The sequence below is a fragment of the Alosa pseudoharengus genome, unplaced genomic scaffold (genome assembly GCF_046254945.1).
Source record: "Alosa pseudoharengus isolate Yale_2024_CS ecotype anadromous, Long Island Sound unplaced genomic scaffold, YU_APseudo_1.1 YU_APseudo_1.1_scf_11, whole genome shotgun sequence".
Classification (NCBI taxonomy): domain Eukaryota; kingdom Metazoa; phylum Chordata; class Actinopteri; order Clupeiformes; family Clupeidae; genus Alosa; species Alosa pseudoharengus.
The window spans coordinates 8,339,616-8,483,794 of NW_027468576.1; the positions used below are offsets into that span (position 1 = coordinate 8,339,616).

General features: G+C 42.4%; 8 protein-coding genes, 1 long non-coding RNA gene and 1 other non-coding gene across 15 annotated transcripts in view; 5 read left to right on the forward strand and 5 right to left on the reverse strand.

The window, feature by feature from the left end:
• The window catches only part of mcf2l2 (MCF.2 cell line derived transforming sequence-like 2), an 83,144-nt gene extending 76,647 nt beyond the window's left edge, over window positions 1-6,497 (reverse strand). For both annotated transcript variants that reach the window (XM_076277909.1, XM_076277902.1), the window contains exon 1: window positions 6,419-6,497. In XM_076277909.1, the coding sequence (XP_076134024.1) occupies window positions 6,419-6,497 (79 nt within the window). The remainder of the gene's footprint in view (window positions 1-6,418) is intronic.
• A 1,784-nt stretch (window positions 6,498-8,281) lies between these two features.
• On the forward strand, window positions 8,282-14,334 carry rfc4 (replication factor C (activator 1) 4). Its single transcript, XM_076277914.1, has 11 exons — window positions 8,282-8,382; window positions 9,015-9,136; window positions 9,908-9,986; window positions 10,821-10,900; window positions 11,312-11,431; window positions 11,652-11,795; window positions 11,986-12,106; window positions 12,286-12,411; window positions 12,577-12,657; window positions 13,720-13,833; window positions 14,155-14,334. The coding sequence occupies exons 2-11, from the start codon at window positions 9,024-9,026 to the stop codon at window positions 14,248-14,250; spliced, it is 1,074 nt and encodes a 357-aa protein (XP_076134029.1). The 5' UTR covers window positions 8,282-8,382; window positions 9,015-9,023; the 3' UTR covers window positions 14,251-14,334.
• A 1,368-nt stretch (window positions 14,335-15,702) lies between these two features.
• Window positions 15,703-21,112, reverse strand: LOC143116651 (eukaryotic initiation factor 4A-II-like). 2 transcript variants are annotated; one of them, XM_076277912.1, is made up of 11 exons: window positions 20,912-21,112; window positions 19,549-19,606; window positions 18,729-18,861; window positions 18,409-18,548; window positions 17,756-17,924; window positions 17,458-17,567; window positions 17,154-17,297; window positions 16,382-16,519; window positions 16,206-16,295; window positions 15,951-16,030; window positions 15,703-15,859 (listed from the first exon to the last, which is right to left on the reverse strand). In XM_076277912.1, exons 1-11 carry the CDS (start codon window positions 20,938-20,940, stop codon window positions 15,715-15,717), a joined length of 1,236 nt encoding a protein of 411 aa, XP_076134027.1. In that variant the 5' UTR covers window positions 20,941-21,112; the 3' UTR covers window positions 15,703-15,714. The 2 variants fall into 2 exon arrangements, with proteins under 2 accessions (XP_076134027.1, XP_076134028.1); XM_076277913.1 differs by lacking the exons at window positions 19,549-19,606; window positions 20,912-21,112 and having other exon boundaries at window positions 18,409-18,528; window positions 18,729-18,818.
• Window positions 17,638-17,711, reverse strand: LOC143117557 (small nucleolar RNA SNORD2). Its single transcript, XR_012986008.1, has one exon. It is a non-coding gene; the product is annotated as a small nucleolar RNA SNORD2 (small nucleolar RNA).
• Window positions 21,113-21,531: 419 nt separating the features above from the next.
• Window positions 21,532-24,024, reverse strand: kng1 (kininogen 1). The gene is made up of 7 exons (XM_076279237.1): window positions 23,815-24,024; window positions 23,584-23,700; window positions 23,334-23,409; window positions 22,734-22,903; window positions 22,416-22,523; window positions 22,160-22,252; window positions 21,532-21,950 (listed from the first exon to the last, which is right to left on the reverse strand). The coding sequence occupies exons 1-7, from the start codon at window positions 24,022-24,024 to the stop codon at window positions 21,621-21,623; spliced, it is 1,104 nt and encodes a 367-aa protein (XP_076135352.1). The 3' UTR covers window positions 21,532-21,620.
• A 1,211-nt stretch (window positions 24,025-25,235) lies between these two features.
• Window positions 25,236-28,043, forward strand: lamp3 (lysosomal associated membrane protein 3). Its single transcript, XM_076276180.1, has 6 exons — window positions 25,236-25,390; window positions 25,818-26,020; window positions 26,347-26,466; window positions 26,596-26,668; window positions 27,077-27,247; window positions 27,476-28,043. The coding sequence occupies exons 1-6, from the start codon at window positions 25,315-25,317 to the stop codon at window positions 27,613-27,615; spliced, it is 783 nt and encodes a 260-aa protein (XP_076132295.1). The 5' UTR covers window positions 25,236-25,314; the 3' UTR covers window positions 27,616-28,043.
• Window positions 28,044-34,510: 6,467 nt separating this feature from the next.
• On the forward strand, window positions 34,511-48,664 carry mccc1 (methylcrotonyl-CoA carboxylase subunit). Its single transcript, XM_076277915.1, has 19 exons — window positions 34,511-34,763; window positions 35,391-35,434; window positions 35,514-35,647; window positions 37,326-37,421; window positions 37,532-37,653; window positions 37,749-37,896; window positions 37,988-38,109; window positions 38,370-38,481; window positions 38,683-38,764; window positions 39,132-39,259; window positions 40,660-40,843; window positions 41,316-41,425; window positions 42,109-42,325; window positions 43,873-43,959; window positions 44,679-44,728; window positions 45,195-45,332; window positions 45,468-45,575; window positions 46,930-47,001; window positions 47,616-48,664. Exons 1-19 carry the CDS (start codon window positions 34,708-34,710, stop codon window positions 47,748-47,750), a joined length of 2,145 nt encoding a protein of 714 aa, XP_076134030.1. The 5' UTR covers window positions 34,511-34,707; the 3' UTR covers window positions 47,751-48,664.
• A 2,708-nt stretch (window positions 48,665-51,372) lies between these two features.
• atp11b (ATPase phospholipid transporting 11B) lies at window positions 51,373-89,551 on the reverse strand. Of its 4 annotated transcripts, XM_076277917.1 has the most exons (30): window positions 89,232-89,551; window positions 82,959-83,075; window positions 82,729-82,818; window positions 82,021-82,101; window positions 79,767-79,874; window positions 79,217-79,345; window positions 78,218-78,321; window positions 77,949-77,996; window positions 77,398-77,462; window positions 77,203-77,284; window positions 76,936-77,086; window positions 76,324-76,521; window positions 75,819-75,977; window positions 75,310-75,482; window positions 75,128-75,196; window positions 74,972-75,045; window positions 74,612-74,715; window positions 73,216-73,397; window positions 69,823-70,026; window positions 67,420-67,573; window positions 66,803-66,905; window positions 66,210-66,355; window positions 66,002-66,061; window positions 65,051-65,178; window positions 64,779-64,917; window positions 63,332-63,397; window positions 63,060-63,163; window positions 62,520-62,685; window positions 56,836-56,993; window positions 51,373-53,235 (listed from the first exon to the last, which is right to left on the reverse strand). In XM_076277917.1, exons 1-30 carry the CDS (start codon window positions 89,256-89,258, stop codon window positions 53,154-53,156), a joined length of 3,471 nt encoding a protein of 1,156 aa, XP_076134032.1. In that variant the 5' UTR covers window positions 89,259-89,551; the 3' UTR covers window positions 51,373-53,153. The 4 variants fall into 4 exon arrangements, with proteins under 4 accessions (XP_076134032.1, XP_076134031.1, XP_076134033.1 ...); XM_076277916.1 differs by lacking the exon at window positions 51,373-53,235 and having other exon boundaries at window positions 55,745-56,993; XM_076277918.1 differs by lacking the exons at window positions 51,373-53,235; window positions 56,836-56,993 and adding an exon at window positions 57,080-59,346.
• A 23,962-nt stretch (window positions 89,552-113,513) lies between these two features.
• On the forward strand, window positions 113,514-115,295 carry LOC143116656 (uncharacterized). The gene is made up of 3 exons (XR_012985886.1): window positions 113,514-113,556; window positions 114,971-115,063; window positions 115,190-115,295. It is a non-coding gene; the product is annotated as an uncharacterized LOC143116656 (long non-coding RNA).
• Window positions 115,296-144,142: 28,847 nt separating this feature from the next.
• LOC143117491 (nuclear apoptosis-inducing factor 1-like) overlaps window positions 144,143-144,179 on the forward strand; it is a 1,221-nt gene continuing 1,184 nt past the window's right edge. The window contains exon 1 of the mRNA XM_076279238.1: window positions 144,143-144,179. This exon is cut by the window's right edge and continues 327 nt beyond it. Within this exon, the coding sequence (XP_076135353.1) occupies window positions 144,143-144,179 (37 nt within the window).

Here is a 144,179-nt window from a genome sequence, read left to right on the forward strand (position 1 = left end):
GGGTGAGGGGAAAGGCTAAAACTCGTCACCTCGCACCTCCACCTGCCACTGAACATTCATAAGCCCTGAGAAGTACCAGGGGCCCTGTCCATCTCCAGACACACTGAAACTTTCAAGGCTTTCCAGCAATGCTACCCCTGAGGCTATGCATGTTATTTGTATCATTGCCTACAACATACTTTGTGTGACCCTATCATTAGGATGGAAACCAGAGGTAACAGCAACACAATGCCTGTCCAGTACACAATAGACTAAAGATGTGTGCATATATGTATACAAGTGTATGGGATGGAATTAACCAATCATACCAAGGCAATATAGCACTGAAACAAATGGCCCTTTATATACATTTTGGAGTTTACAGACAATAAGGCAGGTCAGACTGACAGCATACAACTGCTTGCTTAGATTTTAAATACCAGTGAATTCAAGGGCAACAGAAACCTGCAAATTAATCAACTCTAGGGATGACCAACAACACACCTCATAGTCACTTTCTCCGATATGGGATTAAAGCTCATGTGAGTATTTTTATAGTAATCTTAACATACAGGGATGAGTGTGCGCTGTGTGTGGTAATCTGATTACAGCGCAGTCTATTTAAAGGAGATCTCATGGACACCAGCGGTAGGAAAGGTGTTTACCTCCCCGTGCAGTGCAGACAGGAAGTAGACATATACAATCTGTTACAGTGACTTCAAAAAGCAATGAAAACGACAATAAATACTTATAAGGGCATAATTAATTAGCCTTGTGAGACCATCCTGATCTTGCGAGCTCCATTTTATTTTACTTGCAGATCAGTCTGGCTATTTGCGATGAAGAAAATTTGGAGCCGTTCACCAAACGAACAGCCAATCAGCGTTGGTTTTGAGGCGGGTTTAGATTAAGGGTAGCCTAGCTTGTGGTATTTTCGTCGAATGAACAGAAATGCACAGAAGAAAGAGTACATTGTATTCAAAGGTTTTGAGGTTCTGCTTGTCTGTCTCCGTCTGTCAGTTTAGTCTGCCAACCATCTTAGCCTCTCTTTCACACCCACACACACTCCAGGGTGCCCCAGATAAAAGCACTCTATGGGTCAGATTCAAAGGTGTGTGTGTGTGTGTGTACAGTATGTGTGCATGTGTATGTGTGTATGTGTGTGTGTGTGTGTGTGTGTGTGTGTGTGTGTGTGTGTGTGTGTATGTGTGTGTGAGTGTGTGTGTGTATCTGTGTGTGTGTGTGTGGTGTGTGTGTGTGTGTGTGTGTGTGTGTGTGTGTGTGTGTGTGTGTGTGTGTGTGTGTGTGTGTGTGTGCTTCTGTGCCTTTATGAGGGAGTATGTGTGGGAGGACTGCTGGAAGGTAAGAGCGGGATTCATAAAGAGGGAAGAAGAGGAGGACAGCAGGCAAAGAGAGGAAGAGAGGAAGAGAGGAGGAGAGGAGAGGAAGAGAGGAGGAGAGAATAATGGACTTGGCCTCTCATTCCTCTCAGCCATTAGCGGAGTAGCATTAGCCTGAGTGTTAAGGCCCACACAGACACACACTTCATCACGCAACACACACTGTAATTGCATCTCCCCTTGTACTTTAACCCAACCAGTGTCTCAGATCATGGGACCTATGGAGCACAAAGTCATCTCAGTCAGGTCATATTCAAACTGAATTACAACAAATTACACACCGCAGTGAGGAGATATAAGGAGATATAAACAAATACTGTATCACCATAACATGATCTGAAGTAAATCCACTTTTCGTATTCAGATGAACCTGTTTATATAACTTTTAAGCTTTTGACTAACAAACAATGGCAAGAAAGTAGAGTGAGATACATAAAACAATAGGCTCTTACTTGATTTCCGGACTTTTCTGGACATGTTTGCAGGTAAAAGGTAAATCAGCTCTGTTTGTGTGAGTGCAGCGTATTGAGCTGAGAAAGCACCTAAAAACACCTGCAAATATGAGCACTGAAGGTCAGGAGCCACAGCAGCACGTGACATCACTGTGGGGGCTCTTGGAACGCCGCAGAGCGACCTTTGCCTCTTGGCAGCGTGCAATAGAAACATGAAAACAGGAATGAGAGGCCATATTAAAAGCAACAGCCCCTGTGTTTGGATCCGGACTGTGCACTTCCTCTGCCCCCACACTGCCCCCACCTCAGTCCACTATCCCCCGACTGTGGGGCGAGTGCTGTGGGGACGTGTCTAAGTCACCGTGTTTCCTCTGGTTGCCATGACGCCTCTTCCTGCCCTGCGTGGCTCAGACAGCTCCCAGTCTCGCAGCCTTCTGGGCTTCCTCCTGTGTGGGGCCTGTCCTGCTGGGTCCATCCATATGGACACACACATTTGAATGACCTCCCACTAATGTGCATACATACAGACAGACACACTAGGAGATTTGGGGTCTCTGACAGTATGACACATAAAAAAATGTATCTTGTTGTCTCTGAATCTATTTACTGTGTATTCAGAAATATTGTATTGTATACGGACTTGTCTCTACTACGAGACAAAATTCCTTTTGTTTTCTAACTCACTTGGCCAGATTAGCCTGATTCTGATTCTAAGAAATGTGATAACACCGTTTATAAGATTGTATGTACTGAATTCTCATCACCTGACCAGAGAAACAATTATTTAAATATCATTCTGATGCATACATGACTGCACGTACGTGTCATGTTGCATGTATGCTTTGTCACTTCTGAAAAGCCACAGTCACGTTATTCCACAGTATGAATTCCGACTTAAAACAAACACTCACAGGCGGAAAACCTCAAATATCAACAGCCGAGGAGTACAAATGAAGCTCTTCAATCCAAATCAGGAAATCTCAAGATCAAGCTGCAAAAACAGACACCACGATGACATGGAAATGCTTGTTTTGGTTCAGGGAAGTCAAGTTTCTAAACCACCAGAGCTAAAATGGTCCAGTTTGAGTGGCTTGTCTTGTTTAAAATACACTGTGACTCTACCAGATGGCCAAAAGTTGTACTGTATTGTTCCACTGTGCTTCTGTCTGTTTCTAAGTGACTGTAACTCGTGGCTTGCGTCGGTGGAGAGTCTACGCAAAATAAGGGGGGGAAAGAAACAAGGGCAAACGGTTTCCTGCATTTTGTGAAGGGAGACTCCACTGTGAAACAAAATAGGAAACCACATGAAAACCCCCGCATCCCAACACTGGGCCTCGCATGGCTAAGTAAATACAGCCATACACCCTTAGCCTGGCGATTAGGCTTACCACAACAGAGACAGGGGCACACTAGCACTGAGCAGCATCATAGAGAAGGAAATATACGCTCCGCTCTCACGTGCAGTGCAAAGGTCAGCCCTTTTGACCAGTGCTGTGTATACGATAGCTTTCAATAAATTAATATGTACCAATAAATATACAATATATGCATGAGTAACTTAATTACAAAATTAAGTTACTCATGGACGAAAAATGGACGAAGTTTTGGGACAGTGAACTTTGGGGGATGAGCCGCAACGTGGTGTTCCTGCAGCTGAGGACCATTGTCACGGAAAGTCAATTGAAACGAGCTGAGGAAGGAAGGCATCTGTGAGGCCTGTTTAAGCATGACGTATGAGGGCAGGATTACATCAGGGGCAGGGGAGGGGGGAAGGAAGTCTTATGACCTTCCATTGTTCACCTTTGGTGCTGTTTGCCATGGAAGCCATGACTTTTTTTCCTCAGACCGCCGCATTGTCTTATAGTGTGCCAAGGCCTGGGATGGCCGTATCACTGAGTGACAGAGGCTGGCACCGTGCCAAGTGGGCTGAGGTTGGTGTTAATTGAAATAAAGTGCAGTCACAAAAGCCCAGCTGATGCCAGAAATACAACACAAAACAAACAATGGACCCGAGAAGTCTGGTACTGCTACCAGGCACTGTCACTGACTAACAAAACATACTTTAAAAGTACCGGTACATAGAACACACACTTTTCCTGATTTTCATATTCACATATTTACATTGCATAATTCAGTTCTGGATGTTCTTGTCCAGAGGAGTCTCAATGTGAGAATGTTTTTCCCCAAATTTAATCATATACTCACATCACTGAATTAAAACATGCTAAAAATACCTGCTCTTCACCACTGAAAGGGTGTTCTCTCTAAACACATCTGCAGAACGTATGCACTGAGACACCAGTGCCTTTGAAAACACACACTGTTCTGATTATCCTGACATTAATGTATTTTCCAGTTGCTTTGCCTCTAAGAATCCCGGTCAGCTTTGGGCCCTGTCTGCTGTGTTGGGTTTGACCCTCCTGAACAGCTTCATTTGTGTGTTTACCACAGAGCCAGGACTCATTCTGAGTGGCACACTCATGTTAATCCTCTTAGAGGAGGTTGACCAAATCAATGCATTTCCATTCTATTCTTTTTTTCTGCAAGGCGAGAGGAGCTGAAGATTTCTTAACGTGTGCAGCAAAGAGACACAATTTTATATCTAGTATGCTTTACGCATGCGTGGTACGATATTTATAAATGTGTGAAAATACTCCTCTTCCGTGGATAAACACATAGAATGATCTATTGATTTCAGAATGAATTTAAGCCCCTTATGGTGTTCCTACTACAACAGGACAAAAACATGAAGGTTGCTGGGCTTGACCCAACATTCAGCTCGACTTGTGCTCCAATTCTCCAAACACCATGATGTATGTACAGGCCTACAGTAAATTACACGTCTCACATTCCAGGAAACATGATGTCACCATCTACCAATCAGAATGCATACCCAGCCAGGATTGTCTGATGCGGGGTGAGTCAGTCATGCCTTACAAGGTGGGACTGTAATCACATTGAATCACCGCAGCGAGACTCACACCCACCCCACCTCACCGGCCATTTCTCCTCTAGCAGCACACTGAAAACTACAGATGCACAGCATCATCTTCACATCATGTGATTGAATGGAGTGTCATTCATAGTGTAGAATTAGGAAATAAAAAGATAGCTATGAAACAAGCTTTACCCAGATTTAAAACAAGGCTTTAAATAATGTATCTTTTATTCTACATTTCCAGCGTTGTGAAATGTCAAACACTGGTGAGATATTTTTAGATCTGGATAAAATACAAAATGCTGAATAATGAGTCATTTAAAATGCCTAGTCTAACCCAGTCTATGTCTGAGTAATGGCTTAATGACCAGAATAAATGACCCCCGTCTACTTTCTGAGCCACTCCAAATGTCCGATTGTGACCAGGAGTGACTCACTGGCTTAACATGATGCCATTAATTGGGTCCCCTTGGAGAATTGGAGGACGGGAGAGGGCAAGCCCAGCCCGGACGGCTTCCACCATCATCAATATGGCGTAACGCACAGGCCGTATGCAGGCACTACCTATCGCGCAGTTTCCATAGCAACTGAGCGCTCAGCCCCCACCACAGGCTGCTGCAGTGCCGAGGCTGCTGATCTAGAAGAAATGGGAGCACCAGAGTGGCACAATAACCTACTTCCTCTGCCCTGCCTGAGGAACCCCGGGCAGCCAGAGGAACACTCAGCGCAGCAGGCGAAGGTTTACAAGGGAAAAGTCTGCTCATTACTTCTTTTCCACCTTCAGTTTAATGACACTGAGATGTCATTGTTATTAACATAATAAAAACACTTTCCTGTAATTTTGCCTATTCATCTAGTTAACTGGGACAAAAACAGAATTACTTCACTTTCAGTTTTGAGGTTTTCAAGGAGGCTGCTTTATTGAGATAAATCTTTTAAAATGTGGTAAAATGTGCTACAGGAGCTAAATTGACCACAAACTAATTAAAATATGCCCACACGCATTCAGATTCTTGGTTCTTCTTAAACCCCACTAAAACTCATAACTGGAAGACGGGTGAGTATGTAGGCCTATCAGTGGCCCAATTTTACTTGACATTCAGGGACCACATGACCTCATTCTACGATACACTGGAAACCAGAGACTGTAACGATAAATGTAATTGAGACTGAAACTGTAATTAAACATAGCGTGTAGTATTTAATACACCGTAATGAGGACGTAATATGACAGCTGCTCTGGTAGAGATTTTTAAATGATTTAGAAATGTTTCAAATTATTTTCTGATGTCCTTATCTGATTCACAGACCTGCATGTTATCATCAGAGCTTGTTTGTCCGAAACTGACTCACTGACTTTGGCATACCTTTAACATATTGACTGTTTCCAGTATACCATTATTAACGATTAACTGGAATAAGTATTCTCCAGATTAAAAGTCTGACCGATACTGTAGATCAGTGGAGCAATGGATGCCTTGTAAGCCATACATAGAGTACCTTCTAGTTGTGGCAGGTTCTTCATACAGAATTGACAGCCATATACGATACAAAACTCCCCGCATCCTCTCTCTATTTCATAACATCACAGCACCCCATCCCGCACACCCAGCCCTGATCCTCCGGACAGGACAGGGGCTAACACTCACCCACATGCCGGATGATGGACTCAACGCGCTGCAGAAACTCCTGCACAGACATCTCGTCCTCCCGCATCCAGCAGAGCATCGCAGGATGTGTGTGCAGGGTGGCGGTGGTGGCAGCGGCAGCATCAGCAGCATCCACTCGCCTCTCGTCCTCCCCTCCCCTCCTCCTCTCCTCCTCTTCCTCCTCCACACTCCTCTCCTCCACCGAGCCTCTTCCGCACACGCTGGAAGGCTGGACGTCGGCGGGCTCCCCCATGCGCACAATGCTAACACGCCACTCCCTGTTCACCGGCTACAGTGGCACCTTCCACGGGATGATGAGCAGAGAAGAAAAGAGAAGAGGGGGAACACAAGGGAGTGAACAGACAGACGGAGAGTGCTTCCCTCTTATTGCTTAGTGAGGCCGTGGTAAATTATTGATGATGCTCACGCATACATACAAACATACCCTACCGGCTCTCTCTCTCTCTCTCTCTCTCCCTCCCTCTCTCTCTCTCTCCCTCCCTCTCAGTGGTATTGTGTTGGTGAGGAGCAGGCTGCCAATAACCTGGGATTTGCTGTCACACGGGCTGACTCAGGCTCCAGGAAACAACAAATCAGAGAGCAGGCACCTGCCCGGAGGGAGTGATTGGGATAAGGGGTGTTTCAATGCAAAACCTGGAGCTACGGACTTGGTGGACTGGAGCTGTTTTTCAAGCTTTTTAAACTCAAAATAGGCATAGCCTATAAGATACTACACAATACTACACAATACTACTCAAAATAGGCATAGCCTATAAGATACTACACAATACTACACAATACTACTCAAAATAGGCATAGCCTATAAGATACTACACAATACTACACAATACTATTCACAATACTACACAAAATAGGCCTAGCCTATAAGATACTACACATGTTATTGGGAGAAATGTATGTGATGTCATGAATTCTGTAGTTTAAATGTATAACATGCTAATCAATGATTGAGTCATCATTTTCTAAAAAAAGGGGGGGGGGGGGCCTGTGACTTCGCTGTCCCACTCTAAAATTGTTTTACAAATGATCAACATAAACATTAAAATAATATTGGAAATAATTAATTTAGGAAATAAATTTAGATGCACCATGATAGTATACATTTAATTAAAATCACTCCTTTTTTATGTTTTCCCCCCTAAACGTCTATGCAAACAATGAGGCTACATATTGGACTCCTATTGTCCATCGGTGTCTGCTGAGATCTATTTCACATTTTGGCGTGAACAATCAGGCAGTCCATTATCATCCTACCCACCCATCTATTACCCCTTGGGACCGTGACGATCGCCTTGGAAACGGCGAGGGAGGAGACAGCAGCTGCGCCCTGCGGTCCTTAATATTAACCAGCACGGGCGATATGGCGCCTATAGCGCATCCAAGGCCAAGATTCAATGTGTTTTGCTTTTTATTAATGACTATAAACTCTCAGTAGTCAATTGTATTTCTCTACCATTTAGTGACTATACGCAAATAATACATATAGTAAAGTCATCTACACGTAGGCTATTAAATACAACAGTGACTAGAAAAGCAAAAGTGGACAAAATCTGCATTAGGTTAGCGCCAAGGCTTCTGACACTCTGAGTCTGGATGCCTACCTGATTTGTTATTCTTTTTTCATTGCAAGTAACAGTACATTTTGTTAGACAGTAAGACTTTGTCTTTCTTTACAAAAGGGCATTTATCACTTCGCAACGATTAGCCACATTGCACTGACTACACACATCTCTGGCACAACTAAAGACACAACCATAGCACACAGCACACCATCCCGAATTCTACACCACGTGACAATTTCTCAAAACCGGCATGACGTAGGCGGAAGAAATCGTAACACATGCGACTGGCGGGAATTTTTTGCACTTGGCTGACAGGGCTATTGTCAACAAATGTCAACAATTTGATTTTGTTTTGCACTTCTATTGGATGCACATAATTTGGTAAGGACCTCTGTATGATTGTACCAATATCAGTATCGTAACGTTGATATCAGTTTTGGCTTACTGAATCATGTGGACACTATCTTGGATTAATTTACTAGCCACACGTTCAATTTAACGGTAGCCAAGTTAGCTAACGTTAGCGAACAGACTAAGTTATCATAAAGGTTGTGTCATGTTTTGCTTACATAGCTAGCAAGCCACCTAATAATATCTGTAACGGATCTGTTTATATATAATGTACTTGCATTGCTTATGTGAGTTAGCGAGCTAAGTGTTTGAAGAATTCTACGGCTAACTAGCAGCTAACAAGGTAACATTAACGTTGAAAAATGTGGACTGGATACGACTCCCGATGTTATTTTATGGGTCCATGCACAATTCTTGCAAGTAATCCAGTCAGACGACAAAGCTGACGTTACATTTTGTAAGCGAATGCTGAAGTTTCTCAGATGTCTGTGCCATGTTAACTGCGACATGCATGCTAAATGTGCTTGGGTTTCATACATTGTTAACGTTAGACGTTTGTTTTCTTGTCATTAAACTGTTTTGGCAGATTCCGTCCGCAGAAGAGCGTACTAAATCTCTTGTTGTTTAACCATGCACTGACATAAGGTATGCTTGTCGTTTAGGTAATAGAAATGCAGGCGTTTCTGAAAGGAACATCCAGCCAGAGCATCAAGCCTCTGAAGGACAAAGCAGCTGGATCGAGTGGAGAGAAGAAACCCAAGGCTCTACCATGGGTAGAGAAATAGTAAGACGCTTCATATGCATGTTCCGAACAGTTTTGCTATCAGAGATTAGCCAGCCTAATTCGATTATTCCAAGTCTGTAGCTTTTGGATTCTATATTATGGTGCATGAGAGGGCTGTCTTGTTATAAGAGTTATTAGATACTTCATACGTCATTTGAAAATACTAAAATACTCTTTAAAGGAGCATGAAATCACTTTGCAAACCTTCCATATCTGTCTATTCTATTCCTTCATCAGTACACTGACTCTGTTGATTAAATGGACAGTATCTGAGAGCAACAGCTTTTCTCTGCCTACAGAGAAACTATGCTGACCTGCTTGTTACATCTCATAGCCTTAATACTGTATCAGAGATGCACTCAAAAAGTCACAACTGAACAAAGTGTAGACATGCCCAGATTGCTTAATATTGCACTGTGTAACGCTGTTGATCAGGAAGGATCAAGACACATTTAGTTTGTTTTTAACTAACTGGGTACCTGTAAGCGCTAAATGTTGTTATATTGATACAAAATACAAAGCCATTTTTTCAACCCAATAAAGTAAAAATTACAAAATATTATTTTGAAATACTACAAATACGTATTTCAAATATCGGTACATGTATCATATATACTGCCCATCCCCTGTCCACAGTTAACAGTCATGTTTATGTATATCTGACTCCAAGCATAAACTGTATTTAAGTCCTTTTCTTTTTTTGTTACCTGCATAAATGTGTTATTAACCTGTTGCATGATTGTGCAAATAATGAATATCTTCACCTTACAGCAGACCAAAGAGTGTGGATGAGGTGGCCTATCAAGAGGAGGTGGTTGCTGTTTTGAAGAAATCACTAGAGGGCGCTGATGTAAGTACTGTTGCATCATCCACACAGCGCCGTAGTGAGAAACTCATTTTGTGTGCCTCTCCTTTAGGCTTTGGTCATGAACTCGTGGACATTTCTTTACCTCACAATTTAACACACTGTCACATATAAAACCCCACCATGTAGCACATAAACTGGTGTCTTTCGGTTTAATATTTTCATAGTATAATTACTTACGTGATGTAACGACTGATGACAGTCATGCTGTAAGCAAATAACTCTCTGACTGTGACCGATCACCCATCTGTTTCTCTTCACTGACTGTCGTCTACACTGTGTGTTTGGTGTACTATTAATAGCGAGGGGGTTGTGTGCTGCTCCTGAACCTGAGCTGGCCTCAGGGCAAGGGTGTAACTGAACCCCCTGTTCAGCTGAGATTGAGGGCACAGGTGGCACTGCGTTGTTAGTAAGCCCGCACCGAAGCTGCTGCTATGTTAATGAACCTTTCAGTTGAACACTATGGGGTTTCCTCACATTCTCTGACATGGTCTCCTCTTCATTAGCCTGTTGTAGTTTGAGTTGTAAATAGGATCGCCATTTCTTAAGTGCACATACAGTATATAAGAAAGAAGGAGACCAATGTAGCTCTACCAGGTTGTGAACTGGCACCTGGGTGACTGCACTTAAACACCCATATTTGTGTACTGTTACTAACATGCAGTATGGTTATGAGGAGGAGTTTATAAGTTAAAATCTTGAAATGTCAGCAGGGGATTTTGACTTGAAATGGCAGCAGGGGATCTTGACATTTTTAGCTTTTGCTCAATGCTTTCTCCACTTGTCGTTGTTGACGAACATTACACTTCCTTATTGCAGTTGCCCAACTTATTGTTCTATGGGCCTCCGGGTACAGGAAAGACCTCCACCATCTTGGCAGCAGCTAGAGAGCTCTATGGGTGAGATATCATCTCTCTCTCTCTCTCTCTCTCTCTCTCTCTGTGTTTGTCCCACACTGTGCTTCTGTTCTTCAATATGATTTACTCCTGTGATGTCTACATAAACACAACATACAGTAACTTTGTTGTATTTCACTGCTGCTTTTTCTGTCCTCTACAGCATTGCCATTGTGCTGTGCTTTTTTACCTGGTGCATTTTAGAGTTTCTTTGTGCCATATTTTAGTCTTGTGTTGTTTAATAGCTCCTGTGTTCTGCTGTCTTTCCCCATATGCTTCTTGTGGTTCATCTCTACATTTCCTCACTTGCTGTCAGCACTTCACAGCATTCTTTTGAGTCCAGTGTTAAAGATGGCGTCAGCCAATCCACAGAGATCTTTTCTGAGTAGGTCTCTATGTTGTGATCCCTTGCAGGCCTGAGCTCTTCCGACAGCGCGTTTTGGAGCTCAATGCCTCTGACGAACGAGGAATCCAAGTGGTCCGAGAGAAAGTGAAGAGATTTTCCCAGCTAACTGCAGCAGGCTCCCGATCTGAGTGAGTGCATCAACCTCACATCACAACGGAACCCCCCCCCCCCCCTCAGTTCACTTCTGAATTACCCAAATATATTCCTTGTGACCTTTTGAGGCCTCCATTTGGTCCATACTAAAACCAACAAAATATTATTGGGTTGAAGATCCAGCTGAGTGAGCTACATTGAGAGTTTATCACATCTACAAGTGTTATACTCATGTTGTCTGCCCCCCTCTGTCAGCGGGAAGCCATGCCCTCCCTTTAAGATCATCATTCTTGACGAGGCGGACTCCATGACCAACGCAGCGCAGGCGGCTCTCAGACGCACCATGGAGAAGGAGGCACGCACCACCCGCTTCTGCCTCATCTGCAACTACGTCAGCAGGTCTGTCTGGCCTACTCCTTGCTGAAGCTCTTTGCAGCAGTATGTGTCTACATTTGGAAGTCTGCAACAGAATAGACCATGAAAACCCTTTCCCATAGTCCGGCAGATAGAATGTACCCTTTCCCCAACCCTTTCTTTCACAAGCGTATTTGAAAGACTTGTAACCTGTTTGTATGCATTAACTCCTCAGGATCATCGAACCGCTGACTTCCAGATGTTCCAAGTTCCGTTTCAAGCCTCTTGCAAATGCCATCCAGGAGGAGAGAATCTTAGAAATCTGCAAGAAGGAAAACCTAAACTATTCAAAACAGGTACCAAAAGTTAAACAAGGCATACAGCCCTATAACCAGGTGCAATCAATTTTTTTACGATGATCAACTTTACATGTCTTATTCTTTTCCAAGCAGTATGAAGTCATGATGAACCGCTATTAAAATCACAGCTGCAATTCATAAAAATGTGAGCTTGTCTCCTCTCCTCTTTCCGCCAGGGCATTGATGAGCTGGTGAGAGTGTCAGAGGGAGACCTGCGCAAAGCCATAACTTATTTACAATGTGCAGCCAGGCTTAATGGAGATACAGAGATCACAGAGAGTACCATATTAGAGATTGCTGGGGTGAGTGCAGCCATTGATCATCCAGGCCACCACTGAAGTGGTGAAACAGTTCACTAAGGGCTTTCAAAATGGAGCTTCAGTGGCATGCACACCATCACTGAACTTAATTTCTGCTGAGAACTTTGCACTTTAGAATCTGGTGTAATTGTTAATCTGTCTTCGTAGGTGGTGCCCCCTAATGTCATAGACAACCTGCTTCAGATCTGTCACAAAGGCACCTTTGATAAAATGCAGATAGAAGTCAAGGTAAGACTTTATCACCTTTGACCCCAAACCACACTTGAGCTTTCATGTTCACCTCACTGGTGTTGAAGTTGGGATTTGCAAACCTAGTCTTGTTTAAGTGTTTCAGTCCACATGGCAGTCAGGAGAATACAACAGGTTTGCTTTAGTTAGTCACGTCTGACTACCATTTCAAACATCACAATTATAAACTTTGCTCAAGAAACAGTGTTGCCGACCAAGATCTTCACTTCCCTGAAATAAACCAATTAAAAGGAGCCAGCTCAGCCCACTCAAGTTATGTTCCAGTGAAATAAATCAGTTCCACACTTGCAGTGTAGGGGCTGGTGGCAGGTTGAGGCTGTCTCACGGTCACCTGGCCACATGTGCATGTAGTGAACACTGGAATCACTCAAGCCACTTGCCTCTTTAGTCACGCTCATGGTCACACTCTCATCCTGTAATGGAACACTTAATGGCGCTCTGGCTACAGTTACTGCACTTATTGAATGGAAGGAATGGCTCATGTCGCCTGGCCTGCCAGTTACCAATCAGCAGTATGAAATGCTTTTCGACTGAACTCTGCTGGTTTGATGGGAGTGTGTCTGTGAAGTAACAACTTTTGTAAACAAGTGAATATTACGTTGTTTGAAATATTAAAAAATATAAGTTGAATGATTGTTGTTTCATCAAAATACCTTGCTTTACCACACGGAACTTATGCAATGTCTCCGTTATGTTATTTGTCTTAGTAGTACCTTTCAGAGCAACGGTTAGATATTTGCATGGTTGCAAGATACATCTCTTTGGGTGCAAGACTGGGACCACTTGTACAAAGGAATGGAAGGGTAGCCTTATTTTTCAAAGGAGCGGGTGGAGGATACTATGAAAGGCTTTAGAACCTCCACCGCCTATAGCTCACCAGCAATCTGTGGTGTTGTCCATCTTCAGCTCTAGAGCAAACCTCTCGGAGGTTACCAAGACCTAGTCAGCAATCTAGTGTTCCATTGTCTTTTGTACTTACAGTAAGGTTAGCCACAGTACAGGGCCAGCTTCATGCTCATTGTTTTCTCCTGTCGTTTCCAGAATATGATTGATGATGGCTATGCTGCTACACAGATTCTTAACCAGCTACATGATCGCATCATCGAAGGCCACCTCAGTGACAAGCAGAAATCAGTCATTGCTGAAAAAATGGCGGTGAGTTGTTGTTTTGGGAAATTAAATCAAATGTGTCTTTTTTTTCTAGCATCATATGAAGGGTGTTTCAAGAAGTTTATTAAGTGTGATTATTTACTATCCATTATTGTCTTTATATTGTGATATAGTTTCTGGTACATTCTGCACAGAAACAAGATGATATACTAGTGTAATTGTTATAATGGTTACCTTCATTCCACATACTTTAACAGTATGTGATTGGCAAGTGTTGATTGAAATTAAATGGTACAAATCAAGTGACACTTTAGTCTCTTGAGCAATTATTAGATAACATTAGGTTATGTCCCTTTTGGTTAACAGGAGGTTGACAAGTGTCTGGCTGATGGAGCTGATGAATACCTGCAGTTGATTAGTCTGGCCGCAGTGATCATGCAGCAAGCAACTCAGAACTCCTGAGCATCACTACTACACAACGTCTCCCACTTTCTGTCTTTATTATGTACATTTTGTTATAAACTTCTTTTGTATTTTTGAAGCAAACAGTGCTTATTTTTTTTTGTTTTGGGTGAGGGGGTTTGTTTAGTGGTTAGCGAGTTGGTGGTACAGTAGTAGTAGTAGTAGTAGTAGATAGTAGTTTCACTAGTACATTCAGATGCAAGGCAAAGTTGTGTATGGTCCAAAGAGATTAGTAAGTTAATTTCTCATTTATGGTAAATGTAAGTGAGGGATAATGGCCAGGCACTCTAGCAGACCTGTGGCTTATAACAGAGACTTTCTAATGTGGAGACACAGCACTCAAAAAATACTCCATAGAAATGCATGGGGCTAGTTTGTAACGTCAATATGGCCGTTGTCTACACATATCCCACCCCTTCCTCGGCAAAACGTTGACATTGAGCCAATCATGTGGTGTGATGTGAATACATTGAGCCGATCATATGGTGTGTTGTGAAGACATCGTGCCAATCATGTGTTGTGATCTCGCCGCTGGAGCAAGATTGGTCGTGGAGCCTTGCGCACGCGCATTTCTGCCAAAATGGATGCCCAACGAGTGCCCAAAAAGCGTTGTCAAATCGCTGCTGAGTGGAGGGACTTGCCTAAAAGGACTTTGCTTATAAGGCATTACATGCACACATGCTGTGACCAGTGAAGTCAAGGTTAGGGTTCGTGCATCTTCAGGCAGAGTTGCCTTGTAATGCAAGTGGAAAGCATCATGCCCTTGCAATGTATGTTTAGCCTTTAACTGGAGGCTTGGCACTGAAAGATACAAGTACTGTGATATAGATTGGGTCTCCATCAATCATTTGGCCTCCAAATCAGGAAACAAACACAAGTAACCATATTTCCACTTTATTTCGAAAGGGGTCATGTACAATCCAAGATCAGGTGGGTTTTACTATATACTATATGGCCCATAGTTAAGAGGTTCTGGGTCACTTGTTTAAAAAAATGTTAAATACATTGCACAAAGTTATCAGGAAAGCACTTAAAGGAATTTGGAAGGCCATAGCTTCTGACCCAAGCACTACAATAACTGCAGGTATGTTAGTTGAACATAGTTGGCAGACTTAATACAGCACTTATACCTTTTAGTCCACAAGTAAATTATCAAACGATAGAGAACATTTATTACACACACCTTTATCGGTCTAGGAAAAATATACCTACGAAAGAATATTCTGTAAGACCCCATCTCTACTGGTCCCCCCCCCCCCCCCCCCCCCAGTAGTATAATGGTGACTAGAATCGCACTTACTAAGGTCTCCTAAAGAGAGCTCGCAGCCACGGCCACGTCACTTTGAAAAATGTCACTTATCCAGGTTCAGCATTGAGATTCACCACGTTCTGATAAATAAGCACAATGCACCTGTTTTATTTGAGCTACAGAGAGCACTGCATAAAAGATACCAGCCCAGGAGTTTAAATCAGATCAGCCACATTCATAGGCATCTCCTCAACAGTAGTATTGTAAAATGTCTCAATGTCCCGAAGAATCCTCTTGTCCTCCTCTGTAACAAAGTTAATGGCAACTCCTTTTCTGCCGAAACGGCCACCACGTCCAATTCTGTGCAGCAAGAAAACAAGAGCGCTGCAATGAGAGTCTCCATTGGGAAGACAACATGACAATGCAAATATAGAGGTAAAGAAGCACAAACCTATGGATGTAGTTTTCTCGGTTTGTGGGAAGGTCATAATTGATGACTAGAGAGACTTGCTGTACGTCAATTCCACGAGCCTGCAATTAAAAGGTACATTTAATAACCCTGACATACTAAACCTTTTCAAATCAGATAGGGAAGTGGATTTACACGTAATACAATTTCCCATACTCATTCATACCTATGGGTATCCTAAGCATTGGACAGCATTCAGCTCTAGACCGCTCAATATATCTAAAAAAAAAACATTACCAGCAAATCGGTAGTGATCAGGACCCTGCTGGATCCTGAGCGGAATTCCCGCATGATCACATCACGCTCCTTCTGATCCATGTCTCCGTGCTGCAACGACGACGAGAGATCTAAAGTGAGCATTTCTCTGGAAAAGTGGGGTCCGTTCCCCTGCCCCCTCAAAATGATCTCCTCACCAACGCAGAGACGGTGAAGTCCCTGGCATGCATCTTCTCAGTCAGCCAGTCCACCTTTCTCCTTGTGTTCAAGAAGATCACAGCCTGGGTGATTGTCAGAGTCTCGTACAGATCACAGAGGGTGTCCAATTTCCACTCCTGCATGTAAAAGAAGGGGGGGGGGGGTTAATCATTGCAAATAGCTGCACACCGGCCTCGGTCATCACATAACCCTAAAACAGGGGTCTCAAACACCCGGCCCGCGGGCCAAATCCTCATTTGAGTTTGAGACCCCTGCCCTAAAATGTAGGGCAGCTCTGTCAAAGCTCCACAACATTATTCTGTTCTTGAATGGGGACACTGGAAAGCATTTAGTCTCAGCCTCTAATGTTTAAATTTCCTTCTGCCATCACAGGCTTGGAAATTTACAGAGCTTTGGACTTTGAATGCATTATCTCCAGATAAAAGCCCATGGAAATTCTATACTCTATGTTTAGCTCTTAGCAGGAGCTCTGAGGTGACACAATAGCTGTTCATCCATAGTCTCTACTGATTAAAGCCTCGCAGCCACGCAGTCTAGTTGCTACAACAGCACTTGTGAACTCAAACACTGGTAAGAGAAGATTTTCATATTTTAATGGTCATAAAACGTTAATATCTTCAATCTTCTTTGCTATTATTCTCTGCAAAGTTCTTTATCTCGAAAGGCATAAAGTCCCAACTGATGGTCATGAGGTCAGTACATTGGATTAATAGTTTCTTGTAACACCAGTGGAGAAGAAAGTGTACTCGCCTCGCGCTCCACATTGATGTAGAACTGCTTTATACCCTCGAGGGTAAGTTCCTCCTTCTTCACCAGGATGCGGATTGGATCGCGCATGAACTTCTTGGTCACCTCCAGCACGTCAGATGGCATGGTGGCTGAGAGCAGCACAACCTGTCAACACAGAGCCCATTCTGTCTACGCACAGCTTTTAATGTACAGTGCAGTGCAGTTGGTTACATAGAAATAAGACTATGCACAGTCCTTAACCTCTTGGAAATGTGAGGGCTGTTGAAATTGATTTAAAACAAAACAAAAAAATCATAGTACTCACTTGGATGTTTGTGCTCAACTTTTGAAAGATTTCATAGATCTGATCCTTGAATCCTCGACTCAGCATTTCATCAGCTTCATCCAAGACAAACATCTTGATCCACTTAGGAGCTGCAAATAACAAGAAAATACTGCAATCATCTATGCTTTTGAAATGTCCAAAATGTACCAGTCTATGGTGTAGCAATCAGTAACAAGTCAAAGTTTCTCCATTATGACGTCAGTCCCGAAAGATGGTAGAGCATCATTTTACCACTCAAGATATCTGTTAAGCAGGCCTACTGCCGATGAACACTTACAAAGGTATCGTCGGTTCAGCATGTCAAAGACACGGCCTGGGGTCCCCACCACTATGTGATACGCCTCCGCTTGGAGTTTCTGCATCTCATTGCGCACGTTTGTACCACCAATGCAGGCATGACAAGTGGCCCCCATGTAGTCACCCAGAGCCAAAATGACTTTCTGGATCTAAAGAACAAACACACAAAAGAGTACAGATGCTGCTGTAGTGAATTTACATTCATCTAGAACATTTACATTCATACGGAACATTTTTCAATAGAGCTTTGAATTTTCAATAATCATTAGAAATCACTACTTTCATGTTTGACAACAGAATCAAAACTGTAAATGGGATTCAATAGATAGTGGTTACTGTTGCAAAATAAAACACCAATTTCTTTTCAAAAAAACAATAATAACAACATTGACTGAAATTAATGGAATGTGTCATTCTTCAATCAAAATACACAAACATAAATGACACAAGATAGCCGGATTCTTCATGCCACTCAGAAGAATATCACTGAACATTGAATTTAATCAAGTCCCCCTCCCGTTGCAGTCCCCACATGTCACTTGCCAATTTATGAACGGATGCAAACCTAAGTACCCTTAAGAGCATCTTCCACACTACCTTCATGCTGATGTTAGCACCTCAGGAGCAGCATACCTGCTGGGCCAACTCCCTGGTTGGAGCCAGTACCAGAGCCTGAGTCTCTTTCTGCTCAATCTCCAGCTGCTGTAGGATGGAAATGGCAAAAGTGGCCGTCTTCCCTGTGCCTGACTGGGCCTGAGCAATAACATCATAACCTTCAAAATTAAAACACAAACACAAGAGAGAGACTCAACTTGATGGTTCACTAGAGTCTTGGAATGCATCGGCAAATGTACAAATGAGGAGGATTGGACCACAGCAGTTAAAAAAGGCATTCCTATGATTTATGTACATTAACACTAGACTTATCGGTATTTTCAAATCTTTGGATGTACCCTTGATGCATGGAATGATTGCCCGCTGCTGAATGGCTGATGGCTTCTCAAAACCATAGGCATAGATTCCCCTCAGGAGTGTCTCCTTCAGGATCATGTCATCAAAGTTGTCTGTGATCTCATTCCAGTTGCTCTGAGACCACACAATAAAGAAGAAAAGGGATTACTGATACGTAGACATACATACAACCCTTTTTTTAATCTATAACTGATTGGGGGACCTAAAGGGTTACAGCAACAAATCACTCCTATGTCAAAATATAGTACATACTCTTTTGATCCCATGAGGGAAACTTGGTCTCTGCATTTATCCCAATCCGTAAATTAGTGAAACAGACTCGGCACATAGTGCACACACAGTGAGGTGAAGCACACACTAATCCCGGCGCAGTGAGCTGCCTGCAACAACAGCGGCGCTCGGGGTGCAGTGAGCGGATAGGTGCCTTGCTCAAGGGCACTTCAGCCGTGCCTACTGGGGTTCGAACCGGCAACCCTCCAGTTACAAGTCCGAAGCGCTAACCAGTAGGCCACGGCTCCCTCAACAACCTAAATCCTTTTTGTCCTTTTTCATGTTTCTTTCATTGTTAACTACTTAAAATAAAAAAAAAAATATATATATATATATATATAATGCTCAAATCCCATGAAACATCAGTGGTTACGTTGAGCAAGTATTAATTTCAAGTGTATTAACGGACCAAGTGGGTTTGTAGTGCTCTTTAAACATCTCTTACATTACAATAATATACAACAATATAGATATTTAGGATATTTTTCGAAACTGGTACAAGACAAAGAAAATATAAGCTCCACAACTTACCTCAATGACACCATCAGGCTCCATTCCTTCGGGGCCTCCATGGTCTTTATCTCTGGAACTTAAATGAAAAGGGGAAAAAAACAGTGGATGTCAATGGTAAGATAATAGAGACACAACACAACCATAGAGACACAACACACAAATATTTGATCATTTGGGAACACCTAGCTGACAATTCTAAACACAAGAAGTAATTTCCACATTTACAAACTAGAAAAGCTGACAGTTAAGTATACCTCAAATTATCATTAGTACATCTTGACACATTATTCAGTGGCAGGTAACGCCTGGACAAAAACCGCTGACTGGGCGTTTTTCATTGCAGGGTGAATCACGTTACCCTGACAATTGCTTTATAACGTGAGTTACCATGTTGTATGTGACAAAAATTGCAGTGTCGACCTGGATTGAGTGGGACTAGGTGTCTGGAACAGTATCTTTCAATCAGGCACCCTTTACTGATATTTAAAACAGTCATCTCATTCTCTACTTCTCGAGCATTTACTTTTCTGTGTTGGATTGATCAACAGGAGTCATCAACAACGTCTACATGACAGACTTTTGGTTGGCAAAATTTGGTTGTACTCAAAGGCATCAACCTAAAGAGCCCCTAGCAATGTAGGGCACAAGGCACGCGCGCGCGCACACACACACACACTCCCTTTATCACATCCCCACACACACTCAAGCCCCACTCTCATATGTTTATATTTTGTAGTTTATTTTGATACATCCCATCACTGCGATCATAGCTGGCTTTAATGTTCCCAGATCGCTAGATCACCTAACTCATATTATTATAACTAATAACGGGGGATGTGACACGCCCCCCTTCTGAATTGTCTTGACCATAGGTCTTGCAAACTACTGGCAATTGGTGATAGCCTGCTTAGTTTGAGCTCAATGTAACGCTGGCGTTGAGCTCCGTAATAGAAAAAATGTCACGCTGCTACACTGACAACAAGTGTTTACATTATGGAGTAGGTTGACTTAAGTGAACACGATCTGATTTACCGACTATGCAAGGATGTTATTCCCAATCATGTGGTTTACCTGGCAACTCATCTTATGATATATAACTCATTATCTATCCTTCAATGCTAAGCGTTGTCTTACACGGTACACCAAGTCTACCACCCTAAAAGAGCTCACCCAGGCCCTCCTCACTGCGTAGTTTTGCTGGCTGGTCTTCTGCTGTCAAACCGACACCGCTAGCAAGCTAACTAATGTTACCCTAGTTGAGTATTCGTTCAGGCATATGTAATGTTGTGCATGACCCCGCAAAATAAAAGTTTAACGAAAACATATATGAATATTAATTTCTTGAATCAAATAATAAGACAGGTGTTTATTTTGCGTATACCTGTTATAATCCGCAGAGTCGTTTGACATGATCCGGCCGAATCTTCGGGGCTCGATTGAAGAGGAAGTAGCCTACGTAAACAGCGCAGAACATTTTAACTAACCGGCACTTAAACTTCCGGTAAAGAACCCTGGCTAACTTTCCACTTAATTTACTACAATAAATCATAAATGCTTATATTTTTAAAAACAACATATTAAACTGATTTAAAAAAAAATACTACAAGAGATGCAGCAATGTTGACCGGGTGCTGCACGTAACGTCGGTCTACATATTCCAGCGGAGGGATATTGCAGTAGGCGTATTGTTAAATGTTCAGTGATTGCTACGGGGTTTCCATTACGATTAACTTGGAAAGGGCTCAGCTGAGCAGTGGGGTCAGAATCGCCCTTTTGGTTTATTAGACAAGTCACAGAGAAGTAAAGTCCAGTATTAGAAACAGCTTTGTAACTGGTTGCATATGCAGCCTATAAGAAAGTCCAAGTTTCTGAGCACTGCTTTACCGCATTCATGTATTCATGTCACATCAGTTAGGAGTGAGCCTGCCCCCTAAAGTTCCCCTGTCCCCTTGCAATTTTGTCAGCTAAAGAAAGTTACTCATGAATTATGTTGTGAAATAAATCAATACTTTATTTAGCATTTTTCAAATAAGAGCACACAAGTTATATTTTTGCTTGTTACCACAAACAACCTCTTACAAATGGATAGGCTAGCCTATTAACAAATCTGCATCACTGAATAACCCATCTGACTCTGGTTTTGAGCTATTTGTCGATGGTGGGACTGGGACAGTAGCAATCTGTGGAAGAAACTGCTTCCAGGGTTTTGAGGGACAATGGAAAGGTTTCTGGGTGCTGGAGGATTGAGGAGGAGTTGTGATGGTTGGAGCTGCAGTCATCTCCAGATTGGTTGCCGTGCTGGCTGCTGATGCTGTGTCCTGTTCCTCCTCTGAGGACTCCTTCATTGGAGGCTCAGTAGTCTTGAAAGGCTCTTCAATGGTCCTCAGTGGAGTCCAACCTGGAGGTCTCCTCCTTGAAACCTCCATCGTCATAGCACATAACAATTATAACATCAGTTTAGAAATTAAACGTTCCATTTGCTGATAGGTCAGAATTACAGCTCAAAAACCAAACTTTGTTGGTCCTCATGGATTTAGGGGATGAGTATTGAAATGTTACAGGGATATGCTTTGGCAGTGAATGGGCAATGTCAAACACATGTAAAATAGTGGAATTAGAGTACACTCACCATAAATTGACCAAGTTCACAGTGGACACTTCCATCTGGTACTTCATGACGCCATGGAGCCACATCAACAGTGGAATTACATCTCACAAATGTCTAGACACAAGCCATGAATTCAGTGTTAACAGCACAAAACTTTGATTTCTGAATATTCATGAGCAGAATCAATATGTCTTTATTGAATGAATGAATGATACGATTAATTAAACAAAATCAAGTATAAGTGGATGTTTGTATAGGTGTTGTAGGACTGGCATACCGGTTTTTCATGTGGATGGCATTCTTCTGTCACCTCCTTAAACTCTTCTTTGGTGCAGTTACTACTCTGCATATTAAATCTCAATTGGTACCTGAATCCAGCTACCACCTAGAAGTTATCCAACAGACAGTCATTTTAAGTTTGTGTAGATGTGACACCAAAACAAGTACATTGAAATACAAGATGGGAGCATTAATAGTTTTATGACATTTGTTCTGTTGAAGTAATAAGAAACACAGAAAATAAAGGCTAGACCCAAGTTTCACGTGTTTCATGTGTATTTTTATATGTTTGACCCACTGATGAAGATACACTTACCTGTCTTGAGGCAGAGACAACATCTTTCAGTATTAAGAGATCGACTTCATTATGTGCATTATTTGCTTGTCCAATAGAGAACCTCAATGGCTCTTTCAAGTCCTCACTCTCCAGATCAATTAACTCTGGACAACCAAGGCAAGGGGCTCGCTCAACAGTAACTACAGGCTCTATAAAGACAGGGGTGTGTTGTCATGTCATATGCTTTTTTGGAATAACTTAACTGCAGATTACTGATAACATTTTAGAAAATGTTGAAACAATTTTGATCAGCCCAAGCCCAAGATGACAGCCCTCAAATGTGTTGCTTTGTCCACACATTCAGCAGTGAGCAAACCGGAAAATATTCAAGTTTGAGAATCTGAAATCAGATAATTTTTCCCCTTACAAATAAACAATTCATTGATTTCCAAAATAGCTCTTAATTGAAGCGTTGACAGCTGATTATTATTTTTTGAAGCCCTAATATTGATTATTCTTTTTCAAAAAGAACATGTCTAAAAAAAAGCAATAAAATCTGATTGAATTAACAAATGTGTCTGAGATAATTTATCTTAAGTTCAGAGACATTTTGAAACAAATTGTGAAACTAGCACTTACCAGAAGCACAGTCAACTAAATGGACGTCTGAACTTCCCTCTGTCACAAATACATTCGCTTTACAAGTTCTGGGACTCTATATGGACACAAGCAAACACATCAGCCAACTAAGAAGGCTCCTCACAAGGCCGTCTACCTAAAATTGGCCAAAGAATGTTCAGGTTTCCATCAAATCTTCTGTATGATCATTTCCTTGCACAGTCAAAGCTATCTATGTGAATGAGTTTGTCCAACCAAGACATGAACTCACCTCAGGGCCAATTGGAAAATATTCACAGTCTCTCCATGCCTTGTCTCCCCCTACTGGACAATCTGATAGCCTGCTGGTGAAGCGCAGTGCCAACTCTGTGCCTGTCTCATTCTCAACCTGACACATAAAAATAAAATCTGTGGTACATTGCAAAAATGACCTTGAGTGCAATATATTTAACTTATTGTCACCATCACAACCTAATTGATTGAAAAGAAAAATGCTCCCTACCTTCTTGGCCTCAAGAATTTGATATAGAGAGTACTGATTTCCCGAGGTCAGCATCCCATTGAGTTTTACCAAGGCTGAATCCACTGCTTCCTCAACCAGTTTGTCATCACAGAAAAGCAGTGTGTCCTGCTGTGTCTCCTGTCCGTATCCACAGGCCCAGAGCAGGCAACAGAGACAGGCAGTAAGCACGGACAGCCTGGCTCCCAACATCACAGCAAGAACATGTATCCGAGGTCCAAAGAGAGGGAAAACTGGATGAGAGCAACAGTGTGTTTAGTCCTGATCCCTCTGGACTTCAGTAATGATTGACTGTTGTTATATACCAGAAGATTCCATGTACACCCCTCACCCACTTGTTCAAATAAAATGACACGCAGCACTACATAGATGTAGTACATCTACTGCAGAAAGCAGTTCAGGCATCCACTACCTCCAGTGCAAATGTTTACCAATCCATGCAACTCTTCATCAGATACTTAAAAAATCAATAATGCAACCTCAGATATTCTGAGTTTAAAGTGAAGAAATAACAGCAACAGTAAAAGTTTTTGAAGTATGATTCTAACACAAAACAAATGGATCTAATCATGACCACCCTAAATTATTTATGACCTTTAAATTTAGCACATTTGGAAAAGCAGTGGCATTTTTAAACAACAATTGGTTGTTCAGCTATTGACAAAATATACTTCCAGTATTTTAATATGGTGTTTATATTTAAAAAGCGTATATTGTAGGTTTTGAGACAGCATCATTTCATATGTTGAGATTAGCTCATTCACAATTTAGGTCCAGCTGTTTCATTATGTCCAACACAGCATGCATAACTTGTAGTACAGGCTTCATATAGATAAACATGGCTTAATTTTCACTGTTTTGCAGATACCTTGTTACATTAATCTCATTGACAAACTCTGGCATTGTGTGCTTAAGTGGATACTTTGTACTTCTCTACCTTTGACCCAGAGTGCACCCAAATATCCGCCTACACTATTTGATTTCCTCCATTCTCTTGGGTCCAGCAGAATTACTATGCAGTACCTGTGCAGATTTTGTTAGAAACATTTGGACTAATTTGTTTGTGCACATAGTACAACGTGGGCACACGGTGGTGTAAACCTTGGATTGAGAAAGGCAAATTGTCCAAGGTTGCAAATACATTGTCCTGATGTGGAACCACAGAAGGAGCCTAATGAAGGAAAACATTAAGAGGTTTTCAGCTAATTCTACCCTCTTAATGCCTTTAAAATCTATTTGATATTCATATTCTTTTTTTGACAAAAAACATAACAAAAATAAATGTAATCTAACCTTATCTAACCTAGTGACAAATGAAACGGGCCTTTTGACAGTGGTTTAACTTCCTGCATGTCTGAGCACAATAACTGACCACATCACAAGTATGCTCCTCCCAGGCAGCGAGAGTGTCTTTTAAACTCATGTAGCGTTTAAGAGCGGGACAAATACATCTCACTACCAGACAAAACAACAGGTACCAACATGAGAATAAATAGGTCAAGAGGACTCAACACATTTACAAAATGGCTTCTCCTATCATCAGTTGTTCTACTTAAAGGTGAGTACTAAAATGTGTGTTAATGTCATAGTACAGGTATGAGATCTGTAGTGAATGTATGGGATCTTGTAAGGGTTGTGATTGTGTGGTTCTGAGCAGTCCGAACAGATGAATGATTTATTAGTTATTTTTAATAAAAAGTTAAAAAAGTTCTAAACCCATCTCTCTCATCTGTGTGTGTGTGTGTGTGTGTGTGTGTGTGTGTGTGTGTGTGTGTGTGTGTGTGTGTGTGTGTGTGTGTGTGTGTGTGTGCAGGGGGTGTACATTATTGTGACAGTTGTTTGTGGTAATATTATACTTAAAGACATCAAAAGTGAAAGTTACTGTTTCCTGAAAACGTCTTAGCTTACTGAAAAAGCTGTCTTTGCTTACACTAGCTTAGATATTTTTACCTTCAACCCCCCTTATACATACTCTGCTCACACAGGAAGCACAGTGACATCTGAGTTAGACGAGCCGCTTAGCAAGCCCTCATCTCATGGCTCACCTAATGTAACCATGAACAAGAAGTCTTCTCTGCAGCCCACATCATCACCACCACTTCTTGGCAGCTATAGACTAACAAATCCCGATGGCAATGTGTGCTTGAAAGCTGTTCTGGGAGTGGAGTACATGGTAACAGTGAACAAAGTAAGTACAGTTACTTTCTCAGCACTTAAAAGTCAGACTCAGCAGTTCACAGCTCTTGGTGGGGTGGTACATTGGTTTCCTCCCTCAAGCGGCTAAAAAACTGACTAAATTGCTAACTGCCATTTTCAGTGCAGTGGAGTGTGGGTTTCACTCTTGTAAAATGGGTAACAAGTTTTCCCATTTACATGAAACATGACTAGTGTCAATTATGTCTAACAATTTAATTTATCTGTTTTAGATTGTATGGTGCTATATGAATAAATGAAAGTTGATTTAAATGGGCCATCATCCACTAATTTGTTTATTTTGTGTATGTAACCTTTCAGAAATTCTACTATTTCAACATGAATCCCCTAGCAACCCATGCTACTGGATACTGTGGGAATCAGACTGCTGTTCTCTCATTGGAGTTCGATGAAGGGAATCTTGAGTTCACTTTTCACAAGGTAAACAGCACTTGGAACTCCATGAATGTTAAAATCCTTGTCAAGTTGTATACATCATTGCATTGTCCATGTGTACAATCATCTGAATGACCTTCACCAGCTAACCTCATTTATAAATCCTACCTGCAGGAGTCCAAGGAGTATTACACCCGTAGGTTACGAGCTCTTTTGGGGCCAATTTCTGTGTGTGATAAATGCAGAAGTAAGTATGTATAGTGGTACATCAGTCGTTCTTAAGATGGGGGAAAACATGTCCACAAATGGTAATGGCTGTTAATGAATATATTTGTTCTTGTAAATGTTACAAAGGATCAGTAATGTATGTATGTATTTAACATAACCATCTCCATTTTTATGTAGTCATATATATATATATATATGAAAATATTCTAAATATTAATCCTGTGTAACATCACAACCATGATTTGTCAACCCAGTCATCAGATTTCTGAGGAAATTATCTGACATTTTTGGATAACTTTTTTCTTAAGGCATACGTTTTGTTAATGGTATATGAAAAATAATATTAACCGAGTAACAAAATTAAATATGGATATAATAAAAACATACAGTAAATATGAACTAAATATCAGCTTATTTCCCCCTACAGATCAGTCCTATCCTGGGACAGTGGACCATCAAACATTGTTCAAAACCACAACAGGACTCTGTTTCAAATGTAAATCAGAGCTGGTGGTCAAGATGTCCCCAAACTTTAGGCTTAAAATTCTGTCTGCACAATTTCAGCCTTTTGATTTGGCCATGGGGCAGTTTGGAAAAGGTAATTGAGTTACATATCATGACAGATAAGATGTATTCAAAAGAAAGAATGAAAGAGTAAATCTGATAACAATATTTCTGGTGTAATACTAGCCTACACCTGACACAATATTGTGATATCTACTTGCAATGTAAGCCTACGGATTCTTTTACCTAAACAGGGGCTCAGTATGGGCGTGTTGATGTGAGTGTGTTTCACTGCTCTAATCCTTGTTTATTTTCATTTCAGACTTTGAATGCTGGCAGGACTACATCAAACGCATCATACCCATTATACTCGGGGCCATAGCTGTGGGAATTTTCCTGATTGCCACAATATCTTACTTAGTTGTTCGTGAATATCGCCATCGGGGTTATGAAAGCCTGTGAGCCTCACACAGATCAACTGGATTTATGTCTTCCTTTTGTATCAACCTTTATTTGAAATATTGAATATCAAGGGGAAAAATAAAAAGAATATCAAAATAGCTATCTCAATGTATCAGTTTTCAACATAATGTGCGTAGGCCTACAGTATACGTTTATCTGCTTTGGCATAATATTTATGTACATTTTTTAAAAGTATTTATCTGTATCACAACTGTTACAAACTCATCCTACATTGTTGCAGAACAAAAACACTCCACCGTAATCTTTCATCTACCATCACGTTTAGCCTAAAACAGTGAAGCACTACCATTCTCTGCACACTATTTAGGTTGGCAATTGAAATGTTCCTGAAATAAACATGTCTAAAAGTGAGAGAAATTACACAGAAATGTGGCCGTACCAAAATAAAGTGGTTTTATTGTGATTCAGATGGTAGCCTTTGTGTCATTGTTTTAAGTATATGGTTCTCCAAAATGGGTCAATCAATTAGGGAACTCTTTTTTCAGCTAGGCTTCTAGTTTATTTTTTTCAGACCCCATAACCATTGGAATGGACATGTCATATTTTTGGGTCTAAACCAATGAAAATCGTTGAATTCACCATTTTAATTATATGTTGTTACTGATTGGATCCTGATGACCCAATCAGAATGCAATTATGACCTGTAACTTGATCTGAGAGGCTTCAGACATCAGACAACACAAGCATGTCTCTGAAGCTTGACAGGAACAGGAACACTTTCCCCCTCATTATAAATTATAAATTTAAGTTTAGTTTAGTTTAGTTTAGTTAGTTTAGTTTAGAATATAGGCCTATTTCATAACAGTGGAGTACAGGATTTTTTTTAGTTTGATGTCCATTCCAATGGACACCAGTGTTGGGAGATGTTAGCCAACACTCATTTAATTAGTGTCATTAGTGTGGTCATTTTTGCTAAATCATGCTGATTGTGTGCACTGAATTTCGTAATTGGGTGCTCGGTTTACTAAATAGTGGGCTTATTTATCTCATTTAGCTAAATTGTGCTATTTTTTTGTACAATGAGTGCACATTTTAGTACTGGCACCATACATGTAGGTCTATGGTGTGGACGCACATTAGTTAATCACCATGTTTTGGCCTATAGTAGGCTATTCCAAGTATGATTTAGTGACAAACCCGGGTAGCCTAACTCAGAGTTAACTCAGAGTATGGCAAACCTCCTAATAAAAGAGTTGTATGGTTTTACCTAAACATATGCTAAAACAATGGCATAGGGTTCTTGTAAGAAGGTTTACCACTTACTGAGTTAACCCATTATCACTAAACCACATAGCCTACTTGGAATACCCCTCATAGACATATAAAACATTCAGGTATGCAGACATTTAGTTCCAAATGTTTAAGTCTAGTCATGATTATTTGTTTCAAGACTTTGTTAAAAACATAGTGTTTTTCCCCCTAAAATCTCATGTAATTTTACACCTATTTAGTCGAGGCGACCATTGTAATGGACATTAAAAAAAAATCTAATAAAGACCTGATTTAGCAAAACATAATTTCCCCAAGATCAGTTAGTACAGAGGCTAAGCACGGGAATCGTTCAGTTTTCGCAGAAAGCATGAAACTTGGCACAGTTATGGGCTAGTTGCACGAAAGGCTCCCGGTGAGCTCATTTGTTTCCTGTGGAGCCAGGTGTGTTTGAACCTGCCGCTATTCTGAATGTAATTAGTGTCTACACGGACCCGGCTAGGTGTTGCACCTAGAGAATCAGCACGTTACGATAAAGAAGGACGTGTAGACACTAATTACATTCAGAAGAGCGGCAGGTTCAAATACACCTGGCTCCACAGGAAACAAACAAGCTCACCGGGAGCCTTTTGTGCAACTACCCCTAGTGATCAAAAATTGAAATGGACCCCAACACATAGCGCCCCCTAGTGGCTGCCACCTTGAATTCAAATATGGCTACCATTCTTAATAGAATTGTTGATACAACTTCAAAACAAGATAAAAAAGTATTTTAAGTTCTCACATTTTTAGGGTAAAGGAAGCTATTGACATGATTTCCAAACAAACTTGATGTTGGCCATTTTGAAATCCAATATGGCGGATACCAAATGACCATCTCTATTGTTATTCATGATAGAAATATCATTCAAAAACAAGTTTGAACAGTCATTTTATCACATGACAACCTCAATAATATACGAGGCATCAAGTATAATCTAGTAAGATTCCAATATGGCCACTATGTGTAAGAAAATAAGCCAATTATTCTATATCTTAAGTTAATTGAAGTAACTACCTACATCATCAATAAATTCTTATTCTATCTTCTTCTCTTTCTGAGCAAACCTTAACTCTTACTATACACTGCTCAAAAAAAGTATACACCTTAAAAAATAAAACACATCAGATCTCAATGGGGAAAAACATCATGCTGGATATCTACATTACATTACATTTGGCTGACGCATTTTTAGCCAAAGCGACTTACAACCTGGTAAACAGTTTAACGCTTTTAAAACAATTCTCTCAACAATTCTAGAACAATTTAAAACAATTCAAAAAGGTAGAGTACAATAGGGAAAAGTGCATCAGTGAGTGCTGTTTTTATACAGTCAAGTCAGGTGGTAAGTGCTAGAATTAGCTAGTTGTAAGTAGTGCTACGAGAGGAGATATTCTCTGAAGAGCTGGGTCTTTAGGAGTTTTTTGAAGATGGAGAGAGATGTCTCTGCTCTAGTAGGAACTGGTAGCACGTTCTACCAACGAGGAATAACAGATGAACAAAGTTTGGATTGACCTGAGCGTACCAGTGGCAGAGCTAGACGATGTTTGTCTGAAGAGTGCAATGGTCGGGGGGTAGCATATATGCCTGTATGAGGGCATTCGAGTAGGTGGGAGCAGTAGGATTAGCTGAGAGGACCAGCAGTTTGGTTTATGAATGGTTTAGCAGGAGGTGGTGTGCCTTCATCCATGTAGATATGTCTGAGAGGCAATCCGAGGTCCGTGCCGAGACCAAGGGGTCATCAGGTGGAAAGAACAGATAAAGCTGTGTGTCATCTGCAAAACAGTGGTATGAGAAGCTGTGCGAATGAATAATCTGTCCCAAAGAAGTGGTGTGGATAGCAAAGAGAAGGGGGCCCGGTACTGAGCCCTGGGAGACCCCTGTGGTGGGATGGTGAGGTGCGGACAGATCTCCAAGCCATGATACGTTAAACGAGCATCCTGTGAGGTAGGATTCAAACTGATATGGACTGGGTAATATGTTAGGAACAAAAGGATGCCACTTCGTTATTTGGGAATTAAAATGATCAATCCACAGAGGACTGAATTAAAAGACCCCCCGAAAATCTAAGTGGAAAAAATGACATGGCAAGCTAGTCCATTTTGCTTGAATTTCAGCGCAGCAACTCATGATGGTACTCAGTAGTTTGTATGGCCCCGACATGCTTGATGGCATCGGGGCATTCTCTTAATAAAACAGCAGATGGTGTCCTGGGGTATCTGATCCCAGATGTGGACATGGCCATCACTGAGCTCCTTGACAGTTGGTGACCAAAATATAATGTCCCAGAGGTGTTCAATCGGATTTAAGTTAGGGGAGTGTGGGAGGACAGTCAATGGTATCAATGCCTTCATCCTCCAGGAACTGCCTGCACATTCTCGCTACATGTGTCCAGCCATTGTTGTGCACCAGGAGGAACCCAGGGCCCACTGCACCAATACAGGGTCAGACAATGGGTTTTCATCCTGATGCCTAAGAGCAGTGAGGGTGCAGTTGTCTTGCCCGTAGAGGTGTGTGCGTCCTTCCAAGGATATCCCTCCTCAGACCATCACTGGCCCACCACCAAACCAGTCATGCTGAATGATGTTCCAGGCAGCATTACATTCTCCAAGACATCTTTAGACCTCACATGTGAAACTGCCAATTTTGTATTCTATGGCAAATGCCAGTTGAGCTGCACGGTGCTGGGGAGTGAGCAGAGGTCCTTCCAGAGGCCATCGGGCCCTCAGGCCACCTTCATGAAGTCTGACAGTGTCAGAGACATTCACACCAGCGGCCAGGAGGAGGTCATTTTGTAGGGCTCTGGCAGGGCTCCTACTGTTTGTTGTTGCACAAAGGAGCAGATACTGGTCCTGCTGCTGGGTTAATGACCCTCTATCATCCTGCCCAGCTCTTCTAGAGCAACTGTCTCCTGGAATCTCCAACATGCTCTTGAGACTGCGCTGGGAGACACAGCAATCCTTCTAGCAATGGAACGTTTGGTGTGCCATTCTGGAGGAGTTGGACTACCTGTGCAACATTTGTAGGCTCCAGGTACTGGCTTATGCTACCAGTAGTGACACTGACCCTAGCCAAATGTGAAACTAGTGAAAAATCAGTCAAGGAGGATAAAGATGGAAAAAGTTATCATTTGCCACCACCTCTAAAACCATTCCTGTTTTTACAGACCTATCTCCCTTCTTCCTTTCTTGTCAAAGTTTTTGGAGAAAGTGGTCCTCAAGCAAGTCTTGGACTTACTATATCAGAACAACCTCAACTTACCTGTATTGAGCTTTTGGTGTTTCCACCACAAAGCATACCCAAGGACTGGGCACTGAACGCACTAGCAAGTTCACTGACTAGCATGAGCCCCAATGTGTCAGGAGGGAGCTAAACTCATAAGGTATTACGTATTTAAATTAGCTTCATTGACAGGCATAATCATTTTATGGGATGCAAAATGTTGGACCTTTTCAAACAATCACTATAAGCTTTAAATTAGCATATGCTAATTGGCCCCACCCACCTCAATTGAATTAGGCTAACAGTAGGATGTGTTGGACTGGGTTATATACTAATTTATCTAACTATGACTGGGTGTGTACTAATTTATCTAACTCTAGGATAGAAGACAAAATAGCTAATTTCCCAAAAGGAAGCATGTTTCTTAAAGAGACGCTAGCATCCATAGGTTTTAGCCTCCTTGCTAGCATGCCAGCCTCTAGGGGGCAAATTAGAAGGATTGAGTCCAGGCAAGTGCAGGGTTTAGTTAACCTGACTCTCGCCAGATGAATTTCGTTCCGCTTAGCTCCGCCTAGCTTCACTCACATCCATCTGGGACCTCTTCCATTGAGAGTGATTTCTGCACCCGATTTTATGGTACAGCCAATCAGGACGCAGGGCGGGAGTTTCATAGATGTGACATAGCGTAGAAGCAAAGATTGTTAAGGCGGAGCAAGATACTTCGTCGTAGTTCATGTCTATGGGCGCGAAATGGGGATCGAATCTGCATTACATTACATTAATACACAGGATTAGATGTTAAAATCCCTTGTGCCAAAATCCAAGGTAAAAACACATTCAGAAGCCCCTGCTCAAGTTTAACTTTAAAAAGCACACTACCCACAAATCCGCCACCAAATGGTCACAAGCACAATGCAAATGGCCTATCCAACAGCAGTAGCCTATATAGTATGCGGCATGTCATTGGGATTATCAAGTGGGCACCCTCATTCACCGATGTTTCGTTAAGTTAGGCCCACGACACCTCATGAAGGCTTAACAGTGAAACCAGCGTCCTGGAGACACTCCCCTCCATGCTACCACCATATTACCACATTGAAATATCCAATACTCAAAATACTCTTAACCAGCCCAGGCATGGTCTAAGTTGGCTAGGTCGGTCCGTCCCGTTGAGGCGTGTCGATGACGTATTGATGAGCGTACGTTGCAAACCGCCAACAGCAGTGGCATAAATAACCGGCGCACACCTGATATAAAGTCGATTTTCTCCAGACTGGAATGCTCAAAAATGCTAAAAATGTACCTGAAATGTTCACAAGGGTTTGAGGATCATGAAAACGTGCCCGAAATTCACATTCCTAACTCTATAGAACTAAGACCTTAGCATATGTGGTAAAATTCTGAGCTATGCCCATAGACTTCAATGGAGCAGTCGCTGCCTCTGCTCTGCATAAAGGGGGATTTTGACCCCCCCTCGTGCGATCCGGGTTCCCGGAAGTGGCTCCTGATGAAGTATCTTGCTCCGCCTTAACAATCTTTGGTAGAAGCGACTGTGAGACTGTTATCAGCGTCACGGGTTGGCTTTGATGTGAGTGGTTGAAGTAGCACGTAAATAGATGACGGACAAGTGGCTTATTCAATCATATGCAAGCATTTTTTGATTAGGCCCAGCCTTCTGAAGCAACACTCCGATGGATTGGTCCCAGATGGATAAGTGGAGCTAGGCGGAACGAAATTCATCTGGCGAGAGTCAGGTTAGGGTTTAGTCACAGTCAAAACTTCACACATAGCCTAAACGCACCCCAGTTTTTGACTCAGTGTAAGAATGTATGGCTACTTCTTTCAAATCCAACATGACTGCCATTTTAATTATGCATGATTGTCTCATTATATATTTCATAATGCTGAAAGATGGCTATAGACGTCATATTATGTGTTAAAAGCAGCATAGCATTATAAATGTAGAAAAAAAGGGCATATTTTGGTGGCCATATTTGAAGTCAAGATAGGGGCCACTAGGGGGGGCTATGTGTTGGGGTCCATACGGCTCTGGGGTCCATTTCAATTTTTGATCACTAGGGGTAGTACTATAACTGTACCAAGTTTCGTGCTTTCTGCAAAAACTGAACGATTCAGGTAAAAATCTGGCCTTAGCCGCTGTACTAAGTGTGATACATACGGCCTACAGGTATAGGTTTGTCTGTGACATGTTAGTCATAAAGACATGGCCTACAAACCGCTTCTCTGAACAGCTTTCTACAATCTGGGTTCTGACAATCATATCTATGCTGACAACGAGCTCAACTTTTCAGTGATGTTTTTCGAGTTTTGTCTTCTGGGCACTGCTCCAAAGATTTGACTGCTCCACCTCCTACATATTCCGAAATGTCATTGGCTGATAGAACTACGGTGAGACAGGAGGGACAGAAAACATTACATTTACAATTTCACGTGTTTTATTGTAATAACAACGCTGCAAAATTGTATATCACTGGAAAACTTTCGCCATGGAATAATTTCACGTTAATATTAATGATTTCTAGGCCTACTTCATTCTTCGCTCGAATATAGTCATTTTCATTATCAGCTTGACAGTAAATATGGCTGCTGTCTTGCTGAAAGTACATCCTCACAAGGGTCTGAGAGTGATCTCACAGTAAGTGTATGACTTAAACAACTGTGATTGTTTCCCTGTAGTTTGTCAGTCATGCATCATGATGTAGTATTTGTGTTTTCATTTAATAATTTGTCACGAATGAAGAGCCATGTCTTTCCCTGGTCAACAGTGTCATTAGCAACAGCGAGCTAGCAAGCTCCTCAAACACCTTGACCACCGAAACCAATGTTGCTCCGGCGACATGAGGTTAACTACGCACAAATTATTTCTATGAGGGCATATTTCATCTGCATTTCATAACATTTAGCATATTCGCGGTCAGATAGGGCCTACCACTATATCAGGGTTCTACAAACGAAAAGCTAACGTTGACTTGCTAACTGGTAGCATTTAGCTGGGCAGCTAATGTGATTGTCATTTCTTCTTGCATTACGTTACTTTGACTGTGATGTCTTGTAATAATTGGTCTCGTAAATGTGAAGACACGTTCGGTTTTCTTAATTTAAATCATGGTGAAATGTCTTAGAATGTCACTGCAGATGTTCTAGTGTTAGCTAACAGCTCCAGGATATGAAGTAAGGAGAGTGTCATAACTGGTAACGTGTAAGGGTAGCAGTCACTTTTCAACTAAGGTCATGCACTCTGTAACCTTCTTTTTCATCTCAGGAAGTTGCTATGGACCTCAGGATCCGTGCGTTGTGCATCAGTGGGTGAGTGTGTTTTGGATGAAAATGAGAACATCAACCCCCACATAACTGGAAATACTAATACTGTTTCTGCTCTTTACAGCGAGGATAGAGAAAGTCCTCATAGCCAACAGAGGAGAGATAGCTTGTCGGGTGATGCGGACTGCACGGAAGATGGGTGTACGCTCTGTGGCGGTGTATAGTGATGCTGATAGGCATGCGATGCATGTGGCCATGGTGAGATAATTGAGTTTGAAGCAGCAGCAAGTTTTCTCAGAACCTTGAGCTGATTACCCTTTTAACCTTATGAGCAGCAACCATATACAACACAAAACACGCACAATGCCCTTCTGCAGCACATCCCATGGACCTCATATGTTTGTGGTCCATAGCTTACCACTTACAGACAGTTTAATATATATCAACAGGGCCTGAAGTTAACTTTTTTGGCCACCAGCCAAAATTATTTTGTGCCCAAAATAAAGGTGAACGACTCAGAAAATGCATAAGAATGGTTCTTGAACTTGTACAGAATACACATTACAGTACTCAAGTAAAAGTAAAAAAGTACTTTGTTAATAAACTACTCAAGTAGGCCTAACAAGTTACTTTTTTGTAGGCCTACATTTTTATATTTTTGATGGACCTTTAAAGGGATACAAAAGTATCCTTCATGCCTATTTGCTTTTCTCCTCCTCTGTAGGCTAATCATATAGTCAAACATATTTTAAAAGCCCAATTCAAATATATTTTATATTTATATTTATATATACTTTGTCATAGCCAGAATAAGCATTACGTGGCTATGGATTGAAAAGCAGTCTTCCAATACATTGCAGCTGATTCTTCTGCTTTGCATTGCTAGAAGTCTGGTTATAACTCCACCATACAGACAATGTAACCTAAAAACAATGGCTATATTATGGGTAGACCTATATTTAGGCTATAATAGCCTAGGCATATCCACTCGGGCAGAGCGACAGAGCAGGCTATCTGTTTTCTCGTCTCATGTCATGTCCTGCAACATTGAGGCTACATACATGAATGCTAGGCTTTTTCTAACTTGTATGCTCGATTTCCAGTGCATTTGATTTGCTTGTAAATTAAGTTGTAGGCCTACTTTCCTTGTCCAATGTGATTGTTGAACGATGCTGGCCAGAAATGAATATACGTGAAAGTTTCCGTGTCATGTCATAGCCTACCTCTAGTCTCGTTGCTACTCTGGCAGCCTCACCAGAAGATGCAGCAACTGTACGTCATTGTGTTAACTGAGCTGTTAGCTAGGCCAGACATTACTTTTATAATCGTGGGCTAACGCATTCTGAAGCCCTGTTTCTTTCCTCCAAGGGAGAGGTGCGCTTTTCCCTCTTTGAGATACTTTCTCCAATAATAAACTTGTACTCGTAATGTAAGTAAAGTAAAAGAGTAAAAGTAAATAAGTAGATTATTGGCTCAAAAATGTACTTGAGTAAGAGTAAAAGTAGGCTACCGTTTTGAAAAAGGAAAGTCGTTTGCCGTTCCTCGAAAAAAAAATGTAACACGTTAGGCTACTACCCACCCCTGCAAATGGGTTTGATCTCGCTTTCTCCGAGCCATAGCTTACAAACGGCAATCTGGACAGTGCATCTCCTTGCTCAGTGTTGTGTTGTCTTATTGGCTACCCGCCAACGTGGCAGGTACATTGACAGTTTCACCCGCCAATCACAAAAGTTACCCGCATTTGGCGTGTGGGCGGGTGCCAATTTCATGCCCTGTATATCAACCATTGTTTACGCTGGGGGAAATTACTGAGCTTTAAGCTCTTTTACAGCATTGCCCTGAATTTACAAACAAAACCAAGATATTTGTTTTATAGACTAACAAGTCATTTTTATCATTGTACTAAACTGTTTTTTTTTTGTCTTTCAAACTGCAGGCTGATGAAGCATATAACATTGGACCAGCACCTTCCCAACAAAGTTACTTAAGCATGGAGAAAGTTCTTGATGTAGCTAAAAGATCTGGTGCACAGGTATATGTGCTTGTTTGTATTAATATGTTATTTATGATTGTATCCAAGTGAAGTGACATGCACCCTCAGGTCATATAACCTTAATGGCTAATGAAGGCCTGTTCATGCAGGCTGTCCATCCCGGCTATGGGTTCCTGTCCGAGAACACAGAGTTTGCAGAGCAGTGCAAACAGGAGGGTATCATCTTCATAGGCCCTCCCTCGTCAGCCATTCGAGACATGGGTATCAAGAGGTACCACTGCTCATCAAGACTTTGTATTTCTCACATGGACGAGTCAGGGAACATGGAGAGGAAATACCTGATGTTCTGTATTCATTCTCATCCAGCACATCCAAACACATCATGTCAGCTGCAGGGGTGCCCATCATCGGGGGTTACCATGGAGAGGACCAATCAGATGAGACACTTCAGGCGGAAGCTGCCAAGATTGGCTATCCAGTAATGATCAAGGCAGTGCGTGGGGGTGGTGGAAAAGTAAGCAAGTAAAGAATACACATTCAACAACTCTTTTTTTCCATTCTTTTGAATATGTGCCTCAGTCCTGTTGTTTTATTGTGCTGTGCAGGGAATGCGAATTGCACTATCAGAGGCTGAGTTCCATGAACAGCTGGAGTCTGCACGCAGGGAAGCCCGCAAATCCTTCAATGATGATGTCATGCTTGTGGAAAAGTTTGTAGAAAACCCCAGGTACTCTTAAACATGGAATGGTTTTGTTGCTGCACAGCTTGAAGAGCATGATAGCTACAGTATACCAAGTGTTGTGCATGTTGTATTGTGGAATACAAATAAATAGTGCAGACTGTTGCTATACTGGTGGGAGTCTGGAAACATCTGCTTATCGACTGAATGTATGTTATGTCTTTTTTATATGTATATAATTTGTTTATGTTGCGTATGCTTTTGGAGACTAGTCACCATTTCTCTCACATGTTTCTCATCTCCCTCAGGCATGTGGAGGTTCAGGTGTTTGGGGACCAGCATGGCAATGCTGTTTATCTCTTTGAGAGGGACTGCAGTGTTCAGAGGAGACATCAGAAGATCATAGAGGAGGCTCCTGGGGTATAAAACACACATTGTCTGTCTAAATGATACACACTGGTGGATGTTTTGAAACAGCCATTACACAGTCCAGTTGCCTGCATTTTACTCAAACAAAAGTGTGCTGACTGTTTGAATATGGACTTGGTGTTTCCTGTGTCAATGTTGCTGTTGTTTCGTTGACTCTGTGTGTGTGGCGTTTCTCTGCACATGCTACCACAGCCTGGCATTAGCCCTGACGTGAGACAGAAACTGGGAGAAGCAGCAGTGCGCGCGGCCAAGGCGGTCAATTACGTTGGAGCAGGTGAGCAGCCTCAGTGACCCCACTCCACTGCTCAAACCCACCCTAGTGCACATCAACATGGGGTACACCGACAATGGGCTTGAATGAGACTGCCTGATTGCATAAAGTATAGCACGGTGTCTGCATTGGGATGATTGTGTGCTCAGGTTTTTTCAGCCTGTTCATTTTGTTAATCTACATTTTGTGTTTGTGAGTATGTGTTTGAACACTGCATCTAAGACAGCAGTTTAGCATTATTGTATGTCATGAGACTCCCATGCATACAGTAGATATGAGTTATGTGCTGTCATTTGATGAAGAAAGTCGCAGTGGCCAGTTGTTACCATCTCAGATGAAAGGGTCATTGCCTGTCTCTCTGTGTGCGTAGGCACCGTGGAGTTCATCATGGACGCCCAGCACAACTTCTACTTCATGGAGATGAACACCCGTCTCCAGGTGGAGCACCCCGTGTCAGAGATGATCACTGGAACAGACCTAGTGGAATGGCAGCTAAGGGTGAGAGTGATGACTGTCTGATTCCTGTGTAGTCAGTTTCTCAAGAAGAAAAGCAGGAAGAAACCTGAAGTTCAAAAGAAAGAACATATGCTTAGTCAAAAGCAACTTTAGGTCCTCTAGAGGGCATTGCCCACCCAACATGTTACAGTTTTTCTCGATCGCTTTACAGTTTTTCTCGATCGCTTTAATGCTTGCGTCAACTATGACATTACGTTGTCAAAACAGTTTACACACAGGTCTAAACAGAATCACTCTGGCCGAAATTACACATTTTGCTTGCAAAATACTATTACACTCTCAATACATTTATAACACACAGCAAAACCCCATTTTGCCTTCGAACAACATCTCTTGTAGTCAAATCACTGTTCGCTTTCAATCGATCATTTAACACTACACAGCAAAATGCTAAACACTGTTCTCAAAATGAGAAGTTTCAGCCTTTATTTTCGCTATGTTTCTTTTTCATTTTTGAATACAAATGAATTGTATTCATTCCTCCCAAGATGTAACTGCCATGTAAGACCTAGAGTAAGCACCTAGACAAGATAAATTTAATTGAACTACAACTTGTCATTTTTTTTATTGAAACAGACCTACAGTAAACACCTAGACTTATCAGCTTTTGTACTGTTTTATTTACCAAATAAGCAATACAGTACTTTCTCTAAATGTGTCTTAGATCCATACTTGAAAATAGCAACACAGAACAGACATGTTATCTCTTAAGGTGAAGCACTCTGGCCAAAATGACACATTTTGCTTGCAAAAGGCTCTTACTCTCTCAAAACATTTAAAACATGCAGCAAATGCAAACTTTGCCTTCAAACAAAACATCTTGTAGTCAAATCACTGTGTGGTTTCAATAAACCATTACACACTGGACAACAAAATGCAAAACATAGTTTTCAAAATGAGGAGTTTCAGCCTTCATTTTTGCTATGTCTGTGCCATTTCTTTCTCATGTTTCTGGTATCAGAAACAATCGAGTTTTGGGGTCTTTGAATGACATCTGTGTTAACTGTTTTGCAAAAGGGTGTGAGAAATGTGTGAACCCAATGGAAACTTGTGAACACATTTGCAAGAGATGACTTCTGCTGTGCAAAGAATGTGTTCATTAAGACCAAGTGGATTCCAGTTTCCTTAACCAGGTCAAAGCAATCGAGAAAAACTGTCATGTAACCTACGTTACATCAGAGTTGAATAGTAATAGCTTATCAAGATGTGGCGTCTATTCATATTGTACTGTATTTTGATGCATTTTGTCTTGTAGGAAATACAGTGGTATCAGCTGTTTGGAGATAACACTGAATGCTTGAGCTGATAATGGGTATGGACATGCTGTTATCCTTAAACATGTGGTCAGAAGCTGATGCTGATGCTTAGGTCCTGTTATTCAGGTCGCTGCAGGGGAGCCTCTGCCTCTGACTCAGGAGCAGATGGTTCTGAGTGGTCACTCGTTTGAGGCGCGCATCTACGCCGAGGACCCCAACAACGACTTTCTGCCCGGAGCCGGCCCCCTGCTGCACCTGTCCACGCCAGAAGGCGATGATGTCACTCGCATAGAGACCGGCGTACGGGAAGGTGTGTTCTTTGTTCTCTCTGCTTGTGATACCTCTGTGTTTTTTTTTACACACTCACACACACACACACACACACACACACACACACACACACACACACACACACACACTCCCATCCCCCAATCCCCCTACCCCACCCTTCTAAGGGAAGACGACTTCGTAAATTATAAGACTAAAGTTGTAAATTATTATCTATTTGTTCCATCCTTCCATGTCTTTTATCTTAACCCATCTTTCCACATCAGTTTTATTTTTTATTTCATATGGCATAAAACATTCCGTTGCACAGTATGACCTAACATCATTTTTAAATCTCTTTATCTGTACTCAACACATTTATCGTCGGTGATCTGATAATGAAACATTTTTCTTAAAGTATTATTATGTTATGAAGTTCACTATTCCTTGACACCTGTGTTGTGTTGTTATGACACTGATGAATGCCTCTCTCTCTCTCTGTGTGTGTGTGTCAGGCGATGAGGTGTCGGTGCACTATGACCCCATGATTGCCAAGTTGGTGGTATGGGGAGAGGACCGAGCCGCTGCTCTGAAGAAGCTGCGATACTGCCTGCGTCAGTATAATGTAAGAAATCAGAGACCTAAGTCCTGGGTCAGACATTTACATAGAAATCATAAAATCATTGTCAAGTTTCAAACTTGAAAGTAAGGTTCAAAATTCTAACCAGGTGCACTAAAAACAAACACAGAGTTTTTATTCTTACCTATTGGGGTCTTGATGAAATGTGGTGAAAGTGAGTCCTCATTGGATGCCATAATCTGCTGCTTCAAGTGCCTGGAATTTGGTTTGTTTAGTACTCGGTTATTACAAGTGATGATGCAATAATGGGATAATAAATCTCTTTCCGGGTCCAACGGCTTTCAGAGCTGCTCATTTTTCTCCATAGACAGCAAAAATAAACTATTTTTACCGCTATTCAGAGCAGCCTATAGGAAAACTGTCCTCCTACTACTCACTTGTAGCCTCAACCTAATAAAATCCTATTTTCCACGGAAGCCCGGACGTTACCTGATCTGGCTGCACAGCTACAGTAATTACTCTGTTAAAGTTAAGTGATTTTGTTCTACTCTCACTAAAACGGAGCTGAGGGTGACAATGTTTACAAGTTGCGAAAAAAAACAGATAGCTGCGCTAGTAAGCGTTTTTGACAAAAAGCTGTTGGGCCCGTGACGTCGGACTTGTGTGATGTCTTGGAAGCTGTCCATCCTCACCAGCCTGCTCTGTCTCCCTCCGTCTCTGCTCCGTAGATTGTGGGTCTAAACACTAACATAGACTTCCTGCTGAATCTGTCGGGCCACCCAGAGTTTGAGGCGGGCAACGTCCACACCAGCTTCATCCCACTGCACTACGAGCAGCTCTTCCCAGCGCCGGCCGCCCCCTCCAAGGAGGTGCTGTGCCAGGCAGCGCTGGGCCTGCTGCTCAGGGAGACGCTGCACACACAGGCCTTCACCGCCAGCTCTAATGGTGAGGAGGTGGACACATGGACACAAGCACACACACACACATATACACACAACCACACACATATACGTACACACACACATACACACACACACATATATATACATACTGTATACATACACACACACACACACACACACAAACAAACACACACACACACACACACACAGACACATATACGTACACACACACACATATACACATATACGCATAACCACACACACACACACACACACACACACACACACACACACACATACAGTATATATACGCACACACATATACGTACACACACACACATATACGCACAACCACACACATATACGTACACACACACACACACACACACACACAAACAAACACACACACACACACACACACAAACAAACACACACACACACACACAGACACATATACGTACACACACACACATATACACATATACGCATAACCACACACACACACACACACACACACACACACACACACACACACACACACACACACACATACAGTATATATACGCACACACATATACGTACACACACACACATATACGCACAACCACACACATATACGTACACACACACATATACACACATATACACATATACGCATAACCACACACACACACACACACACACACACACACATACAGTATATATACGCACACACATATACGTACACACACACATATATACGCACAACCACACACACATACGTACACACACACATATACGCACAACCACACACATACACACATATATATATATATATATATATATATATATATATATATATATATATATATATATACTGTATACACACACACACACACACACATATACGTACACACACACACGTATACGCATAACCATACACACACACACACACACACACACACATATACGTACACACACACACGTATACGCATAACCATACACACACACGCACACACACACATATACGCACACACACACACATATACGCACACACACACACATATACGTACACACACACACACGTATACGCATAACCACACACATATACGCACACACACACATACACACAACCAATACTTTTTACCTGTGGCATTCGACTTTTTTACTCATAACTCTACTTATGGACATTAATGTTTGGATTTTTTAATATGTGTGGATTATCTAAATTAATACTAATGTCTGGAGAAAATTTCATGTGAATAGCCACACTGGAAGTATACTTACTGAAAAAAATGTTGACGTGTTAAATACTTATTTTCCCCGCTGTACGTACAACCAGGATGGATGGATACATGGACACACTCACACACACATGCTTAGGATACATACACATACATCCACCCAGCCACTCTGCTTGATTCTCTCCATACAAAAGCAAAACTAATCACACACACACAGACATGTTATCCTCAGATTGCTTTTCGGGGAAGTTATCTGCGGGCTGCCCTCACTCTCACACGTGCAGCATGGACCATCAAAAAGTGAAATGTCTCCTCTGCTCTGGTTAATGGTGTGTGGGGATAACTGGCTGTGATGTTTTTCTTCTAGATCCTTTCTCTCCGTTTGGCCTCAGCAGTGGCCGGCGCCTGAATGTGCTGTTCAACAGAACCATGACCCTTCAGCTGGGAGAAAACAGTACGTTTATACACAGCAACAGATGTGTCCTTTTACCAAGATGGGGCTGGTAACATCTGAATCAGCCCCTATTCTCTCTCTCTCTCTCTCTCATTTTAATCAATCCTTCATTCTTCAATTCTTTACTGTCCCCTTCATTTGGGTGCAGTTACTCAGTGTTCTGCTGTAATGTCTAGAGTGTGCTGCCTCCCCACTCTTTTCACCACGCTCCCCTCCCCTGCACAGCAGCATTTCTAAGAGATCACGTTTTTGAAGTGGAGTCTTCAGATGTGTCATGGACGCCTTGTAGTCCCTCTTTTCATTATTCTAATGGCCCTCATAAATTGGTTGGGTCCCACTGACATTGATTTGTGCATGAATCTTTTCTGCATTGCGAACGCCATGTAATCACATTAATGCTCCATTAATAAAGAATGAAGTCAGACATATTCTGAACCAGTGGGTGATATGGAAGCAATAACGTCAGGTTAGATCCATGTTATGTAACCTGATCCAATTATTAGGCATCCTGTTTATTAAGGTGCATAGATCACTTCAGCAGCAGCCTGCATGTCAAGGCTGATAAATACTATTTTCACCAAATGGCAGACTTCTCTTGAATAATTGATGAATGCTTAATGCCTGGGCATTGATTATGAGAGGGCGATATGGCAGCTATTGCAGGCATATGATGTCGTGCTATGGTCACTAGGGTCTGATGAGGTATGTTTCCTTTGCAGAGATGAAGTTGCTGGTTACATATAACCCAGATGGGAGCTACACAATGAAGGTAAATCCCACAGCTCTCCTTAGGCTTTTGGTTGGCCAGCCGTTTTGGTTTGTTCTGTTCAAGCTCCAGTTGTTTGGTGAATGTGTCTAGATGTGGGTCTACAATAAGGTAGAGAAAACTGGGAGTAAACTGGACACATCACTTAAGCCTTTTGACCAGAGCTTCACCATGGTCACTATAATCAAACTCTGAGATAACAAATAATTTACTTGCTAATCTTACTGTAGCTGTTATCTGAAGTGCTTAGGCTTTGCATGGAGCAAGAAGACCTGGGTTAATTGCTTCAATCGCTGCGTTAGGTCCCTCCTGGATTCTTTTTTCTTTTACTAAATACCTGAATTAAATTAAATGTTTTGCGGAACTCTTGTGAATGTGTGTGTGTGTGTGTGTGATGTGTGATGTGTGGTGTGTGGTGTGTGTGTGTGTGTGGTGTGTGTGTGTGTGTGTGTGTGTCTCCTGGTGCCAGACTGGAGGTGAGGTGTTCCATGTGTCCGGGGAGCTGCAGCATGAGGGCAAGACCACGTTCCTCCGCTGCTCCGTCAACGGCACCATGTCGCGGCCCAAACTGGTCGTCCTGGACAACACTGTCCACCTCTTCTCCATGGTGCGTACACTCCTGTTCTCTGTCATGCTCGTGGCTTATGGCCACGACTGATTTTCACTTTCCGCTGGCTCTTGTATCCCTGTTCCTGTTTCTCGCCGATCGCGTGTCTCACTTCCTGCTTGTTGGCTCTTTCAGGAGGGCAGTGCCGAGGTGTCTGTCCCCGTGCCCAAGTACCTGGCGGGCATCAGCGTGTCTGGAGCGCAGGCTGGCGCTGTGGCTCCCATGACGGGCACCATTGAGAAGGTACTGAGGGAGATAACGCATGTGGGCAAACAGAGATTTAATAACAGAGGACGAAAAAAAAGTGAGTTAAAAATAGCCCCATCTTTATGCTCCATCTGCGTATCCCAGCCCCCTGATATGGCTCATCAGTTCTGCCTCATGCTTTACAAACGCAGGCTGTTTACCAAAAGCGTTGGAGAGGGCTTCTGTTTTCTGGACCTGAAATATCCACCGCAGGATGCCAAATATCAGCAAACACAAAGTGTTTGATTGTGTTACATAGAGCAAATATTAGTGCTGGGCCGTGGCTAGGGTGCTTCCCGACATATGGCGCAGCTAAGCAACAGTGCATGCACTCTGTTCCCTCCCCCGTCTCTCACATCCTTCACTGCACACACACTTCAGTTGCACCTCTCTGTGAGGCCAGCACTCCACCAACCTGTTGTTAGTATAAAATAAGCAGATGGAGGAGTTAGTCCACTAATATTTTTTGGGTCACTGTGAGACCAGATTAAGATGCACTTATTGGTAATCCCCTGTGGCCTCCTGAAAAATTATATGACATCTACAGTGCACATCAACTTTTTGCTTTCTAGCTTACAAAACATGGTGCCTTTATTTTTTTTTTGTGATTAACTTTTTATTGAAGTCACAACATAAACAAAACTGCACTGATACAAACACTGACTGTCACCACAGTAAAAGCAAAAGTCAAAACCAAGGAAAACAGTTGTACAGCACTTAATACAAGTAACATAAAACACAGTTTGCGGCTTTCCTGGTTAAATCTGGCTGTTGAGTATTCCAAATTATTAGATTGTGCCTTCATCAACCAGTGCTTCAGTACATTTATCTCTGTATTAAACCAATATTCTAGAATTGTTTTTTTTTGCTGCTGTAAAGCCACAAAATAGAATTCTCCTATATATTACTTTAAAGATCAAAGTGGTGTCATCGTTTAACAGACATAAACATGGATCTGGGACTATGGTAGTCCAGAGTATTTTCCCCATAACGTCACACACATGAGTCCATAAAGTGTTTACTTTGGCACATTCCCAGAACAAATGCAAAACTGAAGAATTCAAACATAAAGTACAATTAGGAGTTGACAGAAGACCCGTTCTATAAAGTTTGTAAGGAGTGGCATATGATCTATGAATTACTTTAAAGTTGATGAACTGATGACTTCAATTTCGGGTCGTGTTATTTATATTTGACCAGATAACATGGTGTCTTTATTATGTAGTTCTAAGTTCAACCATTGTGTATTCTACCCGTTGGCATATTACTGTGAATAACAATGTCCCATGAAGGACATGTCATGTCATGACTGGAGGTCTGTTCTTACCCTGCTGTCATGTTTCTCCATCAGGTACTGGTGAAAGCAGGCGATGCAGTGAAGAAGGGAGATCCTCTCATGGTGATGATTGCCATGAAGATGGAGGTATGATACAGTTATTCCATTAACCAGAAACCAGCAAGTTTCGGCAAGTTAATAATATCTCTCAAAGCTATCCATCAACATTTCTTGGCACTAAAACAATGACTAACTTTGGTTCATGGACTTTGTTTCCTGCCACAGGAGAGAGGAAAGTTGTGGTTTCCTAGTACTTTGGTAAACTACTATGCACAGGTTGTCATCTAGTAGATGTATATTGTAGCTGAAGCTCCCAGAGTCTCATCTACTCAAGCAGCAGTTGTATACAAGTTGTTTAGAGCAGCCAAATGGCCTCATTGATTTTCCCATCTGTCCATGGAAAACAAGTCGACAAGTCGGCTCATTTGAGCTTTGGCTTGTGGTATAAATGTTTTCTCCAGCAGACGTCAGCTGTGGTGGTCTGATGTTATTGCTTTATGCTCCAAAGTTATTCATTCTGCCAAGAGGCACTAAAGTCTAAGATTGCTTGGGAAACAAAAGTACTTTTTTATAATGAGTTTTCTCTCTGCCAAAGAATGTATTCCTTTTTGCAGGTACACTGTATGTAAGTTCATATGAATGTTTTTTTTTTAGCTTGGTTTGATGACCTTTTCATTTCTCTCTCTTTCTCTCTCTCTCAGCACACTATCCGTGCTCCTAAGGCCGGAGTCATCAAGAAGGTGTTGTTCAGGGAGGGTTCCCAGGCCAACCGGCACGCTGCTCTGGTGGAGCTGGAGGAGGAGGAGGCCGAGGCGGCCGAGGCAGCCAGCACTTAGGACCTCAGTGAGACTGAAGACGTGGGAGAGTGTTGTACTGTAGTTATCATAGGCGAGATCATAGGAGACAAGCTGGCCATTACGGGCTAATAGGTGTAGTTACTGATGTGTAAAGAGACAGAGCCAGTCAGCACTACATATTATGGTTTGGATCACATTGTACAGTTGCCTTGAAGATTCCAAACGATTGCCTTTCTCTTTTTGGGGACAGATGAAAAGAAAACTGTAAAGTTTATTAAAGTGTTTGTGCGTTTTCTAATCTCATCTTGTCTTTTTAAAAGCATATGGTGAGATGTGTTCTCTTGACTTTGCTTCTCCGTGCTTAGTGTCATCTCACTAGTGTGGGCCTTTATTCCTTCTCTCTGTTCTTCAGCCCTTTTCTTTTTTTGTTTGTTTTTTGTTTGCCACTGTGTCCTATTTTTCCAGTCCTGTGCCTCTGTGAAGCCTGTGTGGGGTTTTGACTAACTGCCCGACTGATCTTTTGCGGCCCATATATTATGATCACTGTTGGCTGGTATGTGTGGCCGACTCTGAAATGGTTCCCAGCCTTTGTGGGCCCGCCTGGCTGAGTGGATAAGGCCTTCTATCACAAGCAGCTTCTTGTGAAGATCACGTTCCCCTCCCTAAGCCCAAGGGTAATGTAGCACGCTGAATGTTCCATTAAGCATGATCAAAAGCGCCATCATGTGAACACAAGCAGGCCTAACCTGTGGGCGTTTGTAGGTCACTTTTTGGGCTAGTGTTTGATGGTGATCAAATGGCAGCGGATGGAAAGTTGGGTCAGCGAGCAGGTGAGACACTCCTGTGGTCCTGTTGTAATGACAAGGGTGCCTTGATGTTGAAATACCACACCATCTCAAGTTGTTTTCTCTCAAATCATGGTCACTGAAATAAACTTTTCTATGCGAATGTCATTTCATTGTCTTTTGATTTTTCATGGTTTTGGTTTGATCATTAGAAGCAAACGACAGTCATTTTGTTCAGATAAGAAGTGTCATGTTAATGCATTGCTTGATAGTATCTGTATAGCAGTGGTCAAGCTTTTTTCATGAGTTCACTCCTTACATGACCAGAATCAGGATGGCCACTGATCAAAGAGAATGACATAAGAGTGTGATGTATGCTCTCCTGTCCACTCTCCTCTTGTGTGACTAGGGGCCTAGAATGGTTTCTCCATGTAGGATTTCAGCACCCTGTTGTCCATAAGAATGTAGACAGAAACTGCCCCATCTTCACTAACCTAGAACTATCTAATAGGGTAGATCCACAAGTCCAGAGGGAGGCCTAGTATATCACCTGTTACATATCGGCAGGCCAGTTTAGCACTAGTCTCATACAAAACGCATGCCTATACAGTCTAAGGGGGCATATCTGTGCCATTTCAACTGTGCTGGTGCCAATTTGACTTGGACACACCAGTGTTTGATCCCCTTTGCTGTTCAGGGTAACCTCTGTGGTGGCTTGCCTAGCTGTGATACAGGACTCTCCCCAGGGCCTGCTGATCCATGTGGCTCCATGAGACGGTGTGCTCAGCTGTCTACACAGGACAACGGTCCCCTCTGTGCCCTCTGGATGCCTTCCAGCCACACTGGGACTGGGACGTCTGCTAGGTTTCAGGTCTTCTTCTCTCCTATACTTTTGCACCTGCACCAAAAGGGTGAAGTACCACACTTCCTCTGGTCTGTCTTGAATTATTTTCCACTTGTTACTGAAAACATTTTCTTCTGTGTTGCCTTTGACAGATGGGAATTAGATGGTGGCCTGTTAGGGTTGTCCTGACTGGTGTTCAATGACATTTCTGCAATGACATTCCTGTCTTATGTGGGATTCTATATTTAGGTTGTTCACTTAATTCACAACTGGTCAGAACTTTTAATGGACATTCTTTTGCCATGTCTTCATCTGCCTCAAGTTCATTTGCTACCTTTTCATTATTTGGCGTTTTGAGGACAGCAACCATTAAATTGGGCTAAAAGCCTTTTCCCATGTATAACAAATTCTTGTATGATATCAGTATAGTAAATCATATAACGTATTTCCATAACCATAAATAAATGTATCTTATATTCCACTATAGTTAGAGGGCTACCCTAATCAAATAATATGTATGGTATCTTCAGTACTAAAAACAAGAGCATACAGCCTCCCAGAATAGCTCGTTACCTTGGTCACCTGGCAAATTTCGGTTAGTATGAACCAATCACTAATTTGCTCATGCTGATAACTCATGTGTGATGATACTGATCTGATTTTCAATGAGCGTTGACCATGAAATGGAAAATCACCCGGATGCACATATAAAATAGTGGTACCATTTGTTGATGTGTAATTGCTTCTGTTCTGGGCAGGCAGTGACCCACAGGCTCAGTTGGATATGTTCAGCCCAAATGTCGCCGTTCTGTCCTCAATCCTCTCGGCCCTGTGGTGCTGCCCAAAACGCTGTGTGACTCGTGACCTACTGGCAGAGTTTGGTCCAGTCTGTTCTGGCAGTCAGTGTGGCCTCATCCACCAACAGGATGACCCCCGAGTCCAGTTCTGTCTGTCTGTGTCTCGTAAATAGAGTTCCATGCCTGGCATTTGCGTGGCTGTCAAAGCCATAGACTGTTCTATATATAGTCTATGGTCAAAGCCAACATTGGATGTTCTGGCGCAACGCAGCATAAGGCAGACTGTCCCACTGCCCGCAGAACCATGGCAGCGGCCCTGCCTTTCCATTTGAATCACAACCTGCACCGCCACCTACCACTGTCCTGGGAGAGATGATAAACTCATGGACTGGGCAATCGAGAGGTAAAAATGTAGGTTTGTACTGTTGCTCTGAACAGTTTTGCCTTGCGACTTGATAGCAGTATAAATCAATAACCTCAAGAGAAAGGCCATGTTTTATGAAGTGTAAGATGTGAATCAAAACACACAGGTGATTTTTCTTATAGGAAATAAACGATTCTATTTTCATTGCACACTCTATATTCAGCTGAAGCAATGCTCCATTTTTATTTCCCCAGGGTGAAATAACCTATGCTTGGTTAGAGATCTACTGTTTGTACCTTCTGTTACTCCAGGGAACTTGGTCACCATGGAAATGTTTACCGCATTGGTTTAGCCTCGGTCTCCCTGAGGTGGTGTCATGTTCAGCTGCTAGCTCCAAAGTGGGGCCTCCATATCGGTCCCTGGAGTGTGGGTTTGAAATTACAGCAATCACAATTGAAAGCAAAGGTAAACTATTGTTAAATAATAGTCCAATAAAGATTAGACTTAACATTTTCAAACTATGGAAAGCTGTTAATTCTAAACAAGTTTTTGATTTGAAAGACTAGTGGACCCATGCCACCAACTCTTTGCTGTCAATGCTTTTGTGGACATCTTATTAGAAGGCACCTGTGAACAATGCTTCGGACACAATGCTTCGGACACAAATCAGATAATCAGTCAAGTACTGCGAGATCATGCATACAACTGCTTAACATTTACCATGTTTCTGTGCAGTGAACACAGCAAAACTACTGCAATATAGTGCAGCAGTGGTGGGTCACTGCCAGGAACACAAAGTTTTGGGGATATTACAAAATAACTGAGACAGTAGAGATAGTTCTGACAAAAAAACTGAGAGTTGAGTATATTAAAAAAAGACATATTTATTCCGTAAATAGAACTGTTTTCATAAACATCAGCAATTCATCACTTTCATTGCCAGGAGCGTACAATAACAGCAACTGATCTTATATCTTTTTTTCTCGACATGGTTGAAACAAACAAGGAAAGTGGCCAGTTGACATTGCAGCTAGACCCAAAGTATTCCCATGTATCAATAGATATTTTTTTTTTTTATTGCTAATGAGTCATTTAGGGCAAGACCAGATATGTTGCTACATAACAGGTGTACAATAAATATATTAATCATGTAGCCACACATGGCCCGGCAATGTGACCAAACTGATGACGTTTATGTAAAGTGACAATCTGTGATTGGAACCTATGGAGAAAATGATTTGATGACCTGGACATCACACCTGCAATGCATGTGCAGAAAAAATGTTATGTACCAATTAATGTAAAACAACAAAAGCGTACCTCAGTAGAAAATTATGCTGTCTGTATATAGCACAATACTTTTATCAGATATGCAAGTCCTTCAGCAGTGGCACTTTAGCTACCTCTCTGAGTGCTCGTGGTCATGCTTAGAACATCGTCAAGGTACTGTTGAGGTGCCACAAAATTCAAGTGTCTTCTGAAGAGAGATTCAGTACAGCTCCCAGGTGTCAGTCATGACTGACTATATCATAATGATCGAGTTCACAAAACCCACCCGAGGATGAGGTTTTTTTCCCCCTCTTAAGAACAGCCAGTACTCGTATACCTCGAGTTTGGCTCATCAAGGGTATTTCCGCATGCATACTGATATCAAAAGAGACGTTACTGTGACGATAGCAAGTTTAAAACGGTTGTCTCAATGACCATCTACTAATCGCCTGGTGCACCAAGATGAAGGATGTGATTGGACCTCAAGGCCTCCACGGCTGATGAGGGAGAAGGCAGGTTAAAATCGAGCTCAGCTAGTTGCTGCCTTCTTGCAATGGGATGAACAGCACACACAAACGCCACAGTCAACATGTGGTTAGTAACCCAAGAGAAACACCAGAACAGAAGCACACAGAAACAGCATGTTAATAGAATGATGACAGATGATGATTAGATGAGAAGAAAATGCATTGCACAATAGACTGCAAAACAACAAAGAAAACAAAAATCATAAACATAAATGTGCAGGCCACATCATTTTAGGTCCATAGTCAGGTTTGATATGTAGAGTATCGTAGGAAGATATAAGGGACATTCTTCCATCGGCGTACCAAAGCCATATTTGGGGCACAGTTTCAGGTGGGCTTCTCGTGGGCTGACTCCAAGGAAACTGCCCGACTAGAGTGCTAAATGCGCTCACATTTCATACCTTGAAAAATCAGGTATTTCAAAAACACAGAAGATATGGCTTTTTTAAAAAAGAACAGGCTGTCTACAGTACTTTCCTCAGGAAAGATCACAGCCCATCAGTCACTTTGTGGAAGCAGCAGTAACCTAGAGTAGCAACACAATCTCGAGTAACTCTTTCCCTCACACACACACACTCTCTTCTCTAGTTGAGACAAAATCCTTTGGTCTTCTGTGCCATTATGATTCCCTTGCTTTATTTACACAAATCGGTTAGTGAGAGGTGTGTTAATAGTTTTTTGTTTATTTGTTTTTTCCCCTAGTGGTGTTGCCTCAGAGGGCCTCACATTCTTCAGGTGTGAGTGAGGCTGGTGAGATAGCTGAAGGGGCCAGCCCTGGTCCGGGCACACTGGGCAGCGCAGCACAGCGCCCGCTGCAGGCTGGCATGGGCAAGCCTACAGGCCTCCCTCCGGGGCACTAGTAATGACTGGCCTCCATGGGCGAGAGGGTCAAGATGCTCCTGTCGTTGGAGAAGTATGGATCCGAGTTGTTCCACGATCTGGAAGCATCAAGGACAAGTGAGGACAGGTGAGGCTCAGGCAGGGGCAAGTTGGGATAGGTCTGTGTGTGTGTGTGTGTTTTACCTAAAGCTTTGCACAGAACACTGGAAACGCTAAAGTGCTAAAGTACACCTGCTGCTCAATCCCTGTTGTGTGTGTGTGTGTGTGTGTGTATGTGTGTGAACCAAATACTGACATTGCTGACTGACTGACTTTCCTATCCGGCCTGGACAGACAGAGTGGCATCAAGGCTAGCTGGCTGGCATGTCTGGTAAGGGGGTTGGGGGGGTTTCGCACCTGCCTGCAGCCTGAGCCCCAGTGATAGCAGCAGTAGCCTGACCTGGTCTCTCTCTACCTCGCTGCCCTACCCATAAGCCATTGCAGCACTGACTGGTTCTCGACCCTAACGATTAGACCTGTGGGAGACCACAAGCATGCAGCGCTCCAGACAAACCAAAATCAGGTGGTGAATGAGGAGAGATGTTAGTACAGAATGGGGCAACATGAGGAAAGATGTTAGTACAGAATTGGGCAACATGAGTGAGCTGAACACACAGTAGCAAAAGCTTCCTTTGTCACAACATACATGCTACATTCCTGAAGACCACTTCAGTACAATACAGATATAGTATCTCTACAAGTAGTAGTATATGAAATAGAATACATCTGATATACTGTATATTAACTTTTTCTCATAGATTAGATCTAATAACTAACAAAAATAGCTAATGCATTTGAAATATAAGGGGATATACATCTGTAGTATTATAGTATAAAATCTGCATCCAAATATACGTCCTATGTGACAGGCTTTGAGTACATGGGAAGATGTACATAAGTAGAAGGCACATAGCCCGTCGCATACTCTACTGAGAGTGTACATTACTACATGGACCTCCAGGGGGCGTGTGTGAGTGTGAGACTCGCTCGAGCTTCTCTGCAGAGTGATGTCATGCATTCTCTGGCAATGAAAAGACTGGAGTGGATGTGGGGATTAGGATGCTCGTCTTTGGGCTTTGCCTCGTGCGTGGCCATATGCACCCGCCTGCCACAGCGACGGGGCAAAATAACCACCATTCAACAACAACAGCAGCAGCAGCATGCAACAACTCTGTCATGTGTCATGTTTGCCACTACAGACAACCGTTTTAAGAGCTTGGTGCAGAGGGCTAGACTGCAGTGTAGAGAGAGAAAGAGCCAGGGGGAAAAGACAGGAAAAGAAAAGAAAGATCAAACTTTGTATGAGGTGTTTTTTCGTACCAGGAAACAGCAATGATGATTTTACCAAATAGAACATCACCCGAACAGCCAGGACATAGAAGCAAGAGCAAACAACGCAAGCAGTGCAATAAATTTGATTCAAACAACAGATGCAGACTGATCCCATCTGTCCAGCATTGAGCCTGGTGACACAAAGTGCAGTGGTGTGTGAGAGTGCGTGTGTGTGTGTGTGTGTGTGTGGTGTCAGCGGTCGTGGCCCACTCACACATTGGATCCTGGCTCCTCTACCAGTATAGGGAAAGGAAAAGGGAAGACATACGAGGGGGGGGGGGGGGGTTAGAGTGACCAGGAGAATTTTGATGGAAAACACCCACACACAGTCTCTCTCTCACTCACTCTCTCACACACACACACACACACACACACACACACACACACACACACACACACACACACACACACACACACACACACACACACACACACACACACACACACACACACACACACACACACACACACACACACACACACACACACACACACACACACACACACTGATTAAACCGCATACAAAACACCCAAGGCATTTCTCATGCAGAAGGTCAGGCATATTTGTTCATCTTCTTGGTAAGGCTTCAAGTTGCGAGTAAAAAACAAAATAAACAAGCGAAATGTATATAACGGTCATTTCAAAAGAAATCTACAGTTTCCCATGTCTCTAAAAATAGCTCCTCCTCCGGTGCTCTCTGATAATGTGCTCCCCTAGTGAACGCTATGATTTTGGGGAGCTGAGGGAAATGAATCCCTACAGAACATCATCTTCCAGATTAGGCGTCTTTGCTTGGCTGCTGTTGCTACGGGCAACATGCTTCCTCGCCTGTACAGTGGCAGTGCTCTAGCAGTAAGGCTGGAACCGCGTTGTTATGGTTTTGTTCAGTGAGAGTCGTGGCAAGCTCAAGTGAGGGCCTTGTTCTCATCTCGTGAAACAGCTAGAGGAGCGCAAACCGTCAGCGGCCATTGGCATTCCAGCAGAGTGGACGGTGCAATCGTAAGAAAAGCAACATTGAAGCCAGAGAGACCGAAGGTGGAAATCAAATGTGCATGCCGTCATCGAGACACAACACTATGGAAATCAAATGTGCATGCCGTCATCGAGACGCAACACTACGGAACTTTGGCAAAAGACTGGGAAATGCATCCCTACCCGACAAATACACACACGTAGAAATACATACAAAACAAACACACAAAGCGGCACACAGGGTGGGGTGGGGTGGTGTGTGTGTGTGTGTGTGGGGGGGGGGGTCATGGTTCTCATCCGAGCGCTGTGCATTTCACCACAATTACATTTGCATGGCTGACCACACACAAGCCTGGTCATTCATAGTGGCCAGTCTGACCAACGTGGGACCATAACATTCTGTGGCACAGAGACCCATTTAGCATCTAACAAAGGCGCAAGACCTGCAGAACAGGACTCTTGAGCACAGGACAGAGTGGCTATTAACGATAAAACTCAACAGGCTGAAATACACCAGGCACACAAGAAAGGCAGCAGTAAAAAAGACCTCAGGTGGTGAATGAGGAGAAGGTGCAGGGCAGGCAAAGACACATTTGGCAGGACTACACACAGAGGATTACAGACACTTTTAAAAGATACTAGTGGTGCATGCATGGCCCCAGCTTAAGCCTATGTATGGATGTGGCCGAGCAGACAATCTTTTAAAAGCTATTGAGGACATACAAAAACAACACAAGGGACACCACTCAGAAGGCAAGTTAGTAGCACACTGCATCCCCATTCAGCACGGCTCTCCAGCTTTTTAGCCAAACTCCTCAGAGGTTCATTTTATAAAAAAATAAGGGCTGTGGCGGTGGGCTCTGAAACGGGCCCCGCTTTCTGCTACAGGGTACGCGTGGTGCTGACGGGGGGCTGGGTCCCCGCTCTTAAGGAATGTGTGTGTGGCGTGCGGAGACGTGCTGAGGGGGAACCCAGTTAACAAACCCAATGTGTGTGAGTGCTGCTCTTTGAGGTTGGGCTGAGAAGTCCTTGACCAAGCAAGTTTTCACCAGAAACTGTGTGTGTGTGTGTGTGTGTGTGTGTGTGTGTGTGTGTGTGGGGTGGGGTGGTTCTGACATGCACAGGTCCCCAGTAGGATTAACTTGTGAAGCTTCAGCTTGTAGAGCATATCTAAGCTTGTAGAGCATACACAAAAGTAGCTCTGAAACAGCCTCTACTTTATACTGCATGTCTATATATCTGCATGTGTGTGTGGACTGGGAGGGGAGCTCAGTCTCCGAGCGTGGGTGCCTCGTCGTGCTCCAGCTTGTAGCCGATGCGGTTGCAGCAGAGGCTAGAGAGAGAGAGGTCGCACCTGCCGGCCCTGGGGGGCGCACAGCGGCCCATCAGCCGCTCCACCAGCCTGCCCAGCCGGACACGGATGCCCGGCCCCTCCTGCCCCTCCGACCCGATGCAGCACAAGGAGTCCAGGCAGCTGACTGAGCCCTGCTGACCCTGCTGGGCCTCAACAAGCTGCAGAGAGAGAGAGAGAGAGAGAGAGAGAGAGAGAGAGAGAGAGAGAGAGAGAGAGAGAGAGAGAGAGAGAGAGAGAGAGAGAGGGAGAGAGAGGGAAAGAGAGAGAGAGGGAGGGAGAGAGAGAGGGAGGGAGAGAGAGAGGAAGAGCGAGAAATGGAAAGAAAGAAAGATGAAAGAAAGATAGAGAAAGAGAGAGAGAAAGTTGGAGAAAAAGAAAGGGGGTAGAGAAAGCAATACAAAAGGTCAGACGTGTAAATATGGTGGTTATAGATCACATCAAACACCACAAATAGGTCATGAACAGAAACTAATCCCACCCAAAGGACCCCACAGGCTTCAAGCTTAAGCCCACTAGTGGAGGTGCTGGTGCTGTTGCACAGCTCATGATGTCAGGACACACAGATGAATAACCGAGGACAGAGCGACATGGAGCGGAGGGGTAAACAATAAATAAAAAAGAAATAAACCGTAACATCAATAAAGGAGGGTTGATGAATGAGGGAGTCTACTTCAAGGCAAGGTCATCCTTGGCCTTGGTGCAACCGCGCCCTCTAATCAAATTACAGCCATTTATCCCAATGCATGTAGAGTGCTGTCAAAACAGCACTCTCTGGCAGCAGATCTAAAGTCAGATCAGAGCTGCAGCGGAACACCAGCCGCATCCTTCAGACGAGCGCACAACTTGGCCAAAGAATACAAGCAAATATAATCGTCCATTACCCTGAACAGGAAACAAATCCCGATTCTTCGACCTAATCTCTGAGCGCCAAACTCTGTTGTTTCTTCCCCTGACTGAGCAATTTCTGATGACTGGTGTCGATACTTGCAGTCCCTGAGATATCTTGCAGAGCTAATCAAATCTTCCAACAACTGTGATAGAACTTTGAATAATGCATTAAGGGGGGATCTGGCAGGGGAGGTGCACCCTTGTGCTGGCTAGTTTGGAGTGCAGGGGATGACAAGCCCATAGATGGGCCAGAAACCCCTCCCTATGGATCCTCCAATGTAGCTGTATGAATGGACATGCTACATCAGACTGGTGATCAGTACACAACATAATCAAAGCTGGCAGAGAGGAGACGCAGCTCTGCAGATTGGATTTTTTTACAGCAGGCAGAGGTCAATGGGCTACATGAAAAATGACAAGCAATTCTTCCACTTGGGCCGGGGAGAAATATTGGGCCAGCAGTGCGATGGGTCGTTAATATATTTCAAAGCAGGTTTCATATATATACCCTGTCCCTGAAAATCAATAATTCTGAGATGCAGGTGATGTAGGTGAAAGGTAAGACATGATGATGTTTGGATATATGAGACAAGATGACTGACTAGTTGAGTAAATGCCCATGTGAGCGGTGTCATTTATATACAAGTCAGCCTTAGCAATCAGCCCAACACAGTCTGCCTACAGACCTCACCAGGAAACAGTGTGCCTAAGCTACAGGAAACCTCAAGACATTTCACACTGATTAGCATGAAAACGCGTGAGACGGACAAAAAACATGATCTTCACAATGGATATTAATGAGTTATTTCTAGCTGTAGAGATACAAACTTCACATCAAAGAAATGTCCAACGATCTTATCTTGCATCAGCAACAAAGAGCAGTTTGACACACAAAGCACAGCATAATGGAAAAACACTATGTGGGGAGCAAAACTAAAAAGGAGTTGATGAAAACATTTATTTTTCATAAACAGGCATTTTGCACAGAAAGATTGACATGAAACACATGAAAGGGACATACAAATATGATATGAATATGAAATGTCAGGACTGCACTGGTTGCATATGATTCACTCAACAAAATAAAATAATGAACAAAATTAATACATGAACAATAATGGTAAATAATGAAAAAATGTAAACACTCTCTGAAGCAGAGGGCCTAGAACATGCAGATTACCGATCTGTGGAGATTGAGGACAAAGACATCATGAGTGATCATCCCGTAAAGCACATGGAGATATGTGTGTACGACAAAAGATATGTGTAACAACAAAGACACAGAACTAAAAGACAACACAAAAACAAATAAACAAAAATCAATAAACAAACTCCAAAGAAAGTCCATGCCAGCATTCCCACCCACCCACGGTTGGCCCTGCCCCCCACCCCTGCCCGCCAGGTGAAGAGTTCACCCCCGTGCCTGGGCACCGCGGGGTCTGGCGAGGGGGGGGGGCACACCCCACAGACACACACACAGGGCCGGTACTACCTAGGGGAGGATAGGGCGGCACCGAGGGCGGGGGGAGGAGAAGCAGCTAGCAGTTGCCAATTGTCCTCCCCTCTGTTCCTGCTTTGAGCAGAGTCATATTCTGAGCTGACTGAAACCTTATCCTCTTCCATCTGGAAGGACAAAACAATATGTTAAGTCTCCCAAACGGAAGAAAAATTACAGGAGGAGGAAAAAAAAACAGAATCGTGTGACGAGCATGAAAACGCCTCCATGTCCAAAATGGAAATATTGAGCGGAAACCATGAAGATGCCATGACATGGCCTCGGAATAAGATCCAGAAAAACCTAATCAGTTTCTGAAAGTGGATTTGTCCAACTTTGTTAGTCTGACAGACTAGACAAGCAAATACAAAACTGACAAATCCAATCGTATTTTGAAGCTGATTGAATGACATGTCACCATTCATATTAGAGAGAAATTTGAAGGAATCATAATATGTAATGGAAGTTCAGACTGCTCCTTGTGTCAATAGCTGGACTCGGGAACGTTTTCTCTGCTCATTGCAAAAAAACAAGTTTGGTTAAGAGCATGCGGTCCAGACCAGAAACATGATGCACAACAGCACACATGCACAATAGCCTCCATCTGCACAGTGTCCACTGAAAGCCACTCATTCAGAACAATGACCAAAACAAAACACATTACCAGCCTCAAGGAGCTGCCGCATGCCTTACAGTGCCTTTGAATACACTTTCACCTGCAGGCATTAAAACTGGCAGTCTGTGGTGAACGTGGCAGACAAACACCAGAGCACAGCCCAAGTGCCACCCCAATGGGCCATGCAGCAGTCAACGCATCACATGACACTCCCCAGTGGTTATAGCCGACCACCCCACTCAGAGTTTGCATGCAGGGTCAGAGAGGGATCGGGGACCAGAGCTTCCACAGCTTGCATGCAATGTGCAACGAGCATCTAACCACATCACCTCTCTCTTTCTCTCTACCTCTCCCTACATAGTCACACTCACTTCTTCTTTCCCTCTCTCTCTCTCTCTCTCTCTTTCTCTCTCTCTAGTCGTCTTCTCAGCCTATGGCTTGTTAGTTGGTCCACCACAGCATGCAGACGACACTGGGGCAGTAAGGGTTGAGGGGGTGGGGGCAGGTTTTCCTACTCTACCTAATCTTGCCCAGCTGATTCTTGGCCCTGGAAAGAGGCTGCAGGGCGATGAAGTCGTCACCTATGGCAACGCGGTTGGAGTACATCTAGCAGAGGAGAGGAAGGTGGAACACACAGACAACATCAGTAGAAAGGGAGACAGACACAGGGAGAAAGACACACACACAGAAATACAAACAACACAGAGATTGTGTATGTGGTGCCTGTGCGTGTGTTTGTGTGTGTGCAGTTTGACACAACTATAGAGCTGAGCAATGGAAGCAGAACACAAGAGTGTTGGCAGACAATGTGAGCAACACAAAGACAAAAGAAAGAGATATAGAGTGAGAAAATGTCTGTGTGTGTGTGTGTGTGTGTGTGCGCATGAGTCCATAATTAACATCTGTCAAATTTGGTACATCCTCTACTGTGGTGTCTAAGAGTATATTTATCATTTGACATGAGAGCTAGCTGGCTAGAGGCTCTGGTCTTTGTGTGGGTGGTGTTGCATGGCCAGCGTGCCTGAAAGCGCCAGTCTCACACATGGGAGCTAACAAACCTCCTCTGGTCAAAACAAAGAAGGAACATCTTTATGACAGGTGGCATTTTCACTATGATGCTCTGGCACCAAGTGACGTGTCACAATGCAACACATGAACTAACAAAGTGACTGCCACTGTGTTCTGTTGCCATGTGGTTCCGTATGTGTAGCAAAGTCATGCAAGTAAAATAACATTAACTGTACTAACGTCTAATTCTGATTAATTTCAAACTGAAGTTGTAGATATGACCTTTCCATAACTGCCTGTTTAACGTAAGACTGAAACTGAGAATGCATGCTTAAATTCTTAAAAATGCAGGTAAAAAGTTTTTTTGGTCAGTAAATTCTCACTACATAGCTCGAAAAATATAATTCTGGCCTCTGTATACATGTGAGAGAGAAAGACACCAAGCAGCGAGAGTGTAAAAGAGTCTGTGTGATGAAGAGAGACAATACACAATGGGAACAAACACAAAAACAGTATATGCGGTGCCTCACACACACAAAGTGCCACGCAAACACACACGGACACTCACAGACAGCCTGTGACCTGCTTGAGTAAGAGGAGCTCACAGAAGGAGCTGACAGAAAACAAAGTGCAGCCCACACAAAGAAAGAGAGAGAGAGAGAGAGAGAGAGAGAGAGAAAGAGAGAGAGAGAGAGAGAGAGTGCGAGTGAGACACGGTGAGAGAGACAAAACGAGTGAGAGTGCGTTTTCAAGTATCGAGTGTCATCTGCAGTGCCGAGGCTTGCAGGTTCGCTGACACGGCAGCATTTGGCTGTAAAGATCTCCTCTTCGGGAGCGCGGGAGACAGAGGGGCTGAGCCCACTGCTGACCGGTGCAGGGGAACAAACCCAGGCAGTGTGGGCCCAGCCGGCCACTGAAAGCGGACCTGAAAGTGCCCGGTTTGACTTCAGCCCTCTGAGTCAATGGAACAGACTCACCCACATCCTCGACAAACATACTTAATATTAACAACAGTAGGAGGGAGAAAAAACAAGCTGCAAGAAAATAAAAATATATATATGTATCCGTTGGACCACTTAAGTGTTTGTGAGGTGGGAAATCATGACTCATTGTGAAACTACTCTGTGTGCGGTGAATAATTCATCCTGTAGTCGATCTTGAACAGCTCTTTCACTGGCAGCAGTGCTGTATGAATCAATCTGTATCTCCAAACTGCATCTGCTGCAATCTAGCAATCACAGTCTAGCATCTCACTGTTCTGCTATGTGTCCACTTCAGCTCTGACTGTGTAAGGGTCATGTGGAAGGCCTGACTAGTGAGAAGCCATGCAGTTGTTGGCATGAGTGAGTGTGTGAGTGTGGTCGTGCCTGCGTGTTGCATGCATTTCATGTTTCCATGTGCTCTGCCAAAGCGTTTTTTCACACAGTGGTCCCTTCAAGTGGTCATGTTTATCTGCACCAAACACCAAAAATGTGACGTCGTGCATATTATTAGGGCACAGCGGTCTGTGGTCTTCACTTGAGCTCTGCACCCAACTTTACTGCAGCTCGGCTCCCAGCTGAAGCCAGCGTAGGTGCGCTGAGGGGTTAGGGGGGTTAAGCAGCTGGGCTGTGCCTGTGTGTGTGTGGGGGGGGGGGGGGGCAGGGGGGGGGGGGGGGGGACTGTGTCCAATCCTACCTGAGACTTCTGGGTGCTGGTGGGCTGTAGGTGCCGATAGAGAACCTTCTTGATGACGTCAGGGAACAAGCAACCAGTCACGATGATGATGATGGCGAACCAGGCGGAGCCACTGGACAGCAGCTGGACAAAGACAAAGTACATGTCCTGCGTGTGGAGGAAGGGCCTGTGGAGAGAAGAGACACACGCATACGGCCACACAGCCATGCAAACAAATGCACACGCACGCACACAAACACACACACACAATCTGGGTTATGTCTGATCAAAAAGTCTGTGTTCCTCTTGAGTACACTGATTACTCACTTACTCCAGGCCTCCAGGTCAAACCTATACAATTACACTATGTGTATTTGGATCAGTTCTTTATTGTGCATACGAGGACATCCACATGGGAATGTAAACCTTGCCTTAAGGCAAGGAGGCTATGCTGTGACATAACATGACATCACATCACTGTAAGACACAGTGGCAGTGGAGTTCTTGAGGAGAGACCATCATCATCATAATCATCACTGTGTGCGGAGAGGGCGGCCATACCAGATGATGCCCCCATAAAACAAGGAGAAGATGAAATAGAACGCAATGGAGCCCCAGGTGACAAAGTGGTTCATCCATGTCCAGAAGTGGGTCTCTAGGGCCAGCTGAGGAGAAAAGGGATGAGAGCAACCTTCAGTACGTAACCTTCACGCCTCAACACATGGAGACGCAATGGGACTAAAAATGCCACAAAATGTCTCAGGAATATTAATTCCATTCAAATGACTCAGCAGAATTTGAAGTGCACGGAGTTGAAGTATACTGATTTGAACCTTCAGTGTGACGGTGATGACCATGACTGTAAACACCAATGTTCCAAACGTCCAGTTTCCAAACATCTGAAAAGAGTTGGAGAAAAACTAAATATTTCAGATACTTAACATAGTTTTAACAGCTTCGTCCATCTCGGTCCACACACACACACACACACACACACACACACACACCACTATTCAGACTTTCGGCTCTCTATAATGGCCCACCAGATGCTGGCATGTCAGAGGACAGCTGTACACTCACACACGGCCTCCAGGCGCTCTGAACGTTATCGGGAGGTTGCCAAGCCATTTAGAGCGAGGGCAACATTTCTGTCAGCGCTGGAATCCATTTGCAGTCATGCAAGGCAACGGGGCGCTCCTTCAACTCCCCTGCCACCCGGAAACACTCAGCCTGACAAATGTGTGTGGCATGGCATCAAAAGAATACTGATGGCGCACACTTATGCAGCAGTGGTGAAGCTCAGAACTGAGACAGCTGTGAAACTGATTAAAGGAAATAGAAAGAGAGGCATGCAAACAACTATAGGAAACCAATCAACGCTTACCAGTTGTCTGTTAGCTCTCAAAATCTGAAGACATGCACGGCGTGAAAAAGAGAAGGAGGAAAGAGAAAAACAAAGAAAGGAATAAAAAGGACAGGCAGAAAAAAGACTTCCCAAATAACCAATCCCCCCAAGAAACAATGAAATGGTCCCGCCATCAACAACACCACTATCACAGCAACAGGCTGGTACAAGAATAGCAGAGACTGAAGGGCCGTGCCTCTGTTGCTCCTCCACATCATTGAAGGTATTTCACTAAAATTGCGACTGGGGGGGGGGGGGGGGGGGGATCAATATTGCGCTGTACCCGCTATGTGGTCTCTAAGCAACGCTCAATCAATATTTGCCTTGTTGGGTGAAGGAAGCAAGGGCTGGCGTTGCCAAGGTTTCATGGCCGAGAGTGACCGGGTGCTCACACAGACACGGCCACCCTCGTCCAGCAACGAGCTGATGGGCTCACCTTCGCACACAGCCAATTCTCTCATCTCATCTGCCTTTCATTCAATTTCAGCACCAGCCGTTTTCCTTCTACTAACACCGGTCTCCCATCAAGGCAATTTCTATAAGGGCAAGAGGAAGGCCCACGTCTACATATTAAATCCCAACCCATGTAATATCTCAATGTCCAAGTCTACAAGTAATCGGCAACATGCAGGCACCACAGTATTTGCGCCCTGTCCCTTTAAAGTTAGAGATGTACAGAAAGCCACTTACAGTGGTAGAAGCAGACATGCATAGAGTGAAGAAAAACAGAGCTGGCCCTGAGTGGGACCCATCTCCAACCTGACCTCTAGACTCTTAAACACTTCTCATTGAAGAGGATTAGAGTGCAGGCAAGCAGACACGGAGCTTCAGCACAACACTGACCGACCCCCGACCCCCTGCTGCCCCTGCCTCACCTGGCCGTTTCCCAGGAGCGTGGTGTCCTCGCCCATCAGGATGTAGGAGCCGAAGTAGAAGACGAAGGCGTGGCAGAAGCCTAGCAGCGTCCAGTACAGGAACGTCTTGAAGGAGAGCATGGAGTTCTTGCTGATGTCCCTGCAGGATGAGTGAATGACGTTAATGATGACGGGCAGTGTTAGGGGCTCTCGCCGCCGCAGCTTTGATTAGGAGCCATAGGTGGCCAGGACGGCAGGTCACACTGGTCAGTGTGCTGCGCTGTGCGGCGTACCTGTACAATGCCGGTTTGCTCTGCAGCACGTGCGGATGCACCAGCTGCTCAAACAGACTGTAGACCAGGATGGGCAACGAGGTGAAGCAGATGTTGTAGAGTGTCAGATAGACACTGTCATAAAGAGTCTGCCAGACAGGGGACAGACAGACACACACACAGACAGTCAGAGTGGGGACAGGAAACCTGCTACCAAAGACACGGTAGACATGTTTTGTATGCCAGACATGGATTAGATTAGATTAGATTCCTATAGATCAGGATATATCAGGATGTTAAAGCTGCAGTTGGCAAGATTTTTTTGATTATATTCACTGAAACCGACACTATGCTCCGACAGAACAACATAAATCAGCCGGTTTTAGAAAAGAAAAAAAAACACACTTCTACCTCCACCTAGAGCCTGTTATTTGTTTTGCAAAAATCCACAGCTCCCGGTTCTTCTGGTCCAATCAAGTATAAATATAAGTATATACACTCTTTTGATCCCGTGAGGGAAATTTGGTCTCTGCATTTATCCCAATCCGTGACACAGTGAGGTGAAGCACACACTAATCCCGGCGCAGTGAGCTGCCTGCAACAACAGCAACGCTTCAACATTTTGGCTAAATCCCCTCGATCTGTCAGACTTGCCAACTGCAGCTTTAAATAAAGATCATGACACTTTAGCCACAATAGGTCATTTCAGCAAAAACATCACCAACATGAGATGTCCTTTTTCAGTACGTTTAATTTCAATATCAAACATCATCACTACAGCGAAAGGAAATAAGATTCATGTCACTTTCTTTTCACCAAATGTTCAGCTGAACAGCACAAAGGGCATCATCTTACTGTGTGTGTGTGTGTGTGTTGACAGTCTAACAGTGATCACGTCACAAACAAAATGACAGCAAGTGACAAGACGGTGGCACAGTGACCAGTGATGACACAGATACCAAACACACTTACTTGTTGTGAAAACAGACAGAAGAACTGGTATAAAAACTGGGGCGTGATAAAACACACATTCTAAAAAGAAACACAAAAAAGACATGTAAATGTTTCCATCAAGTATCCAAACCACCAAATACACACACACACACACACACACACACACACAGATAAACAACAATACACACTTTACACTGTACACCACACAGACAGACTAGACGCTCACCTTGTAGAAAAAATACTGCACCAGGGTAGCTATTCTTATGTAATAGAAGTGTCCGTGCACAAGCAGCAATTTGGAAAGGAACTTGAATCTTGCGATTGCATAGTCACTGTTTCTGACCGCCTGCCTGCCTTCCTTCCCCATGATACCTGCGGAGAGTCAGAATCCCAATTAATCATGTGCTACTCACATGAGCTCACAGAGTAAAATGCTTCCCGAGATGCTCGACACACTCATGAGTCTATCAGCCCAGGCTATCAGTGGCTTCTTCAAAAGACAACTTGAGAACTAATGCTGATAGCCAAAAGAGCCTTGACAGACTCACAATTGACCATTCATCATTGGCTTTTAAATGAAGTGTTCTTTAAAAGATTGCCTTAATGGGCTTGATGTGCACTCATGCTGCAAGTCTCTTACAGCAGTAAGTAAGAATAATACAACCTGTCAGTCCTCACTACTGATGCCAGAGTAGCAGTGAGCCTGCGTTTACTGACAAGCTGCCCATTCTCCTGTGACTGTGTGTGTCAAGCCGACAGTGAATAGGGGCTAAGCATCTAAGCACCCCACACAGCTGTGAGATGTGGAGTGTAGGTCACCTATGCCAACATGGGCCTCCTGAATCATGCTGACGTCATTGGCCCCGTCGCCGATGGCCAGAGTGATGGGCTTCTCCGGCGAAGTCTTCAGCAGACGCACCACCTATCAATCACAGCAGAGCCATTAGCACCGCAACTACGGAAACCGAGCGCTTGTGTCAGGCAATTAGGCAGCTGGTGGGAACAATAGTGGTGGGGTGTGTGTGTGTGTGTGTGCCTGTCTGTGTCTCCGTGTGTGTGTGTGTGTGTGTGTGTGTGTGTCTCTGTGTGTGTGTGTGTGTGGTCTTGAGAGCAGCATGTGAGTCACTGATGAAAGGGTGTATTTGAGAGGAAGTGAAGAGAGAAGAGAGGAAGACCTCTGAATCATGTGAACTAGCTAACAGAGTGTGTGGGGGTCAGATAAAGACACATCTGTGTGTGTGTGCGCGCGCGTGTGGCTCAACAGCCATTTTTATCAAGTGACTGCAAGCATTAGAGCATGTGAGAGAGAATGAGAATGAGTGTGTGTGTGTGTGTGTGTGTGTGTGTGTGTGTGTGTGTGTATGTATGTATATGTGTGTGTGTATGCATGTGTGTGTGTGTATGTGTGTGTGTGTGTGTGTGTGTGTGTTACTTGCCTTGGCTTTCTGGAGGGGGGCCATCCTGCAGCAGAGCACAGCGGAGCAGTTTTTACACACCTCCATGAAGAGTTTCTCGTGCCCCCGCAGAGCCAGAGACAGACTCGCCCCGTCCACCACCAGCCCATGCTGGATCACATGGTCCTCTTTGATCCTTTGTGTGTGTGTGTGTGTGTGTGTGTGTGTGTGTGTAAGAGGGGGAGAAATGGATAGAGAGTATGTGTCAGTAAATGAGATTGTGACATGTGTATGAGAAGGAGATTGAGAAAGAGAGAGAGAGAGAGAGAGAGAGAGAGAGAGAGAGAGAGAGAGAGAGAGAGAAAGAAAATGGACAATGAACACACTTCTCACTTACTGAGCAAAACCTTCCATTTAATCTCATACATTCATGACAAAATCTAATTCAACAAGGATATGTTCCTGCCCTGCAAGAAGACAATGTGTGGAATGGTTTGATTTGTGGTAGGCCAGTGACATAACAGCCATACATCTCCTGTGAACACCCAGAACGAGCCTTGATTCATGGCTACCCAGCCAGGGCCATCAGCCATCATGCATCTTTATGTATGTGCTGCTTATCCATCATGAACCCCATCCCCATCCCCAGCCTATCGAGCGTGATGGCAGCACTCACTCAGGCAGAGTCTTCTGTGTGTGCGCACATATGTGTCAGCACAGGACATAATCATGCCAGTTTCTCCATTGTGTGTGTGGGCATGTGTATAGCTGGGGGTGTTTACAGAGAGGAACAGAGCAATAAGCCACATGGTTGTGTGTGTGTGTGTGTTGTGTAAATATGTGTGTCATCTCTTGTGTGTGACAGTGTGTCATCTCCTCTGTGTGACTGTGTGCTTAATAGCAGATTTAAATTATATTAAGTGACACTCTACTCCTTACGTGGGTAAGTGACCAGTCCACTGTGTGCATTAGTAGGGATATATAACAATGCAGCGATACGTATCGACGCATCGATCTAATAGCAAACAATGCGGTTGCATCAACACGACTCAATTAAGCATCAATGCATGTTTATTTTCGCACCAATATCTCCACATAAAATTTCTATTTTGCCCTCTTAAACTGTAGATGACAGCATGCAGGCTTGTTGTAGTACACCTTACGTTTGAGTGTTTACACATCTGCCTCGACTTCTAGTTGCCGCCAGAGTAGTGGTAGAACTTTTGTAGCAAAGGAGCGGTAGATGTAGCCTGTAGCTCTGAAAGCAGCTAAGATAATATAGACTCATTGATAGGCAACTTTCTCAGTTTGCATTGGCCTACTTATTAGTTTACCTCCGCAGTAGAATCACTTCAGCTGGAAGTTTTAACACTCTTGGGTTCAGCTGAGGCTGGGCATCTGACTGATCATTCAGAACCGTACAATAATACAATTTTAACAGCCTAAAGAAAGCTTGACCAGCCCACTGTTACAGTGTTCTCATTGTTGTGGTTTAAAAGGAACAAAGGTCTACGGAACCGGGTAGTTTCCTTTCACAATGAAAAATGTCACTTCTATTGCAACAAGTTTAAACCATGTTAACGGTAAAGTCTAATGCAGCTAGCTAGTGACAGGACATATTAGGGGGGAAAAGAACAAACTCTGTGTAGCCTACCTCATTTCAAAGTCTATATTCAGTATTTGGTCTATAATAACATTTGCCATTTTTGAATACATGAAAATGAACCAAAATCTATAATTTCCTATCGACAACAGATCTCAGTATTGAATCGCATTGTATCGCTGCAAATTTTGTGTCAAAGTGTCCACACAAAATTGATATTGTATTGAATCGTGATGAAACGTGATTTACACCCCTAAGCATTAGTGTTTCTGTGTATGTGGGTGCCTGAGCTGTGGTGTGTGCACTGTGTGTGTACATTTGTGTGACTTACGCTTTGGTCAAGTGACTTATGTGACTTATGCTTTGGTCAAGAAGTGTCTGCTAAATGTAATGTAATGTAATGTTTACGTGTGTGTGACTGAGTGGTGGATCAGCAGATGTGGATCATGTCAAATAACACTCCACCCCTCAAGACACGGATGAGGGCTCCACCCTCTCCATTACTAAGTCACAATCAATCCCACAACCAGGCGGTGAGTGTGTGGGTCTGTCAGTGTACCGCTGGCTAACACGCCTGCAATCAGACCCACAGAGGGGAGGCACCACAGGGAGCAGACAGAGACTCTCTCTCACTGTGTGTGTGTGTGCGTGTGTGTGTGAGAGAGGAGGTGACAGTGTGACAGATAAAGATAAAGAGGGCAGGGAGGATGGAGGGAGAGGTGTGGAGGTACTGTATGGGTTGTGGATGAGAAATGGGCAGAAGGGACTGTGTGTGTGTGTGTGTGTGTGTGTGTGTGTGTGTGTGTGTGTGTGTGTGTGTGTGTGTGTGTCCAGGCAGGCACCTGCGGGCTAGTCTGCGGAGTTGCTCGGCACACTCATTGTCGGACTTCTGCTGGACGAGCTCCAGGATGTTCATGGTGCGGTGGAAGTGACCGCAGGACAGGCTGACGCTGACTGCTGTCTCGTGCTTGTCGCCGGTCAGCACCCACACCTTGATGCCAGCCAGACGCAGCGCCTCGATAGTCTCCTGGACCTTCTCCTGCAGCCTGCGCACACACACACACACACACACACACACACACACGGTATGTCACTCACAATCTCACTGACAAATAGTCATGGATATACATAAACAACAAATATACAAGTAGGCAAATATAGTGTCCTATCTCTATATACTGTACATTATTTAATGAAATAACATTAAGCTCAATATCCAAAAAAAAAAATACACGCACGCACGCACGCGTGTAGTTGGGTCACTTTTCCTAATCCACCACCCTATTAAAACTGCCAGGATTACACTGAATGAGATCATGTTCCTCTCATCAGAGAAAAGGTGAATACTCAGCTCAGCATGCTTCTAAGAATGCCACTAAACAAAGCGAGAGTCACTCTAGACACTCTCCCCAAGGCACCTGGCCTTTACACACACACACACACACACACACACACACACTACAACAGCACTTCACCAAACAATCACTGCTCTGTACACCTGCACATAGCACATGCAAGGGGTCCAAGTACTGCGTGGATCTGGCTCCAAAGACATGAACATAGACAGAAATAAACATTGATGCATCAAGTTTGCCAGTCTCTAAGCCATATGCAGATGTAGCAGGACATTGCATGTTTGACTTCTAAGGTCAACTATGGACCATCTGCTGCTGGTCCCCACCCCTTTCTGCAGGGCTTCCTTTCACCGGATTTGACTTGGTTGTGTTGTCAACAGAGTTAGATGCACAGTAGGGAGTGTGAATGCAATGCGTATGTGAAGGCGTGACAAGTCTAGTGCCAACTCCAGCATACACTTCGAAGGCTTATCAAAAAACACGCACTGCACTACTGCATGTTTCAAATATTTGTTGTTGTCCCTTGATGGTATCAACATTCCTCTGATGCATTTCCCTTGAAAGTTGTAGAGCATGACTGTCAGACGCTTGCATCATCCACCGCCTAACCACTAAATGGATTCATCCATCACACTCGATAATGAGACAAGTCGAGTATTGACGTCTCTCCTCCACCTCCCCCCCCCCCCTGCAAGAGCAACACAACTAATACCAAAAACATCTGCAATTACTGACACCGCTACAGCTGGCGAGCGCCAGACGCCTCGGGCGAGCATTTAACACGCAGCTCAACACGGCGACTTCACAGGAAACAGCCAGCGCACTCTGGGCCCCTCTCTCGGAGCCTCCAGCTTAAAGATTAGCAGCAGATAAAAACATCACATTAACTTATGAGCAGGGGCGCAAACAGTTCAGCTTAGGGACGGGGGAGGAAGGGGAGAACTGATGGTGTGTGTGGGAGATTAATGATGTCCTCAATTATACACAGGGCTCTTTGAAGATGGCCAACATTTCTGGGGGACATGGAGGGGGCATGGGAAGGATCCTTCGTGGCAGCCCAAGAGGTGTGTGTGTGTGTATGTGTGTGTGTGTGTGTGTGTGTGTGTGTGTGTGTGTGTGTGTGTGTGTGTGTGTCTGGAGGGAGGGCTGCATTAATTAAACACGGACAGCTAGCGCAAGCAGATGGTGTGGGTCTGTCTGCCCACACTGTTCTGCTAAGAGCGTGCCCCCCGAGCACTCTCACAGACACATGCACACACACACACACTCAGAATGATGAACACATTCACACAAACCTCGGACATAAACACACACCTACGACTAGCACAGGCCGTGCCACACACACACAGTCAGATCTCCATGAGCACACCCACACACACAAGCAAAGAAGCGAAGCCCTCCTGAGAGCACAGAGACGTGCACACAGACACGGCGCTGTTCCGTGCTGCTGCTCCGGTCGTGCTCCCTCCTCTTCCCCTTTCAGAGCCGGACTCGTCTTACACCTGGGGGGGATGGGGGGCTCGCACAGAGCTGGACCTGCAAGCTTTTAACTCAGACTTTACCAGCTATGTCTAAATGCCCCTTTCTACTCTCTGTCCAGGCAGGCCACATTGCCCAAGTCAGCTAGTTTACCACAGCAGATGGGAATTGCTTCTTGCTTGGTAAGGATGAATCGAGTCGACACAATGGAGTTGTTACTTCGGTCTGAGCTCTCTGATAGATACTGTAAATACACAAAGTCCTCTCCTCCCCCACAACAGCCTGTTGGAGCTGTTTTAGCTAGCAAAATCTAAATCACAAAGAAGTCTGTGAGTTGCCAATAAGGATGGTAGATAGCCATAGTTAGGATCAGACATTCCAGCCATGTGAAGCAACTGCCGAGTTGGCGTTGCATTGCATAATTGTTCTAATAGAGCATGAATCCGTAGCGTTCCGAATCAAAGTGACAGGCCGTTCAGTGCGATTAGTAAAAGCTTCTCTCATGTTTTGGAGAATGTTCTGGTGGCTCGCGGCGTACTAAATGAAGCGGTCACGATTCCCAGTTTCCCTTTTAATCTCATCCTCCCTTTCAACTTAACAGAGCTAATTAATAGCAGTATATCTCACCCTTTCTATCTCTCTTTCTCTGTGTGTGACTGATCAATGGATGCCACGCTCTACAAGCTTGTGCACAGATGCGGGCGCATGAACCACCCCCCACCACCCCACCCCCGCCCACACACACACACACACACATCAGTGAGTCATGGCACAGAGGGAAACTGCAGGAATGGCGAGTGGATTAATGCAGCTGCCGATGCTGACGCTGAGGTTGGGGCCAGAGCCATGACTCAGTCGCTCCTGTCCAGGCAGCGGTGGCTCACAGAAGCGGCACAACAACAACGGCCCTGAAGTCCACTGGAGCAACATCCTAAACACATTACACTGCCCAAAGCCCCAGAGCACACGAGGACAGCACAACACAACTACAAAATACCCCTACTGACACTACACCAGCCCTACACCCACAGCTTGGCAGGCAACATATAAACATGAAATAATAACGTTCAGATATCTAGGCTCAAAATGATATGAATTTGAATTAAATGAAAAAAAATGATATAATTTTTTTTTTTTAAACTATCAATAAAGTTATGAGCCATGCTTCAGTGCTTAGATAATCTTCATTATATATTCAAGTAATACATAAGTAAACTTGAGGACTCCATTGTGCAAAGACAAATGCATCTGACTAGTAAAGTGCAGCAATATGTGCAGTGTCTCTTGACAAACAGAACGGGCAGGGGACACAGATCACCTTCCACACGACAACAGTCAGTTAAGGTCATGCTATTGTATGCGTGGTGAGTGACCTGACTGTGGAGAGGCAGATTGACTCACTTGTCCTCGACGCCAGTGGCTCCCAGCAGCTCCAGGTCCTGCTCGATGAAGCTGAAGACGTCGGCTAGGCGCTCCTCGCGCTGCTGCAGGGCCGTGCGCGCCTCGTGCAGACGCCGGTCCACATCCTTGTACTCCTCTGCACTGAAGTGCCGGCACGCCACCACCAGCGTCCGCAGACCCTTCTGCTCATCACAACACACACACACACACACACACACACACACACACACACACACACACACACACACACAGAATGCATCTGCATAATTATGACAATTAATGTCATTTTAAAATTCTCACAGTGCCAACTCAGCCATTCCTGTGACGGCTCTGTATTCCAAGAGTTAGTGGTGTGACCTACAGCCAAAGCCATATCCATTAATCAAGTAAAGCGATTTTGATTTACACTGGCCACTAACATAATACATAATCAGTTGCCAGAAGCTTTTATCAGTAATAAGATAAAGTGCATGAAGCTTTTGCAATGTTCTCACAAAGCCATTGAAACCTGTGATATTCATGTGGCTAGTACTACTGTGTCAACAGCAATATCAGCCATGTTACAAAGAGAGTCTAGCCCAAACCAGATATAACAGCAATTACCTATATGCCACGCACTTTCTGGAAGGCTTTTCAGCGAGCACAAACATTTCCGATGGACCATCACCTGTGTTGTAGCTGCTAGTGTTTTAGCGTAGCTGTTTACACGGACCCGGTTGGGTGTTACACCTAGTGAATGAGCATGTTAAAATGCTGAGGATATATGTGTGTGTCAAAGTTGAATAGAGTTACCCTGTTTGGCATAAACAAGATATCTTGTGTCAGAGTCAACATGAAAGAAGCAGAATATAACAGAAGATGCCATTACTGACGCGCGCCGCCTGAAATAAATGCTGGTTGGCTGAAGAGCCCTCCGTGGCATGTAGTCTATTTTATACTAATAAGAAAGGACACAAAATGGTTTGTTTTGAGTGAGTTTGTTTTACAGATGGATAGGTATCAATGCACCCTGTCACATCTATGCGACAGTCCCCCAAAATTCTGCTCATTTGCAGTGGAGATGGGAGGCCATTAGGAACAATGATCATCACTTGTCTGCCTACTGAGTGTGGGAGACTGACAAGCGAGCAGAGAGACAGCCACAACAGCATCTCTCAGTCTGTGTGAGTGTAAGGTCTAGCTCTTATCAGTTGTGCTATTGTTTTTAAATGAACACTGCTTCTTTGTGAGTCTAGGTGTCTGTGTACTGTGAGAGCTTGTGAAAATGAGAGGCATCACAGTGTAGATCATTCAGTTTGGATACTCAAATAGCTCTAGATAGTTGTGTCGTTCACACAAACTACTAAATAAGACCTCATCCTACGTAACGGAATAGCCGGATGTTATGATGTCCTACCAACGCAAACTCATCCACGTGGACTCGGGTCTTCTCCAGCTCCCCACTCTTGATGTAGGGAAGAATGGCCGACTCCGCTCCTTTGGTAAACAGCACTTTCTCCCCTGACAAGGGAAGACATGAGTGACACATCATTAGACGCTGTAGCAGATGAGGATTTGAAATACTGTATACTCAATGGGCTACTGGCAATAGACTGCATGTGCAGTCAAGAGGAAGAAACCCAGAAATCCAGAAATAAGCTAAGAGGATCTTGTCTGCCACACTAATGATCCCAAAATGGGGATAGATTAGACATCCTACAATTGTGGTCAGACGGTTGGTAGTGGCTGAAGGTTTGGTCTCCATTAGCATACATACCTGAGGGTGTCTGCAATATCACACTCATTCTTCTTCTGTTTGCGTCAAACTCTAAAACATGGAGCAGTTTATATCTGTGGAGAAGTTACCAAAAGTTACAAAAATACCAAAATGAGTCAGTCAGTCAATCATCTCTTATGTGAAGGCCATCTTTACCGTTCAGCTTTTCCAAATGTCTTAATCTCCATGTATTCTCCATTGCTCCCTATAAATGTCACCCCCATCCTAGGAGGGAAAACACATTAGTCATGTGAAGAAGTGTAGAGACGGAGGGAATTCAATCTACAGTGGCAGCAGCTGAAAGCCAAACGTTAATATACGGGAAAGGGAGTTTATACCTTTTGGTGGCCTCCACCAGCGCCTTCTCATCAGGTGAGGAGGCGTAGTACTCCATCTGGGAGAAGCCGTTAGTGTGGGAGAACGGCTCGCCAAAACCATCCGCCTGGTCATAGCTGATCTGCACCGTGTGGCACAGCGAGACTGCTTTCAGGAACAGCTCCTCCTCACGGATCTGGGTGCGTAAACAAACAAGAATTTAACAAACACAATAGACAAAGCAACCATCTGGAAACATGATGCTTTTCCTCTTACATGGAACTCCTCTAAGAGACACTCCTAGTGCCAGATGTAATGCCATACTTTTTATTCAGCACCAATGTCAATATGTGAGCAGAAGTGCCTTCAAACAACAATTACAGTGAATACACCCCTATCAACTAATAATGTAAATATTATACAGGCAAATACTGGGTCTGGAAATTAAATCTCTTTCTACAGGGAGAGTGCTATCCACTGGTATGGGTAACAATGTCTGTGTCTGTGTGTCTGTGTGTCTGTGTGTGTTTACCAGATGAGGGATGGAGCCGTCTGGTGAGTCGTCCGTCACTCCCTCTGGGATGAGCTTGCCGTTGATCTCCTGGTATTTGATCCCATTAATGGAGCATTCTCGGAACTGCATCTCGTTTTCAGTAAGCGTTCCAGTTTTGTCCGTGAACACGTATTCCACCTGGGGCACAATGTGGGGATCTCACCTTTAGAGTTACGCACTCACAAGGACATCTGATGCTTACAAAAACACAGCAATCAATAGCAGCCTGACCAAGAAAGGGACTTTAAGCAAGGGGGGGTGAGAGCTTTACACAACCAATTGATTTCAGGGAATGCTGCCTAGATTGCTATAAAAGGTGATCATATTAGAAGCCATTTGCTTGACTAGCAAAGCCACATTGTCTTGACCACTTTGTCATTGTGCCTTTTTTTTGTGTGATGCATAATATTCAGACTTGCATGCTCTAAACACACACACACACACACACACACACACACACACACACACACACACACACACACACCTGTCCAAGCTCCTCGTTGAGGTCTGAGGTATTGACTTGCGCCTTCTCGTCACTCTCCTCATGGTACAAATCCAAATCCCAGCCAATGAAAAATGAGCCCAGGAACTTCTGCATCTCCACAGTGACATACAGTGATATTGGGATGATGAAATTGTACAACACAAGGAACGCCAGGAAATCCGAAATGAACTTCAGAATCTGAAAGGTTAAAACAATAAAATGTATTTATAAACAAGCAAACAAACAAACAAACAAGACCATCACCTTGACAACAACCATTGCAAACAGGAGTGGAAGTGTGAGGGCAGCACTTTTCTTTCTGAGTGATGGGAGATGTCAGGCTTCCAAGCAATACTCTGAGTGAGGGAGGCATTTTCTCTTATGGCCTGTCACAATATTTAGAGTCATATGCGCAACACTCTCTTGAGGATGTGCAATACACAGCCAGAAGGGCTTGGAGATTCTCCACAGGGAAAAAAAATGTGCTCCTCCCCAACATCCCCGACCAGGAAGAAGAGAAATGGCTTTATTCAAAACAGAAGAGGAAGTGGTTGATGACGTGACCGTTTAACACTGAGGAAATAAAAACAGACTTGAACTAAATGAAGAGACCTGGCTGCTGTTTCTCTCCAGGTCAGTCTTCTGGTTGTAGAAGGGCTCGTTCCACTTGTCCTCAGCTTGCCAGGCATACTTGAGGATGGTGCTGAGGATGGCCTCGAACAGTAGGATTCCCAAATAGATGATGAGAAATGTGTTCATGGATCTGTGACCACACGCAACAGAGACATGGAGGGAAAGGGGACAAAAAACATGCTGATTAGAATCGACTTAGACATTAATATCACTTTAGGGCCAATGGTCGAGGAGTGCGATTCATACTTTTCCACTGCTGACCGCTTCTGTGATTTGCACTTGTAATTAAGCGCCATCTTGGACTCCATGCCCGTGTACACGGCAACACCTAGCAGACACAAGAAAGACAAGACCTATGTCAATGACCATTCATGATTCGCCAGCCAAACTGGAGTTAGTTGTGGTAGTTGTCAGATGTTGACCACAGTGTAATGACCGTACCAAATATTTCTTTGGTATTTTTCAGCCGAGCTCCTCTTAGCAGTAAGTTTTCTGGTCCTAATGGTCTGAAACAGCAAACATACAATTGGAATTCAGACAGTAGTCGAAATGATCATCGGAACATCAGGTGAATTTTGGCCCCATTTAATAGCTGCACTAAACGGAATGGCCGCCAGCCCCGAGAGACCTTCGTTTCACACCGAATCTGGGTTTGGAATTCCAGCCACAAGAGTCACTGGTGAATCATTAATGAGAGCCATTATGTTTGAGTCATGGAGTGGAATATTTCACTGGATGGGAAATGAAATGCTGGCGGACACGATAGGGAAAGATTAGTGCCCCAGTCTCTCTCTCTTTGTCCAGTCTCCGTACCAGTCTTTTTCTAGTAATGTCCATTGGGCTGGCACAAGGCCTTGTTCCAAAAGGAACTTAAATTATTGGGAAAAAAATATCTGTGCGGCATTACTTTGACCTTTTAACTGTAATTGATTACTTTCACATGAACTGAGAAACAATGACAAGAGCCACATTGCTGAAGTCAGCGGTCTTACCTTACAATCTCCTCTCCTTGCTGTGTTACCGTTATTCTGCCCACAAACCTGGAGGAGGAAGAGAGGCACATTGTGCTGAGCTGGAGTTGAGTGAGTAATAGAGAAACTGCCACGGCAGGCGACAGTCGCTCCCCTCGGCTAAAAATACGACATTCTGACACACAGAAATGTGAGTCTGTGTGAAGGAGAGCTCCCTCGGCAGCGTGTGCCACTGAAAGGAGTTGTCAGGATAACGGATGGCCCTGTGTGGAGCCCGTGGCTTGCCGTACCTGTACAGGTCAGCCTCGGGCTGCTGGCACTCCACCACCGCTTGCAGGGCCTCCAGTCCGGACACCGACTGGGATACGGCTGTCTCTGGCACCGCAAAGTGGGTCTGGGGAAAACACACACAAACACACACGCACGCACAAACCCACATATTAAGGGTGACACCAAGTTAGACCAATGTAGCCCTGTGTTGTCTCTATAGAGTAATTCATAATTCAAGAGAGCACGATTGCAACAGGCATTGTCAGTTTAAAAAAAAAGAAAAACTTTAATAAATGCAGACCACCTAAAACAATGTTGTCAGTGAGAGGATGATTGATAGGGTCTTTAAACTCAATTTCAAAACAAAGTCAATGCACTAGGAGTCTGATACCTATTACTATCCTGGATTTGGGCCAATGAAATGCTTCACTGAAGATATGAAACAAGGTTTAAACAAAGAAGCAAACAAATACACATCTTGTAAATAAATGCAAGCCTTGGAAACAACTGCCTTTAGACATCTTACACGGCTTATTTAGCGATATATTGACTAGCTAAACAGAGGACACTCTAAGATCTGTTAGGTGGGCAAAAGATACAAAGACATAAACCATCCGTGTATATAGTGGGCTATTTTAAGTTCATCAGACCCCCTATCTACTCAATAAACAACAAGTGCTCTATATGTGGAAATGCGCTTAAGAGAATCTGCTCATCCATTAAAGATCTTGAAACTGCTCCAAAAACCAACTCAAAACCAAAACCACCCTGTCTGACTCCAAGCCTCAAAACAACACCATAAATATATAATTAACTGTCTCTCATGACTTGATTAGAAACAAATAATTAGATATATCCAGCCCTGGGCGAGAAGCAATCCCTTGACGCCGCGTGTAGTGAGACGTAACAGATCCACCAGCTTGGAGACGGCCCATTACGGCTCCGCTCACATCCCCAGCGGAGCCTCAGAGCTGCTCAGCCCAGCGGAGGGACTGAAGGAGATGAAGAGGGAGCCCCACCTTCAGATTGGTCTCCCCATCCAAGCTGGCCGTGGTGATGTGGCAGGTGCCCTCCGCTCGGTCCGACGACAACAACACCAGGTCCGCCGGGAATGTCTCATCTTTGGCTACTCTCACTATGTCCCCAACCTGCAGGACAGAAATAAGGCATCATCTCTACTCTACACTTTGCACAGTTCAGTTGATAATTATCAAACCCTCCCATATTTGGGGACTCAAAGGGGCTAAAATTATTTTCAAATATTATAAACTATCAAATATTATAACATGTATTATAAAATATTGTAAAAAGGACTGAAATGTTTGGTCTCAACTTTCAAAAAAAAAAAAAGGTTCAAAACAGCCCTGGAAAATGATGACAGCTGATGGATTCTCAAAGAATCGAGGTGACAGACCAAGCAGCGTCTCGATTTAGTTCTGCTTGACTTGTCACTTCACAGCCACCAGGACCACAGGCAGAGCAACATCACAGCTGTGTGTGCCTTGCTCTGATGCGTCCTCCCAATAACACACACAACCGATACTCGTACAGATGGTGGGAGCGTCTTACTCGGATGTTTTTGGAGCGCGTCTGCACGAGGCTGCCGCTGCGGACCACAAACACCGGAGCCCCGTTGACCTCGTTGTCCGCTTTATGCCGCAGCCAGTCCTCATACCCCTGCAGGTGCAGCCAAGAGTTAGTGTGCAGTGAGTGTCTCAGAGCGCAGGAGTGTTCAGCCGGGAGTGGCAGAACCAGCATCCTACTGAACCACCCTCTCGTCCTCATTGTCTCTGCTGTGCCTATGGGTCCACACCATTGTGCTCTTACATTCCAAGGTCCATGGCACAAATGCCATTGTACACAGCTAGAATCTTGACTAACTGGCTATGCAATCAGTGTTTCCTCTAGATTTATTTTTTTAGCAGTGGGGGCAGCCAGGCCATCTGTACCCCTACCCCCCGCCCACCAGTCACACTAAATATCAGAAGGTTACATAAGGCTACAATATGAAAAAAACTGGCATTTCATTAGAATATAATATCTTTCTTAACCTCTATTTACACAACTCTTTGACTAATTAGCCTTTTTTTACTATGGCTTAGACTCATAGGATCTATAGCCTATAGCTTAATTTCCTCATAGGACTCATAGGATCTATAGCCTATAGATTAATTTGCTCATAGGACTCATAGGATCTATAGCCTATAGCTTAATTTGCTCATAGGACTCATAGGATCTATAGCCTTTAGCTTAATTTCCTCATAGGACTCATAGGATCTATAGCCTATAGCTTAATTTGCTCATAGGACTCATAGGATCTATAGCCTATAGCTTAATTTGAACCTATACCATAACAATAATAACACGGGGTGTCACCGGGGATTTTTTTTTATTCTAGTTGCTAATCACACCATTTAACGTGCCTTGAGAGGAACAGGATTCAGGAACTAAAGACAGGCCCATCTTCTGTCTGACTCATGTCACGTTAACCCATGCATTAAACCACAAGCCACTGCTTGAACGTTTTGTGCATGTTGTAGAAACACAACCCACAACAAAGCTTTTATTTGGTGCAAATCAAATTTGGTTTCTTTGGTTATAGTCCACTATTCACATTACCAGGCCATCACCGCAAGTGCATACAAAATGTTTATGACTGTTTAAGCCAAGTTTTGTGCCGTCCCCACATTTGCAAAATTGCTTACCTTCGTTACTACAAGACGGTTTTTTGCCTGCATCGAATCGCGATTGAGTGATTGAGCATCTAATAACAGAGTCACCGCGGGGAGACATCCACTCTTCATGTTTCATTTTCGCTGTTGTTGCGAGCTAATAGGCTACGATATTGGAAATCCTTTGAATACGATCAGCTCCAGAAAAGAATGGGTTTTCCTTAGCCTGTGCTACACCTTTCCACCAAGTTGTTTTTGTGATGTTGACAAACAGCACATGGAAGCTCTTGATAGTGCATGCCACTAATTTCTATAAAAACAATATATTTATGGAATAAAACTAGACAGGTACCTCAGATTAGCATTGCTGTTTATTGTTAAACTGCAACTTTCTACAGCCAGCGGAGCGCATTTAACTATGTGTCCGGAAAATAATGTGCGTCTGCCCTAATTCTGAAGTAGTGGTACCACTACAAAATGAAGAGGAAGCACTGGCAAGAAAGTTAATGTTTTAAATAGGCTACATCATTAAATAGGCTACATCAATACAGTATGTGATATGTGAAGTAAAACTGGACTGGCCATAATAACCTCTGACTAGTTTTACTTATTGTCAGATTGCAATGTGAGCGGCAGCCAGCGGGGGAGATACTCACTGGATTATTTAAAAGGCAACCACAACTACATTGTGAGTCTGCCCTGCTTCTGATACCATGGCAGCATTCATTTTACCGTGGCGGGCCACCATGCTAAAATCAACATAGAGGAAACACTGGCAATCATTTCTTAATCAAATCTCTTCTGACTGACTAGTCACTTACTTTATTGAAATGATCCAACTTAGCCCAGTGGATTTGTTTTCACTGGGTCACACACACGTTTGAATACTGCACATTTGAATACAATCCCCACACCATAGCAGTGTCTGTGCCTTTTTAACATTCAGAACAACCAGAGCTCTAATCCTGGTTTAATGTCTACTTTGCCGAGAGGCAGCCTTGCAAATAATGTGCTGGAGACTGAGCTGTGCTAATGTAACTTCAATAAATAAGTTGCTTCACTATTACACTTTCTTTTGGGAATCATGGCAATGCATTCACGGAGTTCCTGCCATAGCTGGAAACCGGAGCAGCTCACTGAGAGCACCTCACCTGCTTGATGGCTGTTACTGTGATGACAAAGAATAGAGGAAGTCCACTTGTTACTGGAGAAGTGGGTGTATCAATCATTAGCTGAGAAACAAGAAAGAAAATGTACTTAGCTTGCCAAGATTTAGGAACGGGTGTAACCAAATTATTAATGAATCCATATTGCATAACTGCACCAAACACTCACACAGAGTGACCCCCCCCCCCCCACACACACACATTTGCATAGTGGAACACAAAGCTCAGAGGAGACTGCAGTATGCGGCCATGGTGACACTGGAGAGGTGGAGGAGGAGGAGAGGAGGAAGAGGAGGAAGAGGAGGAAGATGGGGGTTAGAAAGAGCTTAATGCTTTGTGAGCACTGAGACGAACGCGCTCAGTGGGCTCCCTGACGCATCACTCAAGCAGAGCAGCTCCATTGGACTCCTTGAGGGCTTGGCGCGCTCAAGAAAAACAACGGCAACCCTGGCTGCCATCGCCTCGCCCACACACACACATACACACACACAAACATGAAGTCACGCGCTGCATCAAGCAACAGTTAGCCCAGAGAGAGACAGCCAGAGAGGGAGAGGGTGAGAGAGAGGGGAGAAAGGGAAACAGAGAAAATGTGGGAGGACATGAGCGAGAACAAGGGATAGAGTAAGTGAAAGACGATGATGAGAGCGCAGAGATAGGAGGATGGAGGTAAAAGACAAACAGGCCTCTCACCTGCACGAGGAAGATGATGAGAAAGTAAAAGTTGGCTATCCTTCTGAACTGCTCAAACAGGTTCTTGGGCACAAAGTTCCAGATGGTGTACTGTAGGGACCCCAGGGTGAGAGAGAAAGACCAGCATTAGTCCTGCCCAACATTGGACACACCAGTCCAGGCTATGTTCAACTACTGTGGGAGTGCTGATGGGAGGGAGGCCGTGGCCCAGTGAGGTGCTGCAACCTTACCTTGGAGGATATGATGCGGTTGTCAGCGAAGCGCTGAGGGATATAATGGCCATGTTGGGGAAAGCGGTTGGCGATGTACACCGTCCTGGTGTCGCTCTGATGGGGAGGGTCAAAGCCCTGCAGGAGAGAGAGAGAGAGAGAGAGAGAGAGAGAGAGAGAGAGAGAGAGAGAGAGAGAGAGAGAGAGAGAGAAAGAAAGAAAGAAAGAAAGAAAGAAAGAAAGAAAGAAAGAAAGAGAGAGAGAGAGAGAGAGCACAGGGTAAATACTAAAGACATTTGAATGATACTGCATACAGCAACAGAATAGAAGGAGACAGAACCAGAGAGAAAGGAAAGGAAGAAGGTGAGATCAGAGTGGAAGTCAATCCAACCCAGGAAAGGACCGGTGGCGCTAACCATTTATTTGTCCACAAACAGAAGGATTTGTGGTTTTCTAAACAATATGGCAAGGCTACTGTATGCTCGCTGGATCGCGTGTTGTTGTCTTATTAGGGGGAGAGGGCTATTTCTATCTGCAGTGGCCATGCAAATTTCAAGCGTCTGTGAAATTACCAATGCGGCACACGGCGCCTGGCACGAGACATCTCAATGAGAGCTCTCAGAGGAGCTCTCGGCTTACTATCAGTGTTTAATGGGAGGAGGATGTGTGAGGACGGAGACCGATCCTGACCAAATCACACGCTACAGGGGCGCCGAGAGACATCAGCGCAAATGACCGTCAGCAGGGCCAGCTGGGGAAGCGCACACCGCTGTTCTACACAGGAGCAAATGTTGTGATCTGGGGGTGCCAACTTCACAAAGCACTGAGGCAGAAACCCAGCCCAGGAATCCGGCCTGACACCTGCCTGACAAATCCAACAAGACAGAGCTCACTGCCATCCCCATGAAGCCGCTGTGGTGTTAGGGCAAAGACTGCAGACGGGGGACAAACCCCAGAACAAAGGAGCTATGCACTGCAGTGTACATGTCTATTTTACCATTACAACATTTGGATAAAGCCAGGCACTTCCATGTACTTGCATAATGCCCTGAAGATGAGATAGCTTCATTGAGATATGATCACTTTATGGGAAACAGGAAGTGCTGAAATAAACTGACAACTACATCACCAGAGTGGCAACTGATGCTGTCGTTTTTTTTTTATTATCCAATAAAAACATTTTCAAAGGTTACACTTGTTTTCCTCATTAAAAAGCTAAACTAGATAAAGTATCTTTCATTATGTACTTGGTATAATATATCATTCTAAATGTAAACCAAGCCCTTCTGAATCTAACACACTTACAGTACATGTATGTCCAGCTGACATTTTGTGACATGGTAGATGAGAATAAAATAAATGCAACCTGAACTGTAAGCCAGTGTAGCCAGCGTCATGTGCCTGAGCTTAATCAGATCAAGTCCCAATACCACTTCTCTCCACTTATCTTACATTACATCTTGTAGCCGTTTCAGCCTCTGTAATGTATAGATGACTGTACAACAGCCCTTAGGTTAACCACATTATGCTAAAGAAAAGGCAGAGGAGCAGGAGCTGAGTGCATTGGCTGTTGTGGGACTCAGCGGTGACAGAGCGGCCTCCTCCACGGCTATGGAAAAAAAAAGTGTAGAGTCGGCCACGTCATCTAGACCCAATGGCAACACATGCATTCAATTACAGTCAGGCCTCGCTAGACATTTCTGTTTGCACTGTACACACGACGGTGCTGCTGCATACAAGCCGTGGTGTATGCTTCAAACAAACAAAAACGCACATAGACATACACAGAGCTGCTCAGCCACATACCTTTCCTTTCATACTCACTCCAAAATGAGCAAAATGCCCTTTTGGCACCACAGTGCAAATGAGAGCGAACCGAAGAAATGTGAGAAGTGTGTCCTGTGTCTCACAAGAAACAGTCAGGATATAACTGCTCTTTTTTTCTCAGGACATGATTACACTCTTACTGGCAGACCTTGCGAAATGAATGTAGCGTAAGAGGAAATGCATGGCCCGGCCGTGAGTAAAATTATGGTCACCACCTTTTGTGTGCTGTGACTGTGACTTTGCTTTTTAACCACATCACTTTTGGGTTTTTTGGTTTTCCTTTTCAAACTTTTGCAGGCAGCTCAGCTCCTATTGAAAAGTTGCTCTGGTAGCCTTTCTTTAATTCATGATGCATGTAAACCAGGTCTCGCCACTGTCTCTTTGTTTTACATTACAAAGCCACTCACCTCGCTAGCCTACACGGCTGGCTGATCTGGTTCTCCCTCACAGACAAACACACAGGTACACACACGCACACACCCTGCAAAGCCTGAAATGCACATCCATTTCTGCTCCATTAAGGCCCGGAGAGCAGCTTGAGGGGATGAACTGGTCCGGGAGCATTAACTAGATAATGAATTAAAATGGGATGTAATAAATCAGGCCAACAAAGAGACAGGAAGGGCTAATTAAAAACAGCCAATTAATGAGAGGTCCACTGGTGCAGACAGAGTCACTTTCCATTCCTCAGGGCTGGACGTCTGAAGCAAATCACCATGTGCTTAGTGGACAGCCACTCATAGACCACTTTCAAAACACACACACACACACACACACACACACACCAACAACGATGAGTGTTATTTCACAGAAACCAAATTCATCAAAAAGTTGAATTTCCCCCATGTATGTGTTTGTAATACTGTGTTTGCCTATCTTTCAGAAGTTTATTGTTTTAGAGCCTATGGCCTCACTCTGGAAAGACAAATTGGGCCACAAATCCCATTTTCAATACTGGTAAAGGGTCATCACTAAGTGCCTCATGTCAACCATACAGTAAATGCGCTGTGTTAGGAGGGGTTAACAACATGGTGCATGAGCCTTAATCAGTTTCTGTCTTTCCTTTGACCACACTCACAATTCAATATCTGAGCCATGAATATGGCATCCATTTTCCCTTCAGCTAAATAAATCACTGACTGCGGGTTTGTTTGGGTGTACTAGGTACTGACTGCATACAGTGTGTATATCAGAGTGCTTCAAGGAGTGTGGAAAAAGTTTTAAAGTATGTGTATGTGTGTGATGGTATGTTTGTGTGTTGGCAGGAACCCTGAATGTGTATAATGCTTGGCTCTCTGGAGACAGCCATCATTATGATGGATGGAATCGGTCTCCTACTTGGGCAGAGCATCCCTTATTAAACCTTCATTTCCCAGACGCAGTGTCTGTCTGAAAGCCTTCGCCGCCAGTGGCTCATCATCTGTGGGGAGCTAATGAAGTGGGGATGATAACCCAGGCGGGTACCAGCAGCCAACTGATGGAATAACCACCATCAAATTTGTAAAGGCCATGCTCTTGGTTTAAACAAGTTCAGCATTCTAGCCTGTGGATGGAGGACCTGGGTCAGTGTAGGTGAGAAGCACCTGTCAATCACTCATCTCATGGGCAGTTATCGCTGCAACTCTACGGTTCAAGATTACTCTGACATCAAGCAAGGCCTCTTGTATATGAATGGAACAATTTCAACAAGGCTGCTGCTGACCGGCGATGACCCTTCATAACATCAAATGAGAGGGGTCTTTTCGGGTCAGGCTGATTCTATATGCGAGGAAGATGTGGGCTAAGAAAGCTGGCTGCACTCCATGTACTGCAGGTGAAGAACACTGGGGTACCGTGCAATAACAAATTCTATACGTAGAGAGAGATTATTCCCAGCTTTATCAGAGTACACTTGAGCTAAATTGCTATATGATGAATGAAGGATGTCACAGGGACAACCACAGAAGAACAGAGAGAGCACAACTGAGTAGTTCTCTCGCTCTTGCGCGCTGAAAAACAGTGCACTTATTATCAGTCCGATTGACAGGATATATCACAGCATACTGACGGCAATACAACAGAATGCAGAACGTATTCCATGTCCCTCCAAAGTCCATGTGGAAAACGACCATGTGTGCGACCTCTTGGTGCAACCCAAACATCCAAATGGGAGATTGTTTCAGATCACTTTTTTGCCAGACTGCCTGTATGCTTGGCTTGGCGAGGCTTCGTAATGGGATGCTTCCTCCTGTAGGGCTTCTCATAATTGCATACAATCTTTAAGGAAGAGAGGAAGGCTGAACTAGACTTTGACATTGTAAGGAATGATCAATCACACTGTTGTTTGACATTCAATTGTTATAGTGAGTTGCTTCTGTAAAAACATAACACACTGCTGATCTCTACAATATTTAACTGACTATCTTTAGAATGTTGGCATGCTGATACACATAGGTTCACAAAATACTACTTGTGATGATATTACCCTGACATGCAAGATATTTATTGGATTTCCCGTTCCAATACCTCAAAACAATGATGTTAGATGCATGTATGCAGAGAATGTAACAGCAGCAAACACGGCTATCCAGCTAGTGACTCCAGTAATGAGCACATGAGGCTGTGAATGAATGAAACATCCAGACCGACATAGTCAAACTAGTTTTCTTAAGAGTTTGGCTATGAAAATCCATATATTTGTTTAAGAATAAAACAAGCTTCGGATATGAAATACAAAGCATGTTTTAGAACAAACTGACCCCTGATCAGCATGCCAGGCTGTGCTCTGCTCCCTTTGAACACTCAAGACACAAGTCATGGGGTAAACATTTGAAGACTCTACTGCACAATAACTAAATGACGGTGTAAAGATGCTTTTCACTTTCCAGCTTCAACCACTGACATAAGTATAAAACTGGAAAAGGTCCTGGTATATGGTCAATTTTACTTTAAAAAGGCATTTTACAAAGGGATGCCCACTTTATGATGAACTACATCACACACTGAGTATGCAAACTGTTCAATGTTCACAACGCTGAAAACTCAATACTTGATACACTTTGCATATGTAGTAGTTCACATGAATGTGGGCTTCAACACATTCTCTTTGTAAAAAAAAAACACATTCTCTTCGTGTGTCTTCATTTAGGGCTTGATAAGTTGCATTTTCCAAAATTATCTCAGCAAGTTTTAACGCGAGTATTTCCGATTCAGAATACATCTAATATTTTCTTTTTCCGCCAAACATACCGCAATCTCCACTGAAATAAGACACGGGCAGTTAGCTAAGGAGGTTGGCCCACTTCGTGATATGTGATATGAATCGAACTGTTCTCATGTCAAGTCAGGTGTACACAATTCCTCTCTGGTCTTCGATGCGTTACACCTGGGCTACATTTATAGATAAAATAATTCACCTCAAAGCAGTTGCGTCAAAGTCGGCTCGATGCATATATGACATACTGCTTATCTGCCTTGGGTAGATCTACACTACACAAGATAAAAAAAAGTATCGTCAGCCAGTGTTTATTTGCTGTCGACTTGCTCTTCTAATTGGTTTGACGAGAACATATTTAAAGATAGGTCTGACCAAATGAATAATAATAATAAAAACAGACTAAACTGTTTTGTCAGAGGCATAGGTTATCGTTAACGTTATTGTTGGCGTTACAAACTGGCCATCTCACAGTATATATAGTTATATAGCATTGTAGTCTATGATCTCAACGGCTATGTTGACGTTAGCATCTTACCTTTCAAAGTTAATGACAGCAAATGTTCGTCTAAGTTAACTGCGTATCACTGCCCATGTATTATTAGCTAGAGAGTTAAGTTAACAGTTAGGTTACAGCTCAGTTGGCTCGACAAGGGCAAGCCATTGAACTCTGAAATCTGCTTGAAACTAACGTTAGTGGGAAAATTCACCTAACATTATGGGCCTGGCTGAGCTTCAACTTCTTTAAAGTAACTTACCAACTTTCAAAAAAGCATATAGGCTAAATAGTTCTACTATTTGCCTAAATGGTTGTTCAACTTCACAACAGGAACATTTTGGAGTTGAGAGAAGACACATTAACTTAGCTGCTAACGTTGACGTTAATGTTCAACTTACCGATGGCTAACGTTACCAAACGTTAAGTTACACTCACACTAGGATCAGTGTTAGCTCATGTCAATTTACTTACCCTGCCTTTCAAGCTTTACCAAAGCCATACGACGAGCTAAGCACACACGTTATTATACATTTTATTCTCCCGAGCGAAGTAAAAAAATAAAAACAATATTTATTTGCATTATCTCTGTGCAGGCTCGAAGCTACGTTACTTCTAGTTCATATCTGACCACTCAAGGTAACACGTAAACGTTATCGTTAACTGAGCTGACTTGTCACGAATCGATGCATTTAACATAGTGACATACATTACAAGTGTCGTTACACTCCTCAGGAAAACAACCAGCATACGGTCTCTGCCAACGTGACTATCTTACCAGCTGTTGCCGTATCCAACGTAGCATCCTCGCAGAATTTCCTCAAACGCAGGTAGCTAGCAGCTAGCTAGCTAAGCGTGCTAGCAAAGTTAGCTAGCTTCTCCGACAAAATCTCTCGAACCATTAATATTCCTCCCCATCGACAAATATTTCGATGTATTACACAACGCATCCGTTTCGCATGTAGGCGTCATACAAACAGAAATCTCTCTCCATCACACAACAATTGTCCCATCAGTTTGTGTATATTCTGCCTGATGTTATAATTATTAAACCAACAGTAGCTCCACGGCCACTGGCCCCGTCAACATTCTCTGTTGGTTTTGGTCTACCGAGCGGCTTCATCTACTGCCACCCTTCAACATCCAGGAAGTGACGACGAACATTTGTTTGATTGTGGAAAGGCAGGCTCGAAGTCGTATGTCACAAGTTATGGAATTTGCCTGATTTTTTTTTTTACACATTTGAGTTTTTTACACAAGAGTGACATTGTAAGTTGTGTTTGTGCGCAGCGCTTCACGCAGCTCCTGTCACCTACAAACACTGTTAGAAAAAGTTTTTACAGTAGGCTTGGCCTTCAGGAATACATTTCCTCTATCCTTTCTTATAGGCTATTCATTCAACATCATTTCCAAATACTCCAATGGAAAGAGTAGAGGCCTACTCTAAAAGTCTAGCTTGCACTCCTGACCTGTCTTCTGTGGACATTAAGCTGAAACCATTCAATGCCACACTGCTTAGAAGGTCCTCATGCATTCTGTCACCAGTTTAAGGTGTTTTGTGTCTGTAACAGAAATGAGTATGCCTACTCAGTTCTAAACCTCGAAACCTAGGCTACTTTTGAGTTAGCCTATATTCTAATTTCCTGGTTATTTTCATGGAGGCATATATCATAACTTTGATTTAACAGCTGAGAAGATAAGATTGCTTAAAGTTGTATGCAAAGCTGTGCAAACAGGAGAATAGACATAAATTTTAACAGAGCCTTGATGATGGGCTACCTCTCTGATGGATCATAATTCTGTGAGCTGTCTTTATTGTTACTTTGGCTGAAGTAAAAAATCTGTTTGGATTCCAATAGCCTATAAGTTGATATGACAAACAATTGCTGCTAAAAATATAAATTCGCTCTTGTTGGTGTTTAGTGACATCATGTGACCAAAGACATTTAGTGAAGTATCACCATGGATGTTTTCATATCATCCTTCCCATTATATGAGGATGCCCGATGAGTTATATATATATTAGGGCTGTCAAAATAACTGATTAATTCCGATTAATTAATTTGAGAAAAAATAACGCAGATTAATCGATTCCCTATGACCTTTGACCCCGAGCCGTTAGTCAGTAACAATTAGACTGTAAAATGAAGGAGAGAGATGAAAATGTGCTGCCTAGATCATTGATTGGAACATTTACTTTTAAAAAACGCCTGATGGTGTTGATAAAAATAAAGTGTTGATTAAAATAAAGTCCTCTACAATGTCTGCAGCAAGGAATTTGCATATCACCGGTGTTCGTCAACTCGAAAGTTGCACATCAATGCAAAGAAATAGTGTTGACATTGAGGGGAGTGTTCATTTATTTTCATTGTGTCCCCTAGGTTATATCTGTGGCCTGAAATGCCTTGTATGTTAAAAAAACCCTTTTGAAAAGCACTTTTGAATTTATTTCCTCAGCATATTAGGTCATATCATAGATTATTATGGCCATTATTTGAACAGTGAAAGTAATAATAAAAGTATTTTTGAAATTTAATGTCACTAATGCTGATTATTTAATGATTCATTTGAATTTAAATATTTAAAATACTTTCACAGCAAAAATTATATATGCGATTAATTTAGATTAATTAATCACAGAGTATGTAATTAATTAGATAATTTTTTTTAATCGATTGACAGCCCTAATATATATATATATATATATATATATATATATATATATATATATATAACACCACATGCTTACCAAGGTAATCCCATGAATATCTTCATATTTGTCCAACTAGATCTGTAGTGGTGCTATTTCACAGACCCTGGGCCATTTCCACCACTGAAATCTGCATTTAGTTCAGAACTGTGTAGCATACTGTATTTGGTATACTACCAAAACAAAACATTTGTCCATAGAAAGAGGAGGACAAATAAAATGCAGTCTGTGTGTGTGTCTGTGTGTCTGTGTGTGTGTGAGTGTGTGTGTGCACGCGGTTCTCCAGATTAAGTGTGGATGAGTGGAATGGTGGGATTGGAACGAGATATTTGTTTCTCAGGCATGCTGGCCGTATTACATCAGGATTAGCATGGCACTTCTGCATTATCGGCAGGAAAGACTTTAGATTAGTGACAGTGAGCCACAGCTGTTGTACTTGGATGCTTACACTTCCTGAGTGTCTCTCTATGGGTTATCGGCTGTAAATAAACATACAGATAAGATGAATGCTATACCCACAGTCATTTGCTAATAGACATTTTGTGCTTGATATTTATTGCCTAAGGGTACACATTGCAGGCTTGGGTGATGTGTAATCCATTGTGCTTAAAGGCATGGCAACTAGTTTGAATGGTTTTGTGTTTCTTTTTGATGCTGAAGTTTGTATTTCTGTGGAAGACATTTGCTATGATTTGCTGACTTGCAGCTCATCAGGTTCATCACAGATGGAAATTCTCTATACATATAACAAAAAGTAATGATTTAACTCTGAGTAAACTCTTGAATTATGAGCTTTAGCAAAGTCCTTTTAGGCAAGTCCCTCCACTGGGCGGCCATATAGCAACGCTTTTTGGGCACTCATCGGGCATCCTCTTCGGCAGAAATGCGCGTGAGCAAGGCTTCACGACACCAATCTTGCTCCAGCTGCGAGTTCACAACACATGAGATGTCTTCACAACACACCATATGATTGGCTCAATGTATTCACATCACACCACATGATTGGCTCAATGTATTCACATGTCAACGTTTTGCCGAGGAAGGGGTGTGATATGTGTAGACAACGGCCATATTGGCGTTACAAACTAACCCCATGGATTTTTATGGAGGATTTTTTGAGTGCTGTGTCTCCTCATTAGAAAGTCTCTGGCTTTAGTCTCCAGTGCTAAGAGTTTTGCTCAATTATTTTACATCAGCAGATCCTTGTTTGAGTCCCACCACTCATAGATTAGATAAGCCAATGAGTTACTGGTGTTACCTCTGAGTATACAGTCCAAAGGGTAAATAATAGCCCAGAGAAAGTAATTGAAAAGTAGGGCTGATTGCAAACTCAAACTTTTACTTTAGAAAGAAATAGAAGAAAATAATTGAGATAAATATTCATCCTGCTAAAACCTGTATATATTTTATTGTTATTGCATAATAAAATGTAGGGACCAGGGACAGGGTTTAGGACCATATGTTGGTTGAGTCTAGTGTGGAAAGGGATATGCTTAACACATGCGATGGTAATGAATATCTCTGAAGGGGATTTGAGTTATACATTTCAATCATTACAGGAAATGTTGCATTAACATTCGTTGTAATTCATTATTAACTGTTCTTCTATCAGGCTGCCGGGGAGTAACATATTTATTAACTAGATCTCAATACTTATGTAGGCTTAAGCCTACTCTGAGTAGTTTTCTTGCTGAATGTACCTAGGCATATGAAAAAAAACTAGGCATATGAATAAGAGTTTAACTGTCGTGACATTTCTGTTTAGCAACACACATATGCTCATGCATTGATGTTTGTCTACACTATGAAACAGAGTGTTTTGCAAAAGATTTGTTTTAATCTTTGCTTACGCTCATGCAGCTCAATAGTGTGTGTTGGCCAAGACTTTAGGCTGAGGGATATTTTCTCCCTAAACTGTTTCCTGGAGCCACTGCTTTCTTTTACACGTCTGGAGTGTTTGTTGTTAAAATACGACATATTTAATGGTGGTGTTCATGTAAATACAGCATATTGTTGAATTAAACCTTATGTGAAATAGTGGTTCCAATTCCCAGCACCTCGCCAAGCTGTTTCATCGTGCAATGATCGCCACCTACTGGAGATAAAGACAAAGTAGCTTCAGAGGATCCTGACTGTTGATGGGATGGGACACTAGTAAGTATAAAGAATTTTAACTCTTTTAACGGCACCTATAAAAAAAAACATAAATGAGATATTTGCAACAGAAATATTAGTAGCCTATGTTACATTTTTACAGTAAATGTTACTGTAAACACGTTGAGAAACACACAGGGCCGTGGGAAGTGAGTTTTGGTTGGGGGTGCTGTAGTCGGGGGAGGGGAGGGGAGGGGGGTAGTTTGCCAGGAAAAATAGGCTTTATTGAAATGGTAAAAAAGTTATTGTATTTTATTTAAATGCCTTAATGGACAGCATACTGGCATTGCATGACACACAGCACAGGCATACATCACTGTCAAGAACATTATCCTAAGACATCCTAGAAGGGGTGCCCAAAAATATCTCAAACAGGAAGTGAGTTTTTAAAGAAATTGAAAAATGCCGTGCTCCCCGCCACAAAATTGGCAGCTGATTCAAGCACTACCTAAACAACCTATTAAAAGCTTGAAATTTGGTATGTATGTTCCTTGGGTGACCCTAAGACATCATAAAAGGGGTGACCAAACATATCTCAAACAGGAAGTGAGATTTTGAAAAAATTCAAAATGGCCACCCATATAATTGACAGCTGATTCAGAGGCCACCTAAACAACCTCCTAAAAGCTTGAAATTTGATATTTGTCCCTTGGGTGATCCTACGTTATCCTGGAAGATTACTCCAAGAAATCTCAAGCGGGAAGGGAATTTTTAAAGAAATTGAAAAAAGGCTGCACTGCCTATCCACACAATTGGCAGCTATTTCAAAGGCCACCTAAACAACCTCCTAAAAGCATGAAATTAGGTATAAGTGTCTTATAGATATGTCTCTGTTTTAAGCAGACAATACGGCTACACTATGGCTATCTATATATCCACCAATTGTCTCAAGGATACTATACACACAGACACTCAAGCACCTCAGGCAGAATGGCACTACTCCTCGGACAATACAAACTTGGAGAAATGGAATTGCCAGAGTTCAAGACATTTTACTGGAGAGAAACTAAGTGGACTGTTCTATACTGACTGTGCTACACTGATAGTTGTGTTGTATCCCATGTGGTGGGGGTGGGGGGTATGTTTGGGTTTGTGTATCTGTATTGTAACAATGCCTTTCATATATGTTGTTACCCACCAAATACAATAAAAAATGAGTACAAAAAAAGCACCTCAGGCAGACCTCATAAAAAAAACATGCAATCAAGCACATGTCCCCTGCAACTTCTTAAGACACAGTAAAACACCACACTAGATTACATTAGTCCTAGTCTACATACTGCATATTTGCATCTATTCACATGCTCTGGCACATTGGCATAATACTGTGCAAGGCAACCCAGCATCCTGGCATCGGCACTTTCGAGAGCAGAGAGGCTCACCTTTGCTGCCACATTTAAGAGGTTCTCTACATACTTTGGCTGCCTCTGGTAAAAGTGTCCATAAAGGTGTCCAAAAATCATCTAATTTGGTCCATTAATATTTTTCAGGAGAAGGCACTGACTGGGTAGCCTGCAGACCTTTGGACCAAATGCTGGTACACTGCTCTATTTGAATGCTGTATCAGTGCAGTCTGTGTGGGAGGGATATTTTCCATTGAGAGACATATTTGAGAAAACAAGTCCTTCCTGAGATCATTGACTTTTTCAAGATCCGTTTTCTTATCGTAAAAGAACACAAGTGTACTTCTCCAGCAATGCAAACATGTTTGATTCCTGGCTAAGCAGTTGAAAAGGATTTGCTGTCATATCAATGAAGGCATCCTTTACTTCTGGAAATGGTTTCCATGCAGCCCACCCTTTAGAAGGAGTCTGCTGTTCCAGAGGGAGCCACCCCATTATCACATAGTGCAGTTGTTCCTACTTCCATCTAAAACTTATCCGATTGTGTTCCATAGAGCCATCTCTATGTGTAACCCACCAAGCATCACAAACCTCTCTCCATAACAGTCTGGATCACTCCACTGAACCATTTTTGTAAATGTATATAAATGTTGGTCAAATGCCATAACTGGGACCTGGCCGGAATTTAGGTGCTCTGTCAATTGCAACATTCATACCATGTCTGACCATGGCAAAGCTGGCAGCTTTTTCATGAAAGAGAGGAAGGAGTGAGTTTATAGCAGGTGGGTCAGACAGTTCTGGCTAAAGTGAAGCATCAGTTTGATTGCATGCTCACCCCACTTTTCCTCCTCTGTTATTGCCCATGCTAAGTTCACCACAAGTATTGGTTTGGTTAACTTTTGGCACTAAGATGGCCTTTGGTTGACAAGTAACAGCTGGAATTGTAGTGTATACTTCTCTGGAAGACAGAGCATATATTTTTGCGCTTTTTGAGCTGGCTGAATGTATATTTGCTCTCTAGCACCTCGGATCGGGAGGCGAGCGTGCTAGTAATTGAGCTAAAAGCCCAGGCTGCTAGTTCTCTCACTAGCACGTCAAGGTATCATGAGGGAGGTTTACTCAATGGACATTTTAGCAATAAACTGTCTTTTGAAAATTATTAAGTGATTCTTCCAAAAGTTTTTAAAAATAATTATGTTATGCATACATAAATAATTAACTTCTCAGATGAGGATTCATTTGGGGAGTCATGTAATTCTGACCATTTTAAGCCTGTTTTCCCCCCTTTAAAGCTGTATAAAAGGCATGTAAGATTATTTTCATGGGTTATCTTGCACATATTATTTGTTAACCATCTCTATATACATCAAATGTAAAATAATAAAGTAGCAGAATAAACCATGATGCCTAACTATGTAATGTTTTATTATACTTGGGTCGTTTTAGGCGGCCATCTTGGATTTTCCCTTAAAGGAACACGCCACCCAAAATCAGTAGTAATATATGTTCTTACCTTAACTTTCACGAGTTGAGTCATACCTCTCCCGCGCCGGTAGGTGCACTCAAACGCTCTGTTGTGCGGCGCGAATGTGTTAGCATGTTGCTATGCTAGCGGGCTCTGCCGTGGCCGTAGAGAGAGGAACATATGCATTGCATTCTCCACATTTTTAGCTAAATTTTCATGTACCACATCAGCATTTTTGTTCAGTGAATCTTTTGTAAATTGCTTTACAATTACCGTCGGGCCTAGGCCTATTGCCTGGCTTGCCTCAGCTTCGGTCACGTCCTTTTACAATTTTATAATTGTAATAAAAAACGCAATTTGCCACATAATTTCAGCATGCTCCTGGCCTACTAATTAATGCCTATTGTACTTTATTTTTTGCAAAAAGAAAGAAATCCTTGATAAAATAACAAGTCATTCACATTATAGGCTACTTTACACACTGTTATGTCAGGTTGACTGACAAGCCTGTTCTGAAGACTCCCATTCATTTTGACTGCACGAGCGCGTCTTTTTCAGACAGACATCGCAATTCATTTTATAGCAGGCCATCGGACAAATATGACGCCTCGATATTAAAGAAACTCCGACTCCATTCATTCTGAAAGTCCACCGCACAACAGTGCAACGTGCATGTTCACATTTTTAGTAACAACCGCCAAACTTGCTTGCTTGCCTTACACATCTAAGTTTTCCGACTATTTTTCTTACCTTTTTCCGCTGTGGATGTTATTGAGTTTGTAGAAGTTTTAGCTACGTTCTGAACATCTCGCACTGCCATCGCCCGATGTCATTTCTGAGTCATATCACTCTCTGTCTCTCTTTTAAATGCCTATTCCCTGAATGGTAGGCTACAATTAGGCCTATGTGTTTTATATATAGGCTAATATCTAAACAAAATAACCCAGGCAGTCTCATCTAGGATATAACACAGGTTGAAGTCAACGTCAAGTTGGTTCTATTTAGGGAGGTGAATGTGTGTAAACATCTGTAGATGACTCAGAAATGACATCGGAAGACAAGGAGTGAATAGTGGCAAGAGGCAAGCCGAAGTCTGCTGACAAGGGCCCGACGGTAATTGTAAAGCAATTTACAAAAGATTCACTGAACAAAAATGCTGATGTGGTACATGAAAATTTAGCTAAAAATGTGGAGAATGCAATGCAATCAAGCATTTTGGACGATATAGCCTATTGTCACAAGCTGGCAGAATAGGCAACAGGCCGATTTTTGCGTTTTATTTGGAGACTGTTTTGCGCGACAGAGACTGAGTTTGCTGCTGATATTCTGGGGATAGGCTACAACATAGCCAATGTACGACTTTAGCCTTTTAATATATTTGCTGCATTAGATCAGTCTTTCTAGAACAGGCAAGGGCTTTCTAGCCTCACGTCAGCAGCGCTGCATCACCCATATAGCCTACATTAAAACAACCGATGGTGGGTGCGGTTTTGAAAATTGGTCAACAAACTTTGGTGCTGATGGATGATAAGTTTTGCTATGCAGTTATGGTTGAAATAATAGTCCATCAGCGCATCTCTAGTGTGTGTGCCTCTCTCGCTCAGAGGGGAGGGAGAGGCTGAGGGTCGATCCAGCATGGATTCTAAACTCTGTGGTGGATAGGATCTACAATTAGGTGTTAATAATATTACCACGCTAGGTCGAAGTACTCCCAAGTGCTATTGCGCCACACATTGTAGTTCTCCTGTTTATTCGCTTGGAAAATCGCCACGTTTCATGTTGTGTGACCTACACATTTTTATCAACTACTCGTGCAACTGTATTTAAGTAGGGAAAATGTGGAGGTGTTTGATTACTGCTATGTTCCTCTCTCTACGGCCACGGCAGAGCCCGCTAGCATAGCAACATGCTAACACATTCGCGCCGCGCAACAGAGCGTTTGAGTGCACCTACCGGCGCGGGAGAGGTATGACTCAACTCGTGAAAGTTAAGGTAAGAACATATATTACTACTGATTTTGGGTGGCGTGTTCCTTTAAAAAATGACCTAAATGAACCAGAAATTTTGGGCACCCCTTCTCAAATGATGAGATACATTATAAAGAGTGTCTGTACCAATTTTGGTGCTTCTATCCACCGCGTAACGATTAGGCCCTTTTTTGTTGATAATCCCCCCTACTATAACGCAAACAAAGTAACCGTCTGCTATCTGACGGTAACAAAGTTGCTGTAGCCTTGCACCGAAATCGACGGTGAACACGTGAAATATAAAACTGTTGAACACCAACATCAGGGGTGAAAGTAGTTTTTATTTCTTGGTGGTACTATGATATAGTTATAATGCGCGCACAAAGCACGCGCCGAAAATTTCACTTAGCCTAATTATTTATTATTTATTTGTTTGTTTATTTACTGTATTATAGTCTACTTATCAAGCATTCACTAGGACTTCTTATCACTCCAGTATCACTAGATATCTTTAACCCACCTGTATCTGTTTTTGATTATGAATAAATTAACACTTAATTTCAACATTTATTTATTTATTTAGTCAAGTCAAGTCAAGTCAAGTTTATTTATATAGCGCATTTCATACACAGAGGTCATTCAATGTGCTTTACATAAACAAAACCAAACAATAATAACAAATAAAAGCATAGAAGGGCAATATAGTCAAAGAATAGTTAAAAGGTAAAGATCATAATAAAAAGGAAACATAAAACAAGGTAAAATCATTTAAAAATAAAGAATAATTAGTAAGCAAAACAAAGGCAAAAGTAGTAAAAAAAGTAATAAAAGACAAAGTAGAATAATTATCAAGGCAGATTCAGAATTTGTAACTCGGCACAGTTAGAAGAAAGCATCTGAGAACAGTTTGGTCTTAAGTCTAGATTTAAAACTGGCTACAGTTGGGGCCTTTTTGATGTCATCCGAAAGTTGGTTCCACAGCTGAGCCGCATAGCAGCTAAAAGCTGCTTCACCATGTTTAGTTCTAACTGTAGGTTTTACTAGCAGGTTTTTCACCTGGGACCTGAGAGGACGAGAAGGTGTGTACTGCTGAAGCATGTCTGACAAGTATTTAGGTCCTGCTCCATTTACTGATTTATAAACAAGCAATAGTGCTTTAAAGTCAATTCTGTGACTTACTGGAAGCCAGTGCAAGGACTTAAGAATTGGAGTAATGTGGTCAGTTCTTTTAGTTTTTGTTAGAATCCTAGCTGCTGCATTTTGTATCACCTGAAGCTGTTTAATAGTCTTTTTAGGAAGGCCTGTGAACAGTCCATTGCAGTAATCAACCCTGCTGGAGATAAATGCATGAATGAGTTTTTCTAAGTCATATTTTGACATCAGCCCTCTGAGTTTGGCAATATTTTTGAGGTGGTAAAAAGCTGATTTAGTTATCGCTTTCATGTGGCTGTTGAAATTTAGATCACTGTCAATTAATACACCAAGATTTTTAACAGTATCCTTTGCCTTCAACCCTTTTGTGCCAAGGAGAGTGGCAACCCTAAGTCTTTCCTCATTTTTACCAAATATAATTACTTCAGTTTTTTCTTTGTTCAGCTGAAGAAAATTTTGAGACATCCAGGTGTCGATTTGTTCTATACACTGACACATAGATTCAAGAGGACCATAGTCGTTTGGTGATAGAGCTAAGTAAATTTGTGTGTCATCTGCATAGCTATGATATGAAATCAAATTATTTTGAATGATTTGTCCAAGTGGGAGCATATAGAGGTTGAATAATAGTGGCCCCAAGATTGACCCCTGGGGAACACCACAGGTCAAGGACATTGGTGTTGAGGTACAGTTTCCGATGGCAACAAAGAAGCTCCTTTCTTGTAGATATGATTTTAGCCAGCTGATAACTATGCCTGTAAATCCAACCCAGTGTTCTAGTCTGTGTAGTAAAATATTGTGATCAACAGTGTCAAATGCTGCACTAAGGTCCAGTAGCACTAGGACTGATGTTTTACCTGAATCTGTGTTGAGGCGTATGTCATTGGAAACTTTAATGAGAGCTGTTTCGGTGCTGTGATTTGCCCGAAAACCAGACTGAAAGTAATCAAAATACCCATTTGATGTTAGGAAGGTGGTTAATTGATTAAAGACTACTTTTTCAATAATTTTGCCAATAAAAGGTAGATTGGATATGGGCCTGTAATTGTTTAGCATGGAGGCATCCAGGTTATTCTTCTTGAGAAGTGGCTTTACAACAGCTGTTTTCAGTGACTTAGGAAAAGTGCCAGACAGCAGTGATACATTTACAATTTGAAGGACATCCGCCGCTATGAGGTGAAAAACAGTTTTGAAGAAATTGGTAGGCAGAGTGTCTAAGACACATGTGGAAGAGCTGAGATTCTGTACCGTTTTTTCAAGTGTTTCGTAGTCTATCAAGCTGAACTCTGACATCAAGTTTAGTTTCCCTCTGTTTGTTGCTGGAAGTTCAGGTTGTTGAATTTGTAATTGAGCAGATATGTTGAGTCTGATTTTGTCAATTTTACCTTTAAAAAAAGATGAAATTGCATTTATTAGTTGAGAGAAGTTCAGGCGCTAATTGTGAGGGGGGATTTGTTAACTTATCAACAGTTGAAAATAGAATACGAGTGTTATTTGAACTTCTATTGATAATGTTAGAAAAGAAAGACTGTCTTGCTTTGCATATTTCAGAGTTATATGTGCGGAGCATCTCTTTATGGATTTCATAGTGGATCTGAAGTTTGTATTTACGCCATTTTCTTTCAGTCTTCCTACACTCTCTTTTTAGAAGTTTAACTGCTGGATTTTGCCTTCATGGTGCTTTCTGTTTGTCCTTAACTTTCTTGAATTGTAATGGAGCAATGTCATCCATAATGTTTGCCATTTTTGCATTAAAGTGATCCAATAAGTCTTCAGAGTCTGACAGTTGACTTGACTTTAGTGAAAGTGCTTGCTCAAAGAGAGCACTTGTCTGATCATTTATGATTCTCCTTTTTACCATCATAGCTGTGTTTTGAGTGTGTGGGGACATAGACACATCAAAGAACACGCAGAAATGATCAGATAAGGCCAGGTCTTTAACAGCTGTAGAGACATCGAGACCCTTTGTGATAACAAGGTCGAGGGTATGGCCGAGAGAGTGTGTTGGCCCCTGTACATGCTGTGTTAGGGAGAAAGTATCGATTAGTGCAATGAATTCCTTGGCATAATTGTTTTCAGGATTATCCACATGCAAGTTTAGATCCCCTGATATAATAAGACAGTCAAACTCTATGCAAACAACTGATAGCAGTTCACCTAGTTCTTCAAGAAAAACTTTAGCTGAATGTTTTGGAGGCCTGTAAATTGTCAGTAATAAAATCTGAGGAGAAGACTTAATGCATGCACACAGATATTCAAATGAAGTAAAGTCACCTGAATGACGACTGATTGCACTGAAAAGACGTCTTGAAAATTGTGGCTATCCCCCCACCTCTTTTATTTGCTCTGGTAGCACTCAAAAAACTGAAATTTGGGGGAGCTGATTCGATGAGAGTAGCAGCACTGTTTGCTTGATCTAACCATGTCTCAGTTAAAAGTAAAAAATCAAGGTTGTGTGTGCAAATTAGATCATAAATTAAGAATGATTTGTTTGAAAGAGATCTGATATTTAGGAGTGCTAGTTTTGCTGTAAGTGTTGGGGAAATATGATCCATGGGGCGAATCTGAGGTTGATGTGGTACGGGTAGGAGATTGGACTGGTTTACCCTATAAGCTCGATGCATTTGTGTTCTATTTCTTGTCAATACAGGAATAGAGAATGTCATGGGCTTACTGGGTCCCGGCATGTTCTCAAAACTACTGTCAGTACCATTTATATTGCAGGGACCCTGAGAATATCATACAACACAGTCATCATACAATTGTCCCCTGCTGCTGTCATCTGTATTTTCCACTGCACATTCCATGCTATATGCCAGCTGAGAAAATGAACTAAGAGGTTGCTGCTGCTTAAGAGATCCTTCTAAACGGGGAGGGGGAGGGCGAGGGGGTGGAGGTGCCCTTCGCTTCTTTGGTGCTAATGATCTTGGGCTAGTAAAACTCTGCATGGCTACTGGTAGCAGTCTCTCCATTCTTGCAGGGAACATCATGTGCTTGGGTGGGGATGGTGATGGGTATTCAGGGGATCCTGTGGAGTTTGAGTGGGTGGTGGGATGACGGGGTGGGGATGGTGATGGGAGATTAGGGGGGTTTGTGTGGCCTGGGGAGTTTGATTGGGTGGGGACGTGGTTGGGTGTGGGTGGTGATGGGAAATCAAGGAGGTTGGGGTTGAAAATTGATCCAGAGTCTCCATCTGCCTGCTGAGGTTCTGGGAAGTTTGTTGCAGATGCTCCGCTTTCAGCATGTATTCCAGTAGTGTATTCCATGTTGTTGTGTCTTTGTGGTGACAAGGAGACGACGGAGGTGGGGAGGGGTATTGGTACTGGTGTTACAACATGACCCTTCCTTTCTGATAGCCTCTCAGCAGCTTTGATAGGTGCTATCTCCTCATGCTCATCACATCCATTTGTTTGCTGAGATTCCAGGGAGTTTGACGCCAGTGATTGACTTTGAGTCATTTTAGCAGCATCCATCTTATCTTGTCCAGTGGACATGGCTTGGCATTGTTGAGCTGGTTGTTTATGTTTCTCCAAGGTCTGCATTTCTGTGGAGGCTAGCGGGTGGTTACCAGAGGGCCCCACAGCAGTGGGGGTTGGGCATATCTCTGTTTCAGCCTGTGCAGTGTTTTGGTTTAGCTGAGTTGTTGATGTCATCCGCTTGTTCCGTCTGTATGGCCACTGAGCGCTTATCAGAGGCTCGGCTCAAGGTTGGCAGAAAAAATGTTGGATGCAGGAGAGAGAGGTGATAGTATTCGGTTAAGATCTTGGCCCCAGTCCAACTCAGCTCTGTGCTATTTGGTCTGAAGTATTCCCTGCGATTCCAAAAAAGGTTAAAATTGTCAATAAAATTCATCCCAACTGAAAAGCATGTTTTTGCGAGCCAGGTGTTTAAACTGAATAGTCTGGAAAATACAAAGCTTCCCTCTGCTGGGAGTGGGCCACTGATGAAAATTTGTATTCCAAGCTCATATAGGGCCGAGAAAAGTTCCTTGAAATCTTCTTTGACATACAGCTGTTCTCTGTAGATGTCATTTGCTCCAACATGCACAATGATGCGCTTGATAGTTACATATTTTGACACCAGTTCTGCAAGCTTGTTTTTTGTGTCAGACACTGAAGCATTTGGGAAACAACATACAATCATCCTTTCCCCATTTATATGTCTCACAGCAGAGTCGCCTAGAACAAGGGTTGTGGGATGAATAGGTGTCGAGTGCTGCTTCTTGTCTGTGTCCATCTTTCTATTGTTGTGGTTTGATTGCTGCCTGCTTTGGGTCTGTTCCCTGGGAAATTCCTCTCTCACGTCCCGGAGGCATTCAAATCTGTTCCCTAGTGTTAGGAGCTGTGGGCTTCCCTTAGAGCCACAAGCCCTGTAGTAGTTTGCTGATCTGTCTGTATTTCTGATACGAGGCCTGAAGTTAACATCTGAATTTACTGGTGTTGAGGTAATTACAGTTCTTGTATTACGTTTTTTGTTTTTTGGTCTGGCACCTTGCCTGTGCCAAGGCTCTACTCACATTTCCCTTTGTGAGGTCGATGCATTCATCTGCTCTATTAGCAGTGATATTAGACTGCTGGGTTACATTCTCTGCATTTCCAGTAGTTGCTGTACTCACTTCATGAGATGCCTCTCGTAGTTCATCTGTCGTTGATGGAAGGGCATGCATCTTTGATTCCAAAGTAGAAATCCTCTGTTCTAGCTCAGTACATTTTCGGCATGATCTCCTGGGTCTCTGGCCGGAGGAGCGCATTTTGTTTTAATCTAACTTCAAGGTGAATTGCCGTTCAGTTTTTGCTCGTTGATTTGGCTGGCTCATTTAAAGTAAAAAACTAACCACTAAAGTTTCAGATTTAAATGTACTGGTTTCACTGTCTTTGCTAAACTAGCTTGTAAATGAAATAAAAGAATGAAAAAGAGTGGAAATTGCTAAAAGGATAGGTGAAGCAGGAGCAGTGTGAAATGCGTCCTACTCGCTTAGCCTAGTTACTCTGCTCGCTCCCACTTCCAATCGTTTTTTTATATAGACTACTGTATATCATGAAACACGTTTCTTTGAGTCATGCCTTTTTATTTGGGAGACTGCAACATACTGTAGCGTTTCACTATCATGAACTGGTTTATTGTCACAAAGCACACAATGCAGCATATAACACAGCGGGCCGTGTCAGGCCCAGAACCGAAAGAGGCAGAACTTTCTCGAACAGTAGCCTATATTCTCCGGGGGTCCCGCCCGCCCCCCTCTCGCCAGGCTGCCAACCATGCCATGCCAACCATAGCGCGGGCACTCCCTGATTGACAGCCGGTCGCTACAATACTTCTGTCCGCTAAAACACTTTCATTATTGCTGCGCAAGATCTGGTTAAGCCGTACACGCGCTGTCTGTCACCCTCTTGTCTCTCCAGCGAAACACTGCACACATAAAACCAGAATAGGCTATTGAAACATCAACATATTTTTCTTTAGCCTGTATGTTTTTTTATTTATTTCGGAGACTTTCCAAGAAACGTCCGTCTAAACACTTTGGATACCAGTGCACGTTGGCGCAATTAGGCTACTGTACGCGCGCTATAGCTTGCTCGTTGTCTGTCCAGCTGCACGGGAGGTTTAGACACAATTCAGATACAGTTCAGAACGATGTATATGAAATATATTTTGGGGGAAACGTTGCTTCTGGTAATTTGACGTTAGCAGTTGTGTTGTCGTTGCCTACGATAGGCCTAGTGAAACTTCCCTTCACCAAGTTCAGTCCGAAATAATTATTCACCAGAAAAATAGTTTGAACGTAAACCCGACGTACAGGAATGCCACTTGCGCCAAATTTATAGGAGTCATTGCAGATGAAAAGGCGTCTTAAAATTGCGAACAATGCATACAAGGCCTTCGCGAACGACAGAGATACAAATATCGCCGAAAAGGGGTGCGTCATTGACCGCAGTTACATGCAGGGAGTTACCCTGTTTTCAACAGCAATATTCGTTTTGCGCGCGAGTTGTGTAAACTCATTGATGGCATCAATCAATTTAATCCGGTATTTGGCGCAAACCGAGTATCGCTGCTACATTTAAAGCCTGAATATTCCCTGCATGTATAACTGTGGTCATTAGACCTACTCTTAGTAAGGAAAAATGACAACTCCTAAACTAAGAATGAGTCTTCGTTGCTATGGATGACGTCATTACTCATGCACAAGCTTGACTGAAGTGGCCACCTTGATTAGCTGATGATTGTAACGCGGGAATGATTCCAAACACCTCCCATACCATGATGAGTGACAGGTGACAGGTCTGAGAATGCGTGTGCTACACACAGGGGGTCAAGACCGTGCAGATTAGCTTCGGCATGTTAGCATACGCCATTTTCAAATATGGCGCTGCATGGAGCATTTGGAACCAGCTCCATGCACGAAAATCCGTGTTGGGCACGAGCTCTCATGCGTGTACATGTTGGTGGGCGGGTACCTATCCGGCGGCTACAGCCAAACGTTATTCAGTGCGTATTTCTTGAGGAGCCTATGAGAAGACGTGCATATTATGGTTGTTTATCCATCATATGACAAATAAAGAAAATTTTATTGATCTTGTTTCGTTGTTGTTTGTCCCGAACAAACATAGCCTAAACATGATTAAAGACAATAAATTACACAACAGCGGCATAAAGACCTTGTCTCGTTACACCATGGGTCTCCAACACGTTGCTCTCAGCCTATAGCCGCCCCCTTTGGAGCTTGCCAGAGGCTGAAGCACTAGGCTACTACATTTAAAAACAATTATTGCCGCGAGGCATTCCAGCCTACGAATTTAATAAAAAGAAAACCATTCATAATTTAAAAAAAACCTCAATTTAGGCTACTTCGCTATGCAATAAGGTTTCCATTAGAGCACAGCGCACGTTCAATGAATGAAGGAATTGTCTCGCAATAAACAGCTGGACATACCAACACTTTTTCAACTACACGACACTTTACAGTGATCATCAAATACCCTCTAGATTTAAATGCCCATCAGTCTCAACATTTAACTATATAATAAAAGTCCAAAAGTAAATTAAATCCCACACCAAAACCGAAAATCGTCTGCTTTTGATAGCCTGGTATGCCGCTCCAAACAAAACGCATGTCTCACAATAACGTACAATGTAAGAAATAAAGGTCTGCCTCGAATAAGCCTACCTCAAATAAATACCTGTGCTTTGCGCAGCCTAAGTAAACTGTGCCTCTGACACCGCTGCCTCATTTGGATGGTAACTCCACAGGTGAGCGCGAAGATTGGATGTCGTGGATGCGTAAGTAGACTGTTTTTTGCTGAGTCCGCAGACAACATTCTCTTTGACGGTTACTTTACCATCTGCGGTGTACAACTCAAAGTAAAGACACCACATTTTAGATGAGTTGGGGACGTAATTGTCCGCTCAGGCTGACCGCTCTGTGCGTTATCTTCAATACTATCTTCAATAATATTGAATATCTTCAATATTATTTTCAAAACAGGGTGGCTATTGAGGGCTCTGGCTCCAGTCATTATTGTAGCTACTGGCTATTATTGGCTTGATTTGGTCATGGGCCAACGCTAGAATACGTTTAGAGCACCCGCTATGAGATGGCAAACAATATGATAAAAAAAAAAAACTAATCATAGACTGTAAAAATGCGCTACACTTGGCACTAAAAACCGAATAGTTTATTTATAGTTCGACTACGGATATTTCACGTCATGTTCGAATGCATATTTGCAGCAGGCAGACCGCTCTTAGTTAGAGCCGCTGTTATCCAATTAAATTAAGTTGCGCTTCAGGGCGTCTCCACTCGGATTCCATGCGCGTTCCCGAGCAACTTTTTCTTCTTCTTGTTATGAGGCAAGGACTTTATGTGCATTATCGCCACCCTCTTACTGGAGGACGACTCTCTTTTTACAGAATATCCAATAAAAATTGACGTTGGTCCATGCGTCATTTCCAGCTTTGTAACTTGGCGCATGGTCAGAGCCGACTGGCGCTGGATCCGAACCCCAGTGTTCAAGATGGCGTTGACTATGAATTGGCCGGATTTACTAGCCTAGCCTCCACCATTCATTTGTATGGAGGGCGGGACTTAGTCACTCTCTCCAGTTATATATAATACCTCCATGGCTACACAAGTAGTGCAAAGGACGGAAGATGATGAAAAACTGAATAAAAAGGCCTAGCCTAAATGAATAAGGCGAAACAAATAGCCTAGTAGCATAATGAAACATACGGATTGATGCAGTATCTTTGCAACATTATTAAATTAATCTGTCACCATATGCCTAGCCTATACGTTTGCAAAGAGGAGAACATTTTAATTTGATTTACAATGAGACGTATTTACATGTTGAGAATGAGTAGTTTTGGTTGTTGGTAGCGTTATTTCATCCTTAGTTATGCCTACAATGCAAAATTGTTCCCTCGCGATTGGATTTCAAAACATCGCGACGCAAAATGCCACAAAAAGCTTGTGAATAGGTGTTAGGGAGTTAGGAGTCCTCTCGACTTTTTTTAATCTGTCCCCCAGATTTAGGTGCTACTTTTAGGTCTAAAATGCTTCGTGAATTACTTTTAGTGAAAAAAATTAGGAAAATTATTAGGTCCTATTAAACGCCCATTATCTTTAAGAGTTACTCCTAAATTCGCCAGTTAGGAGCTACTTTTAGCCTTAAAATTCTTTGTGAATACGGCCCCTGATCTAATATAATGTTATGTAGCTCTCTGGCTAATAAAAGCTTTCTTGATCATTTCAGAAGGCCTACTCAGGCCTATCGTCCAAACAACAAGCCCACCTGACTAGCAACAAAGGATAAGTGGTCGACGAGAGAGCAGTAGTATGTTGTTATATAACATGGTATAGCCTATAGCTGCTGCCTAACACAGCAGTGCGTTCAAGTAGCCTAGCTATATTATTTGCGCATTATGTCAATGACGCGCATCACGTCATCTGTTTTTAACTTTTTGGAAACTTTTGAATTAACTGAAAGAAGATAAATATTTTTCGTTAGTTTTGGAAGTTTATTTTTACGTAGCCTACAATGGTTCGACAAAGCCGAAATTACTCCTTTTGAAACAATGAGTGAGCAGGCCGCACGTTTGTATGGTTATTAGGGATGTTAACCGGTAGCCGTTTAACCGGTGGTTGACCGAATCAACGTTGACCGGTTAAAATGTTCTGCCGCCGGTTAAAAAAAAAAAACTAAACAAAAAAACACTATTTTTAAAGCTCCCGAATGCCAGCCAGCGTCTGTTATTACACTGCGCACACACGTGTTATTGGTGTTGTATTGTATGGGGCGATATGATCACTCAATATCTAAAAATGATAAATGTGAGCATGAGCCGTCCCACTGCGGAATTTATTAAGCGCAACCACAGCACAGAGCCATGGCTCTGCCGCAGCAGAGCTCACGTAGCCATTCCGAAAACAGTTTATACCGGTTACTATAGTGACTATTTGTAGGCCTACGCCTTACATGACAGGTCCTGTCTGCGCAGCTAAAAAAAAATCGCCACTATTAACCTAAATAAGGCTTATGTGAAGCATGTTACCCATTATGTAAACAGTTAGAACATATAGGCCTAAAAACTTTTATTGTTGACTACACAAATCGTTACAAATAGGACAGACAAATGGATAAAATTTACCTTTGATTGGCTATTTGGCGCCAGCTTAGAATGTTTACTTAGAACGTAGCCTAAAAGCACAAAGCAGACGTGAGGTAACAGAATTAGAGACTTCAAGACAGCCGAGCCATGCCGAAAAGCGTCCGTGTGGGAACACTTCTCAAAACTCAGCGAGAATGATGTCAAGTGTTCGCTATGTGACACCACTTTAAAGCAACACAAGAGTTTTTTGTACCTTAAAATAATGTTTCCAAAATCGTTTCAGTGGTTCATCAACTTGTTACAGGGTGAACGGCACTTCTGCATTCGCTTCACAGCCCTCTATCGGCTATAACCACACTATGTAAGTTTGCCAGATCGGGTATCGGATCAGTAGTTCGATGGAATGAGACATAAGAAACTACAAATTTGACTTGCATCTGATGTCGCAATACATCGTACTTTCATAAATCGTGCAACATATTCTACCTTGTCTATGGACATCGTTATTTGCAAAGCCGGTGCTGGATAAACAAATAGCGTGCGTGCGACAGAGGGAAAGTTCTTTGGTGTTGCTTTAAAATACAGCAGCAGCACATCAAATATGATGTATCATTTGAAAGTGCGACACCCTCACTTCTCAACCAGCGGTGAGCAACGAAGCCAACCAACGGTCCAGTCTATGCTTGGGGGTAGAAAATGTGACAAGCAGCGGTCACAAATCATTACTACAAAAATATGCCAGATGATAGAAAAGGATTTGCTGCCTGTTGATATGGTGAGCGGACAGGGCTTTCAAGAGTTCGCGAAATACATGGAGCCCAACTTTTCAATCCCGTCACGCCAAACCATCACCTCCAGGATTGACCATCGCTTTGCCAGCAAGAAGGGTGAGCTCCTCGCTGACCTCTCTACTGTCAAGAACGTTGCCATCACCACGGACTCCTGGACTGCGCTCTGTTACGTGACGGTGACATGCCACTTGATAGACCAGGACTGGCAAATTAAGTCAGCAGTTCTAATGACTAAGAGTATGGCAGGCAGGCACACAGCGGACAACCTGGCTGCATCGCTGAAGGAGGCTGTGGGCCAGTGGGGGTTGACAGGGAAGGTGGTCGCTTGTGTCCACGATAACGCAAGCAACATAGTGGCTGCCAACAACCCGGAGAGAGTGGACTGGATGTCGGTTTCTTGCTTTGCTCATACCCTGCAACTGGCAATCAATGACGCATTCAAGATCTTTGTCCATAGAGTGATATGTGCTGCGGGAAAACTAGTGCGCCATTTCAGCCACAGCACCGTAGCGTGTAAGGCGTTGGAGGAAAAGCAAGAACAGATGAAGCTCCCGAACCATAAGCTCATCCAGTCCTGCAAGACTCGGTGGAACTCGGTCGTGGACATGTTCGCGAGGCTGCTGGAGCAGCGGTGGGCGGTGACGGCAGTCCTGTCCGACCACACCGTGACCAAGCTGCAAGATGCCAGAGTCTTGGAGCTCACTGACGAATACTGGGAAATAATGGGCGAGCTTGCACCCCTGTTAGAAACCCTTAAATGTGCTACAACGGTCATGTCATCCGAGAAGACCGTAGCAATCTCCCACATTTACCCCATCACCTACAGCATCGTCAAGAAACACCTGCTCGTTGCTGCAGATGACCGGCCTCGGGTGGCGGAGTTTAAGAGGACGGTTCAACGATCACTAAGTGAACGCATGAAGGTAAGTTAATTCGTCTGTAGCCTAGTATTTTAATTAAGTAGCCTAATGTCATATTGCATAGTCAATCATTACATATTTAATTATTAATACAACCATGCCTATATTTTATTAGGCCTAAAGTAGGCCCATTATATTTTAGTAGACTATAGTAGGCCTGTTGTTATAAAGAAAATGTATTAATTAATCACATGTATTCTGTAGGCATGCAGCCTATGCTTACATGTTCTCTGGCTATATTAACAATTAATTACATTCATTTTATCTACATTCTTCGTCAGGTTGACAGCGAACGCTTGGTTTCAATGCCAGCGCTGATCGCTTCAGCCCTCGACCCACGGCACAAACACCTCCCGTTCCTGTCACCAGCAGAAAGAGAGGCAGTGTTTGACAAACTCAAGCAACTCTGTGCTGACGTGGAGCACGCCACGGATGCAATGGGTGAGGAGTCAGAGGACCTTGTGCCGGTGACCGTGATTTGTTCAAGTAAGAGTTGTTCCTGGACCAACATTCTAAAGACGGCCCTGGACCAACAACTCTTTAACCAATCACAGCCTTGTGATGTCATCAATGTGAGTCTTCTGCTTCTCCCATTGCCATTTTGAAATTTCCCTCCAGAAACAACCAGTGGATCACCAACTTGTATCTCAATAAAGGTAGGTCCTTGCATATTTGTGTGTAAAATAGTTGTAAAATAAACTAATTCCGAGTGGAATCTGAATATATGCACCTTAGATTTTTTTTATTTTCGTTTTAGTTGACTTGGTTCCATGTTTGTCTAATGTTAGCTGCCAGGCTAGGGACCATACATTTACTGTAATACATTAGCTTCCTAATAGGTAATTCAGTGGCTATGCATCTTTTAAATAACTTATTTCGAAGGGATACAGTAGTTGAAGTAGCTTTGAAGTAGGGGTGGGCGATATGGCCTAAAATTCATATTGCGGTATAATTTGGGACACAGACGGTAAACGGTATATATTGCGGTATAATTTGGTGTGTGAGTTTCAATATAGGTCTAGCAGGTTCTTGCATAAAATAGTCAAGATTGTTACTTATTTAAAAATGTATTGGCTATAAAAATGATCAAAGTTTTATTTAGCCTATTCACTGCAGTAGACCGGCATCACTGTATGAAACATTACAAAAACATGAAACATGACATATTACATAGAACTGTAAATCATCTGATCATCTAATATTTACAGATATCTAGGCTATATATAACATTTATTTTATATTTGGCCTGTTATAAAATCATGTATTGAACAATTGAACCACAGCTCAGCTTTAAGAAACTCAAATAGCCTAGATGCATGCTTAGCATTTTGTGATCATTAGGCTAAGGCTACTTTCACAAACTCAGTCAGCTGTCCTCTGATTTACCAATATCTAGGCGATATTTGTAACATTTATTTTGTATTTGGCCCGTTATGAAATCATGTGGAACAATTTAAACACATTGGAAAACTTAAAGCCCAAATTTGGAGACATCCATGCATGTCGAAATTTACTGCAAATTCAAAACTGGATTACTCTGGAACGGCTAACTGTACAGGGGACTGCTTTACACCTTTGTGTTCGGTAAGGTCTGCTGTTTATTTTGATATAAGGTTTGTCGTGTGTTAAAAGAAGGGTTCGTGAAGTATTCCACCGAGATGAATGGGTTGGGAGATCATGGGACGCAAAACCTTCAGTAGAATGTACACTCAAAAAAATGATTTTTGGGTGTAGTAATATATATTCATTCAAAAGTAGTAGTTTTTACATTGTAATATCAACTTTCAGCGAGAACTAGTTAAAAACAGAAATATATACGCAGTATATTCAGGTAATTAATTCATTGAGTTGGAAGAGTACATCTTATTAGAGATTTGCTCATACCATTTACATGCTTTATTGTCATAGCACCAACACCTGAAAATATCAAGTAACTTTTATTCTGAAAGGTTCCATTTGAAATCGCGCATGCGTCGTTGGACACAATTAATTCCGCCAAAATCACTCAGAAGACGTTTTGGGCTGTAACCTGGCTGTAACCGCTGTAACCAGAGACTGGAGACTGGAGTTGTATTGAGAGTAAAGCTGTAAGTATTGCCTTTCTGTTTTAGATTTGTGATAATATATGGATTTCTATGCATTTTGATAGTTTGAGTCTTGCCTGCTAGACGCAATAATACGTGTTAACGTTAAGGTTCGTAGCTAGCCCACTGTAAGTTAACGTTCATATTAGCATATTAGTTGTGATGCCATAACGTTAACTGTTAGTGCTAACGTTAGCCATTTTGGTCCGGACAAGACTATGACAACGTTAACGTACGTCTGTAAAGAGGTGAGCTGCTATTTATTTGGATAAAAAGTACAATAACGTTTACCACGCTTACCTTAACATTTCTCAACTCAAAACGACGAGTTGTTTTTATATATATTTTAGGGGTTTAAGGTCTACATCTAGTAGAAAAAAAATACTTTCCAAAACTTTTGGCGGCAATGTTAGCCATGCTTAACTTTTATAAGTTAGCACTAACTTAGGCTGAAGTAAGTCCACATTTTCCTAAAACGCTTAGAATTAAACTGGCTCCTAATGTTGCATTACCGTAACATATGTGACATTTACTTTACTCGACCTACACCTACAAACTCCCCTTTATAAGGGAGTTCTGCATGAGTGTTGCAGAGTAAGATCAGAGCTTCACTGAGTTTTCAGCATTCCAGAACAGAGAATACGTTACTCGTTTTACATAGGCCTATTTAATGTATTTAAACAAACAATATGGCTTGGTGGTTAATGTTTATGCTGTGACAAACTCAGAACGCATCATTACTTTAGTTTAGACTTAAAACGTTGTATTTATGAAGTTAATCTGTATTGTGTGCTAATAATATATTTCTCTCAACAGAAAGACGTGAGTTGAGGTGTCACTTGTTGGAGGCAGGATTTTCTGCAGGAGTGGAGTGGAGTGTGAGTTGAGGGAGTGTGAGTCTCATTCAGGCAAGTAAAAATCTATGCATGATATAATACTGCTGCGGTTAGTATTAGCCATTATTCACTCTTAATATCTTAAATTGTGATTTACATGGTGACCTTGCAGTTAGGATGAGGGTAGTGGACAGTTGAGGATAGATTAAAGGGTTTCTTATTCATTACAAGTTGAATAAGTAAATACATTATCTGAATCACCACATCTGCCTGTAAAACTGCCTGAAACACCACATCTGCCTGTAAAGGTGACCCAATACTTTTGGCAATTTAGTGTACATGTGGAGGAGTCATGTGAGCCACAGAGTGTTGAAGCTACTGAGCTGAGACCGTTCTTGTACAGACTAAGTCAGGTGTGCTTGCTCACTTTTTTGTAGGAAGATAGACCTTCAGTTTTTCTGACTCTCTTTCTCTCACACACACACACACACACATATTCGTAAGCATATACAGCACAAATTCTCACACTCAGTAGCTTCAACACTCTGTGGCTCACATGACTCCTCCACATGTACACTAAATTGCCAAAAGTATTGGGTCACCTGCCTTGATGTGCATATAAACTTAAGTGACATCCCATTCTTAATCCGTAGGGTTTCATATGACGTCGGTCCACCCTTTGCATCTATAACAGCTTCAACTCTTATGGGAAGGCTTCCTACAAGGTTTAGGAGTGTGTTTATGGGAATGTTTGACCATTCTTCCAGCGCATTTGTCAGGTCACACACTGATGTTGGATGAGGAGACTGGCTCTCAGTCTCCACTCTAATTCCTCCCAAAGGTGTTCTATTGGGTTGAGGTCAGGACTCTGTGCAGGCCAGTCAAGTTCAGCCACACCAAACTCTTGGGTTGTTGGGAGTATGGAATTGTCCAAAATCTCTTGGTTAATGTTGAAGCATTCAGAGTTCCTTTCACTGGAACTAAGGGGCCAAGCCCAGCTCGGGATGGCCACTTCCTGTTCCAACATGACTGTGCACCAGTGCACAAAGCAAGGTCCATAAAGACATGGATGACAGAGTTTGGTGTGGATGAACTTGACTGGCCTGCACAGAGTCCTGACCTCAACCCAATAGAACACCTTTGGGAGGAATTAGAGCTCAGACTGAGAGCCAGTCTCCTCATCCAACATCAGTGTGTGACCTCACAAATGCGCTTCTGGAAGAATGGTCAAAAATTCCTATAAACACCCTCCTAAACCTTGTGGAGCCTTTCCAGAAGAGCTGAAGCTATTATAGCTGCAAAGAGTGGACTGACGTCATATTAAACCCTATAGATTAAGAATGGGATGTCACTTAAGTTCATATGCGCATCAAGGCAGGTGACCCAATACTTTTGGCAATTTAGTGTATGCTCTTGTGTTTTCCTGAGACAGTTCATTGTTTATGAATATGGCTTCAATATTGACACTATATTAAACTGTTAACAGAACCAAAGCATTGAGGAGAAACGTGACACTGTTATCCGCAGCCTCATTGTGTACCTGGGTGAGAAAGTGGAGGACCTTTTTGAAGATTGCCAGGTAAAGTATGATTACAGCTCACAATCAACTTAATGATTTACTTTCTGGAAATTATGTCATTATGAATGAGGAAATTCTGATTTGTCGCTCAATAGAATTGTCTTTTTTCTTGTAAATTGTATGCAGGAGGACTGCCGCAGTGATGCCAGGCAACATGTCCTCAAAATCCTGGTGGTTCATGGTGCAGAGGATCCAGCTGATGTGGCCATCGTTGTTGAAGGAAAGGAGATGATCGAAGGATGTGGATGCACCGCAAAAGCATGCGCATTGCTTATGGGACTCATTTATGCCCTCAACCTTGCATATCCGCCAGCACTTCGATACACTTTTGAAGTTTTCCAAAAACTTTTCTTGGATTTGGATGGCATTAAGCTGTCCCCAAAAATACAAGCTTTAAAGTTGAAATTGCTGGCTTAAGTTTTTGTCAAATGCTTTTGGCTTCCCGTTAAGTTGTGTTATGTTGTGTTGTGTTGTATGTTGTGTGTTTGTCTTTGAGAGCAAGATAATATTGACACAACCACATCTTTGCAATATTTTCCGACAAATTGAGTGTTTTATCTTTGATATGTTGTAATACTTGGAGACAAAAACATTGGGTAGGAGTGGCATTGATTGTTAATTTTACTAATGGTAAAACACTGTCCTTTTAGGATTCTGGTTGTGTTAGTCTGTCGCTGTAAAACTTCACCTCCTGTTGTTTTTTTTTGTTTTTTCCTTGTGATATTCTCATTTATATTTTATGCCTTAAACATGGGTTAAACATTTTGACAGGCAGTATGTATGGTCACTAGTGATATTTTAGTTTTTTTTGTTTTTTTTTAATGGTGAAGAAAAGCAGTCATTTGAATGAGCATTCAACAGTGTTTTACTTTTTCAATACAGTAAAAACATATCAGTGGGTACATGCAGTGTTGAGTTTCAGTGATGACTGCCCCGACATTATTTGTTGCCCCCCGCCCCAACGTTAAATTCATATAATGTGTCAACATTGTGAGCATGGCTGTTTTGACAAAATAAACAGTTAATTGCATTACATTTTAATTGTGTGGTATGTGGTAAAAGTATATTAACTGCATAAGGTTAAGATTTATCAAAAGAAAATAAGTAATATTGCAGAATCATAGTGAGTAAAACAACTTAATAAAACTAGGTAATTAAACATTTCAATCAGAAAAAATATAGTAAAATCTACTTATTCACTTCATAACAGTAAATATTACAGACATGTAAGATTTACTTAATATTTTGATAACTGATATTCCTGTATGAAAATAATTAAATAACATTTACATAATATCATCACAAATGTTAAGGTTAGTAGTAAGTACATTGTACTTGATACTGGTAAGTAAGTTATACTTGATATTACAGCATTAAAATTTACTTAGAAAGTTTGAGTGCAAATACTTACAAGGATTTTATTAAGTAAATTCTACAAGTCATTTCTTTCAGTGTATGATTAAATTGAATTATATTATTTACTTTTCTCGCGAACCGTTCAACTAAGCAATTATCGGGTAACATCGTTTAAAAGCTGAGAAAACGCTCTTTCATGTGATACTTGTGATGTCTGTGTGATAAATAGGCTACTTCGCGAGCAGTGTTGGTCAAATAAATTGGAAAAAGTAATTAGTTACTGATTACTGATTACTGATCCAATAAAGTAATCTAGTTACTTTACTGATTACTTATTTTCAAAAGTAATTAGTTACTTTACTATTTACTTTACTTAGTTACTTTACAAAAACACACTAGCTATACACAACCTGAATACACTTTTTTAAAACTTGGTTTTATTAGTTTCAATCTTAACTTTTTGGTGTGTATACTCCTTCATTTGAATAGATGTAAATAAATGGTGATGGTGCCCAAAGCAGAACTGTTAGTTTAAAATATTTCTTAAGAAATACTACTAATTTGATGCAGTTTAACTCATTTATAAATGGTGCGCTGTAACTTTAAGAGCATCTATACAACTCTCATAATGATCAGCTCCATTCAAATATAAGCCTATGGCTAGTCCACAAACTCCACATTTGGCACTATATTAGCAATAGTCATGATATTAAGTTGGTATAAACAGCTAGCTAGACATTTTCTGTTTGCAATTAAAAGTGATAGCCTATATGAGCCTGGTAGCACCTATCTGAATGTGTTTCAATCGGCATAGGCTACTGTGCTTCATGTAAATGCTTAGTTTAAGGCAGTGGTTCTCAAACTTTTTCTTTCATTCCCTACTTTGATCAAGGGGGCCTTTTCGAGCCCCACCTGTCCTTCATTGCTCTAAGAAAGTGGTAGGTCAAGCTTAAAATTGTCAAATGTATTGAAATAATGACAAGTTCTAAATATATCCTCTTCAGCAGAGTTAAAATCAGCTGGTGCTGCAGATATAATAATAAATAAATACATAATGTGCCATTGTAAATTAAACACACATATTTCTGTTTTCCAGCAACATATTAGGAAGCATGAGCCAATATTTTACAGCATTGTACAATATATTCAATGAAATACCAACATGCTGCATTAAATGGATCCATAATCCAGTCATACTGAGCACTGCTGGTTGGGAAATATTTTTGAAATAAACTTTGCAGGGATGTGATGTAGGCCTACTGTTTAATACATGGGATCACAAGAGTGGCTCCCGAAGCAGACGTTTCAGCGATTTCACTCAGATTCTCAAAGGCATACTGTTGCGATCGAGGCGCCTGTCCCATACCTCAAGTTTTTTGGTGAATGCAGTAATCTTATCTGCTAGGTGAGGTAGGTGCTTGTCTTTGCCTTGTAACTGGATATTTAACTCATTGAGCTTTCTAAATATATCGCAAAGATAGGCCAGCTTTAAGAAATGTTCATTAGTGAACGTGCTTGCAGATTCAAACATGCACTCACGCTGCCTTGACACGAGCGCTTCCCTATGAATAACACAGTGCGTCCATTGCGCATCGGGTGCTACCTGGGCCTAGGCTACAGATAAAAAAATAAATAAATAAAAACTCCTGTTTTTCGCGCCCCACCTGGCATGTCTCCGCGAACCAGTAGAGAAACGCTGGTTTAAGGGAAACGAATTGTTGAAGACTTCAACACTCACCAGCCCCATTAAGGCAAAGACCACATTATATTTTTGCCCATTTTCCAAATCACAGTGAATGCAGCCAGAATATTATAATGCCCTGGCTTCTGTTATAACGGGCCAGTAGGCAACAGGGAACCCGCAACGTCCTCTATTTTCACCTGTTGCTGCAGCCGTCATGTCGGGATCTGGGGGTGTCTCAATGAGTTTCACATTTCTGTGCCGGCTTGCTAGGTGCTTGCTCAGATTTGAGGTGGAATTTTTCGCTGTAGACAACATGTTTCTTCCCATGAAGAGTGTACAGCGTTAATGTTTTTTTCGTAATGTCTGAACTGCAATGAATTAAATGCTCCATGTTCGCGCTCTCTCCCGCACTCCATGTCTTGCACACGTGTGTTTATTTACATCTATATCGCGCAGCTATAGCCTACATCATTGTCAGGAGTTAGTCTCACAAAATCCATATGGCAAAATCCCAAATTCTTTTACTGCCTATGACAAAATCACGGTTTAGTAACACAGTAACGCAGGCTGCTTGCAGGAAAGTAAAGTAATCTAATTACTATTTTTGCAATTGTAATCCCTTATTTTACTAGTTACTTGAAAAAAGTAATTGGATTACAGTAACGCGTTACTTCTAACGCGTTACTGCCCATCACTGTTCGCGAGTAGTTCAACTGAGATGACTGGAATTTGGACGCACTTTCTTTCTTGCGCTGTCACTTTCTCCACTGCGTAAAATACTCAATTAATTTGCGCTGTGAATGCTTAGATTATTTTGACAGGCCACACAGGCTAAATAAAAATCGCTATTAGTAGGACGCAAAGCAGAATATTGAAAGAAGGGGGCACCAAGGCCACCGTGGCCTGTAAACCTGATTTTCAAAGGGGCCTCACGGCCAACGCAAGAGGCAACGACGTGGCCGCCGTGAAATTCCTACCCTGTTTGGGGGTTTATGTCTGTATTTCTCCTAAGTTATAAGTCTAAAGTTAGCGTCTTTATCGTGACATGTTTCCCTTTTAGTTCTCCCTCGTGTATGATCCTTTTTGTGTGGGGGGCTGCGTCCACCCCTGTTGACCTGCTCCGTGTGTATTGTGTTCTGGGTCTGTGTCCCTGCTCTCGTTCTCAGCTAATAAACCTTTTGATTGGACAACTGTCTGTGTCGCTATCAAATCGTTAAAATACCTTCACCGCTCGCAGCCATTTTTCCACACCTGTGGCCTCCTTGTGGTTGCTGCCGGTCCCGGCAGGCCAAGCGTGTTGCAATTTGATGACATGACCTATCGCAATATGCCGGTATAACAAAAATCTCTATCGTTGGCCAAATTTTTATCGCATACCGCTTATACCGTTATATCGCCCAGCCCTACTTTGAAGCTCATTTAGCAATCTTGGTGCCGCTTTTATTATGTTAGAGGCTAGGCTAGGGAACATAAATTTATGCTACCAAATTAGCTTGCTAATAGGTAGGTGCAGCATGCAACTATGTGAAGTGCCAAGCCGGTGTTATGTTAGTTCACTTGCTAAGGAGCACACTTTTGGACTACTAATGTAGCTTGGTAATAGGCTAAAACAGTAGCTTTTGTTTGTACATGGTCCTGGAGCGACGTTGCCATGTTGGTCTTGGACCGTCTTTACAATGTTGGTCCAGGACCCACATTGTCATGTTTGTCCAGGACCATTATTACAATGTTGATCCAGGACCGTCATTACAATGTTGGTCCAGGACCCACATTGTCATGTTTGTCCAGGACCGTCTTTACAATGTTGGTCCAGGACCCACATTGTCATGTTTGTCCAGGACCGTCATTACAATGTTGGTCCAGGACCGGCTTTACAATATTGGTCCAGGACCCACATTGTCATGTTTGTCCAGGACTGTCTTTACAATGTTGGTCCAGGACCCACATTGTCATGTTTGTCCAGGACCGTCTTTACAATGTTGGTCCAGGACCGACATTGTCATGTTTGTCCAGGACCGTCATTACAATGTTGGTCCAGGACCCACATTGTCATGTTTGTCCAGGACCGTCTTTACAATGTTGGTCCAGGAGCGAAACTGTCATGTTTGTTCAGGACCGTCATTACAATGTTGGTCCAGGACCGACTTTATAGCTTGCTAATAGGCAATACAAATCTGTCAGTTGTCGTTAGACTGTTTTTCTTTTTTGCTACATTTCTGAGAAACTTGCCATGTTTAAACCTTTATACAATAAGCTGCAAAATATTTTTGTCTGCTTTGTTTATTCCAGGCCCATTATAGGGAAGTTTGTCCCTGTACATCACAGGGAAGTTGGTCAAGGTCCATCATAAGGAAGTTGGTCCAGGTCCATCACAGTGAAGCTGGTCCAGGCCCATCACAGTGAAGCTGGTCCAGGCCCATCACAGAGAAGTTGCTTCATGTCCATCACAGGGAAGTTGGTCCAGGTCCATCATAAGGAAGTTGACCCAGGTCCATCACAGGGAAGTTGGTCCAGGTCCATCGCAGGGATGTTGGTCCAGGCTCATCATAAAAAATGTGGTCCAGGTCCATCACAGGGAAGCGGGCCCAGGTCCATCATAAGAAATACCAGTCTGCACACACTCTGCTTTGGTCTGGACCCAAATGGATGGTCAAGCGATACATCACTGTTTCAATTTAATTTTCTCCTCATTAATCTGTTTATACTATAATTAAAGGGGGTGGGACAGCAGTTTAAGAAAGATGTTTAGTAGGGGATTGACTTTTACCATGTTAAGCTATGGAGACTGACTGAGTGTGGGTCGTTAAGGGCACTTATTTGGAAAAATATATTGAAATATATTTTAAGTGTCAAATTTTTTTTTTCTGTCAATTTTGAATATGTACATATATTTCAAAATATATTGTGAAAATATTTTTTTGTGTATGGGGAACATTATATTAATGTGAACACTTACTGTTACAGCTATAAAAATGGCAGAATCATTGTGAGGTGGGCTACACGCTTCACAATGACAGCAAAGAGTTGTCATCGTTATGTGCTTTGTCCATCAGACAACGCAGCTTTCTGCGGTAAGACACGCATGCTGCTTGACTTGGTTCCACTTCCTATATACCACATAACGATAATACTGGAAATTTAAATGAAGGATCAATAGTCGGTTTTCCTTTATTTAATTTTAAAATATTCGGTCCTCGGTCGGGTATATTTTATAATATTTTATAACATATCATTAATGGCACTTCCAAAAGTTTTTATTAGATAGATTGGTGCTGGGTAATAAGTCTTAGTGAATGTCTGATAACAACTCTTTGCTGTCATTGTGAAGTGTGTAGCCCACCTCAAACATGGGACTGCCATGTGGCTCACACTGTCCATTCACTTCCCCCTATTGATGGACATTGCTAGGCAAGCTTCAAAGTGCCTCATAAACAAACCACAGTATATCGGTTTCTAAATCTGCAGTCAGCAAGTCCCCAAATAATGTATGCAAGATCAGCCACTGTTTCCAAATAGTAAATGTGACTCAACTGTACAATAGTTCAAAGATTACCCAAAAAGAAAAAGTTAAAGGCTATATTGGGTAAAGTTATACTGATGTCCCTGACTCTATAGTGATGTTAACTGTTCTTTTGTGACACATTATGTTACAATAAATTGTGAATGCTATTCTACAGTATGTTGCCACTGTCATTCCACAATCTACCCCAAACTCTTTTGCAACCAATACACATGATTCTCTGAGATTGTAAAATAATTATATATGGCTTGGTGACACCTATACAGGTAAATTCAGAGATTCTTAGAAAAGTGTATGGCTCCATTCTCTAACAACTTGTAAAGGGACTTTGTGCACAATCCCAGATACAGGACAAAAACAAGCAAAAGTGTTTAGGAAAAAGTCCACACACTCCTTGGTATTTTCTTTTCTTGATTTTAGTTTGGCAAGACGTTATGACCTTGATTGTTCTTCCTCAGATTCACTGCAAACACAGGCATTGCACATGGTCTAAATCACCTGGCCTACAGTATAGGGGGGAGCCAGCTCAGTGACTCATTAACCCTTACTGGTATGGCAGGCAAGCTTGTGGCGTGACTAATGCCAAACAAATGCATAAGAACATTATAAGAAACATTAGTAGAACTTTATATAAGACCAAAACAGATCTCTAGTGTATACTTCTAGTGAGACTTGGTTAAATGACAACATTCCGGACTCTGCTGTACAACTGGAGCAGCTAGCATGCTATTGAGCAGACAGGGCCATTGTAAAGGGAGGAAAATCACGAGGAGGAGGAATCTGTGTTTACATCCGTGACGAATGGTGCCGGGACTCTGTAGTAGTATGCAAACACTGCTCACCACTGGCAGAGTTTATGACAACAATCAACAATCTGAACCGCTTCTTTGCTCGCTTTGAAGCACAAAACAGCACCTGCCCACAGAAGACCCATCCCCCTCTACATGAGCAGCCCCTGTGCCTCTCTGCCGACAGCGTGAAGAGGACACTTGCTGCTATCAACACCCGTAAGGCAACAGGTCCAGACAACATCCCAGGTCGTGCGCTGAAGGACTGCGCAGGGGAGTTTAAGGATGTCTTCACAGACATCTTTAACACTTCGCTGAAGCAAGCCATCGTCCCATTATGTTTCAAAGCTGCCACCATCATACCTGTGCCGAAGAAAACTGCTCCATCCTGCTTCAATGACTACCGCCCTGTGGCACTGACACCCATCATCATGAAGTGCTTTGAGCGGCTTGTCATGTCACATATCAAATCCATCCTCCCCCCCACCCTGGACCCCTTCCAGTTTGCATACCGAGCCAAACGGTCTACAGAGGATGCAATCTGCTCTGCCCTCCACCCAGCCCTCACCCACCTGGAAAAAAGAGACTCATATGTGAGACTGCTGTTTATAGACTTCAGTTCTGCATTCAACACCATAATACCACAACAACTCATCTGTAAACTTGACAAACTGGGACTCAGTACCTACCTCTGCAACTGGCTACTGGACTTCCTCTGTCAGAGGCCTCAAGTAGTACGTGTTGGCAACAATACCTCAAGCAGCATCACACTGAGCACAGGGGCCCCCCAAGGCTGCGTGCTCAGTCCGCTGCTCTTCACCCTGCTGACGCATGACTGCACTGCAACCTACAGCAACAATCACATAGTGAAATTTGCTGACGACACAACTCTGGTGGGTCTCATCACCAAGGGCGACGAGACTCAATACAGGTTGGAGGTCGACCATCTGACCACGTGGTGCAGGGACAACAACCTCCTGCTGAACGTCAGCAAGACCAAAGAGATTGTTGTTGACTTCCGGAGAGGTCACACCCAACACCTGCCACTGACCATCGACGGTGCTGTGGTGGAGAGAGCGAGCAGCACCAAATTCCTGGGGGTGCACATTAGTGAAGACCTCTCCTGGACCACCAACACTGCATCACTGGCGAAGAGAGCTCAGCGCCGCCTGTACTTCCTGCGGAAACTCAGGCGAGCAAGTGCTCCACCAGCCATCATGACCACATTCTACCGAGGCACCATTGAGAGCATCCTCTCCAGCTGTATCGCTGTGTGGGGCGGAAGCTGCACTGAATACAACAGGAAAGCCCTGCAGCGCATAGTGAACACAGCTGGAAGGATTATTGGTGCTTCACTCCCCTCCCTGAAGGACATTTACACCACCCACCTCACCCGCAAGGCGACCAAAATTGTGAGTGATGCAAGTCACCCCGCTCACAATCTGTTTGATCTACTGCCCTCTGGGAAGAGGTACAGAAGCCTGCACCACCAAGCACCAACACCAAGCTGTTAGGATGCTGAACTCTCTCCCCCCTCCACCCTCAGCTACATAACATCCTGGACATTGGACCCACAATGGCCGCCTTGCACTACTCCACTTGCACACTTGTACACTTTGCACACTTTGCAACTTGTTGTTGTCCTGAAAACACAACACTTCTGCTGCTCTTACATAACTTGCACCACTATGCCACTTTCTTTCTTACTTAGGTCAAACAGAACTACCTCAGCCTTTTATTGGCCTGACTTTGCACTACTATTTTATTTTATTGACTGTCTATGCACAATTTCAAATTTTGCTGCTCTTATTTCTTCATTGTACACTGCAAAAAATGAAATCTAACCAAGTGTTATTAATCTTATATTAAGATTAAAAAATCTATTTGGTATTGTTTTTAGTATGAAAAGACTTACCTAGCGCCCTCTCAAAAGAACATTTTGACTTAATTTAAGAAGATTTTGACTTATTTTAAGGAGTCTTATCAAGACAAATTTGCTCAACGCACTGGCTGCCAAATTTGCTTGTTTTTAGGACACATTTGCTTAACGCACTGGCAGCCAAATTTGCTTGTTTTCAGGATGAGATGTCTTAAAATAAGTCAAACCTTTTTTAAATTAAGTCAAATGTTTTCACAAGGAAGCGCTAGGTAAGTCTCTTTATACTGAAAACAATAGCAACTAGTTTTTTTTATCTTGATATAAGATTAATAACACTTGGTGAGATTTTGTTAGATAAGCAGTTTTTGCAGTGTATGTGCCCTCTTATTTACTTATTTTTTGTTTACTTGAATGTTATGTTTGTCTGTGTACTTAAATTGGTAAAATATGTCTTGTCTTCACCGTGGGATAGTGAGAAACGTAATTTCGATCTCTTTGTATGTCTGGAGCATGTGAAGAAATTGACAATAAAGCTGACTTTGACTTTACAAATGCAGATTTGAAAAAATATACAGTTCAATCATTCATTAGACTTTCTATGGAAGCCCGTTTGCGCCACATAAAAAAAAATCTGATCTATGATATCTCATTATTGTGAGATACTATCTTGTTATTCTGACATAGTATCTCATTATTGTGAGATAGTATCTCGTTATTGTGAGATAGTATATCATTATTCTGACATAGTATCTCATTATTCTGACATAGTATCTCGTTATTGTGAGATAGTATATCATTATTCTGACATAGTATCTCGTTATTGTGAGAGTATCTCGTTATTGTGAGATAGTATCTCATTATTCTGACATAGTATCTCGTTATTGTGAGATAGTGTTAGCCTGCTCCTGCTGCATGGGGTAGGCTAGTGTAGGCTTGCTAACGTGCATAATGTGTAGACTTGACGGAAACTGTATATACATTTCATATAGTCACAATGGGGTAATGTCATTATCTCACAATAATGAGATACTATCTCACAATAACGAGATACTATGTCAGAATAATGAGATACTATCTCACAATAATGAGATACTATGTCAGAATAACGAGATACTATGTCAGAATAATGAGATAGTATCTCACAATAATGAGATATCATAGATCAGATTTTTTTTTATGTGGCGCAAACAGGCTTCCATAACTTTCTGTTCATAGTCCATATTACAAGTTCATATTACAGAAAAGGTCTGATTACAAAATCTTCATTAAGCCCTCTTGGGGCTAAAGTTCCCTGGAGGTAGATCTAAAAAGCCTCTTTTTTTAAAAGCTGACTGTCTATGTCCCCTCCTCTTCGGTGGTTTTTGACTTGTTCTATCCCTATGAACCTCCACATTTGTTTAAATGAACCGCCAGGGGACTCTTATCATGATTGTTTCTGATGTTGCTTCTGTGTTCACATTCTTGTCTTCAGACAAGACGTGTTTTTCCTACATATGCTTTCCCACAGGGACATTTGATCAAATATACCTAATTAGTAGTGCTGCATGTGATTTTTTCCTTTAACCCATAGTTCTTTTCCTGTTATAGGGTGATTAAAGGAGTGACATTTGTGTGTGAAATTGTCCTGTGCTCAGTGCCCACATGGATAATTTCCATCTGGAAATATTGCGGTGTTGGTGCAGGTGGGCAGTCTGTTTTCATAGTCTCTGATGTTGTCTGGCCTCTTGTAGAAAATTTAAAATATAATATAAAATATAATATATACAAAAAATATATATTGACAAAATATATATTAACAAATATGACACAAATATATATTTTTGACACTTAAAATATAATTCAATATATTTTTCCAAATAAGTACTCTTACCGACCCACACTCCATCAGTCTCCATAGCTTAACATGGCAAAAGTCAATCCCCTACTAATCTTATCTTTCTTAAACTGCTGTTCCATGTCCCACCCCCTTAAATTATAGTATAAACAGATTAATGAGGAGAAAATTAAATTGAAACAGTGATGTATCACTTGTGTAGCAGACGTTGCTGCCATTGCACAAGGCTATTGACCATTCATTTGGGTCCAGAGCAGAGTGTGTGAAGACTGCAGAGTGCTATTTCTTATGATGGACCTGGGCCAGCTTCCCTGTCATGGACCTGGACCAACTTTCTTATGATGAGCCTGGACCAACATCCCTGCGATTGACCTGGACCAGCTTCACTGTGATGGGCCTGGACCAGCTTCCTTATGATGGACCTGAACCAGCTTCACTGTGATGGACCTGGACAAACTTTCCTATGATGGACCTGGAATAAACAAAGCAGAAAAAATATTTTGCAGCTTATTGTATAAAGGTTTAAACATGGCAGGTTTCTCAGAAATGTAGGAAAAAAAAAATCAGTCTAACGACAACTGACAGATCTGTATTGCCTAATAGCAAGCTATTTTTTTGTATTTTACCTAGCCTAGCAGCTAACATTAGCACTAATTACCATGGCAACAAGATTGCTAAATGAGCTTCAAAGCTATATCAACTATTGGGTCTCTTCTTGGTAATAGGCTAAAGCAGTCAGTTTTGTTTGTTGTACATCTTCCAGGAGTGACCACCATTTTGGTCCAGGACCGTCTTTACAATGTTGGTCCAGGATCAACATGGCGATGTTGGTCCAGGATTAACATTGTAAAAACGGTGCTGGACCAAAATTCTAAAGACGGTCCCTGACCAACATTGTAAAGATGGTCCTGGACCAACATTGTAAAGACAACATTGTAAAGTCGGTCCTGGACCAACATTGTAATGACGGTCCTGGACAAACATGACAATGTGGGTCCTGGACCACATTGTGATGACGGTCCTGGACAAACATGACAATGTGGGTCCTGGACCAACATTGTAAAGACGGTCCTGGACAAACATGACAATGTGGGTCCTGGACCAACATTGTAAAGACGGTCCTGGACCAACATTGTAATGACAGTCCTGGACAAACACGACAATGTGGGTCCTGGACCAACATTGTAAAGACGGTCCTGGACAAACATGACAATGTGGGTCCTGGACCAACATTGTAAAGCCGGTCCAAGACCAACATGGCAACGTCGCTCCAGGACCATGTACAAACAAAAGCTACTGCTTTAGCCTATTACCAAGCTACATTAGTAGTCCAAAAGTGTGCTCCTTAGCAAGTGAACTAACATAACACCGGCTTGGCACTTCACATAGTTGCATGCTGCACCTACCTACTAGCAAGCTAATTTGGTAGCATACATTTATGTTCCCTAGCCTAGCCTCTAACATAATAACAGCGGCACCAAGATTGCTAAATGAGCTTCAAAGCTACTTCAACTACTGTATCCCTTCAAAATAAGTTATTTAAAAGATGCATAGCCACTGAATTACCTATTAGGAAGCTAATGTATTACAGTAAATGTATGGTCCCTAGCCTGGCAGCTAACATAAGACAAACATGGAACCAAGTCAACTAAAACGAAAATAAAAGAATCTAAGGTGCATATATTCAGATTCCACTCGGAATTAGTTTATTTTACAACTATTTTACACACAAATATGCAAGGATCTACCTTTATTGAGATACAAGTTGGTGATCCACTGGTTGTTTCTGGAGGGAAATTTCCATAGACAGTAAAAGAAATGGACGAACAGACTCCGTCGTTCTCAATGGGAGGGTACTGAGTCATTTTTCAGTTGGTCCCCCCAGTACTGCGCAGACTCGCACTTAACTTCGTGACGTTAGCCATCGAACTGAATCTTGTAACTCATATGATAGATAGGCTACACATAAATTCTTCTCACACTTCCTTCGCCTTCAAAGTCATCAAAGTTAAACATTTATGTATTATTATTATTAATATCATCCTCACAAGTGATATCAAGTCGTGTTAATGTTGAAACTACCACACATGATCATCTTCAAAAACAGTCATGGTAAAACAAAACAAAAAAGTTATAGGCTTGAGGCTAATCTTCTTTCCACTTTTCTGACCTACGTCAATCCATCGAAAACCTCTGAAATGATTATCGTTAGACTACCTAACGGTAAAACTACTGTTTTTCCATTAGGTTTACTTGCCTCTATGCTTTACCTTAACATAGGCTACAATGCTATTGTAGGCTAAATAGCTTTGTTCACGAGTTTCCGTGCTGGCTGGACTACGCTTCTTATCCAAACAATACGGTTATCTCCCTTCAGTGCGTTAGCTTCCCTTCAACCGGACATGCTAAACATTCTTCTTACGGGAACCTAACGTTACGTACGAGGTAGTCGAGTCTTGTTTTGCCTTTTATTGTTTATGTAGATAACACAGAAGCTAAAATATCGGCACATGATATATGTTATATGAAGTTATGGGAGTTCAAAAAAATCCTAAATGGATGGGCATTCTATGGGGTTAGCAGAGAGTTGATAACCACCGCTACATCGATGCTTCTACTTCCGGGAATTTGCCTGCCCCCTTGGAAATTTCTAAATGGCAATGGGAGAAGCAGAAGACTCACATTGATGACATCACAAGGCTGTGATTGGTTAAAGAGTTGTTGGTCCAGGACCGTCTTTAGAATGTTGGTCCAGGAACAACTCTTACTTGAACAAATCACGGTCACCGCCTGGTGCCATAGGAGAAGGGGACGGTGCGGTGACAGCAGGTCCATCTGGCATGAGCTGCAGGGAGAGTGCGATGTCTATTCTACTGGGGAACGACTACAGCACAATCGATGCCGCGGCGGATCCTCAACTTGAGGTGGACACATACAGAAAAGACAGCCGTCCATCACTTGACAGCAACCCGCTGGAGTGGTGGAGGGCAAATCATCCGCGCTTTCCCCGGCTGGCGAGCTTGGCAGAGCGCTACCTCTGCATCCCCGGAACCTCTGTACCATCGGAGAGAGTTTTCTCTGCTGCGGGCCTTGTGGTCAATCGCCTGCGCACACGTCTAACTCCGAAGCATGTGGACATGCTCGTGTTTTTGAATAAGAATAATTAATAATAAATAATAGTGTGTGTGTGTGGGGCGGGGGGGGGGGGGTCAGTTGTTTTTCTTTAGCTTAATGTAGGCCCTTGGCCTATTTCACACGGTGTTTATATGTTCATGTTTGCCGTTTTAAACATGTTTCAAGTTCAAGTTCACCGTTGAGTCTCTTGAAAATAAAAATACATTTAAAAATGTAGAAATGGTTCTGATCGTTATTACACCATTCTCACCTATTCTCACAATCATTTTGACGTGAGAAGTTAAGTGTTGCGTGTAGCCTATTGCAATCCTGATAGTAGAGCGGCTACAAGGCCAATTTGGCAAGAATCGTGCAAATTATGATACAAGCATGAAACTTGGTAGGTATGTGCTTATGACCAATACAATCAAATCTACCTGATTGGCCACTTGAAATGATGGCCATTTTCCAAGATGGCCGCCAAAAAAAGACTCCAGAAATTGATTTATTGCATAGAATTGACCTAGCAAATTATGATACAAGCACGAAACTCAACATGTATGTGCTCAAGAGCAATACAATGAAATCTACCTAATTGGCCACTTGAAATGGTGGCCATTTTCCAAGATGGCTGCCAAAAAAGACCCTAGAAATTGATTTATTGCACAGAATTGTCAAAGCAAATTATGATGGCCGCATGAAATTTGGCATGGATGTGATCAAGACCAATACAATCAAATCCACTTGATTTGCTACTTGAAATGCTGGCCATTTTCCAAGATGGCGTCCAAAAAGACCTGAGAAATTTGCAAATTTCAAATGTGCAAATTGCAAATGTGGTGTAAATAATTGTTCACTCTCCTTAAATATGTTTCCATAGATGATGAAGTGACACAGATATTAAAAATGTTCCACAATGACAAATAAGCCACTTATGACACACAAATAGCATGGTGATAACATGCTAATAATGCCAGTTCTTAATGTCAATGGAGGGTGTTGCATGATGCCACCCCCCCAAACAAATAAAAGGGTTATGACATGCTAATAATACAATGACACTAATATGCTAATAACGGCAATTCATGGTTTTCTCGATGTTGCTGTTAAACAAAAGATGCGTGCACACCAGAAACAACCTCAGCTACCAAGTAGCCAAGGTCGTTGAAGAAGCTTTGTCATGAATTTGCTTTTTTCGCTCTGGACGTGACATTGACATGTTTGATTTAGCTAATCACATAACGGCTCTGGCTTGTCAGCCTGGTACATTCGAAGATAAGAGCATTCCAATTGTTTTTTGCCGAACCGCTCATTACCATCATATTAGCTGACTTTTAATTGCTAAATCGCTTAATCACTCTGATCGCCCAGATTGGTTCCCGGTGAATTCACTTTGATCGCTTTATTCGCCGACCCTCCATAGACAAATAATGACTTCCGTCTTTCCGGTCGCATAGGTCGCTTTTGGTTTTACATGCAAATAACAGCGGTAACAGTTATTAACGACAAATAAGCCCCTTATAACACACTGATAACATGGTGATAACATACTAATAATGACAATTCTTAATGTCAATGGAGGGTGCGTGATGCGATACCATTGTGGTAATAATATGAAGAGTTCAGATGCAAAACCCTCTAAATCCGTCTGACCACATTTCTTTTAAATGAGCATTTAAAATCCGGTTCCTATAGGTTTTTGCATAGAAATCGATATTCCAGACCAGGAAGAGAGTGTTATTTGGTAGGTTTTGAAGTTAAATTATTTGATTAACGTATACTATGTGAGGAGAGCATTCACTCACCATCTTTATCTCATTTTTGACATGGGTGGCATTTAGAGCCTTTTGCATCTGAACCCTTCATATGCTAATAATGATTTTCTCGATATGGGCGTTTAAAAACACTAATAACATGCTAATGGTACTAACGGTAATAATATGGTAATAATGTGCCGCTCACTATAATTTGTGCTCTCTGCGACTGTCCCCACAATTACCCCAGAGTTAGAGAACAAGGCGATCAGAGTGAATCAATCAGCAGTGGTCCAATGTCGCTGTAAGTGGCTAAAATTAATTCCGAATAACCTCAGTGGCTGGTTTAATTCAGATAGTTTTGGTCTAAATATTGTAAGGATATCGAGAGTGATATACAGTACATATACTCAAATGTAAAAACGGCATATACAGTGTAATTTGTAGTAGGAGAGTAGGCTACAAAGTAGGGCAGTAAGAACAGACAGGAATATATATGAGGCATACTAGCATATAAGTGTTCTGTGTAACCACTCTGAAGGCCTGACTACAATCGCCAGGCCAGATATTGGGAATCCTGCTGAATGGGGTTGGATGAAAGGAGATGATGCATGGCAGGTTTGTTGGACAACTTTGCCTCCAATTGCAGCCAGCTGTCAGGAACTCACTAAGTGTTCATGCAAAAAAGGTTGCACCCATAGATGCAAGTGCTTCCGTTTGGGGCTTTTGTGCACAGCACTATGTGGTTGCACATGTGAATAGTAGATGTAGAGCACTGTTACAGCGACTCAATTAATTCCAAAGGGTGAAATGTTGATGGTGTTTTCTTAAAAACACAATTGAAAAATTGCTCACATTTGCTGTGAAATGTACTGTTATTTTTCCATCCATGCTGAGATACTTACTGCCATATTGTTCTTCTTGGCATCCGAGTTCTTTGCCTTGTTACAGTTACCAAAAAAAACCCAAAAAAACATGCTGTTATTGCCTGCTCTGGTTGTACAGTCGTATTTTAGATAGGCAAGTTGGTGCACGGCTCTGTCAGTCCTGATGCTGTTGCATACGCTCTCTTCTATTGTCCCTCAGTGAGATTTCTAAGATTAATTTAGCCCTTCCAGGGTTTGTAGTCTTTGTACATAGTTCATTTGTGAAACACTGAATCTCAGTTATGTGCCTTTTTGCTTGATTTTTGCTTGATTGAATTTCCAATGACTTCATCATAGAAGGAAACAGAAATGTAGTGAATGTTAACATTGATTTGGGCCACATCTGCTAAATTAATTGCAATTAATGAAGTTCTAGTGTCTTATTTGGTGGCCATCTTTAAAAATGGCTGCCATATTACATTTTCAAGTTGCAAATGAGGTAGATTTGATTATATTGCTCTTTAGCACAAACACACAAAATTACATACTTGTATCATCATTTTCTTGCTCACTTCTGGGCTAAATTCAGTCTTTTGGCGGCCATTGTTTTTTTAGCACATTCATGCCAAAATTCATGCTTGTATAATAACTTGCTTGATCAATTCTGTGCAACAAATCCATTTCTATGGTATTTTTTGGCGGCCATCTTGGAAAATGGCCGTAATTTAAACTGGAAAATCAGTTAGAATGTATTGTGTTGGTCTTAAGCACATACCTGCCAAATTTCATGGCTGCATCATAATTTCCTTTGTCAATTCTGTACAACAAATCAATTTTTAGAGTTTTTCATGGTGGCCATTTTGGAAAATGGCCGCCATTAAAAATGGCAAATCAGGCAGATTTTATTGTATTGGTCTTGAGCACATACATGCCGAATTCCACGCTTGTATCATAATTTGCACGATTTGTAGCCGCTCTACTATGACTGCAATATTGTGACAAACTTCACTGCTTGTTAGTGGCTGCGTGTTGACTATGGCATGATGATAATTGTAACAATGTAATGGCAAACGAAGACACGAAAGACTAACTTAGCATATGCCTACTTGTTGTGTTTTATTATTCACTTACATGGCATGACAACAGGAACTTATTGCAAAGGATTTTGTGCAGCACGCTACAGAGGCTGTTGGCAATCAGTACGTTTTTTTACGAAGACGTTGGTTAATATACTTTCCTGTAACACCACCAAATGTAGCGTTCTCTGTTTGTGACTTTGTAACGTGAGCTTTTTATAGCCCGAGCTTGGTGCCGCGTTGCATGGAAGGTCGACGTTGTGCGTAATGTGTGCCTGTGCGTGGGTGTGCAGGGAAAGCAATTATTTTTCTCCCCAAAACAAAACCCTTATTCCTCCACAAGTAGTGGACAATGATTGGGGAAAATGTATAATACAAAGGGCACGTACTAACATTGTGTGGCGGGAGCCTAACCATTCTAAAATGGGGGGATAACGCGCGACAGGACACAGGTATCATAAATGGCAGTTATAGAATTTTCGGTGACCGACTTTAACCGGTTAATGAGGCTCAGTGGCCGGTTAAGATTTTTTTTAAATTTCGCCATCCCTAATGGTTATATTGCTTGACAGGGGGGGATCCCAAGCAGCTTTCAGCCATAAGGCTACTTTGAGAACATTTCCTAATTCATCCGGCACTGATATTCAAAATGTTGAAAACTCTTTCGGCATAGCCTATAAGCAGTTTAATTAAATGTAATGTTAGTTGTAAACAAACGGGCTACTTGGTGAGGCTTGGCCTCACAGATGCGCTCGTGCCTTAGATGGCAAGAAAAATCTTCACGTTATAGGCCTATTAACTGACCGCCCGATTCACGTTGGCTGGGGGGCAGGGGGGCCCACCAGACATTTGTGCCCAGGGGTCTATGAATTGTTAATCCGGCCCTGCCCCCAATAAATCGCACCTTTCCACCTCTGGGACAGCTAAAAGAAGTCGAGAGGACTCCTAACTCACTAAGACCTATTCACAAACCGCTTTTTGTGCGATGTTTTGAAATCCTATGCGGCTACAGGAGTTTTCCAATCTCGAGGAAACAATTTTGCATTGTAGGCATAACTAACTGATGCAATAACGCCACCAACAACAACCAAAACTAGGCTACTCATTGTAAATTAAATGTAACGTTATTGTGAATCAAATTAAAATGTTCTCCTCTTAGGCATAGGCTATGGTGACAGATTAATTTAATAATGTTACAAAGATACTGCATCAATCCGTATGTTTTATTAGGCTACTAGGCTATTTGTTTTGCCTTACTCTTGATTAATTTAGGCTAGGCCTTTTTATTCAGTTATTCATCATCTTCCATCCTGTGTAGCGCACGCATTCTCAGACCTGTCACCTGTCACTCATCATCATAAGGGAGGTGTTTGGAATCATTCCCGCCTTACAATCATCAGCCAATCAAGGTGGTCACTTCAGTCAAGCTCGAGTAATGACGTCATCCATTGCAACGAAAACTCACTCTTAGTTTAGGAGTTGTCATTTTTCCTCACTAAGAGTAGGTCTGAAAGGCTTTGTGAATAACTTTTAAGAGAAAACTCCTAGCTAAAATCTTTTAGTGCGATTTAGGAGTAGGCTACTCCTAGTGGTAAGATAAAAGGCTTTGTGAATATGGCCCCTGGTGTCTAACGAAAAGTAATTTGTTGGTGCGCACATCCAAGGCAGATGCTGGACAAAAAGTGCTAGGCTATCAAAAGGAAAAAAGGTAGATTGTCCGCACATTTGCTCCCATCAGGAATTTTTATTGACTTATTCACCCGTGTGTAATGTTTCGAGCTTATACGCTCTTCATCAGACTTGAATATCAGACAGACTGTCGCCATATTTAAACAAGTACAAAAGGTCACATGACCCATCAGAGTGATAGGCTATAATTACATAAATTTACAAAACATTTACATATATACACAACGTCTTAATATCTACAAAAAGCATGCACTTATAGAAAAACATTTATATAATATACTTTGTAAAAATGTGTTTATAAATAAGTACAAGCTTCCACCCTATCAGAATTCTTGGCTGTGTATCAGGCCGCATTAGACCGTCATAATAAGTAAACATGATATTGGCGTCTATTCAGTCTACAGGTTACTAATCATACACTTATATAAAGGAGACTACATTCACATTTATAAAATATAATATATAACCATATCCAAATAGCAATTCACACAGTCGAGTCGAGACACAACATCACATAATCAGTTACAGAAAGGGCCTAATACTGAAGTCTTCATTTAAACCTTTAGGTGCCATTGTATCCAGTGTGTAAATCCAGTACAGTTCACGTTTAAAAAGTAGAGTGTCAATATGTCCCCCCCCCCCCCCGGGGACTCTTAATAGATTCTATTCCGATGTATTTTAGAGCAGCCACATTATGTCTAGCCTCTTTAAAGTGGACTGCCACTGAACTTTTCATATCCTGATTACGAATTGCGGATCTATGTTCTGTTATCCTGGTTTTGAGTGCTCTTGTGGTTTTACCCACATAGGCAAATCCACAGGGGCAAAACAGCATATATATTACATTTTTTGTTTGACACGAGATGATGCCCTTAATTCTGTACTTCTTTCCTGTGTGTGGGTGATTGAATGTGTGTGTCTTGTATGTGAAGTTGCATTGTTGACAATTTCCACATTAGTTTCCCGATTGGACATTGCTGAGAAAGTGTGTGGAGGGAGAAGGAGGTAAGTCTGCCCTAACAAGCATGTTGCGGAGGTTGGGCTGTCTCTTATAGACAACACGTGGTGGTCCTTGAAAGATCTGTCTCAGTGTCGGGTCTGTATCCACAATATGCCAATGTTTTTTAATAGTCCGTTCGATATCTTTAGCGATGGGAGAGAACTGGACGCAGCAAGTAATCCTAGGCACTTGATTCTGGGCTCTTTTCCTGCTCAGACTCTCAGATTGGGACATTTTATCAAATCTATTAGAGGCTTCTGTGATCCAGTGTTCTTTGTATCCCCTTGTTCTGAATCGATCCTTTAGTATGGTAGATTGGATCTGATAGTCCTCATCTGAACTACAAATTCTCTTGATTCTATTGAACTGTGATATGGGGAGGTTTTTCTTAAGAGACGTTGGGTGATATGACTCCCCATGAAGTAAAGAGTTTCTATCGGTGCTCTTACGATACAGATTAGTTTTTAGAGTATTTCCTTCCCTTATTACTAAGATGTCCAAGAAATTAATTTTTGACTCATCCACAGACATGGTGAAATTTAGATGTTGATTGCTTTCACACATGTATCTATGAAATTCTTTTAGTTGGGTCTCATCCCCTTCCCATATGAAAAAAATATCGTCCAGGTACCGTTTCCAATAGGATATGTTCTGTATGTAGGGATTCTTTTGTGTGTCGAAGATCACCTCTGATTCGAACAGTCCCACGTAGAGAGATGCAAAGCTGGGGGACATTTTAGTAGTTACATGTTAGGACACACTCAATCAGATCAAGAAGGCATTCAGTTTTTGGGCTATTAATAGTCCTTTTATCCAAGAAAGATTTTGTAGCCTGTAAACCACCCTGGAAGGGGACGTTTGTGTACAATGACTCAATGTATAGTATAGTATATATACTTTTTGATCCCGTGAGGGAAATTTGGTCTCTGCATTTAACCCAATCGTGAATTATCGTGAATGTCCATTGTTACCAGGAGTTGTTGGGAATTTTTCAATTTTACAGACTGGATCATTTTAATAAAATCCATGGAATCTTTCACATATGCAGGGAGCGAGACGACCAAAGATTGATTTTTTCAGTCAGGGAGCCAATAGCCGCAACAATGGGGCGTGGTGGTGTATCTGTAAACACTTTATGGATTTTAGGGAGAGTATAGAACACTGGAGTAATAGGGTAATCCACCTTCATGTATGCATGTTCATGTTTGTTTATATGTCCCATCTCCATTTGTTGGTTTAATTTCTCATGCAGCTGGTTCCTGAATTTCAAGGTAGGGTCAGATTCCAATTTCCTATAAAATTGGGAGTTTTTTAGCTGGTTCTGTATTTCCAGTGGCGGTTCTAGACCAAAATCACCAGGGGGGCCGAGGTGGGGCCAGTGTGTTTTTAAGGGGGGCACATTTATAACCATATACTGTATAACGGCAAAACGGGTCATTAGTTTATTTTTTACGTTTTATTTTACATTTACAGTTATTTTTCACAGCATGACATTACATTACACTATCTCTTTAAATTACATGGACATTATCTCACTGTAGTAACAAGGAAAAATAGAAAGAAAAAGATACACAATGGTCTCAAAATCTTTTCAAAATCAAACTGTCATCATCTTACTCACTTACTTACTTAGTAAGGAATAGAAAGAAATGAAAAAGAGTAGACAGAAAAAATTCACATGCTGTGAGTGGTCTCAAAATCCCATAAAGCATTTGCATGTGCACTTGGCTGAAACACTACAACAACAAGATTCTGCAATTGTGACTCATTGAGAAACGGTCTACAAATGCATCAAGGTTCAAAGCCTTGGACCTTCTGGATTCAATGCTGAGCACCCCAAGATTGCTCAGACGCTCCTCACTAATGGTAGACCGTAGGTAGGTCTTCACTAGTTTCAAGGTGGAAAAACTCCTCTCACAAGAGGCGGAACTCACTGGGAGTGCTACAGCTATTTTGCATAGTCTAAAAAGCTCAAAAAATACTTTATATGGCTCAGTGAAACGTGTCAGTGCTACTGTGTCTGATGGCTTCTCAATCACACCACCCTGTACTTTTCTTTCCAAAAGTCTCTTAAATTGATGCAGCTCATGGCCCAGATCCTCAATATTAGCACCATATAAACGGCCAAAGTCAAACAAAGTGGTGTCTCTTAAAAAGGCATCACTCTTGGGATTGAGAGATCGGATACTACACATCAGCTCTATCCAGGGGTGATTGTCATACCAGCTGGCTTGGAAGCTGCGCCTCCTGTCCCCCATTAGTGTGGTGGGGAAGGTCTTGAGATGTGGCTGCACTGGAGTGTCATCCATGCACTTGCTGATATCTGGAGAAAGATTAATTCAGTTAATATGAGAGTGAAACTGAGGACAACATTAATGTATCATTATTCATTTATTAATGTATCTAGTTTACTTATTAATTATTATTTACAATTAGAGTTTACCCTTTACATGGACAGAATATGAATTGTAATTAGGCCTACACTGCTTACACACACACACACTGTGCACACACAAAACATCACATTCATGATAGCCTAGCCTACTAAAAAGAAAACGGAGAGGATTGTAACCTCTATGTCTCACAAAGCATCGGCATTTTGCATTTCACAAATAAGCTAAATACTGTAAGCTACTCTCAGTTATTTCATACATTTCACAAATAAATATTAAGTTACATTGCTGCTCAACGAACTTTTAAGAAAGATGAAGGTTCTTATAGTGAACATGACTGACATAGGCTAGGCTGACTTCACTGGCTTTGCTTATTCACAAACATAACAAGAGCAACATGCGTGATTGAGCGTAATAAAAACATTGTAGTAAGGAATAACAGTAAAACACGAATCTGTGCAAACAATTACCAAATGAATCGTTTTCCTTACCTTCTCTGATTTGCAGGTTAGTCCGTTCAGGGCTCCAGCTTAACTGTCAGAAGCAAAGTTCACAATTCGCGCCGCTGGTGGTCTCTTCAGGTTGCTGCAGATAACAGCGTGTGTAGCGCGTTAATGAGTCCGTCTAGAAACACGTCGCGTAGGCTACTCGCGTTAGTTCCGTTCTTCAAACGAGCGCATGTCGCGTAAGAAATTAATCATTTAAATCATTGGCTGATCGGTGCAGGGGCCATAACAGATGCCAAGAGCAATTTTACAGGGGCACCGACCCACCCTGCCCCCCGTCTAGAACTGCCATGTTTCTGTCCTAAAAAAAGGAACATGTGCATCATCCGCATTTGCGAACCTAAACACACGTCAATTCAATCAAGGACTCGATTCAGAGGTAAATCCTACTTTATACCTCCAAAACATAGAAACCCTTCTCTGGATACATTTTGCAGATTGGTGGAAAATGACATAGCGGCTGCAATAGCCTACGCAACAAGACAGATTATAAAGTTAGAAATAACTTAACTAGAATTCAAAGGCAAGAATTGAGGACGTTACAAGAGGATAAAGATTTAATTATACAAAGTGCAGATAAAGGCGGGGCCATTGTGATCTTAAACCGTGATTGTTACGTGAGGGAAATACAGAACCAGCTAAAAAACTCCCAATTTTATAGGAAATTGGAATCTGACCCTACCTTGAAATTCAGGAACCAGCTGCATGAGAAATTAAACCAACAAATGGAGATGGGACATATAAACAAACATGAACATGAAGGTGGATTACCCTATTACTCCAGTGTTCTATACTCTCCCTAAAATCCATAAAGTGTTTACAGATACACCACCACGCCCCATTTTTGCGGCTATTGGCTCCCTGACTGAAAAAATCTCATCATTTGTAGACCATACTTTACAATCTTTGGTCGTCTCGCTCCCTGCATATGTGAAAGATTCCATGGATTTTATTAAAATGATCCAGTCTGTAAAATTGAAAAATTCCCAACAACTCCTGGTAACAATGGACATTCACGATAATTCACGATTGGGTAAATGCAGAGACCAAATTTCCCTCACGGGATCAAAAAATATATATACTATACTATACATTGAGTCATTGTACACAAACGTCCCCTTCCAGGGTGGTTTACAGGCTACAAAATCTTTCTTGGATAAAAGGACTATTAATAGCCCAAAAACTGAATGCCTTCTTGATCTGATTGAGTGTGTCCTAACATGTAACTATTTCTTATTTGGCACTGATTTCTATCTCCAGATCTCTGGCGTGGCGATGGGATCTAAAATGTCCCCCAGCTTTGCATCTCTCTACGTAGGACTGTTCGAATCAGAGGTGATCTTCGACACACAAAAGAATCCCTACATACAGAACATATCCTATTGGAAACGGTACCTGGACGATATTTTTTTCATATGGGAAGGGGATGAGACCCAACTAAAAGAATTTCATAGATACATGTGTGAAAGCAATCAACATCTAAATTTCACCATGTCTGTGGATGAGTCAAAAATTAATTTCTTGGACATCTTAGTAATAAGGGAAGGAAATACTCTAAAAACTAATCTGTATCGTAAGAGCACCGATAGAAACTCTTTACTTCATGGGGAGTCATATCACCCAACGTCTCTTAAGAAAAACCTCCCCATATCACAGTTCAATAGAATCAGGAGAATTTGTAGTTCAGATGAGGACTATCAGATCCAATCTACCATACTAAAGGATCGATTCAGAACAAGGGGATACAAAGAACACTGGATCACAGAAGCCTCTAATAGATTTGATAAAATGTCCCAATCTGAGAGTCTGAGCAGGAAAAGAGCCCAGAATCAAGTGCCTAGGATTACTTGCTGCGTCCAGTTCTCTATGGGGGGTTTTTCCTGCCATTAATAAAATTAAAATTAAAACAGTGAAATTAAAATGAAAAACACGTTTTGCCATTTAATTTTCAAAGTGTCAGTGCAATTATCCTGCCAAATTTAAAAATAAAATGAAATATATACATTTGGCTTTTAATTTTCCTGATAAACACGATACATTTGTGACAAAAATAAAAATAAATTGAAAACGTCTATTTGTCATTTCATTTTCATTACCATCCTGGTATAGGCTATTACTGCCAAAAATGAAAATGAAAATGTTAGTTGGAAAATGAAAATGCAAACTTCACTTTGACTTTGCCTTTTCCTGACAATGCGCACAATGTATGCCAAAATGATAAATAAAATGAAAACTGACACCTGCTTGCGATTTATTTTCCATTTCTCGATTTGCATTTTCATTTTCAAGTTCACAACATGCAAATGAGCTGCATTGTTAATGAGATGTATGTGGGTGGTGCTCTGGTGACATGTAGGCTACATACGATCTTACTTTCAACAAGTAAGGTCAGCCAGCCAGTTAGCTATGTACACTAATATACCCCAATTTGCCTGTTAGCTAGCTAACCGGGACTAGCGGTAAACATTAGCAATACAAGAGTTAGCCAGCAACATCAGAATATTGCAGGCGAATTTGGCTGCTTATGTACATATTCACAGCACAAATCAATTGTTTTTATGCAAGTCTTTAAAAACGTTATGTTTATCAAATTGTTTAATGCCTTGTACATTTAAGAGGAGGTGTTTAGTGTCACGGCTATCCCTCATTCTAATGCAAGTGAATGGTGCTCTTAGTCACTTGCATTTGTCGTCACCAGAGCACCACCCACATACATCTCATTAGTGGGTTTGATCCAGCAAGCCCACTATTGTTCTTCTTAAGTTTACTTATTAGTGGGTTTGATCCAGCAAGACCACTATTGTTCTTCTTAAGTTTACTTATTATTAGTGGGTTTGATCCAGCAAGACCACTATTGTTCTTCTTAAGTTTACTTATTATTATTAGTGGGTTTGATCCAGCAAGACCACAGCATGGCGAAGCCATGCTGTGGGCTTGCGGAGCAAGCCCACTATTGTTCTTCTTAAGTTTACTTATTATTATTAGTGGGTTTGATCCAGCAAGCCCACTATTGTTCTTCTTAAGTTTACTTATTAGTGGGTTTGATCCAGCAAGCCCACTATTGTTCTTCTTAAGTTTACTTTATTTATTAGTGGGTTTGATCCAGCAAGCCCACAGCATGGCAAGCACAGCTTTGCCATGCTGTGGGCTTGCGGAGCAAGCCCACTATTGTTCTTCTTAAGTTTTCTTATTATTATTATTTATTATTCCTGTTCACCCACTTTTTGGCCGAACTACTGCTCCTAGACCGTTTGAGCTATCGACGCGGTTCGAACTCCAAAAATTCAGGCCCGAACCGGTGTAACTTGCTTGTTGATTTCGTGTCGCTGGCCCTTGTCGTTTTCGCGGTATTCCCGTTTTTCTGCGTTTTTTGGGCCCATTGAAATGCATGGCGGAATGTTCAGAATTCAAATTTCGATTGTGACATCACAGCTCTAATTGCTTAAGCTTGCACCTGGAAGAGTTCTAAGCCACCTGGCAGAGCTATAATGGGCTGGGCTGGGCTGTCTGTGTATATGAAGGTGTGTGCATGTAACTTTTGACCCGTATGTCCGATTTTCATAAATGAGGTACCGTTGGAATCCTTGGATGAGGCCGAGTTCCATGCCCCTGATCAAACCCACTCTTGCAGTTCCTCGGAACCGCAATTCTAGTTATTTATTATTCCTGTTCACCCACTTTTTGGCCGAACTACTGCTCCTAGACCGTTTGAGCTATCGACGCGGTTCGAACTCCAAAAATTCAGGCCCGAACCGGTGTAACTTGCTTGTTGATTTCGTGTCACTGGCCCTTGTCGTTTTCGCGGTATTCCCGTTTTTCTGCGTTTTTTGGGCCCATTGAAATGCATGGCGGAATGTTCAGAATTCAAATTTCGATTGTGACATCACAGCTCTAATTGCTTAAGCTTGCACCTGGAAGAGTTCTAAGCCACCTGGCAGAGCTATAATGGGCTGGGCTGGGCTGTCTGTGTATATGAAGGTGTGTGCATGTAACTTTTGACCCGTATGTCCGATTTTCATAAATGAGGTACCGTTGGAATCCTTGGATGAGGCCGAGTTCCATGCCCCTGATCGATCAAACCCACTCTTGCAGTTCCTCGGAACCGCAATTCTAGTTATTATTATATCTTCCTATTCACCCACTTTTTGGCCGAACTACTGCTCCTAGACCGTTTGAGCTATCGACGCGGTTCGAACTCCAAAAATTCAGGCCCGAACCGGTGTAACTTGCTTGTTGATTTCGTGTCGCTGGCCCTTGTCGTTTTCGCGGTATTCCCGTTTTTCTGCTTTTTTTGGGCCCATTGAAATGCATGGCGGAATGTTCAGAATTCAAATTTCGATTGTGACATCACAGCTCTAATTGCTTAAGCTTGCACCTGGAAGAGTTCTAAGCCACCTGGCAGAGCTATAATGGGCTGGGCTGGGCTGTCTGTGTATATGAAGGTGTGTGCATGTAACTTTTGACCCGTATGTCCGATTTTCATAAATGAGGTACCGTTGGAATCCTTGGATGAGGCCGAGTTCCATGCCCCTGATCAAACCCACTCTTGCAGTTCCTCGGAACCGCAATTCTAGTTATTTATTATTCCTGTTCACCCACTTTTTGGCCGAACTACTGCTCCTAGACCGTTTGAGCTATCGACGCGGTTCGAACTCCAAAAATTCAGGCCCGAACCGGTGTAACTTGCTTGTTGATTTCGTGTCGCTGGCCCTTGTCGTTTTCGCGGTATTCCCGTTTTTCTGCGTTTTTTGGGCCCATTGAAATGAATGGCGGAATGTTCAGAATTCAAATTTCGATTGTGACATCACAGCTCTAATTGCTTAAGCTTGCACCTGGAAGAGTTCTAAGCCACCTGGCAGAGCTATAATGGGCTGGGCTGGGCTGTCTGTGTATATGAAGGTGTGTGCATGTAACTTTTGACCCGTATGTCCGATTTTCATAAATGAGGTACTGTTGGAATCCTTGGATAAGGCCGAGTTCCATGCCCCTGATCAAACCCACTCTTGCAGTTCCTCGGAACCGCAATTCTAGTTATTATTATATCTTCCTATTCACCCACTTTTTGGCCGAACTACTGCTCCTAGACCGTTTGAGCTATCGACGCGTTTCGAACTCCAAAAATTCAGGCCCGAACCGGTGTAACTTGCTTGTTGATTTCGTGTCGCTGGCCCTTGTCGTTTTCGCGGTATTCCCGTTTTTCTGCGTTTTTTGGGCCCATTGAAATCAATGGCGGAATGCTGGGGCTTTATGACATCACAGCACCTCATTACTTGCACCTGGTAGAGCTCTGGGGCCTCATTACAGAAAGAATCCTAACTGCTCATCCTAACTTAAGTTAGGAAACCAAAGATAGGACAAATCCTAACTTCCTATTACAGAAGCAGTGCCTAACATTATGTCCGTTTCTTATCTTATCTGTGGCTTCCTATCTTATCTTTATTTATGAAATCCTAAATGTTCTATCAATCTGATTTTTCGACGGCTATCAACAGTTTATGTCTTTTTCTGCACTTAGAATGTGCTCGAGACTGATAGAACGCATAACTGTAACGACAAATGAGCCTAAACGTTAACGTTAAAGCTATAACGAAAAAGTTAAACGAAACAGCAAGCTAAGGTCATGGCTGGTCCAGATAAGAAGAGGAGGGCTTTTAATT

What these genes read in the sequence shown, in the direction of transcription:
- rfc4 (XM_076277914.1), top strand. Translation starts at nt 9,024, where the DNA reads ATGCAGGCGTTTCTGAAAGGAACATCCAGCCAGAGCATCAAGCCTCTG. An exon ending in ATCTGCAACTACGTCAGCAG is followed by an intron (nt 11,796 to 11,985) that starts GTCTGTCTGGCC and finishes TTAACTCCTCAG; the next exon opens with GATCATCGAACCGCTGACTT. An exon ending in ACCTAAACTATTCAAAACAG is followed by an intron (nt 12,107 to 12,285) that starts GTACCAAAAGTT and finishes TCTTTCCGCCAG; the next exon opens with GGCATTGATGAGCTGGTGAG.
- LOC143116651 (XM_076277912.1), bottom strand. Translation starts at nt 20,940, where the DNA reads ATGTCAAACGACTCTGCGGATTATAACAG. An exon ending in ACTTCACCGTCTCTGCGTTG is followed by an intron (nt 16,296 to 16,381) that starts GTGAGGAGATCA and finishes TCGTCGTTGCAG; the next exon opens with CACGGAGACATGGATCAGAA. An exon ending in TGATCACTACCGATTTGCTG is followed by an intron (nt 16,031 to 16,205) that starts GTAATGTTTTTT and finishes TTTTAATTGCAG; the next exon opens with GCTCGTGGAATTGACGTACA.
- kng1 (XM_076279237.1), bottom strand. Translation starts at nt 24,024, where the DNA reads ATGTTGGGAGCCAGGCTGTCCGTGCTTACTGCCTGTCTCTGTTGCCTG. An exon ending in TTGTCTCTGCCTCAAGACAG is followed by an intron (nt 22,524 to 22,733) that starts GTAAGTGTATCT and finishes GATAACTTCTAG; the next exon opens with GTGGTAGCTGGATTCAGGTA. An exon ending in GTGAACTTGGTCAATTTATG is followed by an intron (nt 21,951 to 22,159) that starts GTGAGTGTACTC and finishes ATGACGATGGAG; the next exon opens with GTTTCAAGGAGGAGACCTCC.
- lamp3 (XM_076276180.1), top strand. Translation starts at nt 25,315, where the DNA reads ATGAGAATAAATAGGTCAAGAGGACTCAACACATTTACAAAATGGCTT. An exon ending in ATCAGTTGTTCTACTTAAAG is followed by an intron (nt 25,391 to 25,817) that starts GTGAGTACTAAA and finishes CTGCTCACACAG; the next exon opens with GAAGCACAGTGACATCTGAG. An exon ending in TGTGTGTGATAAATGCAGAA is followed by an intron (nt 26,669 to 27,076) that starts GTAAGTATGTAT and finishes TTCCCCCTACAG; the next exon opens with ATCAGTCCTATCCTGGGACA.
- mccc1 (XM_076277915.1), top strand. Translation starts at nt 34,708, where the DNA reads ATGGCTGCTGTCTTGCTGAAAGTACATCCTCACAAGGGTCTGAGAGTG. An exon ending in TGCGTGGGGGTGGTGGAAAA is followed by an intron (nt 37,897 to 37,987) that starts GTAAGCAAGTAA and finishes TGTGCTGTGCAG; the next exon opens with GGAATGCGAATTGCACTATC. An exon ending in CCTTCAGCTGGGAGAAAACA is followed by an intron (nt 43,960 to 44,678) that starts GTACGTTTATAC and finishes TTTCCTTTGCAG; the next exon opens with AGATGAAGTTGCTGGTTACA.
- atp11b (XM_076277916.1), bottom strand. Translation starts at nt 89,258, where the DNA reads ATGCTACGTTGGATACGGCAACAGCTG. An exon ending in ATGGGGAGACCAATCTGAAG is followed by an intron (nt 78,322 to 79,216) that starts GTGGGGCTCCCT and finishes TGTTTTCCCCAG; the next exon opens with ACCCACTTTGCGGTGCCAGA. An exon ending in GCCACTGGCGTCGAGGACAA is followed by an intron (nt 70,027 to 73,215) that starts GTGAGTCAATCT and finishes GTGTGTGCGCAG; the next exon opens with GCTGCAGGAGAAGGTCCAGG.